Source organism: Candoia aspera, chromosome 7, assembly GCF_035149785.1.
Source record: "Candoia aspera isolate rCanAsp1 chromosome 7, rCanAsp1.hap2, whole genome shotgun sequence".
NCBI lineage: Eukaryota > Metazoa > Chordata > Lepidosauria > Squamata > Boidae > Candoia > Candoia aspera.
In genome coordinates this window covers 23,564,635-23,708,813 of record NC_086159.1, presented here as the reverse complement: position 1 = coordinate 23,708,813, position 144,179 = coordinate 23,564,635, and the positions used below count along the sequence as shown (strand labels likewise).

General features: G+C 39.4%; 4 protein-coding genes across 4 annotated transcripts; 2 read left to right on the top strand and 2 right to left on the bottom strand.

The window, feature by feature from the left end:
* The first annotated feature begins 26,292 nt into the window (after positions 1-26,292).
* On the top strand, positions 26,293-52,305 carry APPL2 (adaptor protein, phosphotyrosine interacting with PH domain and leucine zipper 2). Its single transcript, XM_063308430.1, has 21 exons — positions 26,293-26,601; positions 31,514-31,612; positions 33,974-34,033; positions 34,804-34,875; positions 37,955-38,042; positions 38,984-39,025; positions 39,117-39,175; positions 39,519-39,665; positions 40,492-40,574; positions 41,234-41,389; positions 42,130-42,318; positions 43,971-44,013; positions 44,122-44,178; positions 44,304-44,392; positions 44,760-44,918; positions 45,008-45,060; positions 46,672-46,846; positions 47,381-47,417; positions 47,507-47,647; positions 48,426-48,473; positions 50,010-52,305. The coding sequence occupies exons 1-21, from the start codon at positions 26,548-26,550 to the stop codon at positions 50,136-50,138; spliced, it is 1,980 nt and encodes a 659-aa protein (XP_063164500.1). The 5' UTR covers positions 26,293-26,547; the 3' UTR covers positions 50,139-52,305.
* Positions 52,306-53,198: 893 nt separating this feature from the next.
* On the bottom strand, positions 53,199-91,981 carry WASHC4 (WASH complex subunit 4). The gene is made up of 33 exons (XM_063308428.1): positions 91,877-91,981; positions 88,586-88,725; positions 87,694-87,747; positions 87,243-87,308; positions 87,058-87,103; positions 85,784-85,851; positions 83,684-83,766; positions 82,492-82,534; positions 82,006-82,109; positions 81,013-81,133; positions 79,802-79,925; positions 79,577-79,704; positions 77,710-77,870; positions 77,397-77,523; positions 77,048-77,173; positions 76,086-76,193; positions 75,585-75,731; positions 75,347-75,426; positions 74,936-75,041; positions 70,794-70,910; positions 66,637-66,805; positions 66,271-66,425; positions 65,368-65,442; positions 65,173-65,277; positions 63,761-63,895; positions 62,748-62,856; positions 61,576-61,642; positions 60,883-60,969; positions 59,546-59,693; positions 58,816-58,912; positions 56,632-56,828; positions 55,547-55,646; positions 53,199-54,729 (listed from the first exon to the last, which is right to left on the bottom strand). The coding sequence occupies exons 1-33, from the start codon at positions 91,935-91,937 to the stop codon at positions 54,665-54,667; spliced, it is 3,519 nt and encodes a 1,172-aa protein (XP_063164498.1). The 5' UTR covers positions 91,938-91,981; the 3' UTR covers positions 53,199-54,664.
* Positions 91,982-101,710: 9,729 nt separating this feature from the next.
* On the top strand, positions 101,711-132,453 carry ALDH1L2 (aldehyde dehydrogenase 1 family member L2). Its single transcript, XM_063308566.1, has 23 exons — positions 101,711-101,819; positions 106,889-107,033; positions 107,654-107,888; positions 108,644-108,809; positions 110,447-110,548; positions 113,056-113,145; positions 113,492-113,626; positions 113,847-113,972; positions 115,711-115,802; positions 116,381-116,528; positions 118,072-118,191; positions 120,023-120,150; positions 121,774-121,924; positions 122,972-123,042; positions 123,158-123,263; positions 123,735-123,822; positions 124,094-124,187; positions 124,682-124,781; positions 125,940-126,038; positions 126,590-126,755; positions 129,933-130,038; positions 130,663-130,862; positions 132,201-132,453. The coding sequence occupies exons 1-23, from the start codon at positions 101,769-101,771 to the stop codon at positions 132,254-132,256; spliced, it is 2,775 nt and encodes a 924-aa protein (XP_063164636.1). The 5' UTR covers positions 101,711-101,768; the 3' UTR covers positions 132,257-132,453.
* Positions 132,454-133,703: 1,250 nt separating this feature from the next.
* On the bottom strand, positions 133,704-140,299 carry NOPCHAP1 (NOP protein chaperone 1). The gene is made up of 4 exons (XM_063308939.1): positions 140,179-140,299; positions 137,584-137,670; positions 136,763-136,899; positions 133,704-135,261 (listed from the first exon to the last, which is right to left on the bottom strand). The coding sequence occupies exons 1-4, from the start codon at positions 140,246-140,248 to the stop codon at positions 135,100-135,102; spliced, it is 456 nt and encodes a 151-aa protein (XP_063165009.1). The 5' UTR covers positions 140,249-140,299; the 3' UTR covers positions 133,704-135,099.
* Positions 140,300-144,179: the final 3,880 nt, after the last annotated feature.

The following is a 144,179-nucleotide window of genomic DNA, read 5'->3' as shown; positions in this document are numbered from 1 at the left end:
CAGGAATTTTCTCTCTCTTCTTTTTTTCATCCATATCCAGTTCTCTTTTCTTTCTCCATCCAATTTCCTTCCTTTCTTTCCCTTCTCTTCCCATCTCTATCGTGCTTATTTATACTTGTGTGTTTCTGTGTGAGTGGTTTGTGCATTATATGTATGATTTCTGGTTGGGATAGCTCAATTTAGGTTAATTGAAGTACCGTTTTTTTTTCAAGCATTCCATATTAATTAGGGTTCTCTCCCTCTCCTTTTCTCTCTCCACTATCTTGGTTCTGCCCATTACTTTGGAGTGTGGATGAGAGAGACAAAAATATACATATATACACACATGTGTACAAGTGTGTTACATGCACCCATTTGTTAAGGGTGATTCTCCAAACTAACATGGTGGAAAAGCTAGACATTACACATAATTTTTATCTTTGTTTTTACTTTTTTTTAATCTACTGTTCCTGCCTGGGAAATGGGAGGTTAATATCAGGAATCCTTGGAAGCATGGCCCTGAAATTATCTGTAGAGGAGTTCATTACATTAATTTCTAAATGGCACAGAGCCTTTAAAAAGTTTGGTAAAAAGTCTGAGTGGCTTATATAGTATTAAAAGTTCCAAGTTTCCTGGCTAACATTTTAAAGCCTTGAAACATTCCAAGACATGTCTATTCCAAATAGATATTCTTCCCCTTCCATAGATACACTTGAGCTGAATCACCTAGGGTTGCTGCTAGACTGAATTTTTTCATATGAATTTAGGGTTGGCAGATGAATCATCAAAGTCTCTAAATCACTCCATGATTTGGTAAACTGAAAATCAATGCAGTAAGAACCTGACACCCAGTAAAAATAACTTCATACAAATTGCAGCAGACTTTCACTGCCTTCAGATTTCAAAGTGTACTTTGAAATATCAAATTCTACTGGGACACAGGTTCTGTAAATGCTGCTGATGTCAGACTGAAGACCGGTCTCATGTTCTAGGCAGAAAAAGATCTTCAGAACTATCTATATTCTGATGAGGTCAGGTTGGTTCTTGCTATCAGATCACATGGCTCAGCTCTCTCAATGTATGGCCTGTTTTGCCAAGAAAAGCTTAAAATCATGGACCAACAACCTGACAGCTATGGCAACTGACTCTAAAGGTGACTCCCTCACTTAGCATAGTAAACACAGTGAAGATTAACTTGACCGTTTGCATCTTGCTCTGCCCAAACTTCACGGACCTAGGACTACCACTTAACTTGAAAACTTTTAAAAGTTTAAAATGATAAAGTGACTCTCCTGAGCACAGTGATAATTGCTAGAAACTAGAAGTACTGAAAAAACAGTGGTTGGAAAAAAATACCTTTAGGTGCTGTCTTCGTCTGGCTGGAAATCTTAGCTGCTGCAGCAGGTAGGCCAACATAAACACCTCCATAATCCCTTAATGAAAAAGAAAAGGCATGGAAGTCATGACTTGGTTCCATAGTAAAGACATATCCTATGCAAGGCAGGGTGTTTAATCTTTTTTGGGCCATGGGTTCCACTATTTAGCACCGTCCTGGGAACTGCTCTCTCAAAAGTGAGAGTTGGGCAGGATAAAATTATTCTGCTCATTACTCGTCATATACTTAAGTAGTACTCATTCTGTTACATTAGAAATTACAATCCAGTGGCAACCTTTGGAGGGGCACTTGGGGATACACTTAGTGCTTGTGGAGGATATTTAAGTGAGAGGCTGCAGGGCTGTGTCTGTTTAAGGCTTCCAGTTAGTCAAAGCACTGCACATACATTAGCTAAATAATGTGTGTTGCTGTGTTGCTAATTTTGGAAGACTCCATATTAGAGGCACCTACAAAAAGTGAGAAGGCTGAAGTGGGTGGGGTGACTCATGCACTCACTCTCAGGCACACACAGACACACATATCAATGGGTAACAATCCATATGTATGTATTCATATAACTGTTCATACATACATATCTTCTCATATGAATGTATTACAAAGAAACATACAAAGTCCCCCAGGTTAAAATTAGACCATACTTGAAGTAAGTTGCATAGCAGCAATATGAAGGGGAATTGTGACCCCTCCCAAAGGACTCCCATGCAACGATTTACTTTTTGGGGGAAAAAACGGCTTTCAGTGGCCAGCAGAAGCTGTATTCAACGTTTATAGCTGGGTAAAAAGGGGGGTGCCTGGAACACCTGGAGAACCTTACTAGCCAATGTCCAATCTGGTGGCTCTCCACCACTGATAAGTCAGCAAGTCATCCCTCCTAGCACTTTCCTGCCATGGTCACAGTACAAAAGAGGTTCAGCCTGGGGACGTCTGGCATCCTAGCTCACTATGTCAGCCATTGCACCGTCCTTCTGAAAGATCTGCCTTCCAAATTATCCAGAATAGCAGGTAGACTAGTAGAATATCTTGTTTACTGGTTTAGAATAAAAATTGAAATACTTCATAAAAACCAGATTTCTAAAACAGGTCATGGTAATAATCCCTATGCTGCAATATATCAGCCTAAGAATATATAATAGTTTCTGTCTCAATAAATTTAACTGAGCATCTTGCATACATTTCAATATTTTGTTCCCAATTTACACCAGTGCATGCTGTCCGTTCTATTCCTTCTAAGATGACATGGGAACCTGGCTGGGTCATACAGGCTGAGAATTTGGGAATCTGTGGTTTAAACATATCTCAAAGGATGACATACATCTTAAACCTGGTGTTTCTTTGATGAAAATGAGAATGCTTCTATGATACGGCTACTAGATCTGGGCTGCAAAAATACAGCAGCCTGGAATGGTCATCTGGATTTTTGCAGTCCAGATCTGGTACCTGATTGTCTGAATCATCCTAAATATTTGAAACAAGCATTCTACCATATTTCGATGCCACTATCTGCAAAGCTACTGATTTAGGTAATCTGGGCACACAGAGGCCATGCATGCAGCATTCCTTAATCTATGATAACTTTAATATCATTATGAAGTTATAATACTGTAACTGTTTCCCAGGGATAGATTACAAGACAATAAAGTGATGGGTTTTCTGAGCTAAAATCTGACAAGTTCCTGTTGGGCAAACAAATATGAAACTGTTGGATTGCGAATTATAAGCCACGTTATAAATAATTTTCTTCATTTCTTTCTCATGACATAGCAGCCTACTTTTGATCAACTTCAGTCCAATTCATTGTCAACACACCTCCTTTTGTCATCTTCTGACACCGATTCATCCGTTCTGCAATTAACAGAATTACAGGAAGAGTGCTTATTTGATTTTATTTAAACAATTTATATGCTATAAACAATAATGCAAAATAAACAAATGTAAACAGTGCATCTGATATCAAGAATCACCTGAACATTTTATGACAGCCATTTAAAGTGAGAACATAGCAAATTAAAAATCATTATAATATTAAAATGTTTTACAATTTAAGTTTTGAATGTAATGTTTAATACATTTTTAATAATTTAAAAGGAGCTTTTTAAAACCCAGGCCAGGCCCAAACTCTCCTCTTACCTAAACTTTTATTCAGGAAAGTGCATGTGATTACTGCCATTTGAAACAGAGATGTGGATCCTGCAGAGCTATCAGCAAATCTGCCTGCTGATTCACCAGAAGATCAAGCATCTGCTCACTACTCACATCCTTCCTGGGTCAAGAGGGCTCACTGTGAACATTTATGTCCATATATTTGAGGAGAGCTCTTTCCTGCTTTGGCAGAAAGCTTCCTTTCTTTTTCTGAATGTTATCTCAGAAAAGAGCTTTCTTCTTTCACTCATGATTGCTGTTCTGTAGAACGTTCACTATAGTTTGCTATAGTGGTTCCCAATATTCAGTAGAGGGGGACAAATTAGCAAGCTGGTTTCAAGCCTGATTGAGTAAACATCTTAAGGGCCTAACCAGCTCTGTCTAGTATCTCCTGCTCTGTCAAGGAGCAGTTGACTACCTACCCTTCTTAAGTAGGTTCAGGAAAGCAACAGTAAATGAGAAGCTTCTTGAGAACTTAGTGTTAATCAGCCCAGGCTCCTAGGAACAGCAGAGAGGTACTCAAAAGAAAGCTAGTTTATTTTGGAGAAAACAGTAAAACTGTTTCTACTATCATACTATGGCGCGATTCAAGAAAATAAAACACCATCCTTCACAGTACTTAAATACATCATATGTGACACTTACAGACAAAATTAATGCTGCAAAGAAATTGGGAATGCCATCAAAAGGCCTGGATTATTTTATTAGTCCACCTGATAAAGAGTGAGAATGAATTAAACTACAGTATTTAAATAAGACCTTGCTAGAGGAAAAATCATGGAAGGAATTAATTTGCAAGAACATGATAGTAATCGTTCCTTGACCATAGCATATATTAAGTAAATTATTTATTAAACAAATTATATAGCCGCCTATCTCACCAAAACAACTCTGGGCAGCATACAACAAACAGATAAAACAACAAATATAAAAACAGATAAAAATATAAAAAACACATTACTGTAACAAATACCATAAAAAACCAAAGATATAAACTATAGGCGGAGGGAGGATAAAAATGGCCCCTTCAACAATGGAGCCATCTGAGCAAGTCTATATATTTATAGAAACCTTGAAAAAAAGTTATTTTTATAAACTGATTCAAAGCAATTAGTAGTAAATTATCAGAATGAAAATGATATATCCTACAAATACAGAATTTTCTATATTTCTTGGTATCCTTCTAGGGGTCTTATGGATTTTGTCAGCCCAGATGTAACACCCCTATAATGTGGCTTATTTGATTTATGAGCTTGCCACCTTTTTTTTTTTTTTTAAGGACAAGGAGTTTTAACTTGTAATGAATAGCAAGCTGCAAATCCCACCCCATATTCACTGACAGCCAGCCAACAACCAGCTGGCATCTAAATTTCAATCAACATTCACCAGGGAGAGTTGAGTTGTATCATGTAGGTACAGAGAGAGATACCTAATTTCTACATTTTTTTATTGGATTTACAATATTTCTGATCCTTAAAAAAAAAAAAGAACTCCAGGAGAATGGAGCAAGAAGGTATGTGCTGAGAAAGGTATGTGCTGAACCAATTATCTCCAGCCTCTGATTAAAATGGAATTTTCCAGGAAACAATTTGAACAGAGATAGTATTTGTTTTAAGGGTTGTATATTAGATAAGACCTACATTAACTTTAATTTTTGTTTTCTATTCAATTATCTCTATTTCTCTGCACAATCTAGAAGAATTCATTGGCTTTTCTATTTTTACTTCCATCTCAGGCTATGTCCAAGATCATAATAACAGACCAGCACCATCTTGTGGTCTACTGGAAGCACTGTTTTTAGCTTTTGTAATTTTGTAATGCTGTCCGTAAATGGAAAAATTCTGTCATTTGTTGTAATTGTAACCAACACTGACTATTTGGATTTTAATATACAGAGTTTAAAAAGTATTTGTTTGTTTACCTATTTATTTTACTAAAGAAAGCTATGTAACAGCCCACCTAACCAATGGAACTCCGGACAGCAAACAGTTTCCATATTTTATCTTTTCATTCTAAATAAAGTTTGATTTTATTTATTTCTGCTGAGATTATTCTATCTCTCAAGAAGGGCCTGAATCTCTACTTACCTGACTCTAAGCTACACATCCAAGAGTTTATAGTATAGAAAGTATTTCATTTTTCCATGTTTATCTTTTTAAGTACAAGTTGTGGGAGCCCTCTCTCTCACACACACCAGGGTTAGGGGGAGGATAGCAGGTGATGCACCCTGTGGAAGATAGGTGGTGGTAGCAGTAACTACCAACCAGCTACACCAAGACATTCAATGGGGCTGGGTGCAAAAGCCCAGAGGTTTTCTGGGGGAGGTTTATTGATTTATTAATCAAATTTATGTGGCTGCCCATCTTACTGAAGGTGATTCTGGGCAACATACTGTCCTAACAGTCAGAAATCACGCTGAGATGAGGAGTAGGTCTCTAGTGTTTATTACTGCTACATAAAACAGAATCCTAACAAACTGAAGAAGCATGGGAAAAACCCAGACAGATAAACCCCAAAGGTTAAGGCGGGTCTGATCTGTGTCTCTTTGAATGGCTGCTTAATTCCTCAGTACTACTCATGCGTTTTCCACCCTGGATAGAGGCCCCCTCCTGCTCGCCATCAGTACTCATGACATATACAATAAACAAATAAAGCAATGCATATATAAAAATAATCATATAAATATATAAAAATCAGTGTTAAAAATTAAATATTATTAAAATTGAAGTTAAAATATACAAAGTCCAGGCACAAAGAGAGTGATCCCCAGGCCGAGTGACATAACCAGGCCTTGAGGGACTTCTGGAACATCAAGAGGAATGGAGACGACCTAACCTCAGTGGGGAGAATGTTCCACAAGGCGAGCACTACAGCCGAGGAGGCCCGCCTCCTGGGACCCACCTCCAGCCTAGAGGCTCAGCTACATAAGCCAACAACAACAACAACAACAACAACAACGTTGTTTCTTCTCCTTCACTGCATCTTTTCTTGGGAAGCTTTAGCTATTTAACTGACGCTGGCTGAGCAGCTCTGATTAGCTTCTGACTACAAAATGGTCACAAATTCTGAGATATCTGAGCAGTTGGCATTTTCACTCTGCTTCTCTTAGAAGATGTTCCTAAGGCACTTATTACTACTATTATAATTGGCTTCACAAGCTTTGTAATTTCATTTCTGCCAAGTTGTCCCAACTAAAACCCACTGTTTCATCATCATCCAATTACTATAGCACCAGATCTACCAAGGAGGCAACCTTAAGAGAAAGCACGGGAGGCAAAAACATAATGGTTTTTTGCATTGTGAGACGGGTTGCTGAATAATCCACAACAGATTGGGCTGACGCAGCATATTAAGTCATGACTTACAAATCACAATGCCTGAGTTCATAGAACATACTAAGCCAAAATCAAGCAAATCACATTGTGGCTTGGTGTGAACAGACTGAACTATCAATAAGCAAGCCACATTTTGGGTTAGTGGGATGTACAAACTCAGGAGCAGTATTCTGTAACATGCTAAGCCATGTTGTGGCTTACCAAATGTATGAACATAGTAATTGTAGTTTGTTTTCTTGTTTTGGTGCCTTCATGTCAGTTTTTGACTCCTAGCAACTGCCTGGACTAGTCCCTGCAGTTTTCTTGGCAAGGATGTTCAGAAGTGGTTTGCCATTGCCTCCTTCCTAGGGCTGAGAGGGTGTGACTGGCCCAAGGTCACCCAGCTGGCTTTGTGCCTCAGGTAGGACTAGAACTCATGGTTTCCCAGTTTCTAGCCTGATGCCTTAACCACTACACCAGATTGGTTCTTTTTTTGTTCAATAAACCGTGGATAAACAAAATAGTGCTTAGTGTGATCCAGCTGACAATCTGCCCAAACTAGTTAGAAGCTATCATGACCTTGTTATGTACTCCTAATACTTGGAAAACATAACACAAAAGAAAGAAAATGTATCAAAATATATACTTACACTACTTTTGTTTTTCCTGTAGTACCTGGAATGAAAAAAAGGCAATATGAAAACATGTTTATAAACTTAGAAGTTACCCTTAATTCTTTTTATAAGAAGTTTATTAAATTTCAAACAAAGATAAAAGCTACAGAAAAATAAAAACTACAAAGAGAAAAAAAGAACTAAAAAGATGGGAAAACAGAGAAGGAATTTAAAAAAAAATTACAGAAAAAGATGACTTCTGACTTTTAACAGCAAGAATATACAACAATTTTCCATAATCAATCCCTTACTGTATATTAAACCAAAATCACATTATTTCTATAAATCATACCATTGGCACATTATAAAAATCACTAAATACAGTTGCTCCCTCCCCTTATATTAAAAGAAAAAAGAATATATATACACACACACACACACTCCTCCTAATCAACTTCCTCCCAAAGATAACATTTATCTGATTATTTCCTTCCTACTACTATTCTATACATTCCTGTCTACTGTAATAAAAATCAAACTAAAACACATAAATTATCTACCATTATACTTAGTAATACAACAATTTTAACAACCTTAATCATGTCAGACCCAAAACCAAACATTCTTTTTTTTGTTGTTATTATACCTTAATAGTCTTAATTCAAATAGTTAAAGGTAAATGAAGTCAGCCAAACCCTTAAAGCAATCCAGATAAATATACTTAAACCCTTATCCCACTTCAAAATAAACCAAAGTATTTACATATCTCCACATTACTCACAGAGCTTTTTTCTTAAAGAAATCAGAGAGCCCAACTGCCCCCCTCAAAAACTCCAAATTCTCTTCAAGAGAACTCCCATACATATTAACCCCTTCTTTTCCAAAGCACTCCATCAAAAGATCCATTTCACTTATGGCTTGCAACTTAATCTGCCCCTTTAATTTCTTCAAGTCCACTGTCCAATCTTCCTCCAGCATCTCAGCAGAAGTCGAAGAGACATTCCTGATGCTGTTAAATTCCTCCATTTTATCCACAACATCTCCAACCTGATGAGACATTTTAAAGCTCATATCTTCCACAATGTCCTGAATGCCTTGCATAAAAAGTTGGTAAGACTCAGAAAGAGTTTGCTTAAGGTCTCAATGGAAATCAGAGAAAGTCTTGGGGCAAACCCAAGATTTGCACAATATTCACAATATTTAGAATACCAAATCCTAAAGGGGAAGAAACATGGTTAAGGTGCTGGATTGGAACCAGGGAAACCCAGGTTCTAGTATACCCGTAGTCATGAAAACTTACTGGGTGACTTTGGGTCAATCACTCTCTCTCAGCCCAACCTACTTCACAGTCTTATTGTTATGGGGGACAATGGAAAGACCGAGTTCTATGTACAGTACATTAGTCTGATTTCCTGAACAAAAAGGTGAGATATAAAAGCAAGCAAACAAATAAATAAGAACTCAATAGTCCTACAATAGCTGGCTGGCTGGTTGCTGGAGACAAGGGAAAAACGTTAGATGGAAAGTAAGATCTTCCCTCCTTTGCTAGGGCAGGGCTAAGCAGAAAGGGGCAAGGCCTGGGGAAGATGCCTTTTCTATAAGCATCAAGGACTATTGGCCTTGATGGCAATGTGAAGGCCATCTTCTGGAAGATAAGTGGGCTTCCTTGTGCAGTGGTTGGCCATTGTGAGAACAGACTGCTGGGCTAGATGGCTCAGGGGTCTGATCTAGCAGGGCACTGCTTATGTTCTTATGCATATGATGCTGGGGAAATGGCATCACCAGTCCTGATTATTTATTATCTGTTGTTTCATGGAGGAGCCGATGCATGCCAACTCTTTTTACAGTAGTGGTATAATCAACAGGAAGAAACCCACTCCCCTTCCCTTATGTACAGTAGTTCCCAAATAATATGAAAGGAATGAGTGAAACAAACAGATGAGCTGCTTTAATACACACACAAGATACTTCTGTCCAAGGCCAACTGTCCGTCAGCCTCCACAGCCCATGGATCAGTGCCAGGAAATGCATTCAGCACAGATAATTCCAGTGGGAAAAGGGACATGTTTCTCCCACCAAATGTTTCCAGCACCAGCATTTGAACCTGAACTACAGAGGTACCGAAGTGGAGGTTCCACCAGTTCCCATTCAACTCAATGCACTCTTGATGTTCTAAAATGACCAGCAGACATAATCAATATTGCCCATCTCTGTGAGTGCCTCACCTGATTAGTAAACCCAGATCTAACTGTTAGATACTTTTTAAAACAGATGTGCTCCCCAAAATAGGAGAATTCAGTAAGCCTTGGTATATAACACAACTTCATAGTTTCTTCAAATACCAAATCATCAAAACGCTTATTGGCTCTAAAATAATCATACATAGACTGTCAGCAGAAATGCACCTTGCCCATTGCCAAATGCATATTGAGTAGAAAAACCATTTAAAAGACCCTAAAGCTGTAATACATATTTTGGTGTAGAAGAAACGCATGGCAATTGTTCTGCAGAACAGTAGTAAGTATAATAGATACATCAAAAGTAGACTAATCTTAAAGTATACTAAAATCTATCTCTCTAGTGTGCAACAATGGATTTACTCAACTGAACACCTGTACTACACTACCATTATCTCTTCCCCAGTTGTGTCTTCTCTCTTCAATATTTTCTAGTAGGAGGCCCAATCAACTTCAAGATATTTCTCAAACCACTAATGGGTATGGAAGACACTTAATAGTTAATCCATGAAATTGATTATCCTTTGTAATGTAATTGCACCTAAAATACCATTATGTTGATTAATCAGATACTTGAAATGCCTGAAATTACAGATATTTCGTGACTTCATCTATTAGAAAGAAAAGTTTAAAGGGTGTAAAAGTAGCAGGTACTTGCCACATGCAAGTTCTCCTCCTATATAGCCTTGTGTAGATATGTCTAAAACTGCACTTTGCATTCTGCATTTCATAATCCAGTAGTCCTCAACCACTTCTGTATGTTGACACATGAACTCTGAAATAAATTCATTCAAAATAGTCTCTTCTGGGGAAGGAGGGAATGAATATAACTGAAATGGCTAAAGAATATCAAAAAAATTCATCGGAATGTTCCCCCAGCCTGGGGGAATTCTGAGAGTTGAAGTCCACACATCTTAAAGTTCCCAAGGTTGAGAAACACTGGCATAAACTGAAGTATCATCAGGGACGAAAATAGGATGCTAACAAACTCATGAAAGAATGGTCAGTTACTTCTGTCCTGACCCTTTACTTTTTAAGTATATAAAAACAAAGAGGTTACTATGCTCTGCTGGGAACAGCTTACCGAATTCTAGCTGGGAAATTTAAATAAAAGGCAATTCATAGGGGAAACCACCTTCACTGTTTTAAATTTAATTTGATTCTTATGTTGTTCATCACTTTCTGGCCAAAAGAGGCACAATCATTATCTTTTTTTTTTTACAAAAGCAGGTGGCAACACTTTTTAGATCAGCCACTTGGCTGGCAAATGTTATCTGAGCAAGAGTGCCCTAGTGGTTTTGCTTTGCCCCCCAAGAATCCAGGAGAATCTCCAAAGCTATTTTGTTATTGCAGAAAGAAGAGGGGAAAGGAATGTATTGCCTCCTACCCTCCCTTCTTCTCCCAAGCCTCTCCTTGGCCACCAAAGCTGAAACAGCAGAACTTTCTTCCCAGTTCTAGAAATGCGCGCGCGCGCGCTCGCTTTCTTCTCTCCGCCAGGCGCAAAAGAAAAACGGCACCTTCTCGTCTACACAGATCGAGCCCCGTCTTCCTCCAGCTTTTTTTTTTATAACCCCTTTCGCTCGACTCTGTTTCTTGCCCCCGCGACTCCTCCTGCCCTTGCCCCCACCCCACCCGCGGGTCCTCTAGGCTTCCCCCGGTTTCCCCCGGGCTCCGCCGCTGCCTGCGCCTTTCCTCCGCCGGGTTATTCCTCGCTTACCTTTGCTGCCCGCGCCGGTGACCGTGGAGTTCCCACAGCCCATCGCTGGCCACGCCGGCGGTTCACTCGCCCCAGCGAAGCAGCCGAGGATAACTCCGCCTCTCCCGAATCAGCCTAGAATAATAAAATGATCCGCTTCGTGCTGCCGGCGACAAGGGTGAAAAAAGAAGACGAAGGGATGGTGGCAGAAGCGACAGGACGAGCGAGAGAAGAGACCGCGCTGAGGGGACCGCCTCTCTTTTCCCCCGATCCGTCGTCTTGGCAACAACAGAAGCCAATCAGCGACGCCTTCATCTTTAAGGATGCTTTCCTGTTGGCCTAGCAGAAATGAGCGGGGTTTCAAACGGAGAAGGAATGGGGTGGGGCAAAAACTCAAGAGTGGACCAGTGGACAGCCAGGTGATTCAATAGGGAAGCCCACCAGAAGCGAGTCAATGCTAACCCTTGCAATCCTCCCCTAACAACTATTCAGTACCCCACTGCCTTTGAAATTAGCCATTTTTTATTTATCTATTTATTTTACATCCCACCTTTACTTTGTACAACTCAAGGTGTGTACTATACATAATGATCCCATCTCTTATTTTCTTCACAGCAACCACCCTGGGAGGGGGGCTGAGCTGAGAAGAATGACTGGCCCAAAGTCACCCAGCTGGGTTTCATGCCTAAGGGACAACTAGAACTCACAGTCTCCTGGTTTCTAGCCCAGCACTTTAACCACTACACCAGACTAGCTAATAGACCCCTCTTCCTCCATGAATATCTTATCCAGTCAGGTATGCAGAAATATACTTGGAGGGGATGGTAGGACACATTTATAGTTTAAATATTTCTCTATTACAGTTATCCATATCTGTTTTGGGGAGACACAAGTACTTCCAAGAAGGCTTAAAGTAGTAACAATAATTAATAAAATAACACTGCCAGTTCTCTGGAAAGTCTTCCAATAGAGATCAGATTGGCCCCCTCCCTGACAGCACCTTCTTTAGGAGGACACTGAAAATCAAGCTATTCAGGACAGCATTCTAATCAGTCTTGGCCATCTTTATTCTTTATTTTTCCTTTTGCTTATTTGCAGTTTTGCATCTGTCTGTATCTACTCTTTCTTATCTTTATTCCTATTTTAATGATTACTGTGGATATTTTCATGTTTCTTGTATCTTGTAAACTAAACTGCTCAAAGTCATTTAGACTGTGGCAGGATAGAAATGGAATTAATAAATGCCAAGCCAAACTCAGCAGCAACCTTCCCATAGGGTAGATATGCCCATGTGTGAAAGGTATACTTCAAGTAGAGCAGGGTTTCACTTGCTTTTCTTCCTCTGTTTTCTGGGATTCTGCCCTCAGAGCAGTCAGAGACAGTAATGGCCCTGTGGAAGGATAATGTGTTGACTCCAGCATCAGCACCTCTGCCTGATCATACCAGTTTTCTGACCACGGGGATGATTCTAACTGCATGCAGCTGAAAACACAATTGCCATTCAGATCTTCCTGATCAAGATGGGGTTGTTGGGGTTGGTCACTGGGTCCTCCCAATTATAATTATTCAGAATCCTTGGATGGAACTTTTATTTATTTATTTGTTTGTTTATTTAGCTATTTATTTATTAAACAAATTTATAAGGCCGCCCAACTCACACGTGGTGACTCCAGGCGGCTTACAGAATTAAAAGCCATAAAAAAAAATACACACTCCATAGCAGCAGCAAACACATATCAGCCGCTTGATCAGCCACTTAAAAAGCTACTTGTTACAACTTTTGTAACAATGTAATTGGTTCCTTTCCTCACTTTCAAGTTACCTTGGCATAATATTGCTCGATCACATGTCAGTGGGGGTCTTATCTCACCCGCAGCCCAAGATTTAAACATTCTTATACCAAGTCGTTCCATTCCCGGCTTTAAGCTAGCCACAGAGTGGCAGAGCCCTATACAGTAATCAGTTTAGAGTCCCAGAGAGGTGCTTGCATATCAGGAGGGAGGGCAGTTCATGGCAGTTCATCAGGCAGTAGATGCCTTCAAAAGATCCACCCCCATTCCACTGCTACTATCAAAGAGGACAATGCTTTTCAGTCAAGACAACAGCCAGAGCAAGAAAAGCATATTTTATTTATTTATTACTCATATTTAGCCACCGCCCATCTCCCCCAGAAGAGGGACTCTGGGCAGTTTACAATAAAATTCCCCATAAAACATAAACATTAAAATCACATAAAACAATTATAATAAAACCCAATAAATAAAAAAAATAAAATATTGCTATTCCAGCAAGCTATTTTTAACAATATAGATTTGTATGTATTCAATTTAAGTGAATAGTGAAAGCTTTATGGGCAAAAGTCATCCTTTTGAATGTCCTGAATTTACTTTCCATCACATGATTGAGGCACTCTAACTGCTAGCTCTATGCAAGAGGGAGAAATATACTTTAGGGTGAATTCATTCTGGACTTTCCCATGCTGCCTACATAAGTCTAGCCACTTTATGCATCTGATGAAGTGACCTGCAGCTCATTAAAGCTTATACCTTTTAATAAAAGGTACTACCAGACTCCTGATTTTTTGCCCCATAGATTAACATGGCTCTCCTGCTACATTGTCCCCTGTACATAACCAAGGTGAAAATTAAATTGGTTTAAGAAAGAAATCCTTTTCTGAATTTCAGCCTCTTCTTCAACTTTGGTAAGTGATGGCCAGGTAACATGGCTCCCAACTGATAGATTTGTCAGTTTGGCAAGTGGAGATCAGTTGGCCATGTTCATAATTTTTTTAAAAATCTGTTCAATTGTGTCCGATTCTCAGACTGCCTAGACAAGTCCCTGCAGTTTTCTTGGCAAGGTTTTTCAGATGTGGTTTGCCATTGCCTCCTTCCTAGGGCTGAGAGAAAGTGACTGGCCCAAAGTCACCCAGCTGGCTTTGTGCCTAAGGCAGGACTAGAACTCACAGTCTCCTAGTTTCTAGCCTGATGCCTTAACCACTACACCAAACTGGCTCCCATTCGTAAATTAGTTTTAGCTATATTAGCCTACCTAGACTACAAAGGCAAAAATCTTTATTTGCTGAAGAAGAAAAATAGGAATTGTTGCTTTTTAGAGAGTTTTTATAATCCAGTGAATTAGCATTTTAGTGTGAAAGGTCCAGACAGAATCAACTTACTAACTCAGCTCCCCTGTGCTACAAGACCTAACCCTATGCTTTCATACAACTTCCATGAAAGAGTATGTAGTTTTAAAATACAGCACTACCCGATATCTGTATTTGGTAATCTCAAGTACATAGATCAAAAGTTCATAGGTACACAAAAATATAAGAAAAAAAGATGCTTTTGCATCAGACCTAGGTCCAGGACCTGTGGGAAGCCCACAAGTAGAACACCAAAACACCTTCTCAACTAAAACTCTGCAGTAAATCGTATTAAGATAAATACTGAATGAATGAATGATTTTATTGATTAGTCAAATGACCATATCAGAAAGTTGGACATCAGCCACTATAAGATGTAAAATATAAAATATGATACCATAAAACAGCTAAAATACAGTAAGATTAGATAAAATATACTATGGTAAGATAAAATTCGATAAAATACAGTAGGGTAAAATAGAGATAAAATTGTAAGATAAAAATGCAAGATGTAATAAAATGAGTAATAAAATACAGAAACAATGTGAGTTTAAATGAATTCATCACCTTTACATGCCACCCCAATGTGTTCTATAAATTGCGTTCTCAGTTGGACAGCCCTACCTATAAACTTAACAGTTCTATTGACCACATACATATTTGTGCCCTGGAGAAAGTAACATAGTCTTTTGTTATGGTCCCAGTATGTGGTTCTGTCAATTAATGTCTGAAGGTATTGAGCCATTGCTGGGGCATATAGTTGGCAGTTAAATAGGACATGTGCAATGTCTTCTACTTTGGATGCTCCACAAACACATGTCCTCTCAAGGTAAGGCACTTGGTGGAATCGTCCATATTTGACCTAGCTGCTCAAATCTTGCTCTAGTAAGAGCTATCCTATGGTATTGAGTCAGACCCATTGTCAGGTATTTTTCTATTTGAAAAGACAGTTTATTCTTGGCCAGCCATTTCGACGACCTATTGTGTGCAAGTGACTCGATGTCTGTTTGGGCATTAACATCCAAGGCTCTTTGTTTGAATATTGCCTTGGCCTGGTCTCTGGCTGAAAGTAAATATTGTGATGAAAAGCTGAGGAATGCGATAGTTTGGAGGAGTTGATTGATCCATGGGATGGGTTGAGGTGTGCCCATCTGTTCTTCAAGGCACATTTTTGGTAGTCTAACATGTTCCATTGGGAGAATCCTCCACCAGTAGTTGAAGACTTTGATTACTGATAGACTGTAAATGGAATTTACAGTCTATCAGTAATCAAAGTCTTTAACTGTTTCAGCTCTTAGTGCTGCTGCAGGTGTATTCCTGTCGGTCCCCAGGATAGTTCTTAAAAAGCGTGCTTGATTTTGTTCAAGTAAGGAGGCCTTTGATAGGCCCCACAGTTCGGCACCATATGGTAGTACTGGTACAATTTTTGCCTTGTGGACCTTCAAAATGGAGAGCAGAGAACAAGGGTAGTTGTGACTAAGTAGTTTAATTAGCATTTTAGAACTTGCTGTGGCCTTTGTAGAACTTTGCTTGTAATGATTAACCCAGGGCCCTGTATCTGTAAAAACCACCCCTAAATATGAGAAAGTGTCTATTTGTTTTATAGGCTCCCCATCCAAGTGCCAATTGTATTTGGCCCATCTTTTCCCAAAAACCACCCCTTTGGATTTGGACTTGTTAATATTCAAAAAGTTTGAAGCATTACATCCATTTAGGAGAAAAATGATGATTTCTGTTCTTCTTTCTTTTTCCTAAACTGAATTGACCCTCAGCCCTCACTGCTGCTGAAGGCTGCATGGAGAAAGGGGGAACCTCCTGAATCCAGGGCCATGCATGGCCCAAGATGGAAAGAGCTGCAGCCGCATGTTCCCTTCCAGGATGGTGAAGAAGGAGGAAATGAGTAATGTGGGAGGGGCAACAAACAGCTTCCTCCAGAAGCACATAGACAATTTGCATCCTAGACGAACTCATCCACATGCTAATGAGGCATGCTGATTCGTTGGGACCTCCAACACTCCCTATACCTCCTTTACCTTTTTTTTCTGGACTGGTAGGTTTTTTCCACACACCTGATATCTTTTCTAAAAATGGCTCTGAGGCATTCTTGGAAATAAAGATGATGTTAAAGATTACTACTTTCATTTATGCGTGTGTTGAACTTCTAGATCACTCAAAAACTGCAATTCTAGTGTATAAATCAATTGAAAATACACCCACACTCATAAAACATTATAGAAGACAACAAGCAAAACTGTACAGCAAACATCTACAGTTAATAGTAGCAATAAATACAGAATTGAAACTAATAATAAACCAGCAAATCTTTCAAGGGCTCACACACTAAAATTATTTTCAATACAGCAAGGAGAATAACAAATTCTTCACTTGAAGTGCCATGTGGTCCTCTTTGGGAAGAACACTGGGATGCTACCACTGAAAAGTGCCCTTTCTCTTATAAACACCAAACTGTTTAATGAGGGCATCTGAAGGGCCTAAGGTAAGGATCTAAGGATCTGGATAGGACAATATGGAAGGAGACACTCCTTTGGATGTAGTTCCTCATTTATATTTTTCATATTATGAAAATCTTTAAAAAAGTACCTTTGGGTGTGGCAATGAACCTGAAGCATGTCCAGTGAGGTGCCCATTCATATGCAAAAGCAGCAGCTTGCCCACTCTTACAAGAGTCTGAGCTGAGCTTATTCCTACATTCTAATGCTATTAAACATCTGTCTTTCTTTTTTAAATGGTTAGCTTCCCTCAGTGACTAGAATGCTAAAAAAACTGACATTGAGCTTGTGCTCAAGATTGGTGGAAGAAGACTCTGAACTACTTTTGTATTGCTGCTAGAATTATGAAATACTTTAAATGCTGTCTTTCCAAACTTGGTACAACCAAGTCAGATACAATAAAAGCAGAGGAAAAATTGTGCTTGGCTGTAATCATAGACTAAACAAAGCCACTCAGGCAGACAGACACCCTCACATACAGAATTATTTGAAGGACTTTTCAGGCAGCTAGAATTTATAGCTCTTGAAGAACAAAATGCAACAGTGTTCAGTTTGTATTTCATTGTGAAAGACAGGTATAGGCTAGCCATTTGGTCTGCTGTACTACCACCATCCGCTTTTTATGAAATTGATTGCCGTTAACACAGAAAACCTCTGTGGTCATTGCTCTGTTATGTATGCTAATCCAGAATTTGCACTTTCTGAAGCTGCCCCTGGAAAACAAGGCTAAATGAAGTCACTGCAATGCTTGACCTGTCCCCAACTCATTACCTGTCATTACCTGCCCCCTTATTTTATGATGGACACCTCTCTGTTTAAATACTTCCACCAGGAACATAATACACAAGCCTACCTAGCTTTAAAAGGTAGACAGTATCATGCACAATCTTAATATGGCTGTATGGCTTTGGTTTAGCAAGTTGTGTGAATCCAGTCATTGTGATTTGTATTCTGAGGTAAAAGGAAGTGGTGGGAAATCTGTGGCCCTTCCATCATTGCTATGTACCATTCCCAGAGGTCCTTGCCAGTTCAAGCAGGCCTTCAAAACATTTGTGGGTGTTTTAAGTTCAAAGGAAAGGAATCCTACCCCCACAATGTGGTATGTCTAGTCCTTGGAAAGTTTATTATTGTTGTTGTTGTTGTTGAAAATCTTGTTTTCGGCCAATCAAGGTGTGTTAGAACTTGCTTTCTTGAGATGGGCAAGGGGAAGCCAAATCTAGAACTTTCATTTTGGGATCATAATTAAGTGTCTGAGAAAGAGCACTCAAATTCACATTGGGAGAATGAAACCACATCAGTCAACCATACAGTTTCCTCTATGACTTTACTGCCATCTAGTGCTTGGTTGGGGTTTTGCAGCCCAGATATGGGAAACCCACCATAGTTAAACCATGCCAGGTGGCCACAGTCATAAGCAACTTCATAAGCAATATCAGTGTCAAAGATACACCAAATCCCTAGATTCAGTGGTTAGCTATAATTAGTGATTACTAGTTCAAACAATTGTTTACAAACTTGACAAGCTCTGAGATGAAGCTAGTATTGAAGAACAGCCTTATTTATTATCCTCTGTTTCCTTAGATCAGGGTTTCTCAAAGTGTAATCTGAGGAGCATTGGGGTTTCCCCAAGACCCTCTCAGGGGTCTGTGAAATCAAAATTATTTGCCAGCCTAATGTTGAAAAATAATACAATATTAAAATCCCATCAAACAATCATGAGAAGCAGTCACATCTCTTGCACATGGTTAGCAGATCTGACAATAAGAGATCAGTACTGGGCAATGGGTTTGTATTCTGTTTCCCTCAATTTCTTCTCCCTCAAGCACTAATTAGGGGACGCGGTGGTGCTGCGGGTTAAACCGCTGAGCTGTCGATCAGAAGGTCGGCGGTTCGAAACCGCGCGGCGGGGTGAGCTCCCGTTGTTAATCCCAGCTCCTGCACACCAAGCAGTTCGAAAACATGCAAATGTGAGTAGATTAATTGGTACCGCTTCGGCGGGAAGGTAACGGCGTTCCGTGAGTCATGCTGGCCACATGACCCGGAAGTGTCCTATGGACAACGCCGGCTCCAAGGCTTAGAAACGGAGATGAGCACCGCCCCCTAGAGTCGGACTCAACTGGACTTTACGTCAAGGGAAACCTTTACCTTTACCTTACAAGCACTAATTATTTCCATCCTTTGTTGGCTTAGACCATAGCTAAACCTTATAAACATTACGACAACACAGATGGCAACCCCAGACACATAGGTCTATTGACCTTCTAGCTTCAAGCTCAGTTTTTACATCCCTGTTAACAAAGCAGCTTGTTCATGGGGAGGAATTCTGTGTTCCTCTAATGTTTTAAATAGAAGAGTTATACATTTGCACAAGCCTTACTTTACATTTCTTGGAAAAACTATCTGTGCTGCACACTCCTTCAATGTATCTGCATTTATAACTAGACTTCATTTATTGCTAGATTACATCTATAACCCAAACTTTCATTGTTTAACAGCTCACAGCATCTCCAATAATTGAAGAGAGAATACATTCAGTGATCACTAACAAAAATAGATTTGTTTTCCAGTAAACAAATCATTTATTAAACACCTAGTCTGTTAGGATTACCAATCCCTCCCCAGCGTCCTCTGGCTGATGCTTTGGCCCTTTAATGGCTGCTTGGAAAGAGATTCTCATTTCTGCATCACATGCTGAGTGTATATCAGCACACTGCATGGTCCCTCTTGTTGGTTGGATGTGGGCAATGGTATGTCCACTTGCAAGGTAGTAGATTGGAGATCCGATCTTACATAGAATAGCATGAGGTAGTAGTGCCTTGGATGAAACCAAGACTGACTTTGGTATACTGGCCAAAATGTGTCATAATGGAGCAGTACTACCTATACCATAAGTAGTGAATTCTGTGGGTGGCACAGGTGCAAATAAGGCTGGTAACTCAGACTTGCAATTTCTCTGCGGACCCTTCTGGTGACTGCCATGATATATGGAAGACTGCAGTTCAGAATGTAAGAGTCTTGGCAAAGAGCATGAATTAATGAATGAATGAAAAATAGATATATTGTGTGCTTCCAAAATTAAAATAAAAGGGAAGGACATAATAGATCTGAATGAAGGCAATTTGGTTTTCTAGAGTAGGGCTGATCAATCCATGTAGAGAGTTTAGGTTTAATTATGAATAAAAAGGTCAAAATGTATGTCAGAGAGCATGAATGGGTGTCATCTAGATTGCTGAGGAGTGTATGACAGACAGAATCCTTAGGTTAGTTATAGTTATGTTCCAGTGAATGATAATGGAAGAAGAATCAGGTATGAATTTGGGGAAAATGTGCAACATACTGAGCAAAGGGTGGGGGGTGGAATTATTCATTAGAAGTGTGTTGGTTGGAGATAAGAATATACAAATACTTGTAGACCTTGTTGTGTTGATGGCTTACAACTCAAATTATTTGCAGCAAATGTTTTATAATATGATGAAATGAGGAATATGAATATGAATATGAATATCAAAGGCTAAGATAGTTGTCTTTGCAGGGAAAAATGTGATATGTATATACCATGGTAAATTTTGGATTCTTTTTCCATTACCGCATTAACAACCTGTTGATTTTTTTTTAGATTCCAGTTCAGTAGCTGTTAAAAGAGATTAAGCTTTCTGAACAAAATAAACCCTAGTCCCTACTTGCACTTAACCGAGTCACCATTGTGCCTTGAGAACAATTTCCCACCTTGTCCTCCTGATGTTACTTTTATCATGTCCTCAGCCCATGAATGAGGCAGGCAGAAGTCATCCTAGCTACACTGGTATAAAAGCAGTATTTTCATCCCTGTTCTAACAGTAGCCACAGACAACCTTAAAATGTGTAAAATGTGTTCTGCTTTGCCATGCATTCATTACCTTGGGAGGTGGGATCAGCTGTGCTTTGGCACTATTGGGAAATGCAGCTATATCCCCTTGCCACTGGTCACTAGCCTCCACTTCAGCTATTTCTCTCCCACCTTTTACCCTTCTCATTAACACTATTTCCTTTCTTAACCGTTACCTCTGTTCCTCCTCTGTGGGTGGGTGTAGATAGAAATAGAAAGATAGAAATCTTTCTATTTCTATCACCAGCTCTACTGCTGATCAATGTTAAAGGACTGTTTCCCAATGTCTCATGACACAAACTTTGCTGAATGCAGCTTCTGGTGCATTTGGGGCTGTAGCAGATACACCCATGCTTTTCAGCTATGGCATCAGCCTCTGGAGTTTAATTTCCAAAGAGAAAAGGAGGCCCCTGGCACTAAAGAAGGCTTTCTCTTCTTGTTTGTTAAACGATGCCATTGAGAAATTCAGTTGAATATGAAGTTGAGTGGCCTCAACTAAAGACTGGGGGTGAGATGAAGGCTGTGTCATGAGGACATGCCCTTAACAGTTAGCAAGCTAGCTTCAAGCACACCTTTTTGACATGCATGTGACATCATGGCCCACCTAGAAAAGGAGCAAGACTTGCATCACTCTGATCCCCCCTTTTCCACACGGGCATCACGGCTATCATTTGAAAGATGTGGATGATCTCTCAGTAGGCTTTGGATCTGATCTAGCATGACTTTTCTTATGTTTTTATGTTCAACGTAATGTTTTCCTCTATATGAGTTGCATGCAGACCACCCGCCAGCACCCCAGGATCCGACTGCTATAAATGTGGGGGGAAATAGCTGAATTTCATTGGCATGATTTTAAGTTTTGGGGAGATATTAAGCGTGTATATGGTAGTGATTGGCTTCCAAAGTCCTCCCACTCCCTTTCCTTTCTGATCCTTAACCTATCCCCCAAAACCGAAAGCTGGTACTGAAATTTCAGTCCTGTTAATTTGTGGCCTTCTGCAGCTCTCCCCATGTCCTTTGACCTCTCCAAAGGTCCTAATTGTCAAATAATATTCAAAAGAGATACATAATTAAACTCAAACTTGCTATTTCTGAAAGAAGCCTCAGTACATGAGTCTCAAAAATTTTCAATAGTATTTAAGTCATTGAATTGTGTTTAACCATATAAAGGCAGCATATTTAGCTGCATAAATAAGAGTGCAGTTCAGTCCAGTCTGTATCTACGCAAGGTTAAGCCCAGCTAAATTAATCAAATTTATTCCCTTACAAGAAAGCATAGAATTGCAGCTCAAACCGGAATATTTTACTTTTATACCACAAAATGCTTTCTTAAGCTTCTGACCACGGTAAATCGCAGTTCCTGCCAGTTGTTTCATTAGCACTTTTGGCCCTTTAGGAAACATAGTGAATACAGTTCACTAAGCAGCAAACCTTCAGCAAAGGATCGTTACCTTGTCGTGGTGCTGGAGCTTGAGCACCTCAATGATGCTATGAGCTAAACTGTGAAGGGCCACCCAAGATGGGAAGGTCATGACAGAGAGGTCAGACTAAATGCGATCCCTGGGGAAGGTAATGGCAACCCACCCCAGTATTCTTGCCATGAAAACTAAATGGTTTAGTACAACCAGAGATATGTCGGTATACCATCGGAAGATGAGACCCCCAGGTTGGAAGATGGTCAAAGTGCTACTGGGGAGGAACAGAGGATGAGTTCAACTAGCCCCAGACATGATGACGCAACTAGCTCAAAGCCGAAAGGACGGCTAGCGGCCGACGGTGCTGGTGGTAAACGGCGAATCCGATGTTCTAAGGATCAACACACCATTGGAACCTGGAATGTAAGATCTATGAGCCAGGGCAAATTGGATGTGGTTATTGGTGAGATGTCAAGATTAAAGATAGACATTTGGGGCATCAGTGAACTGAAATGGACTGGAATGGGCCACTTCACATCAGATGACCACCAGATCTACTACTGTGGACAAGAGGACCACAGAAGAAATGGAGTAGCCTTCACAATTAATAGTAAGTGGCAAAAGCAGTGCTTAGATACAATCCAAAAAATGATAGAATGATCTCAATTCAAATTCAGGGCAAGCCATCTAACATCACAGTGATCCAAATATACGCCCCAACCACAGATGCTGAAGAAGCTGAAGTAGAGCAGTTCTATGAGGATCTGCAGCACCTACTGGACAACACGCCTAAAAGAGATGTTATTTTCATCACGGGAGACTGAAATGCTAAGGTGGGCAGTCAAATGACACCTGGAATTACAGGTAAGCATGGCCTGGGAGAACAAAACGAAGCAGGACATAGGCTGATAGAATTTTGCCAAGACAACTCAATGTGCATAACAAACACTCACTTCCAGCAACCTCAGAGACGGCTTTATACATGGACTTCCCCAGATGGACAACACCGAAATCAGATTGACTACATCCTTTGCAGCCAAAGGTGGCAGGCATCTATACAGCTGGTAAAAACAAGACCTGGAGCTGACTGTGGTTCAGATCACAAACTTCTTATTGCACAATTTAGGATCAGACTAAAGAGATTAGGGAAGACCCACAGATCAGCTAGATATGAGCTCACTAATATTCCTAAGGAACATGCAGTGGAGGTGAAGAATAGATTTAAGGGACTGGACTTAGTAGATAGGGTCCCAGAAGAACTCTGGACAGAAGTTCGCAACATTGTTCAAGAGGCGGCAACAAAATACATCCCAAAGAAAGAGAAAACCAAGGCAAAATGCCTGTCTGCTGAGACACTAGAAGTAGCCCAAGAAAGAAGGAAAGCAAAAGGCAACAGTGATAGGGGGAGATATGCCCAATTAAATGCAAAATTCCAGAGGTTAGCCAGAAGAGATAAGGAATTATTTTTAAACAAGCAATGTGCAGAAGTGGAAGAAGACAATAGAATAGGAAGGACAAGAGACCTCTTCCAGAAAATTAGAACCATCGGAGGTAAATCCCAGGCAAAAATGGGTATGATCAAAAACAAAGATGGCAAGGACCTAACAGAAGAATTGATCAAGAAACGGTGGCAAGAATATACAGAAGACCTGTATAGGAAGGATAACAATATCGGGGATAGCTTTGACAGTGTGGTCAGTGAGCTAGAGCCAGACATCCTGAAGAGTGAGGTTGAATGGGCCTTAAGAAGCATTGCTAATAACAAGGCAGCAGGAGACGACGGCATCCCAGCTGAACTGTTCAAAATCTTGCAAGATGATGCTGTCAAGGTAATGCATGCTATATGACAGCAAATTTGGAAAACACAAGAATGGCCATCAGACTGGAAAAAATCAACTTATATCCCCATACCAAAAAAGGGAAACACTAAAGAATGTTCAAACTATCGAACAGTGGCACTCATTTCACATGCCAGTAAGGTAATGCTCAAGATCCTGCAAGGTAGACTTCAGCAATTCATGGAGCGAGAATTGCCAGATGTACAAGCTGGGTTTAGAAAAGGCAGAGGAACTAGGGACCAAATTGCCAATATCTGATGAATAATGGAAAAAGCCAGGGAGTTTCAGGAAAACATCTATTTCTGTTTTATTGACTATTCTAAAGCCTTTGACTGTGTGGACCATAAGAAATTGTGGCAAGTTCTTAGTGGTATGGGGATAGCAAGTCATCTTGAATGCCTCCTAAAGAATCTGTATAACAACCAAGTAGCAACAGTAAGAACAGACCACAGAACAACGGACTGGTTTAAGATTGGGAAAGGAATACGGCAGGGCTGTATACTCTCACCCTACCTATTCAACTTGTACGCAGAACACATCATGCGACATGCTGGGCTTGAGGAATCCAAGGCTGGAGTTCAAATCGCTGGAGGAAACATTAACAATCTCAGATATGCAGATGATACCACTTTGATGGCTGAAAGCGAAGAGGAACTGAGGAGCCTTATGATGGTGAAAGAAGAAAGTGCAAAAGCTGGCTTGCAGCTAAACCTCAAAAAAACCAAGATTATGGCAACCAGCTTGATTGATAACTGGCAAATAGAGGGAGAAAATGTGGAGGCAGTGAAAGACTTTGTATTCCTAGGTGCAAAGATTACTGCAGATGCTGACTGCAGTCAGGAAATCAGAAGACGCTTAATCCTTGGAAGAAGAGCAATGACAAATCTCGATAAAATAGTTAAGAGCAGAGACATCACACTGACAACAAAGGCCCGCATAGTTAAAGCAATGGTGTTCCCTGTAGTAACATATGGCTGCGAGAGCTGGACCATAAGGAAGGCTGAGCGAAGGAAGATCGATGCTTTTGAACTGTGGTGTTGGAGGAAAATTCTGAGAGTGCCTTGGACTGCAAGAAGATCCAACCAGTCCATCCTCCAGGAAATAAAGCCAGACTGCTCACTTGAGGGAATGATATTAAAGGCAAAACTGAAATACTTTGGCCACATAATGAGAAGACAGGACACCCTGGAGAAGATGCTGATGCTAGGGAGAGTGGAAGGCAAAAGGAAGAGGGGTCGACCAAGGGCAAGATGGATGGATGATATTCTAGAGGTGATGGACTCGTCCCTGGGGGAACTGGGGGTGTTGACGACCGACAGGAAGCTCTGGCGTGGGCTGGTCCATGAAGTCACGAAGAGTCGGAAGCGACTAAACGAATAAACAACAAGCTCACTTGAGGGAATGATATTAAAGGCAAAACTGAAATATTTTGGCCACATAAGGAGAAGACAGGACACCCTGGAGAAGATGCTGATGCTAGGGAGAGTGGAGGGCAAAAGGAAGAGGGGCCGACCAAGGGCAAGGTGGATGGATGATATTCTAGAGGTGACGGACTCGTCCCTGGGGGAGCAGGGGGTGTTGACGACCGACAAGAAGCTCTGGCGTGGGCTGGTCCATGAAGTCACGAAGAGTCGGAAGCGACTAAACAAATAAACAACAACAAGCAGCAAACACAGCTGGAGAGCATCACCAGGACCACAGGGATAGGAAGGAACAAGAGAATCAGCATTCTAAGAAAACCTCCTAACTCTGCAAAAATGCAAATAATATTTAAGGAGGGGCAATCCTCCTTCGAAGTAGCCCAATGAGGACTAAGCGTGTGCTCCAATGGGAAGGGGAAACGGGTCGAGATTGAACTGGGGCATGCTGGAAAAAGGCCTGGCTGCCAAACAACTTAGGCGGGGGAGAGTCCGTGCTGTAACATTTCGTTGCAACTCTCACTTGTTGACGGCACTTTATATCACGACACCCTGCCTTAAGGTTGTGACTAACGAGGCTGGAACGCGCTCAGAAGAGTTAATGAGGAAGATCCGCAGCGCCACACTTCCTGCTGCTCTCCATTTCTCGTCCTGCCAGAAACAGGAACTAGAAGCAGCAGTCCTAGGCGAACTGTTTGCTTGCCTGCTGACCGGGGCTGGGCATGCAACAGGCGGGAGTACAACCAGTTTAACACACCCTCGGGCTCATGGGCTGCGCCGCTCTCCCATTTCTCCCTTCACTGTAGGGTGGAAGAAAGGGAAAAGGAGGGGAGGAAAGACGCCGGATTCCGCAGGCTGTTTTCTCGCTCGCTTGCTCGGTCTCCGGGGCGAAGCGACGCAGCATCCAGATCCGACGTGTCAGCAAGAACGCTTGGCCACCGCTCTCGCCTACGTTATTCCCGATCGCCTCTCCAGCGCCAGGCAATGCCCGCCGTCGACAAACTTCGCCTAGAAGAGGCTTTGCAAGATAGTCCGCAGGTACCCGGTCCCGGACTAGGCTCGGGTGCATCTGATCTGCGGTTTGGGAAGGGATTGCGCAGCAGATTCCGTGCAAAAGCTACCTGCTGTAAGGCCGAGGGACAGGGCCGGCGGGGGGTGGGGGGTAGGTGGAGAGAGAGTTTGACGGTAATGACTGGGAAGACGTGATTTAGCCGAGTGGATCGGGTTTATGGAGGCATCAAAGCAAATCTGAGACTTGAATTTATTGTTTGCAAGCAAACATAGGAAAATGTTTCATAGTCTTCACAACTGTTACTCAAATGATACTGTAGCTCCTCATCTGCGTTTTCCTAGATAGTCTCCAGGAATCAGCACGAAAAGGTAGCCGTATCGACTAAAGATTTAAGAGAGAAAAAGAGGTTTTTCCTTCAGATCTACTTTCTTCCCTCCAGATCTACCTTCTTCCCTCCAGGTACCCTTCAGGTACCAGGAGAATAATATTATTATTTAAACCGACCAAGCGCTGTCACTAAAAAAATCAAAACTCTTTTGAGACCAGAGACGTGCGTTGTGGTGCTTAATGAAAACCCAAACTCTAATATTTATGGATCCTGATCTAATATTAAAAAGAACGCGGTTCTAATCATCTTAATAAAAATAATGCTCGCTTGGGTAATGTACTGTGAAAACACCCCTTCCGTGCAACTGCTGTTAAAAGCGGCTTATCTCACGTTGCAACTTGGAAAGGAAGGGGAGCAGGGAAGTGTTAACAAGGACTCTGAGGCAGAATACTCTGGAAATAATAATGAGCTTTTGGACGGAGGAGGTGAAGACAGGAAGTAGTGCAGCTTTATTAGTGTCCTTGCTCTTAATTTGACATATCTAGGTCACTTTGAAGAAGAGGGAGGAATTCTGCATGAAAGAAAAACAATATCAACTATACCTGAAGGCAGGCTAGAAATAACAGTGGTTTGGAATGATGGGGCGCCTAATTGAGACTCCAGAGTTAAAAATTGCAGTATATGTGGGAGGAGGAGGAGATTGATTGTTCAAGGCTGGTGAATTGGGGGGTCTTGGCAGACCCTTGTGGTCAGTCAGCTGCCTCTGTTAGCGAAGACACACGTCTCCCCCCCTTTGCTAGGAATCAGGTGTTTAATCAAATGGCTTTATTGTCAAGCAGCTCCCCTCTTTTTCTGGCTTTTGGATCTTTCTTGAGCATTGCAAAAGGGTGTTTTGGGTTATTGGAGAACAAGGCAACATAGGCTCATCCAAATGGATTAGAAGTCCTGGAGGTTAACAAGCCTGATTGCTATTTTGTGCCAAGGGCACTGGACAATGAAGTGAATGTAAAGCAACAACTGCCATGGGTGGGAATCTTTTTTTTTTAATTTATTATTTCAGACTCATCATTCCCACAATTGCTGAAGTTCTGGGCATCCATGCTTATTTATAGTATTTATTAAATGCACACATTTCCTTGATGTAATCGCTTGGCTACCTGGACACAATCTTCCAGTGAAGGAGTGTTCAAAGAAGCAACCGTGAACTTGAGATGTCCAGTCCAGAAAAAAACAATGAAGGCTTACTACATAATTGTTTCAATCTATATTGAGAGATCTGAGATGTAATACTTTGGACTAATCACAAATTAGAATATGGATTGAGTTTAAATGAATTGTAATTGGACTTTCAGGTTTTATTTTGGTCTAAATCGTTAGTAAGAGGCATTCCAAAGTGAAATCACATAGAGGATAATTTGCCAATTTTCCAGTAATTGAGAATGGGGAACTTGTGGCCCTCTTTGGCAGCTAGACTGCAACTCCCATCATTCTCACTATGGCTGGGATGACTAAGACTGAAGGGAGTTGTCATTTGACCTGTGGGCATCTGGGAGTGTTGATGGGAAGGGACATCACAAGCATTATAATGTTACTAATAATTACATAATTAGCATCAATTGCATGGTGACGTTCTCATGGCTTGTATCCGACACCTGTATTTGGATCCCATGGAAGGCCACTTATCCATTTTGTTCAACTGATACATCCTTGCATATCTCATAAATATAATTATTTTTCCAAGGAATGCCATCTCCCCCAACCTGTTGTCTTCCAGATGTGTGTTGGATTATAACTTAGGTCACCAACGTTGATTAGGGGTGATGGAGCTGTTTTCATTTGAACAATTTGGTTTAAGAAAAACTGAAGAAGAGGTGGGTGGGAACCACGTTCAGAAAACCTTCTGCTCTTGTTTTAATGGTCAAGTTTTTGATTCATGTTAATTTTAGTTTGTAAGCTTCCTTCAGGAAATATACTCTGGAAACTCTTCATTGTCAATAATTATGCTGCTTGGGTGTTATGTTGCAATTCAAAGCTTCTTAAATCCAACTCTCTATGCTCCCTTCCTCTTCAACAGCTGAAAGCCTTTAGCTTGAACATAGACATCAGTCTTGGATCATATTTGCCACATTCTTTTTTTTTTACTTTTTGGCCAGAGGATAAACCATAATCTACACTATTATCACCCTTTTTTCCTACTACAGAAATACATACATACATGCATACATACATACTAATTTCAAATAACTTTATACATCTGATACACCATCAGATCTCCTGTTGTGGAACTATTGTCTTATGGGAATAGTTTGCTCCATATTAACTTGAGAGCTGTAATTGGATATATGTTATATGGAATCACATAAATATGTGAATATTTTGAAGAGCAAAGATTTCCAAATCAATATTCCAAAACTTATTTTGTTGTTATTGTGGTAGGATTTTTCTGAGTTAAATTTGCTTCTTTACTAAGGATATCCCATCATTCCAGTTTGACTCCTGTTGCTTTGATTTACTTGATAAGAAAACACTTTCCATTGTAGCTTTCAGTAATTTCATTATAGAGACAAAGTCAGGATTCCAGAAAGGGGTTATAGGGATGGTGGCAGGGGAGCATTGAAAGCTCTGTTTTGATCATAAGAAAAATGCCAGATTCCATATTTTGACAGCATCTTTATTAGGCTGATTGTTGTGCGACTTCTCCAGAACTATTCATCAGGCAAGATGGTAAACAAAGCCCTCCCACCTGCCTCCTAAATTGGAAAATCCATGGAAATGTCTCTAGTCACAAATTAGGCTCTGCCCGGAACTGTAATAGCTTCAAGTTACACTCAATATCATTCTTAAGATTTTGGGGATGAACAACCAACCAAACCATTAAAAAAAATGGTTATACAAACTGATATTCCACCAAGCAAACAGTTGAATTTCAACACTAACCACAATAAAAAATGAACAAATTCAAACTGAACTGCAGTTAAAATGATACAAAAGCAATAAAATTAATATATATAAAGCATGATATATTTACAACCACAAGAAAAATAACATTTGCCATTATTAAACGTACTTACCATCTGACTTACTGCCATTCTCAGCATCAGTTCCACTTTTACCAATCAGCCTAAATAAACAAGCATTCCGATCCCTCTTACATGATTTGTCCAATTAATGATGAACAGGAATCTCCTCAAAATAGTTCCCACTAGCCCAGGTTTCAGACATAGAACATGACCAAATCCTTGTTCCCCTAAGATCTCAATTTTTCCCCCCCTTGAAATGGCCCTGTGTATCAAAATAAATACTCTGTGGCTTCTTGCCTATCATTTGGTAAAGCCTATATAATTAGTCATACAGTATACAATGTTCGAATGAATTTTCCCTGTTCTCTTGACTCTTCTCTCAATAACCCCATTCAAAGCATTTCCTGATATTCCTCCAGAAAAATTGCATTACCCTTCTCTAATCTAGTACCCGCAGGAGTTTGGATTACAAGTCCTAGATGTATTCTTTATTTATTTATCTTTGCCTCCATTTCTCTCTCTCCAGTTTCCCTTTGATTGAACTCTTGATAGATAAAATTATCCTTTCATGTTCAGTAGTGGGCTAATGCAAATAATGCAAATTGGCATATGGAATTTTAAGAATAGTATATGTTTTATTATATAATATTTTGTCAGATCATTTCTTAATACATTTTAAATTGTATAAACCCTATTTAATGCTGTTCACTCTGCTATGCATTTCTACAGCATATAACTGTAAATAAAGTAAAATATACATTTGGGAATATAAGCCTTCCTCACCCAGAGTTTCAGTCCTTAGGAAAAACTTCCTCTAAGCCCAAATTTATTTGGGGAGGAAATTCTCCCTTTCTAAGTGGCCCCTATGTCCTACTTAAGAGTTTTTGTTTGAAGGGGTGACCCAGAATAGACATCTAAAACTAAATATGCACCAAGGTCACCTGGTCACATCCTTCCCTATTACAGTAAAATGTATTTGTATTTAAGCATTTATTTCTAATCTTGGGTAAATATTTATTATCCTATAAAAAATTAAAGCAAGTGTGTATCCTCTTTTGTCACCTTCCACCACAATCCTTTCCCTTTCATAAGTGATTGTGCAAGGGATTTTCCCCTATGCAAGCAGCACTTTCACAAGATGTCTCTCGTAATGCCAGAAGTCAGGGTCATCCAATAAATAGAGTGAGTTGTTCACAGATGGTGTGGTTTTACTATGGAATTTGTTCTCGCTATGTAAGCAACGTCTGCCAGCTGTAGTTCTGCAAGAGAAGACTATGGGTGGTCCCTAGTTACAGTGCCTGTACGTATTAGCAATTGCTGGGTCCCTAAGTAAAAACCTACTAATATGCTTACGTCCTGCTTGGGAGCTTCTTGTCAACCACTGGTTGGCCTCTTGGAACACAGAATGCTGGACCAGAGAATCTTTGGCAGATGGTGGTGGTTTTTAAAATCTCTGCTGAATGATTTTTTTTCTAATTAAGGTGTTGCTAAGATGTGAGAACCTCTGATCAATACCTTTATTCAAGATTCCAGTGTTAAATAGATGACTGTTGGCTATTTTCATTTATGTATTTGTTTTAAACGCTCCAGACCCGCTCTTTGCTGAGCGTATTTGAAGAAGATGCAGAAACACTTACAGAGTATACCAACCAGCTGCTTCAAGCAATGCAGCGAGTCTATGGGGCACAAGTAAGTTGTTTTCCATGAAATACACTGGATGCTTTTTCCTTTCCTTTTCAGAAGTATGGTTCTAGTTTTTATTGCACTCTCTTTCAGCTACTAATAATAGTTGGGTGGGTGATTTGGGGGGGGGGGAATTGGCCCAGAAATTTTAGACTTCAGTTTCCATCAGCTGGTCCAACATAGCTATTGGCAAGGAATTGTCAGAGTTGTTGCCCAACATATTTTGAGGGCATAGGTTGTGATCCCTAACCTATTTATATCCTATGCAATCTTGTCTTTAGAAGTTTCATCTTCTGAGGTAAAAGAATGATTTTACTGTTATTGATCACTGTATGCAAATGAGATGTACAGGAGTAAGGGAGCCTTTTAAATTTCCGTATCTTCTTCGTTTTCTTTGCGTTGAACTATCTGTGTATACAAAGTCCAATCCTTATAAGGGTTTAGATATGAGTTACTTAAATTACAGCTGTGGATTGCATCACCACCTTTAAATGCCAGGTGGAATATCTGAAGCTCAGCATTTTATGGGGCACCCCTCCCTGAATTCTCTGGACTTGCACTCTTATTTCAGGAGTTTTTTCATCAGGAAAGCAATTTATTAACATATTTGGAATTACTACAGAGATGGTGTTAATGGTTTTGGTCCAACATAATTTTCTTATTTATTTGAGAAAAGTGGTGAAGGCTAGTGCTGCTTGCGTGACATTTTGTCATAGTTTTCAGTTGCAGTTTGAGGACAATTTTATTGGTCTTTCAGAACAATTTTGTGAGTATTATACAAAAAATAGCTGTACTGAAATAATTGTCAAATTATAATGGGTATGAAATTGCTGTGGCTTTAAAACAAAGGTGATTTTGCTGTTATCTGAGATCTTGTATTTTTTTTTGCTTGTATGCTTCCCTCTCTTTCCTCTTCCCAAATAGCTGGGAAGACTTCACCAGTATGTCTTCTCACTTTCTTCAAAAGCTGGCCTGTCATGTATAAATCTTGAATGGTTACCACTTTCCAGCTTATAGATTCAAGGTTGTTTCTTTAGAAGTTGAGCAACATGAAAGCCGGCTGGGTGACCTTGGGGCGGTCACTCCCTCTCAGCCCAACTCACCTCACAGGGTTGTTGTTGTGGGGAAAATAGGAGGAGGAAGGGGTATTAGGTATGTTCGCCACCCTGAGTTATTTATAAAAATAATAAAGGCGGGATAGAAAATAAATAAATACATACATACATTTGTTTCAAACTGTGATCTTGAATTCAAGCATAATGACAGCCGACCTTATGAAAAAAGCAGGACTAAAATGTGGCAGAGTCTTCCTGGAGGTGAAGAAATGGAGAGGAGAAACAACTGAACAGGGAAATGGATGCATGCCTAGAACTTTCTCAAGTGCATGTATGTAGCGCTAAAACCAGGGTTAGCATTACATGTAACTCAGTGCATTGTTCCTGGCTTTATACTGTTCTATTACAGTTGTACACACGCGCACACACACATGCGCGCACGCATGCACACACACACAGTGAATGCTATTGCTATGTGGTGGATTTTTATTACTATAATTTTATCTGTAATCTTGCCTCATTTCTGTGGTGAAAATAACAACGGGTAACTAATAATGAGCAGTGTGCTAAACACCACTGCAGATTTATGTTTATTTAGGAAGCAGGTTGCAGGAGATCTAGTAATGTATGGATCCTAAATTGTACAGATGTATTAATTTATTAATCTGTTCTTTTGGGAGAGAAACTTAATACATGAGCCTAAAATCATTCAATCTGCATCCAGTCCAGAAATATGCTCCTAAGGTATAATTGCTATGTATGATTAGAAATGGAATAAATAGAAACAGCCCCATTTGAGGGTGGAGCCTGTGACTATAATACAAAGTTGGAGGCTTAGATTACAATGTTTTTTGCAATCCTGTCTGTGCCTAGAAGCTAACTGGAATTTATAATCTGCTTTTTGATAAGGAGCCCAAGGTGGTTGGACATAGTGCTACCTCCTCCCATTTTTTTCCCACGGCAACAACTCAGGTTGGTCTGAGAGAGAGTGACTGGCCCAAAGTCACCCAGGGAGCTTCAGAGGCTGAAGGCAGACATGAACCTGGGTCCAAATACTACCCAGTCCTGACTCTACATAGCTGGGTAGAGTCTTCTTTAATAATTGGCTTTAAAACAGCTTCTCTTCTTTAATAGTATCCAATAAAAGGCATTGTCTCAGCAACATCCTGGCCCAATCTGCCAGTTTTTGCAATAGAACACACCATTTAAAAGCCAAATGCAGTCCTTGTTCAGAAAAAGTTATGGACTCCTTTCATTGTAAATCTTTAAGTGGATCTGAGCATCAGTAATGAGACACATTTTCTCTTTATAGAACGAAATGTGCCTGGCAACACAACAGCTTTCTAAGCATCTTCTTGCCTATGAAAAACAGGTATGTGTAGTGCAGTCTCTTCCTGAACAATGTTCACATTTGGGAGATGAAAAGCAGATATAAGTCAACTTTCCCCTAGTATTTTGCTTGATCACCTGCAGAGATTACAGGAGACAAATTTTTTCTGAAACACTCTGGCGGTCAGAATTATGACAGCTGCTAAGGCCTTGCTTTCTTCATCTGAAATGGCGCATGGAGTTGATTCTTAAAACTTCAAACAACTGTGTCACTTGCGATCATTCCTTTATTCACAGCAGCGGTGAGGTACCTAAGAAGTCCACAGGGAGGGTCAAAAATGTCAAGACGTTGGCCACAACTACGCAAATGAAGCATTAAAAAGGGGGCTTCAATCCTATCCATCTTGACTTTTTTGCACCCCTCCCCAAATGCCCCTGGAGGCACCTCTGGCCCTCTGATGTTGAGGATATTGTTGGCATTTCTCCCAGTAGGTCACATTGGTAGGAAGCTTCAGTTCAGAAATGTTAGGAAGTCTATATGCAGGTGAATCCTGCTGCTATTTTACAAAAATTTGTTCAGTGTGATTATAATCTATGACTGGCATTTGAATGTAGAAGGTGGGGAACAGAGTTTCTGTCATTTTGGGTGATAGAGAATGAGAGGCAGGCCCCTTTTCCTCCCTGGCCTGCATGAATCCTCAATCTTGCTGAGTGAAATACTTCTGATTGGACTGAATGTGGGCTGAGCCTTTTAGGCTGATTCTAGTTCCCATCTCTGATTAAGTGCTGCCATTAACCCTTGTTAACTTGCAGAACTTTGCCTTGGGGAAAGGAGATGAAGAAGTGATCTCTACACTTCAGTACTTCTCAAAAATTGTGGATGAGGTAATCCAAATTATAAGCTGTTCTTCTCTCTCTCACCAGCCTGATTAGGACATTAAAAGATGCTAGAAAAGAAAGGAGAGCAGTTAATGCTTGGTGCTGATCAGAGGAGGACTGCTGTTCCACAGCTGAAATGAGGAAGGAAAAAAGGAGGCCTTCTGCCTTTCTGTGAAGAGTCTTGTGACACCCTTCAACACTTTAAAATTTGGGATGGTGACATTGGGTGGAATAGGGTGCACTACACCCAATGCAAAAAATAGTCTGGATGTTCTTGCCCTTTGACAGTTTTTCTGTCTGCCACCATTAGCATATAGGAGAGATGAGCATTTGCTCACTGAAGAGAGTTTGTGAGGAAATGGAGTCTTATCCATAAAACCTGGGCTGTAATTAATATGTCAATCTGTAGAGTACTTATTTTTGCTGTTTGCACATAATATTCTCCACAGTGCCCAAATGCAGTAAAACCAGTTCTGAGTTCTTGCATTGTAGGGGGCAGGGGTAAGACACTTGTAGCCTTCCAGTTACTGCTGAACTACAAGATCCCAGGAGCCTAAAAGTAGCAGTGTTTCTCAACCTTAGGAACTTTAAGATGTGTGGACTTCAACTCCCAGAATTCCCCAACCAGCCTGGCTTGTCCTCAGAAGTTCTAAGATGATCCCTCTTCATTTTCTACCACAGTCCACAGTTTTTCATAGACAGACAGGGAAGTTGCACTATGTTCCACCTTGGCTTGGTCTCAAACAACTTTATTACTCCAGGCTTGTTTTCTCTTAGGGCTTCCACATCCTTTTCCATCTGGTTTCCATTGTTTAGTCACATTCAACCAAAATCCACAATTCTGTGAACATCTCAACACTAGAACGGTATTAACATTTGTAGCAGCACTAGCAGTTACAACTTCTCTTAAGCAATCTTGAGATTTGTATCTGGGGGGAGAATGAAGAATTCTCTAATCTCTCCATCAAGTAGCTGATTTGGTTAAGCCACAAAGAGTTGGGCCTGATTAGTATTGGTTGGGAGATCACCAGGAAATCCAATGGCTGTAGGCTAGACTAGGAAGGAAAAAAAAAACATCCTGGAAGAAGTCAGTGGCAAACCACTTCCATACTGTTGGCAAGAAAACTACATGGAAGTAATAAGGGAGACTTTACCTTTTTCCCTCAGAGTTCCCTAATCTCTACACTACTCACCAAGATAAAATATCCTGGAGAGAGAAAATGACTATTCAGTCCCTTTTAATAGCTCAGTTCTATGTATGACTGGGCATACACAAACACATTATAGGTAGGATTTATCAGCATTTCCAAGAACTCAGTTCAAGAGAGTTTTTGTTCAAGAGTTCACTATCCTGATCATCTTTTTAACAGAACACTTAACAGTGGTATCCTGGGGCTAACATGTGGCTGGGGGATCCTCCAACATCTACTAGGTCTTCAGTGAAAGTTTCTGTGCTCTTCCACAAACGCCCTCCCTTTCCCAGAGTGTCAGCCATTTAGTGGCACTTGTGTTTGTCAGTGGTGATGAATCATACCCTTAGTCTCCTTCTTGTATTTATATATCAACCCACGCATGAAAATCAATAGACATTTAAATAACCTCCCTTGGAAACTACAGCATTCTACCGTGAAAAGGAAGAAAAACGTAACAGCTGTTTTGTTTGCTTTGGATAAAACAGCCACATGGGCAAAGCAGTACAATGTGCAATGTGTGAAACTGAAGTTTGCAGAGTCAATATAAACTTTCGTGTTAGTTTTGCTTCACAGCCTCTCCTTAAGTAAACTCTTCAGTCATTTGATAACATGGAGACTTTCTCACTCAAATGAAGCTATGTAGGAAGGCCTTATTTGTGAGTTGACTCATTGCATTTTGTGAAGTAAACTCACAACTTCACTCACTCTTAAGATAGGATTAGTTCTACCATTAGAGATAGATAATGAATGTAGGTATTCTAGATTTGAAACTTGGACACCAGGTGGGAAAACTGTGCAGCCTGAGAGATTCTCTTGATCAGCCTTTACAAACTGCTCCCTTCTGGGTGTGTGAGGCTGTGCCTCCAATCCTCCTTGTGTTGCACTACACAACTAGGGGTCACCACCTTGGGAGGGCAGCTGCAGTTCCTCATGAGAAAAGTCATCTTTTCTCCCATTTTATAAATGCAAGTAGTAAATCATCAAAACTTCAAAGGAAACAAAGAACAGAATCAATGTATCTTTAGAATACAAACATTATATGGGAGTACATATAAATGTATACTGAAGGAGAGAGTGAAATCATTTACATTCAAAAGTTCACTCCAGAAACTTTTTTGTATAGATGAAGGTAATCGGCTGGGAACTACTTTATCGATATAACTCACTGAAAACCAAGCATGGATGAGTCCTTAAGGGAGTTTTCAGGTCTCTTACTGGTTATTTTAATTTTTAAGCTGGTCCTATTCCCCCCACCCCCCGCCCCACTCTTATATACCATTGATCAAAACAAAGATGTACTTTGGTTTTTCAGTGTTTCACAAAAAATACATCAGGCTGTTAATTTCTCATTTCGATTGATTTATTTTTTGAGGTTTCCTACAGTGAGCAGGAGATGGACTCAACAGCTAAAAGGGCTTCTTTCTTTTCTTTTCTTTTCTTTTCTTTCTCATTCATTCATTCATTCTGTCCCTGCCATTATAACAGAGTTCTTGGTAGTTTACAAGAAAACAGAATAATACAATAAAATATCCACAATATTTATAACTATTCTACACTAGTTCTATATTAAGAGATTCAGAAATTAGGAGAAATATACCTGTGACCTTAAGAGATTGCTGACATGTGCATACATACCAAAAATGACTTTGAAGATAAATATTGTTCTAATATATACAAATGCATTTTATTGGGGGAAGGATCCCAATCTCACTGTATAGAGGAAAAGAAATAGTGTTGGTTTTCTCTAATCGTGTCAACTTTTTTCTTCCTTTCCCTAATACCCCTCTGCTTACATCAGCTTTATTATGTTTGTTATCTAGAGATGAATCTGAGGCTGAGATATTTCCAGGCTTATGGTACTGAGATAGTATCATTACTTTCCTGTTTTTCAGCTTAATGTTTTACACACTGAACTGGCAAAACAGCTTGCAGACAGCATGGTTCTTCCCATCATCCAGTTTCGTGAGAAGGATCTTACAGGTAAATAATTGAAGTGTTTCTTCCTGGTTGGGAATTTTCATGGTCTATCTTCTCATTATAGGTAGTCCTTGCTTAATGTCCATTCATTCAGCAACCATTCAAAGTTATGATGGTGCTGAACAAAGGGACTTACAACTGGTCCTCAAAGTTCCAAGCTCTTGCAGCACTCACACGGTCACATGAACAAAATTCGGGCCCACCCGCATTTACAACTGCCTTTTGGCTGTCCGTCTACCCACTGTCACCAGTTGCCCCCACCACCCGGCCCTGCCTGCCATTGCTGTGCCCACTGCACCACTCGCCACTGCTATACCAGCTGGGACCTACTTTCCTGCCACCTTCTTTTGTGCTGGCGCAACCAGGGCCTCCATTTGCAAAAGAAGGATCTGCCTGGCGCACAGAGGGCCTGGGTGGGCAAAAACAGGGGCCCTGGCTGGCACGTAAGAGAAGGCCCTGGCTGCACTGGCACGAAAGAAGGCCCTGGCTGGTACAGTAGTGGAGCGTGGTGCAGTGGGCATGTGGTTTGGTGGATGTGGTGGCAGCAGGTAGGGTTGGGTAGTAGGAGCAGCTGGTGGCAGCAGGTAGGCAGGAAACCAAAAGGGCAGAGATGGGGGGAGATAGGTGGATGGTGGGAGGTGAAGTAGAGGCAGTCTCTTACCTTTTTCCAAGAATGCCTTGGATCTGGGTGGGTCCTCACCTAACGACTGCATGGGATGCACTCAACGACAGCAACTGGGATTGCCAGAACTGTTGTCGCTAAGGGGAGCGGTCATGTGGCATTTTGCTTAACAACCACATCACTTAGTGATAGAGTTGCCGGTCCCAATTTCGGTACTTGGAGTTCTATGACTGTGCAGCATTTAATCCACATATCTTTAATTTCTGTGAAAAAATTATCTAATGCATACATTGTTAGTTTGTCTTCTTTAATTTCCCCCTAGAAGTAAGCACTTTAAAGGATCTCTTCAGTCTTGCAAGCAATGGTATGTCTCATATTTTATCTTTGGTTTAATGGAATTTCCTGGTGCATGTGCATGCATGCATGTGAGGTTCAAAGGGTGTCTTTCCTTTCAGAACATGACATCTCCATGGCCAGGTACAGCAGGCTACCCAAAAAGAGAGAGAATGAAAAGGTATGCGTTTCCAGTGCTAGCTGATTTAACAAAACCAAATTCTGCACATGTAGAAAAATGCAAGTGGGCAGAAAGCTAGTGTGACACATCTACTGCATATAAATAAAAATGCAGTGGAAAAGATTGCTTAGAATTTATGGTGGTGTTCAAATTACTTTAATGTGTCTTCCAAATCATGGGTGCAGTCTCAGAATGATAGTGCTGAATGTTAAAATATGCAGTATAGTCCCAGTGCTTCCATTAGGCTTTGATGCGATTTCATCTGTTGTGCGTTGCATTACTCAGCCTCTTTTGAAAAAAGCTGTCTGCTGATACTGTTTTTTACAAACGTTTTATGATTCAGCTAAAGGCTGAAGTTGCCAAAGAGGTTGCCAGTGCCCGGAGGAAGCAGCATCTGTCATCGTTACAATATTACTGTGCCTTGAATGCTTTACAATATCGTAAAAAAATTGTCATGATGGAGCCCATGCTGGGATACACACGTTCGCAGGTATGTAGCCCAAAGCAACAGAGTTTTGTAGCTAAGAAAGGAGCTGTGAATTCTCTTACAGGGCAGTGGAACATCTCATTTGCAAATTGTGCTTCATATGTCTGAGCACAACACAACCTCCTCATACTCCAGACACTTTATATTCAAAGCACCTGTACCCCAAATATTGCAAACACAGAATTCTGCTCATTCTCATGAATGAACGATGAAGATGTGTGAACGATAATCTGTTCTTAAACTAAACAAGCTTAGGGTTTGTTAAGTAAACTGTATAAACCTCCACGGGTTTTAATTGAAGTGAGGGATATTGACAGTACAAGAGAATACAAGAGAGAATACTTACTATGATTTCATACACAGACCAAGAGAGAGAGAAAGAGAAAGAGAAATTCATGTGCAAGGCCACAGAAATTGAATTTAAGCTGAATTTCAAACAGACATGTTGCCTATAAACAGTGCTTCTCTTGGTGCCTGCTTGGCTTTCTTTTTAATCATTTTAATGATTATTTAAATTTTGCAGAGCTATTAGGATCATATTTATTTCCAAAAATAGCCTTGAATTCCACACTGCTCCATAGATATTTAAAAGACTAAAAGTGAGCTGGAGTTAAGAGTGAGTCTCCTGCCAGAAACCGTACAGGTGTTTTGGACTGACTGTGCCTGTGGTGACAGCTGTTTTGGGACTAGCCAAGCCACCATTTTCTTTGAGGATCCACAAAAAGCTCTCAAAATACAAAGTATGTCCACTGGCCCCAAGGCTTGGAGATCCTTGGAGTAGGCCATTTGCTAGTCAAAGTATTCCAGATTCCTTTTTATATTTTTTCAGATTAATTTTTTGAAGAAAGGAGCAGAGATGTTTTCGAAAAAACTGGATGGTTTTTTAACATCGGTTACAAATGTGGTGCAGAGGTAACAGTATATTCCAGCTTGCATTACTTCGGTTGTTTGGGAAGGAGGGAAGATGTTGCTTGTATTACTCTTACCTACATGAGTAAGATGAGAGAGGGAGAGAAAGGGAGATAGGGTTGTCTTGATGTGAAAATACCCTCAAAGGAGGCCTGTTCAGCTATGATTTATATTGAACTCCAACTGATGATAATACTTGTAGTCCAATACATCTGGAAGATGCTGGTTCATAGATAGATAACTTATGCTGCCTGATCAGAGATCTTGAAAGTAATTATGTATTTTTTTTCTCCCACTGTGCATCTCTGTAGAGTTGCAACCATTTTAAAGACAGGGAATGGCACTAAAATAGCTTGTCTAGAACTAAACTGCTACATAATGGATCACAAGAGTAATTTCTGAAAAGTGTTGCCAGCATTTTAAAGGGTACCTGATTTAGAGCTATGATCAGCCTAAAAATCTGACCATATAGGGTATATATGAGACCATGCTGCTATTGTGATTCAAAATTCCTTGCATATTTTTAACACTGGTTTGTGTCTTTTAAGTGCCTATGAAAAATACATTTCTAAGTCATCTTTGATGCCCAGCAGTGTTATTTACATACTTAAAAGTTCACAAGGAATAGCATGACAGTGAAGTGCTTTATTTATGTATTGCAGCATCCAAGAAGAATCAGATGCTGAGGCTGAAGCCATGCGGGTATCTCAGCAAGATCTGCTTTCAGTTAGCGAATCAGTCTACACGCCCGATTTTGATGCTTCTCCTCTCATCAACAGAAACCTTATCCAGAAAGCAGGCTACCTTAACCTTAGAAAGTAATGTGGATGCCCAGAAACATGTTTTATTTATCTTGGTAGATTGATCTATCATTTGAACTTTTTTCCCCTGAATTATCAGAACTCCTGTCTCCAGCTGAATTTGGACAATAAGAGCCCTAAAAATAAAATGAAATAACATTTTTGACATTTATTTTGAATCTTCAAGGGTGATGAGATGCTTCTTGTACTGTGGAAAAATGCACTAGTATTTACAATAAGATGCCTAGGATCTAGATGGCTTGGGTTGAATAAAACATTTACATATGGACATAAGAGCAGCTTTTAAATGTTCCATACATAATAGGCTTCATCAGGGAGCCTGAAAAAAATAGCAAGTATTTTTTTTCTACCTGCCCAAAACATTTAGCCTCTGCTTATGGAAGCTGCTTAGTATCTAGGCATGCTTTAGACATTGAAAATGTCAGCTCCATTTGTGGAATGCATCTAATGGTGGTAAAAGTAACACTGTCCACTTGTCCAGCTATGCTTAGTAACTGTATAGGCAGGTTGATGGATCTGGACATGTCAGACAATGAACCGTGACCCCTAAATGTACCAGTGTTATAAAATCCAACACCTGAAAGTAAGTAAAAGCAGCACCTAGTGGTATCGGGATTGCATAATATAGTCCTAAAAGTCCATGGGCTGAAAGGGGTCAGGTGGAAGTGCTGGAATGGGTTTTGGCAAATGTGTTCCATTGCTGTTTTCTTAATCTTGAAATGGTGTATTTTATGCAGCAAAACAGGCCTTGTGACAACCACATGGGACAGGCTGTACTTCTTCACTCAGGGCGGAAACTTGATGTGCCAGCCCAGGGGTGCGGTAGCTGGTGGACTGATTCAGGATTTGGACAACTGCTCTGTGATGGCAATTGACTGTGAAGACCGACGTTACTGCTTTCAGATCACCACTCCAACAGGAAAACCGTACGTGTGTCAGGATTTCTGCTGGGGATCAAGTCATCTGCTAGAAGAGCTTTGCAATTCTTGGCTGGTGACGTGACTTAAGCTGTTTTGTGTACTTTAGTTTCCTCCACTTAATCAAGTTTTTCTGGGTTTTATAAGCAGGTACTGCAAAAGCAGTTTTGACATTACACATGGCTTTCCATTTCATCTTACAGTGCATAATCAGTTTAAAATAGCCTAGGGGCAGGGGACTGCAGCAGTTTTTTTCACTTGCATCCCCTATATTATGGAACAGCCCCTCATGAGTTAGCTAAGCGCCCTCCCTGTTGAATGTAAGCTATCAGAAATTATTTTTGGAACCCAGAAGTATAGAAATTTAATCAATAAAATTGAACGTGCAAGTCACTGTTGTCAGCATCTAAGAAAGAACAATACAGGCATTGTATAATAATTAGGGGTATTATTGTACTATGTTAGCAAACAAGAGTCAGTCTGCTGTAGTGATTAAGGCTCCAGGCTAGAAACCAGGAGGTCGTGAGTTCCAGTCCCTCCTTAGGCACAAAGACATCCGGGTGACCTTGGGCCAGTCATTCTCGCTCAGCCCTAGGAAGAAGGAAATGGCAAATCACTTCTGAAATCTTGCCAAGAAAACTGCAGGGACCTCTCCAGGCAGTTGCCAGGAGTCAACGCTGACTCAAAGGCACACACTTGCTATTCAGCAAATGCAAATAACTTTGTATCTGTAAACCAAGCAGTGAATGTCAAAATGGCCTTTTCTTTGCAATTGTAATAGTTACAAGGCCTCTCCTTTGCATCTCAGCCTCTTTCTGTGTCATCTGTGAGTGTTTAGCATTTTGGAAGTAACGATTTATGAGGCCAAAAAGTTTATGGTAAAATGTCATATAGAATATTTTGCATGTTGCTAATTAGACAGTCAGTCAGCTAAACATTGGTTAGAATAGTGGTATAAATAGAGGAATCCTTCTGCCTTAGATTCCATTTTGACCTGAAAATCACTAAGTGTGGAACTCCAAGACAGTTGTAAACAACTGAATCAGGCCTTTGGTACAGAAGATTTAACCTAGGTGTTCAAGAACATACTGATTTGAATTGATTGCATTTGACTTACAAGGCTGCCCAACTCAAACGATGTGACTCTGGCTCATTTGCTGAAATAGTACAAAAATACCTGTCCTAACAGTCAGAAATCACGCTGAGACGAGGAGTAGGTCTCTAGTGTTTATTACTGCTACATTAAACAGAATCCTAACAAACTGAAGAAGCGTGGGAAAAACCCAGACAGATAAACCCCGAACGTTAAGGCGGGTCTGATCTGTGTCTCTTTGAATGGCTGCTTAATTCCTCAGTACTATGCATGCGTTTTCCCCCCTGGATAGGGGCCCCCTCCTGCTCACCATCAGTACTCATGACAATACCCCTAATTATTATACTATGGGCAGCATATTTTTGCTCCAAGCTTAGTCACTTTTTTGCCCGTGTGTGTGGATACTTTATGCTTGGCTGATTTCACAACATTAATATCCCCGAAATTGGAACGTTTGGATTTCAAATTGTATTGTTTTGTATTTTGCATTCATGCAATCTTGAGCATGAAAGTATGTGATAACCCAGTGAAAGAATATTAACGGCTCTGTATTATTATTATTTTTTAGAGGCATAACCCTTCAGGCAGAAAGCAAAAAGGAATATGAGGAGGTAAAACATTTCACTATATTCAACCATTTTAATTTGTTGAGTAAAATTAATTAAGAATTCAGAGAATAGCCGGGTGCCTTATTTTAAATGTTTGCTTCGCTGTTACAGTGGATATGTGCAATCAACAACATCTCCCGGCAGATCTATCTGACTGACAACCCCGAAGTGAGCATCTTTTGATTTTTTTTTTTTCAAATGTGCTGCCTCACAAGTTACGTTCACTGTGATTCTGTGTTTATGCAGGAACTTTAAACAGTGTTACTTAAGGATGCACCTCTGTTTTACTTCAGGCAGTTGCCATTCGGTTAAATCAGACAGCACTACAAGCTGTGACCCCAGTCGCGAGCCTTGGGAAGAAGCAAGGTAGTCACTCCTCCAGGTAACGTCACATGTTTGCCTTTGGGTTTGTTCACTCCCGCTGAAAATAGAACCTTTTTTCTCTCAACATGCAATTTTAGTGTAAGCAGAGAATTCTGCCCTGGGGGAATATTTAATCCTGCATTTCACAACACAATAGATGGGTCATATATTAATTGGTGACATGCCAATGAAGTAGCATTTGCTTAACAGGGACTATCTCTGCTTCTTCAACTTATTCTTTGTCATTAATCATCTGACACTAGAAAAATACATGAAAGATGGTATCTTAGTTAATTTTTAATGGGTTTTTCAATTCATAACAACCCATCTTGCTTTTTGACTCCGTGTGTGTTTCAAATGGCCCCTTCTCTCCTCTTTTGCTTTAGCCAGGATGGGAAGTGCATGGATATTCTGAATGACCAGGCAGCCCCTGATGAGTCTGCTGATGCTCTTGTCCCCACTGAGTTAATTGCACCTGGAACTCCCATCCAGTTTGACATTGTGCTTCCTGCAACAGAGTTCCTAGATCAGCACAGGGGCAGAAGGTACAGGCTGCCAACAATCTTTCTTTTTTGATGACTTTTCTCTTGATATTGGAAGATGATCTTTTAGAAATGCTACTGTTCTGTTACAGACGCACCAACCCTTTTGGAGAATCTGAAGATGGCAAGGAGGACGACGAAGCAGGTAAGTACCCTTAAGTGCTGTTCATCACTGTTTGCTTAGGTCCCATAGTCATCCAGGTTAATGTCCCACTTTCAGAGACAGAGGCGTTTTGCCTGTGCTATTCAGACCACCTGGTAGTCTTATGTATTGCCATGCTGTAAGCAAAAAGCTGCTAAACTGTAGCTGTGGGATGCACAGAGTAAAGATCTCCTTTGATTTAAAAAAAAAAAGTATATAAGCAGAAAACAACAAATGCTTCCCATCTCTGTAGGATGGGGACAGGCAGTCTTCTAGGCTGACTTTAATTTTTGAAATATGTGCTGTAGGCAGGATGAAGAAAAAGTCAAGTATAAGCTATGCGTGTTAAGTGTACCCATGGTGTGCCACTCTCCACATACATTTTTTAAATCAATTTTTTTCCCCTCTATACATCAGTTTTATTTGTAATGACTCATGGAATTACCGAGAGCACATTCACACAGCTACCATTCTCATTTCTCAATTTCTTGATCATTAGAAGAGCTAAGCTGGTCAGTAGAAGAGTGCAAAAATCAGCCTCTAGCCCATCCCCATCTTTTCTTTCTGTTGAACTTTTTTCTATGGTAGCTTGGAAAGGAAAAGTCTAGTTTCTGTGAGGGTAAGCAGTAAAGACTGGTGCAAGGATACTTTGGTTCTATCATGACTAAAAATCTGGGGGTGGAGATGATACGAGATTCCTACCAGCAAGAAACTCCCAAGCTATATAAATATAATAAAAATAAGCTGCAGCATTTGTGCTGCAAACTGCACTTGCATTGATTCTGTATTTACAAAGACAGATTGCAAGTGGCAAGAGTCAGCTGGGGGTTGCTAATTATTTCATGCTCGGATATGATTGTTTGTAGCTGAATGTGTGAACTGCCCCACTGAAAGAAAGTTTATGAATGCACTTTCTGCACAGGAAGAGACAACCTAGAGCTTATATACATATAAGCTTAATCTCAAAAGCCCTTTGCAAGTGATCAGAGCAGACTTCTGGTCAAAGTAGTTTCTCTCCCCCAGTGACTTGCTGGGTGAAGAGGAAGGGGTGAGAAAGAAAATAGAGGTAGTCCTCTTTTAGCGATGGACTCATTTAGCAACTGTTTACAGTTATGATGGTGATGAAAAAGTAACTTTGCAACTAATCTTTGCATTTATGACCTTTGCAGGTCTGTAAAGCAAAGGAAAGTAAGATCATAAGCCGTCCCAGTTTCACTTAGTGACCACTTCACTTAATGACTAAGTTGCCAGTCCCAATTGTGGTTGTTAAATGAGGGCTACCTGTAGTAGAAAGAAAGTGCTGCCCCTGCCTGCTTTGATTCTTGCCCATTCCGCATCAGTATGTAGCATAACTGATATATTACCCTAAAAAGAAAGCAGCCCTCCATGAGAAAAATGAACGTAGCCTTGATGTTAGATCTTTTTTGTGTATTTGTTACCACTTGAGCATCTATATGTGAGCTGAGCTTTGAAATATTATATAGCAGATGGGAAAAGAATTCTCTTTGAAGTAACAATCATCATTTCTGCAGGAATCTATTATAGAAAATAATTCTGTATGTTGAAAGGCAGTATAAACTGATTTCCTTCCGTCTCTCTCCCCCACCTCCCCAGATTCACTCCTGCAGCACATGTTTGTAGTTCGGTTTTTAGGATCTATGGCTGTCAGATCTGACCACACAGTGGAGGTGATTTATGAAGCCATGCGGCAGGTGTTGGCAGCTCGGGCTATTCACAACATTTTCCGTACAACTGAATCCCATCTCTTGGTCACCAGCAATGACCTGAAGTAAGCAAAAGTTTGCCTTCTCTGATCCTTTCCCACCCACCTTTCCCTCTTTTAGCCTTGTGCCCTTTATTTTGTAGTTTTAGGTTATAAAGTGATCCTAGGCATGGAATCAGAGTCACAGAAAAAGCATTAGGGAGAGGACACAGGTTTTGTTCCCTCTGCTCCAGCGCTGGTTCCTCAGGCCATGTAGGAGGGGCTAAAAAGAGCTTTGCTAGATAGGTCAAAGGCATGTCTAGTCAATCATCTTGATACTCTTCAGTGCTCAACTAAACAGCCAAGGCCTTGTGTATCCCCAGCTAAGGGAGTACTTCTGATGAGGAAGGCAATACTGTAGTTCATGAGTAGTGGTTATTGATAGACATCCATCAGGGCCTGGCTGGGGAAGGGAGATGCCATGCCTTGTCCCCTTACTGGCAGGAGCTTCAGCTGCATCAAAAATCATTTTGTTTATAGAAGGGCTTCTCTGGATTCAATTCATAGTCACTGTTGGATTTATTGCCTTTTAACCTTGAGCACATTTTTTTCCATTAACAGATTGATAGATCCTCAAACACAAGTTACAAGATCAAATGTAAGCATATGCTTTCTTTTATCAGCACAGAAAAATTACAGTCTCTGAGAGTTGAGGTAAATTTGTGCTATTCTTGTTCTCTTTTTCAGTTTGAATTAGCCAATGTGACACAGTTTGCTGCTCACAAGGAAAACAAGAGGCTGTTTGGGTTTGTGGTTTGTGTGTCTGATTTGCCAGGTGAAGACGGCATGAGCGCTTATGTGTTTGAGAGTAACACCGAAGGTGAAAAGGTCTGGAAATGGCTTTGTTGCATAATTAAAATTAACAGATGTAACTGCTTCCTTCAGTGAACTGGAATTTTAGGAGCTAATGACCCAATTTGCTTTGTGAAATGTGTCAAGTAAAAGCAGCAGCAGCAGCAGCAGCATTCTAAGAGGGCAAAATGTGTAACCAGTCAGCACCCCTTTTGCAGCCCCAGAGTGGATTGGGCCAAACATTTTGAGAGATTTCCAGTTTTATTTTTTTTTTGTGGAGTTCCAGAGCAAACTGGCTTTCTTAAGCGCCCCCAACAAAAGTCTGTCACCCTTTCCTTCTTCAAAAATCCTAATTCTTCCACTCCATTTATGAGTATGGTGTGTATTGTCTTGTACAGATTGTTGGTCTATAATTTCCTTCAGCCATAGCTAATTAGATTATGAGCATCACAGTCAATACCAGATGGTTACAGGGCAGGTGCCACACGAATAACTGGAAGTAAACGTAAGTCATCTGTTCTAAATCCCTGCCAGTGCCAGAGCTGTAACTTCAGCAACAGAGACTGAGGCATCTTTCCTTGTCATAAATGCTGGTAGTACAGCATTGTAAAGCTTCCACAGACTATTCAGTGGTCTTAATTTCATTATTTTGAACACTGTCATATGATTTTCTGATGCTTTAATCCAGATACAATGGTAGGAGAAATAATTCAGGAATTACTGAGTTTTGTCCATTTATTTGCATTTTTCAGTCGGTAGTACAATTGAGAAAAAAATGTAAGTGGTACTAAGGCAGATTCTCTTTCTTCTGTAGATTTGCTATGCAATAAATCTGGGGAAGGAAATCATTGAGGCTCGAAAGGTAGTATTTTTAACTTCATACTCCTTATCCTCTGAAATATTAAATTTTGCTTTCAGTTCTTTGGTACTTGTTATGACTACACGGAATCCAAACAAATCATCTTTACTTTGGAACTAAGAGGATGTGATCTGGAGCTAAATCTATAAATTGCATAAACTAACTCAATACTAAGTTACTAAGTAACTTCAGTGTTTCGTATAGTGCCAGTGATGTGCATGTGATATTAGTGGTGTCCTTAGGAGTCCTTTAGCCAGTAACCAGGCATAGATAACCAGCATCCAGTTTGCTTATTGAAACAGAGCAGATAAGTATCTACTTCCACTGAACTTAAAGGGATTAACTTTTGAATGAGTATTAGGCTGAGCCAGACAATAAATTAGGGAAAATGGGGTTTGATAATGAAGGATGACGAAAGTCAAGACAAGGACAAAGAGATAAGGTTTGAAAAGTTCTAGGGCTGCCTATTTGCTTCCCTTCAAATATCACCCTCCATTGTCTTGGTATGACACCAGTCTTCAGCATGACTTCTATGACCAAGTATGCTGCTTAGGAGAGCCAGCTTGGTGTCGTGGTTAAGGCATCAGGCCAGAAACTGGGAGACCGTGAGTTCTAGTCCCGCCTTAGGCCAGCTGGGTTACCTTGGGCCAGTCACTTCCTCTCAACCCTAAGAAGCAGGCAAACCACTTCTGAAATCTTGCCAAGAAAATTGAAGGGACTAATCCAGGCAGTTGCCAGGAGTCAAAAACTGACTCAAAGGCAAAAAATAAAAGCTTCTTGGGCCCACATAGACCCCACAGATACTTTTAGAAATTATGCATTGAACATGGCTGGAATCCAGTGGTTTGTTTGGAGCTTAGACCTTTATTCACCCACCCATAAGCTGAGCATTATAGAGTCCATCCTTATCATTTTGTCTTTGGGCAAGAGAATGTTTATGTCACTACCTTTAGAAGCCATTTTGTGGGAGTACCCAAAGTACTCTTTTAAAATTCCAAGTGTGGTCACCAGTCTGAAAAATTAGGCCACTCTTACTTGATTTGAATTTTCATTTTTCTATTTGAAGAAATAAACACAGGAATTTCTGCACTCACATGAAGTGATGTGCTGAGGAGTTATGAACTCTAGTTTCTCCATCATCTAATAGTTGTTTTATCATTAAGGCTACAAAACCAGTCCCATATGAAGAAAATGGTTCCAAATATTATTTTAGTTGGAATTAGAAATGTCAACTGTCTTCACAGGGAAGTAAAATTCTTATGAAGTCAATTTACAATGTTTGTAAGCTGATTAACAAAGCTTTTTTTAGCCATGTGAATTGTTAAGATATACAGTACATTATGAGAACTTTTGAGAACAGGTCACTGCAGGCATAAATAGCAAGGGCTTTTGGGGGCAGGGTTGATCTGGACTGGGAACCCAACAGGGAGGAAAATGTCCCTTGCGCAAAGGTCCTGATTTATATCCTTTTTGAAAAGCCATTCAGGAAATTGTATTAGATTTGCCCTGAATATTCTTCATTTGTCATTTTAATTATAGGATCCAGAAGCTCTAGCTCAATTAATATCATCCATGCCACTGACCATTGATGGAAAATTCAAGTTACTGAATGACCAATCAGAAGACGACAACATTGTACATGGAGAAGGACTGGAGTCAGAAGCATAACTTGTAATTTCTCTCAGTGGAGATGATGGTGCCCGTAACAGAGTACACTGTACTCTCAGCTATGGTCCAACACGGGTAGGCTAGAGGGAACACCATGAGATAAAAACTTGATCCAAATTTTTGGTATTGCCAAAAATTGACAATCTTTTTGAAATTCTCCCATCACTACCAAGTCATCTGGTCTAGGCAATAATGAACACCAGCAGAGATTTAATCCCTGATGAACATGCATCACCACTGTCAACTCATGTAGCTTTTCTTAAGGAAGCTAGTAAGTTCACATCATTTATAAGTAAATGCATACTTGTCTCACATAATTCTACTAGCTATAGTAGAGAGGAAGAAATTGCACAAGCAGCAAAGTTTCTGAAAGTCATAAGCTGCACAGACACGCCACAGAAAAACTAATGCTTGTCATCTTAAGCACAAGAGATTGAAATTAAGACATTCTTAGCAAGCAGAATTCTGCATTCTACTTGGAATATAGTCTCAGTATAAGAAATACTTTATTTGCTCCTACTTGAACTTGCATACCTTTTAAAAAGTAACGAGAAAGCTATTTTAAACTAGGCTATTTGGAAAGCTATTCAATGCAGTTTCTACTAATATCTATTTTTATACTTTCATCTGGACTAAGCTTTCAGAATTAATCTAAGTGCCTAATTTATCGATTGTGTAAAGCAAATAACCCAAGTGAGTGAGGGAACAGGTAGACTAGAAAGCAAGTTAGAGCTGTTATGAATCTCAGTCATTTACCAAGGCTGAAGAACAGTTGAGCGAGCAGTTGTCAGAACTGCCATTCAAATAAGCCTGTTGGCTAGCATTTTTATTTGCAGTGTTCTGTAAGACGAGGTTACAGCTTTTACTTTCACATGAAAGAATATTGATACAAGATGGACTCAGTTCCTCAGACAAAACTATTTCTTCAAACCTGGATATAAGCAGCTTAGCACAAGAAGCACTTTCACACTGCCCTGGGGAAAGCAGTTTCTTCAGAAAGAAGATCAAGCTGGGCATAACAGTGCTTATACCATTCCTCCTCATAGGGCTAGCACAAATTTGGATATATCTGTTTTGGGAGCTTTCTGTTTACTGTTTTAAATTGTAAGCACACTGTAAATAAGTTACAGTGACAGCTGGTTCTCATGAAGAATTTTATCTGACTTGTCTGAATGTTTGTATGATGTTTTAATGTTACAACAATTTCTGCAATAATAGCTAAAGACTTATGACTAAATGGAGTTTAGTCATCTTACAAACTGAGTCAGTCTACCTTTTTAAATGTCAGAGATCCACAGCTCTGATTGGATGCTGTTTACCACAATGTAATCTATAAATAAATGTTAATACAGTAATTATTAAGAGCCTTGAGAAAGGGGCTCAATTATAAGTCTAGCTGACATAAATTATAGTGCAGGGCAGATTCAGGTTATGATTTAGTAACATCTAAGATTTTTAAGCCAGAAGACTAGAAAATTGCCAGTAGAAATTCTGAAAGAGTAGTATTATACAGAAGTTTTCTGTATTAATGATACTCAAATTGTTCTACTTGGTACAATAGACATGAATAAGTAGATCAAACTACTGAAGTGCAATAAACTTCTATTAGTTGAAGCTGTTCCCATGTTAATGTTAACAAGTCCAATCTAATTGATATAAACTACCCAGTGAAACAGAAATGGATCATAACATCGATTGCTCTAGAGGCTGAAGTGGGAAGTACACTCTTAATCTGCCTGCTTGATGGATTAGTACTACTCTGTGTACTATAGAGGTCCCTACTATAGAGGGATCTTGGTGATCATACCATCTGTGAAGCTTTCTGTTATAGCTGACTGACAATTTAAGCAAAGTATACTTAACTGCTCTTCCAGCTGTCATTCATTAGGAAGAATGTGGGACACATTTTTGATGAGAAATTACTTAGAAACTTACTACAGAATAAATTATATTTCAGCCAGCTCTGTGAAGATGATTGAATCAATCCTAGTATTCTATTCTAGCTGTAGATTCAAGTAGCTACTTTGGCAAACTTGGTTCTCATTAAAGATACAGCATTCAAAACATCCCAAGCTTGTGATCACTATATACAAATCCATTTTTCCAAAGTTGCATTTATTAACATTATGTACAGAATATCTAACAGAATAAAGATATTGAGGTAACAGGTTTTTGTTTTGTTTCATTTTTGTAAATGAATTAGAATAAGACATGTTATAATTTAGTCCCCTTCATTCCTGAGAATTTGAACATAGATGGAATAGGTCAGAGTAACTCTGTGACAATAGGACCTCCCTTCTGTAACTTTGGCAGAAGCTCAAACATACAAATGTACAAAATAGTCATGGCTTTGCTGAACCACCCTGTCACTCCTGGTAGGCCTTTTGAGTTTATTCTGGAAGACCATGTAATAGCCAAGAGGACCTCATTGGAAGTGGCCTAAAGATTTGTGTTCAATCACATATTTCATAGAAAATAAAGATTCTTTACAAATCAAGAGAGATTAAGAATTTGAAAGAGAAAAATCTCTTTGTGACATGCTTTTGTAAATAAAATGCATGGAGAAGATGCCATAGCTACTGCCTCCATTGGAAGACAAATTATTCAAAACATGAAACAGGAGGAGGACAAACAATAACTCCATGTCTTACTGAACCCATCACTGATCATATACGGCTATGTTAAGTACTTCCCCGTTCCCCTGTTTAATCTGCCACACATGTAGCAGCTGTGAAAACCTTTATCTACTGAAAGCCAAAGAAGTATAATGACTTCTCTTTCCGCAGAAGGACACAATACTAGACTCTTAAGAACAGAGTTGCATTCAAGGCCCAAAGTATTTTTGTACTACATGGTTTTACAGTTTCAACATTTTTAAGAGTAGCAACCATCACTATATTCACAAAGCTGTATGTATACATATTCACAGCAACATTTCATATACATGCTTTTAGAATCTAGAAGGCTGTTTTTCCAGTATCTCACTAATATATTAGTTAACACTGTACAGCTTAGCCACATGTCTAAAATATGACTTTCTCAAATTAAATGCCAAAAAGGTATGAAAATGAGTATATTTATTACAGCACATAGCTGCCTTAAGGTTAATACGCTTTACAGTCTCTGGGACATACAAGTTGCTCATCTAAGTCAGCAGAGTCTTTAAATGGTAAAGTCTATGAATTAGACAGTTTTTTCAAGAGGGAGTTAGTATATGCACTAGGAAACAAGCAGTAACAACCATATTAAGGATGTAATTTGATACATTTAGTGCAACTGAATCCATTAGGAATTAGGATATTTTGAAACTTTCTGATAACAAATTTGCCCCCTTATCAATCACATCTTAGATCAAAACAACATACTTGAGAGTGGAACTACAAATACTGTGCTGAATGAGTATTACTATAAATTACGTTATATTTCACAGCACGTCTGGAAGGTCTATGCCAACCTGGTCCCACCCATTTCAACAAATCACAGTTGCTCTAGAGTTCTACAGAATATAAAGCAACCTATGAATCAAGCTGTACACTCTTGAGAAATGTTCCCCTTTTTAAGTCCCTCCCTAAATTACCCCTAACCACCAGGAGCAGATTTAAGGAAAGAAGGAATCAATTCCACTAGCAGACAAACACAACTGAAAAAAAAAAACTGAAGAGTGAAACCCTCTTGTTTTAAAAGTTTAATGTGTTAATTGGTTCCTATTATTTGTATTTACTTTCTTTGCAAAATCAGATGGTAATCAGAGCAGTGATTTTTAAAAAAAAAAAAAAAGCTTTTGGAGAAAAAATAAGTGAAATGGTACTTTGTATGAGGGCTCTGCACCCTTTGAAAATTATTCAGACGAAACAGTTCAGACCTCACGCAAGGACAGAGCTTCTCAGCTATTCATTAAAGTAGGCTTCTGTGTGAAAAGGTGCAGTTTTAAGGAGTTGCCACAAATGCATCTCTTAAGGCAGCCATACCTTCCTTTCCTCCAGGGAAACCTGAAAAGTCAACTTTAAAGAACAGCAAAAGAGGTCCTGTGCTGATGCACAGCCTAAATTGCTTCTTCCAAATCATTTTCCAAAATGTTCACAGCTCTCTTCCATGCTCTCTCAACTGGGGTGGTACTATTTGCTTTTTGCAGTTTTGCTGGATAAGAAATTTCCTTGAAACGGAATCTGTAAGTAGTCATTAGTTTCCCACTTCACCCCCATCGAAATTCAGTGCAATTATTATTCCCCCTTTATCAAATAAGTAATCAGGAATCACACAGTTGTATCACAGTGCTAAATTTCAATATAAGGATGTATGCAGTTTAAACAAATATTTAATATTTCTTCTAGGTTTGTCAAATATATGCAAAAGATGCAATTTTAGGGTAGGGGTCATCATTAACTCCACCTTTGGGGAGGAGGATAAATCAATTACATCTCTGAATGCTGCAAAACTTAAAGTCTATGTTAGTATAGCTTCTAAATTGGAAATTCTATTAAGGAAAGCCATACAACCACATCTACAAATTAACCATACCAGAACTCTCATTTTACAAGAGGATCTGCAGAAGTAGAATTTGAAAGGTCATTGCTTATTTTTGCAGATTCTTCTGTAAGACAAAAAGAGCCAATTTCAACAATTTTATATTCTCAGCACTGATTGAAAAACAAAGGATGTTTAGACACATTTTTAAAATTCATGCAATTAGTTATTAAACATAATTTCCAATGGACAGTTGTTTGTGAGGGACTTTTACATGGGGGAGAATCAAAAAGAATTTGTCCCTGAATATCAGAAGTAGAAAGGAAAGAGTGAAATGCCAAGGAAAAAAAATGGGTACCATTTATCTAAAGAGCAACAAACATCCTAGCCAATATGTGTAAGTTACCTCATCAATGCAAAAACATGCCACACTCAAAAACTATTCTGTGAACAGACCATCCTCACAATCTGGAATTCCTGTATTTCATTTTCTGTTAAGCCCAGAGTTTGTTATTCTCCCTTCTAAACACAGATTATATAATTTCCCAAAGAGCATTCCATCTATCTGATGGAGTGGACTGTAGCCCATAAGAACTTAGGATATAATGAATGCGTTATCTTTAAAGTGCTACAGGCCTTTATTGTATTTAGGATTAATAGCCTATTATTTCATTACATTTTCCAGCATCACTGTTCAATCTGCTCAGTGAAGAGCCAGAACACGAATGGGCTATTGCATATTGTGAATCATTCCGCTACTCTGAATTTCTCCCTTATGCTCTAAATCGATGATAATAAAATTCAGGCTTGTAGAAATTGAATGCTGTTCTTTTTTAAAACTAATAATATTCCCCCATAGCTTTGTAGCTTATAGCATATAGGAACCGAGAATAATTTGCATTCAGTGCCAGACTTCCCCAGAGAGCAGAATGTTTTCTACTAACCTTCACTGTCTTTTTTATCTTGGTTTTCTTCTGCTGCAGTTTTATCTGCTCTAAAAAAGATCCTTGCACTGCTGAGTGAGAAATAAAGCAGTTCAAATTCCTATGAAAAATGAAAAAAAAATGTGTAAGTTTTAACATGCCACACAATCACAGAATCTCCAAGTTGTTTAAGGTCCTTGAACATATGCAACTCCCATAAATACTGTGTATAATGTATACCTGAATAATCAATATCATCTTTTATATCTTATCGACCTAATATAGTGAAGAATATTATTCAAAGCAAACAATTCAGTATATTTTCCTTCATTTTACAGTTGATGCCTTGCTTACAATTTACTTATTTCTGGATTACCTGTGCTCCTGTGGACGTTTCCTTGTACAAGAATTTGAAATAAACAGCAAAAAGCTAAATAATGACGTCATGAGGGTTTTTATTTTTCAGCCTGCTTGTCGCAGCATTGATTGGGTGATTGGATCAAGGTCGCCCAACTGCTCCTGGGCTTCAGGCAGTTTCTGTGAATTACTAATATTTAATTTTTTTAAAGTTGATTAAATGTTAGTAATGCACCAAAACTACCTTCTAGCAAGAACTTGGGGGCAGTTTTTGAATACTTGAAAATGTTACTTTTTTTTTTCACATCAGAAGCACCTACCAAGGCGCTTTTGTATTGAAAGGATTTGCCAGTGACACCACCGTTGCCCAGGGAACGCCTGAGGGGGCTCCTTTCATGTCCCTGTTATTTTCCCACCAAAGTGGTACCTATTTATCTATTTGCATCTGCATGCTTTCAAACTGCTAGGTTAGCAGGAGCTGGGACAAGTTGACGGGAGCTCACTCCGTGATGTGGCTCGCGCTCTCAGGTTTCAAACTGCCGAGCTGCTAATCTTAATGGTCCTGACTCAGTGTCTTAACCACTGAGCCACCGTGGCCCAGTGGTGTTATTAACTCTGTTATTAGCACTGAATTAACCACGCTTTTAGTGACAGGATCCTATCTTTCAGTTTGCACATGCCTATTTGATGTTTCAGATTCCTCTGAGGCTGTAATTTAACTGTGTCATGTAATAGATAATAAACAATACCTGCAAACAAACTTCCAGTCGCTTATGAGTAAGATTCATAGTCTGCAGCAACTTTTCATCTTGACTAGCTGACTGGACATTCTGCTGTTTTGCTAATGCTCTGATCTCTTTCACATATTTCTCCCGTACTGATTGGAACCAGTGAAGGGAATCAAATTCTTGGTACTGGTCCAAAAGTTTCAGAATGTAAGCCACACCTGCAAGATACGGATATTCCCACCCCAACCCCAATTAAAAAATAAGAACATATATGGCATATTTGCTTTAAATTGGCCTATGTTTATGATGCTTGATTTTGATTTATTTTTATTTTGATCAAGGACCAGCACAACACAAGTAAAGTTACAACTCAAAAAATAAAATTTAAAGTATGAAATAAAATATCAAAAACATTGTAATAAAGGTTACTAGGATAACATAACAGAGTATGTTTATCCTGAAATACCTATAATACCTATAAAATTACCCTTTAAAAAATCCAGATTATAAGTAAATAAGGGTAAGAATAAATTAGAAAAGAATACATTACTATAGAATCTATAACAAGAGTATAAGTGAGACTAAAATGAATGGCTAAAATGCTATTGCTAGATACAATTATAATACAATTAAAATCTATAAATCACCATGATATTAATAGGCTAGCTCAGCTTCCAAAAGCTCTGGTACTAATTTTCCTATTTCTAAAAAATTGAGTTACACAAAACTAAGAAACTGAAGCCCCACAAGGAAAGAGAAATTAACATAGTGAAATAAAACATAGTAAAGTAAATGACATACTAAAAAGAAAAAGGGACATACTAAATTGTACTACACTAAGACAGAGCTTGGGACACCTCACTTGCTGCAGCTGTATGTTCAGTCCCAGCTCAAATGCAGAATCTAGCTGTGCTACCTGTAACCTCCACTTCCTGGCTGCCTAAAAGTGTAGATTACGGGAGCCTATGTTTATGATTATCATCATTATAAGAACCAGCTGTAATGTTCACAATTATACCAAGGTATTTTATCTTACTGTAGTTGCTTTTCCTTGGTACATGTCAATATTGATATTTAAAAGCTAGAGTTGAATAGCTGTCTGCAAAAGGGTCACACCCTGGATATTAAAAAATACAGTAAGAAATCAAATTGACAAATTTCAAAGAACCATTGAAATCTGCACTTTTCTGAGATAAAATAGTTACGGATTAATGATATTATTTATGATTTTATTGAATTTTAAACTGTTTTATTGTGAACCGCCCAGAGTCCCGCGTATGTGGGAGATGGGCGGTGATAAAAATAAAATAAAATAAAATAAAATAAAATAAAATAAAATAAAATACTGAGTTATGGCCTTTTCCATATAACCTAGTAGTGCAAACTATAAAAAGACAAACACAACAGGCACAGAATGACAGATAAGCTTATTGTACTTACCCAACAGGAATAGTAGATAAAGATTATAAACACAGACCAGCTCCTGTGCAATATCCAGTAATATGGGGTTACCTATTTCAAGTGAACCCCACTCTGAAGAATCTCTCCTTCCCTTCCCACAACACCCATGAATGTATGACCATATAGGAATATATGTATCTTACATACTTCTAAAACAGGCAGAATAGATGCTCGTTAAATTCATTGCCTGCAAAATGAGGCAACCCCATTTATATATTAATTGAAATTAACTGATCTCTATCATCAGCATTTTTTTAACCTATCAGCATATAGCCATCATTCCCTCTTTTACACACAAACCACTCTCACTCACCAAAATAGGCATGCGTATACACATTCATGAACCCCTTACTTCTTCAAGCAGAAACAAAGAAGAAGAAAACGGGACAGAAAGGGGATAAGAGGGTGGGATGGCTCTATTGAAAGAGAAAGGAAAGAACTAAGCTGAATCCAGCTGAGGGAAGGTGGGAAAAAAAACTGGAGAGGGATGAAAAGCAAAGAGAAACTGTATTTAGATCTTACAAAATAGGTTAATTTTCATCAAATGAGCAGCAGAGATTAACCTTTCCATCTCTTTGATTTCAGCAAATGTAAGTTGACTTCCCCTCTCCCAATTCACAGATGGTGATTTGGGGAAGAAATGCCATCTTCCTATTGGGTAAATACAGTGATTCTACTCCTATATATTTTTAAATGGTTAGAGGGGGGAAAGAGATCCTTACAGGAACACTGCTCTGCACTTACCCATAGCAAAGCCATCATCAGTGAAAGCTGCACCAACTTTGTTCTTTTTGTTCAGTTTCTCTTTGCAACTGATTGAGTGTTCTATAAAATTGAGTGCCTAAAAACAACAGACCAGAGATTGCATGAGGTTGCCCAAATAATTACCCCAATTTAGTAATTCCAAAACAATAGAACCAAACCCAGAAGCTTAGAGAATACTACGCTGGTTATACCATTTGTACATATTATTTCTGATGGCATCTTGGAGATATTTTTCAAGGCATCCTTAGTTCTGGAAAATGACTTAAGAGGAGCAGAACTGTAATTTTAAATACGTATGTTAGATAAGGTTATGGTCTCAATATCAGAATCAGACTAATAGAAAGTGCAGTTAGGTTTTTGGCCTTGAATATAATATTTATCCAATTATCCAAAACCCTTTCACAAGAAACCTGGCTCTGTAAAGCAGATGCTCTTTCCAGTGAATTGTCTTCTATGTTGGTAAGTTCAGTTATTTGCAAGTAGATGCTTTTTTTACTAAATACTAGCTGTTTCAACACAAGTACATTTTACATCTGTAATCACGTTTTCTATGTTTAAACTGATTGTGGATGTTTTCATTATGATTTTGTACTGTTATCTTTGCGAACCACCAAGAGTCCTTCAGGAAGGGTATAAATGTATTAAGTAAATAAATTATTAAATAATACCACTTTTGTTGTTTAAGAAATCGAGTAACGCAAATACTAACCAGTGGCGGAACAATGATATAAAAATTGCGTAGATGCATGTTCTTTGGACTGCGGAATTCAGGAGCAAAGACATCCACGAGCATCTTGAAGTATTCTGTACCTTCTGCAGAGCTGCGGGTGAGATCGCCGAGTACAGAATCCAGCTGCCTGCAAAGCAGAGACAGAGCAAGTCCAGAGGAAAAACGTTCTGGTCCTACCCTGTGTTGGGATGTGCTATTCCTTTGGCACTAATTACATACAGAAATAAAAGCTACTTGTTTCATGATGATCTTGAGCACCATTTTAAAGAAGTGTTTGAATCACCCTTATTTATTTATTTATCAATCAAATTTATCACCGCCCATCTCCCCCACAAGGAGGGACTCTGGGCGGTTCACAATAAAAACATTCAACCAGAATATAATATACAATAATATACTACAATATCAATGACATAAAAATATAAATATATTAAAATGTAATAAAATCCAGATGGCTAAGATATTCTCTCTATCCACAAGCAAACAGGGCAATTCTATGGAGCTAACCATCCCCAAGAAGAACTGCTCTCTTTCCCACCCCAGGCGTGTTGACAGAGCCAGGTTTTTAATTTTTTTTTCAGAAGTCCAAGAGCGAGGGGACCTGCCTCAACTCCAGGGGGAGAATATTCCAAAGGGCAGGTGATATTGCAGAGAAGGCAAGATGTAAGCAATGCTGGAGAGAGGCCATCTCTTCTAAAGTAGGCAGTGGAGGGTTTTCTTAATTTTTCCACACATATATTTAAACAGTACGTTTAACAACTTTGGGAGGTTTTATTTAAAGAGTAATATGGAAGGATGGAGAGATAAAATCTCCCACGGAGCTTTGTCAAAGGACAAATCAAAACAATTTGGAGATCTAGAAACGGGATAGTGGTCAAAGTCAAATGGTTGAGAGTATCGTATGCACTATTTTGAGCTTCTGGAGGAAAGGTAGGCTATAAAATTAATGAAACAATTAAAAATATCAATAATGTGTATCCTGAGCAGTCTGAACTTCAGTGAACTTTGCCTGGAATTTTAGCAGTGAGAAAATAAATGGATAACCCTGTAATAAACAGAAGAATATGAGAAGCACCCCACTATATCAGATCAAGGCTTTTTCTGGTCCAATAACATGTTGCCATTGTTGCTAAACTGATGCCTTTAAGAAGCTGCAAACAAGACAAAAATATCTCCACAGATGCTTCTGAACTGGTTCCCACAGAATTCTGTAACAAATAGCTATGAATGGAGATCATCATTTTATTTTATTGAATGTATTTTGAAGAGCAGTGCAAGAAATAGTAAAATACTTTTTATACTTGCATTAAAATTACCTAGCTGCTTTTTGTGCTTCTTCTGACAGACCTTCTTCTTTCACAAGTTCTTCAAAGTTGACAATATCTTCAAGGTCAGGAACAAATCTACAAGTTTTATGTTAGGTTTTCATATAATTGGAGATTATAATATATATGTGTAAATGAACATAAATTTTCTGTTCTTACATGCTATATTTCTATTCCCACCTTATCACAAGGTACTTCATATTTTATTAGCAAATAACATTGCTTTGCTCCCTAAAAAGTAGTTTTTGTAATCAACAAGGCGGCATATTTCTAGCCAACACATTTTCACACTTGCAGGTATCATTTGCAGAAGTGTTGTGGCATCTATATTTACCATCACTAATGCTCTTTCACATCCTGTGCTCATTATATTATTTACACTTTTATACTGACACCTACCCATACGTGCTATCAGGTTACTATTATATTTTTACAAATATGAACTGTCAAATTAATGAAAATTTAATATGAGTATGCAATTTTAAATGTACTAAACAGGTGTATGATATATTCAAACACAAGAAAAACAACCCTTATACTGACATGATGCATTCTTGCATCCAACTATGCATCCAAAGGAGCACTGCAATATATGTTAACCACGAAGAGAAAAATTAAAGCAGGAAGATCTGCAAATGATTTATAGCAACATGGACAGACTAGCTAAAAAGTATTGGTGCATACCTAATTGCACTGCTACAGCAGTGAAGTCCACCAGATCTTATCATTCGTACATAGCCCATTGCGTTCCCTTTAAACAAAGACATGTAATATCTGAATTTGTATTACAGAGACAAATACAACCAATTAGAATACTAGCAGATTATTTTATCATTTGTTAAATGAACATGCTAGGCATATCTAGTAGAAATGACTCCCTTCAGCACAATTAAATAGTATTAATGTCTAATTCAAAAGAAAATTACCCCATGCTGGTCCAATGTTTGGACAGAAATTCCCTTAATTCCTGAACGTTACTCATGCTGGGGAAATTTATAATAATCTACAGTAGCTAGGGGGTAGCAGGTTGTCTATCCCAGTCCAAGCAGACATCATAAATTATAACATACATGGGCAGCTGTATGCTGTGCAAAGCCTAGGATATTAGAAAGCCACATCTGCCTATTTTTCCATCATCTGCTTAGAAATGTAAGAGCACAATCTTACTATCAAGGGACTGGAGGGGAAAACAGGTTTGATATATTTATCACAGGGATCCCTGTAGGCCAGAGATATCAGCATGATTGTACAGACAGTTCTGTTGATGCTGGCAGATTCCCTGCCACGTCTAACTTCTTACGGTACATCAGTGTTTCTCAGCCTAAGCAACTTTAAGATGTGTGGACTTCAACTCCCAGAATTCCCAAGCCAGCCATATACCCACAAATATTTATTTGTAGCTGGCATGTTGCAAAGTAAAGGGCCAGCCTCCAGCATTCTCCTTTCCAAATAGTCCCCATAAGTTTGCTTGGAAAATAAAAATATGGGGCAACTGCAGCCCAGTGCTTTGTCTGAAAATATGCCCATCTGCCCTGGCAGATAGTAAGGAGGTATTGCATGGAGAAGAGATGGACTAAAAGTGACAAGAAGCATCTTGAAAATCAGTATTTTGTAACTAATTATGTCCCCATACAATATTTTTGTGAGCTTCTAGAAACCTATTTGATGAATACGCAGAACAGGTAGGTTCCCCCAAACTCCAAACTGGCCCACCAGCCCCCAATGGCCAGGAACACCTGGAGTATGATGTAAGGTTCTGCTCTGCATCAGACCAGTTGCGATCAACTACACCTAGAGTAGTCATTCTGATTATGGCCAACACATCTCAATATAATATTTACAATTTATTTTCATACCTATCTGGCTTATTAGTTGCCTGAATTGGTCAAGGTAACTTTGTCCATCTGGTGTAATCCCAAGTTTTCTGATCCCCCGATTGAATTTCTCTGCTCTCTCAAATGGGTACTAGAAAAGTTTTGATAATATACCACAAACAAGGATTGATTATGAAATACTGATATCGGGCCCATTTGGATTTCCCACATATCAATGCCCTTTTGTTCTACTTTACTAATTTCTGTAGTCCTATAAAAAGGAGAGATGTATACTTTTATAATGAAGATTAGTTAAATCTTGTAACAACTGTAATTTTTTTAGAAAACTTTACTGCAAATGTCACTATTTTTTTAGAATATAGAACGATTGTTACTTTGTTATTCAGGAATAGTGTTACTGACCAATGCTTTCAGAAGCCATTTTAATGCAGACCCCCTAAACAGTTACAGCAAAAATAATTAACTTGGGAGACAAAGATCAGATTTAAAATACATAATTGAATTTTCACTTCTTAAATGCAATTTTGACAAACTTCTATATTCTGAATGGAACAACATATCTGAAACCCTGTTTTTTAGCTCCCAACGTACTTATTTCATATGAATCTGCCTATATAGAAATGAGTTGAAATTTTGTAATATAAGTTTATTCACTGTACTTTTATATTATCCCCAATAATAGGAATACTGGTAGTCTTCGGTTAACAACTTTGCTGGCTTCGAGCAAGCAAAGTCAACGGAGAAGCCGGCAGGAAGTTGCAAGTCCTGGATGGCTCGCAAGCAGGCTAGTGGGTGGGTAAGCGGCTGCTGTGGCGTGGCACAAGCGTGGCTGTGCAGGGGGTGGCTGCTGCCGAGGGCAGGAGGGTGCGCAGGTGGTTAGTGCAGGTAGCCGGGCTCCTCAGGAGAAAAAACAACAGGAACGGGAACGACTTATAAGACTGACTTGCGACTTTCCCTGCCAGCTTCCCCGTTGACTTTGCTTGTGGGAAGCGTTTTCCCCAAGACTCATGAATCTATATAGGCTTGTAACATACCTTGTGATCATTTTGATCCTTAATTTCCCTAAAGAATCGTATATCTTTGATCAATCTGGATTTGATGTGCTCATCATACATAAATTGGCTAAAGATGTAAAATTTCTTTCTCAGAAACTGGTATGTGAAATTTACCTGAAAAAATATAAAACAAACACAATTTTTAAAAAATCCTATCACTATTGCCTTATTTCACCCTCTCACCCCCATCTCCAGGTATCTGCTTACTGAATAGTGGAATAAAAATACATGTAATATCAAAACATTCTCATAAGGTATTATTAAATGTGAAGTCATGTTAACACTCAAACATGGTCACTAATTCTGCATGCTGCACTGTAGCATCAGCATGTATACACTGCATGGCATGGGAAGATGACATCATTAATCCCTATGCCTTTCCTGATGCAACGTGTGCATAACTACACAAAAGCAGTGTCCTCACTGCAGTAATAATATATGAATGGGTCCCAAGACTCAAGAAATATGTAAACTTTGTTTACAATTCCACAGTTCTCCAGAAATGAAATTGCTTTGCTACTCGGAGCTATTTAGATCCAAAATTATTTGTGAACAGCAAACTGCAAAAATCACCCTTATTTGGGATTAACAGTCCCATGACAAAGAGAAGAGGATTTTAACCAGCACCGTAAAAGTTGTACTTGAAGAAACAAGCAACCTGCTCCTGCTGATGCGTTAGGTTCTCCTGTTAAAGCTTCCAAACTGGTAGGCGACACATCAGTAGTTGTAAGCTAGTGTAATAGCTTAGACTTAAGGTACATTGATGGGGGGAAAGCAGATATTTCAGCTCATTTGTCCTGATTCTACTAACTGGAATCCTTTTAACTAAAGATACCAAGGATACAGTAACTGCCCTGAATGTCCTCTGGGCATAAAACCAATTGAAGTAATAGTAACAGTAATAAATGAGTTGGGGGAAGTGCAACTACCTTATGCCACAGCAGCAGTTCTGATCCCTTAAAACTTGCCAACCATAATTACTTGAATTAGCTCATGTGCATTCTCACATCTCAAAAACAGCATGTAAAAGCTTACTGCTGTCTACAGTTGATACACTGTGATTTGTTGTATGCATCTACATGCATCTTCCTCTAGGAATGGCTACCTTTACTCTCTGCGTTGGTAGTGAACGATACTAGTGAATTATCCAGCAGAGATCTATTTGGAGGAGGCAAGAACCAGAAAACTAAAGGGGTCCCTAAAAAAAGCATAAAAATAAGGCAAATTTATGCCATGAACTTAAAAGTTACCCCGACCGCTATGCTCAGATGTATCTTCATGACTTATTTCAAAAGGAGTAATTTTAATATTATGATTTAAACTTGCTCTTCGTTTGTAATACACGCTTAGGAAAGAGATCAATAAATGCTAAATCATATCACAATACTTACTGTTGTGTTCATGATTCCTGTGCCATGTGTTCGAATTGAATTAGCAATGTGTCTTATATTTATGGTGTTCAAATGTTTGTTATTGCTGATTCTTTCAATGAAGATCTGCAATTACATAGTTGTTATATAAATTTAATAGTCATAGAAAGGAAATCAGTTAATAACTGGGGTTTTAAGTGTTCATCTTCCTCTTACCTGATTATTGAGATTGTACAGGTATCGGGATACAAAGACATGAATATTTCTCATAATTTCCAGAACATCCAAGCCCTAAAACAATAAGAGGCAATTTAAAAAACCAAATAATTAAAGTTTTCTGAGAGACATATTCATCCATCCATCCAATCAGATCAAATAGGATCAACTCCTTCCATATCTGGTCTACCAATGGGCCTTTGGCAATGGGCATTTTTGACAGCTTCCCCCATTCTTTGGAATTCTCTCCCCATGGAGATCTGGCCTGCTCCCTCTTTAGTTTCAGAAGAGCAACTGAGACCTGTTTGTTTCATCTAGTACAGAAGGGATGCATGTTGTGATTGAAGCTTGGAATTTGGCAGGCACATAACTTGGTATGTTTTCTGTTTCTTACTTTGATGTTGTCAATTTTGGGATTAGGAGGCATACAAATAAAGAATGTTTAACATTTAAGTACAGTAAATAAATTTAAGTGTGGAAGGAAGGCTCATTTCAGGCTAGAAACTTTATTCACTTATTTTGGTACTGATATTTAATTACATCCTTGAAGAAAATTGCATAAACAATCATCATAAGAATACACCTCCAAAATAATCAAAACACAACATATCCAAAAGCCCATGCAACTCTATTACACATCTGTAGCATGTAAACTCAGAGCAACGTATTTATTTTCATACTGGGGAAGACTCAGCAAGAGGAAATCTTATTTAACTGCTTGTTCCCCAATACTTAGTGGAGAAGTAGGGACAATCTGTATAATCTTATTTGTTTACTAAAGCCACTGGATTCTGGTACCTCAAAAATACTCAAACAATTATTAATTACTGAACACCAGTGAATGCCATAAACTTCTGAATAACTTTTTAAAAATACAGAAAGATTTGTGTGTACATGACATACCTGTTCTAAAGTCTGACTAGGAAGATGTGCTTCTGCCATAGTTAAACCATAGCGCTGTGTTGCTAAATTTCTCATTTCACTGTATGTGGCCCAGTCATGCAGAGCTACTGTAGTTAGATTGTAAAAAGTCTTGTCTAGGTAATGAGTCACATGAGCTGTAAAAAAGAGGGAAAAAGGTAACTTTGCACAATCAATAACTGAAGAACCTACTTATTCCAGATATCCCATTTCAGCATTAAATAAAGGAGGACATGCATCTTAAAAGTAACTCCCCAAGCTACAATTAGCATAAACGTTGAGAAACTGAAAACAAAACAAACAGATGAGTCTTAGAACTATAACAATCAATAACAATCAAATGCCTACCTTTGATATCTATGAACCGATTAAAAAAGCGAATTGGGTTTAAAGAGAAGAAGTGAGCAAGATCCTTCATTCCAACTCTGAATGGATTTCGGTCATCTAGTTTTAAGTGCGTGTGCACTGACAGGCGCAAATCCTTTTCAATTTCTTTGCATAATTTGTCTAGAAGGTGCTGCTCAAAACAAAAATGTTAATAAATATTATCTTCAGAGGATGGTATACCTTTATCTTCACAACACATTTGTTAATGGATAAGAGTTCTACAAAACAACCCAAGATTGCCCCTTTGACAGGGAACCACAACGAACTGGAAGAGGAAATAAGCCCTTGGCTCTGGCAGTATCTGAATTACTTTAGTAAGAGATAGCAGTCCCCATAGCAAAGAGACAGGGTAGAGATGCAAAATGAATTTGCCTTATACCAAAGATCTAATTTATTCTGTGAAGTTTTTTGACCTGAAAAAGCACAATGTATTTCAGCAACAACAATAAATACTGATTAGTCATCTGACCCTATCAAAAAACTTAAAACCAATACAGACAAAACAGTAGGACATATTCTGAATAAATCACCATCCCTGTAGTCAACCCCAATCCATTCTAGGAAGTCTATCCTCTTCCAAATGGCCTTTGATATAAAAATTGCAGTCTTGCTAGTGATATGCAGGCTCATTCCCTGCAAGAAGTAAGACAGTTTCTCCTGGGTGTCCCAATACCTTTTAGTTTTTAAATAAGGATCTAAGTCATAAATATATTAAATAAAGCAAATACTGTAAATATCTATGATACAACATTCTCTGCCGTGTTCCTTACAGCCTCATTATTGGTCACTGACAAATAACTGTCAGCCATCTATGAATATTTTATTTAAACTGTAAGAATAAACTATATGCATTAATTGTCTATCACAAGTTCCATTCTAAGAGCCAGAGGGGGAGGAGGTAGAGGATAGACAACAGAAAAGAAGAGAATAGTTTGTATGTATGCTTTCATTCACAGGAGACTGGAATGCTAAGGTGGGCAGTCAAATGACACCTCGAATTACAGGTAAGTATGGCCTGGGAGAACAAAACGAAGCAGGACACAGGCTGATAGAATTTTGCCAAGACAATTCACTCTGCATAACAAACACTCTCTTCCAACAACCTAAGAGACGGCTTTATACATGGACTTCACCAGATGGACAACACCGAAATCAGATTGATTACATCCTTTGCAGCCAAAGGTGGCGGACATCTGTACAGTCGGTAAAAACAAGGCCTGGAGCTGACTGTAGTTCAGATCACGAACTTCTTCTTGCACAATTTAGGATCAGACTAAAGAGATTAGGGAAGACCCACAGATCAGCTAGATATGAGTTCACTAATATTCCTAAGGAATATGCAGTGGAGGTGAAGAATCGATTTAAGGGACTGGACTTAGTAGATAGGGTCCCGGAAGAACTCTGGACAGAAGTTGGCAGCATTGTTCAGGAGGCGGCAACAAAATACATCCCAAAGAAAGAGAAAAGCAAGAAGGCAAAATGGCTGTCTGCTGAGACACTAGAAGTAGCCCAAGAAAGAAGGAAAGCAAAAGGCAACAGTGATAGGGGGAGATATGCCCAATTAAATGCAAAATTCCAGAGGTTAGCCAGAAGAGATAAGGAATTATTTTTAAACAAGCAATGCGCGGAAGTGGAAGAAGACAATAGAATAGGAAGGACAAGAGACCTCTTCCAGAAAATTAGAAACATTGGAGGTAAATTCCAGGCCAAAATGGGTATGATCAAAAACAAAGATGGCAAGGACCTAACAGAAGAAGAAGAGATCAAGAAAAGGTGGCAAGAATATACAGAAGACCTGTATAGGAAGGATAACAATATCGGGGATAGCTTTGACAGTGTGGTCGGTGAGCTAGAGCCAGACATCCTGAAGAGTGAGGTTGAGTGGGCCTTAAGAAGCATTGCTAATAACAAGGCAACAGGAGACGACGGCATCCCAGCTGAACTGTTCAAAATCTTGCAAGATGATGCTGTCAAGGTAATGCATGCTATATGCCAGCAAATTTGGAAAACACAAGAATGGCCATCAGACTGGAAAAAATCAACTTATATCCCCATACCAAAAAAGGGAAACACTAAAGAATGTTCAAACTATCGAACAGTGGCACTCATTTCACATGCCAGTAAGGTAATGCTCAAGATCCTGCAAGGTAGACTTCAGCAATTCATGGAGCGAGAATTGCCAGATGTACAAGCTGGGTTTAGAAAAGGCAGAGGAACTAGAGACCAAATTGCCAATATCCGCTGGATAATGGAAAAAGCCAGGGAGTTTCAGAAAAACATCTATTTCTGTTTTATTGACTATTCTAAAGCCTTTGACTGTGTGGACCATAACAAATTGTGGCAAGTTCTTAGTGGTATGGGGATACCAAGTCATCTTGTCTGCCTCCTGAAGAATCTGTATAACGACCAAGTAGCAACAGTAAGAACAGACCACGGAACAACGGACTGGTTTAAGATTGGGAAAGGAGTACGGCAGGGCTGTATACTCTCACCCTACCTATTCAACTTGTATGCAGAACACATCATGCGACAAGCTGGCCTTGAGGAATCCAAGGCTGGAGTTCAAATCTCTGGAAGAAACATTAACAATCTCAGATATGCAGATGATACCACTTTGATGGCTGAAAGTGAAGAGGAACTGAGGAGCCTTATGATGAAGGTGAAAGAAGAAAGTGCAAAAGCTGGCTTGCAGCTAAACCTCAAAAAAACCAAGATTATGGCAACCAGCTTGATTGATAACTGGCAAATAGAGGGAGAAAATGTAGAAGCAGTGAAAGACTTTGTATTCCTAGGTGCAAAGATTACTGCAGATGCTGACTGCAGTCAGGAAATCAGAAGACGCTTAATCCTTGGAAGAAGAGCAATGACAAATCTCGATAAAATAGTGAAGAGCAGAGACATCACACTGACAACAAAGGCCCGCATAGTTAAAGCAATGGTGTTCCCTGTAGTAACATATGGCTGCGAGAGCTGGACCATAAGGAAGGCTGAGCGAAGGAAGATCGATGCTTTTGAACTGTGGTGTTGGAGGAAAATTCTGAGAGTGCCTTGGACTGCAAGAAGATCCAACCAGTCCATCCTCCAGGAAATAAAGCCAGACTGCTCACTTGAGGGAATGATATTAAAGGCCAAACTGAAATACTTTGGCCACATAATGAGAAGACAGGACACCCTGGAGAAGATGCTGATGCTAGGGAGAGTGGAAGGCAAAAGGAAGAGGGGCCGACCAAGGGCAAGATGGATGGATGATATTCTAGAGGTGACGGACTCGTCCCTGGGGGAGCTGGGGGTGTTGACGACCGACAGGAAGCTCTGGCGTGGGCTGGTCCATGAAGTCACGAAGAGTCGGAAGCGACTAAACGAATAAACAACAAATGCTTTCATTAAAAGATGGATATAGCTACAACTCAGTAATCTTTTCTTTAAATGAAAACAATAATGAGACATGGATAAAGAACCAAAACATGTTTTTATTTAATGTCCAGCAATTGAGAAGCAATTTTTATTAACTTTAACAACTTGAAATTATCTGTACATATTGAGGTTGATCATCATTTGAGATATTAAAAATATATTAAATATTAGAAGTGAGAGATATTAGATATAATACAGTGTTTTGAAAATTTGGTCTAGAATAAAAATAAATGATCATAAATAAGTTTATGACTGAGCAGCCTTCAATAAGCAATCGGCCAGGTCACAGTATTACTGCAAACAAATGTGAGACTATTTACATAATATGCAAATGTGGAATCTATTCATATCCTATCGACTCTCCAATCTTTTGTCATTCCAATGTCCAAGATGGGCCACTTTCTGACTTATTAAGTAGTGAGATACTTTTGTTCTGTATTGCATGAACTCCACAAAACATAGAACCACACACTTCTAATACTTATCCATATATTTAATACTTTAATTCTAATACAGTAAGATGTTTTGCTACAGGTCTACAATAAATTACATGTTAATTATAATTCCCTAGTTTATTTATAACTACAGTTACTAGACCAATATATATTTAACTTTATGCAGACTCATGTTAATCCTTAATAGATTTTAATACATATTCTTTATATAGCTGTAATTCAGACTGAGTACAATACATGCACTCTCACCTTATTGAAAACATCCATGATTTCTTTGTCATAGCTTTCTAGGAGTATTTCATAGGATTCCAAATGCCTTGAGTGCATCATAGCCGGTACACAATCCCGCAATGCTCTAAACATATACTGAATAAAAAATCCAATTTAATGAAGAATTCAGACAACCATAAATATTCATAGATCAATAGATACTAAAAAGTAAACACAAATCATTCAAAATCAGGATCTTAAATGATGGCCCCTTAAAACTGCATTTTGAGGGTTTAGAATTAGGAGAATGAGTCTCTAAAATCTTAGTCTTGCACGCTCCATGTTTCTCCCTGGTGTGGCTGCAAAAGATCTGAAAAATTCTACTTTCTTTTAATTTAAGCACACTTTAGTCTGATAAACTACAAACCTGTTAATAAATTATAAATTTGTTAATGTTAACTACAGTCAATTAAAATAATATTGTATTTTAACTATGGCTTGTTTCTACCAACCATAATTAAAATTAGTAATTGTTTATCTAAATTTATGTTATATACACTAGGGTTTATAAAAATGGAGTGAAAGTTATTGAATATTTGGTGACAGCTTTGCATGAGAGGATGAAGCATGTAAATCCAAAATTCATGTAATTCAAAATCCTAAACATTATCCAAGTACCCATAAAGAACTGACTTCCAACAATCTATTCTCCTCAATCCATCATCTAAGCTATGATTCAAAAAATAAACCTAAGGCTTGCTTGTTCTCCTTTTTCCTCTTTTAGTTTTTCACTTTAGAACAAACTACATTTCACATTAGTATATTTAAAACTTGTGGAATGGACTTGTTCTTTGTTGTTGTTTATTCGTTTAGTCGCTTCCGACTCTTCGTGACTTCATGGACCAGCCCACGCCAGAGCTTCCTGTCGGTCGTCAACACCCCCAGCTCCCCCAGGGACGAGTCCGTCACCTCTAGAATATCATCCATCCATCTTGCCCTTGGTCGGCCCCTCTTCCTTTTGCCTTCCACTCTCCCTAGCATCAGCATCTTCTCCAGGGTGTCCTGTCTTCTCATGATGTGGCCAAAGTATTTCAGTTTTGCCTTTAATATCATTCCCTCAAGTGAGCAGTCTGGCTTGATTTCCTGGAGGATGGACTGGTTGGATCTTCTTGCAGTCCAAGGCACTCTCAGAATTTTCCTCCAACACCACAGTTCAAAAGCATCGATCTTCCTTCGCTCAGCCTTCCTTATGGTCCAGCTCTCGCAGCCATATGTTACTACAGGGAACACCATTGCTTTAACTATGCGGGCCTTTGTTGTCAGTGTGATGTCTCTGCTCTTAACTATTTTATCGAGATTTGTCATTGCTCTTCTCCCAAGGATTAAGCGTCTTCTGATTTCCTGACTGCAGTCAGCATCTGCAGTAATCTTTGCACCTAGGAATACAAAGTCTTTCACTGCTTCTACATTTTCTCCCTCTATTTGCCAGTTATCAATCAAGCTGGTTGCCATAATCTTGGTTTTTTTGAGGTTTAGCTGCAAGCCAGCTTTTGCACTTTCTTCTTTCACCTTCATCATAAGGCTCCTCAGTTCCTCTTCACTTTCAGCCATCAAAGTGGTATCATCTGCATATCTGAGATTGTTAATGTTTCTTCCAGAGATTTTAACTCCAGCCTTGGATTCCTCAAGACCAGCTTGTCGCATGATGTGTTCTGCATACAAGTTGAATAGGTAGGGTGAGAGTATACAGCCCTGCCGTACTCCTTTCCCAATCTTAAACCAGTCCGTTGTTCCATGGTCTGTTCTTACTGTTGCTACTTGGTTGTTATACAGATTCTTCAGGAGGCATACAAGATGACTTGGTATCCCCATACCACTAAGAACTTGCCACAATTTGTTATGGTCCACACAGTCAAAGGCTTTAGAATAGTCAATAAAACAGAAATAGATGTTTTTCTGAAACTCCCTGGCTTTTTCCATTATCCAGCGGATATTGGCAATTTGGTCTCTAGTTCCTCTGCCTTTTCTAAACCCAGCCTGTACATCTGGCAATTCTCGCTCCATGAACTGCTGAAGTCTACCTTGCAGGATCTTGAGCATTACCTTACTGGCATGTGAAATGAGTGCCACTGTTCGATAGTTTGAACATTCTTTAGTGTTTCCCTTTTTTGGTATGGGGATATAAGTTGATTTTTTCCAATCTGATGGCCATTCTTGTGTTTTCCAAATTTGCTGGCATATAGCATGCATTACCTTGACAGCATCATCTTGCAAGATTTTGAACAGTTCAGCTGGGATGCCGTCGTCTCCTGCTGCCTTGTTATTAGCAATGCTTCTTAAGGCCCACTCAACCTCACTCTTCAGGATGTCTGGCTCTAGCTCACTGACCACACCGTCAAAGCTATCCCCGATATTGTTATCCTTCCTATACAGGTCTTCTGTATATTCTTGCCACCTTTTCTTGATCTCTTCTTCTTCTGTTAGGTCCTTGCCATCTTTGTTTTTGATCATACCCATTTTTGCCTGGAATTTACCTCCAATGTTTCTAATTTTCTGGAAGAGGTCTCTTGTCCTTCCTATTCTATTGTCTTCTTCCACTTCCGTGCATTGCTTGTTTAAAAATAATTCCTTATCTCTTCTGGCTAACCTCTGGAATTTTGCATTTAATTGGGCATATCTCCCCCTATCGCTGTTGCCTTTTGCTTTCCTTCTTTCTTGGGCTACTTCTAGTGTCTCAGCAGACAGCCATTTTGCCTTCTTGGTTTTCTCTTTCTTTGGGATGTATTTTGTTGCCGCCTCCTGAACAATGCTGCCAACTTCTGTCCAGAGTTCTTCCGGGACCCTATCTACTAAGTCCAGTCCCTTAAATCTATTCTTCACCTCCACTGCATATTCCTGAGGAATATTCGTGAGCTCATATCTAGCTGATCTGTGGGTCTTCCCTAATCTCTTTAGTCTGATCCTAAATTGTGCAAGAAGAAGTTCATGGTCTGAACTACAGTCAGCTCCAGGCCTAGTTTTTACCGACTGTACAGATGTCCGCCACCTTTGGCTGCAAAGGATGTAATCAATCTGATTTCGGTGTTGTCCATCTGGTGAAGTCCATGTGTAAAGCCGTCTCTTAGGTTGTTGGAAGAGAGTGTTTGTTATGCAGAGTGAATTGTCTTGGCAAAATTCTATCAGCCTATGTCCTGCTTCGTTTTGTTCTCCCAGGCCATACTTACCTGTAATTCGAGGTGTCATTTGACTGCCCACCTTAGCGTTCCAGTCTCCTGTGATGAAAATAACATCTCTTTTAGGCGTATTGTCCAGTAGGTGCTGCAGATCCTCATAGAACTGCTCTACTTCAGCTTCTTCAGCATTTGTGGTTGGGGCGTATATTTGGATCACTGTGATGTTAGATGGCTTGCCCTGAATTCGAATTGAGATCATTCTGTCGTTTTTGGGGTTGTATCCAAGCACTGCTTTAGCCACTTTACTATTAATTATGAAGGCTACTCCATTTCTTCTGTGGTCCTCTTGTCCACAGTAGTAGATCTGGTGGTCATTTGATGTGAAGTGGCCCATTCCAGTCCATTTCAGTTCACTGACGCCCAGAATGTCTATCTTTAATCTTGACATCTCACCAATAACTACATCCAATTTGCCCTGGCTCATAGATCTTACATTCCAGGTTCCAATGGTGTGTTGATCCTTAGAACATCGGATTCGCCGTTCACCACCAGCACCGTCGGCCGCTAACCGTCCTTTCGGCTTTGAGCTAGCTGCGTCATCACGACTGGGGCTAGTTGAGCTCATCCTCTGTTCCTCCCCAGTAGCATTTTGACCATCTTCCGACCTGGGGGTCTCATCTTCCGATGGTATACCGACATATCTCTGGTTGTACTGATCCATTTAGTTTTCACGGCAAGAATACTGGGGTGGGTTGCCATTACCTTCCCCAGGGATCGCATTTAGTCTGACCTCTCTGTCATGACCTTCCCGTCTTGGGTGGCCCTTCACGGTTTAGCTCATGGCATCATTGAGGTGCTCAAGCTCCAGCACCACGACAAGGTAACGATCCTTTGCGGAGGGACTTGTTCTTACCAAAGTTAATTAACAAATCATAATACTTGAAATGGCATTAGAATTACAATGCCTCTATAATTTTCCTTGCTATTTCAGATTTATGTTTTACTTACATGTAATCTTGCAGCATCCACTGCATTTTCATAGACATCATCCAGATAAATTGGAAATATAGTTCTGTGCCAGTACAAAAAGCAACAGTCACACTGTGCTTGGACTCTAGAATGGAAAAATTAAAGTTACTAAGAAAATAAATATTCACAATTCACACAGAACTAATTTCAAAGAGTTATATATTTAGCTTATAGTACATTTCAGAATCTATCTTCATAATCATTAGAGACAAAACTTGACTTGTAAACTAACATAGGATGGAGGATGCTGACTTTTGTTTTCAAACATAGGATGGAGGATGCTGACTTCTATTTTATATTTTATATATATCAACCCTCTACCACAATCAAGAGATGCCCTATTCTGGGTATCTCAGGATGCAAGATTTTATCATTTATAGCTTTATTTACCGTTCCCTAAGTTCACTGATTAAGGCCAGCTTTTTCATAACTACTTGAAGAGGAAGGAGTTCTTCATCTTTAAATGTTTTCTGAAAGAAAAAAATAAGAGGGGCCAATCAGTCATTAGAGATGCATCAGTGGTTGCTATCAAACTAGTACTTGCATCAGTCATTAACGACATAACCCCCTACTATTACTGCTTATAAATATGTGTAAGAGCAGATAAGGAAGGAACTGTTACACCTACCATTTGTGTGCCCACACTGAGGGCAAGAGAAACTATGAGTCTCCTCTGTTTTGTGCTAGGACCATTGAGCGTGTTTTCAGCCAGCACAAGAGCAGAAAGTACATCAAGGCGTTGTTCACTGTACTTTTTGTCAGAAACTACTCTTTTCTTTGGGGGGGAAGGGGGAGGAGAGAAAACAGCATTTTGGGATTAGTAACTCGGAAAAATCATCAGCCAGTAAAATTTATTACGGAGAGTGACAAATATATTTCCTTTTTAAAACTACAAACTAAACCAGATTTAAAGCCAAAGCAAATTAATCCAATAATTAAAATTGACTTTCTAGCAAGCCAAAGGATCCCTTATTTAGCCTTTTCACACCCAAATCTGAGCATCAATAATGTCAGGGTTTATTGCCACTCTGAAGTTCCTTATAATTTATTCAAATACCAGCTTGTCTAGTTTTCATAACCACTGAGCTCAATTGCAAAATGTAAATACTGATTAGAACTGGTTTCATACCTTGGCTACAGCAATGGCATTAAGGGCCTGATGCTGAAGATGCTGAATTATATGTGTGACCGAATCAGCAACAGTCATACTTCTTCTGTAAAAAGTATATTCTATTGCCTGAAGTTGTTGAAGTTGAAATTTCAGAACACAAAATAAAAAACAAGAGTTAAAAACAAATCCTGCAATGCTTTAAATCCATCAATCAATCAAATCAATTCCCACATTTATTGTTTTCTCTGCATACAAAAGTTGAAATCTTTAACAGCTCTAATTAATATGAAAGAGAATATGTGATTCTTTCAAATCAGTCTAATTTCTAACATAATATGAACATTTGAAAGAATTATCCTTAAGTTTTATTAACAAATTATGAACTATGCTAATATTACAAAGACTATGCCAGATTTTTATATAACTACATATTTTTATGCGGTGTCCCATGAATGGATTAGACACTGTTGACACAAGAGTAATTAGCTAAACATTAGCACAGAACTCTGATTCTAGTGTCATATTTTAACTATCTTTTAGTTATTTTACTGAGATTAAAGAATGCAGCAAAGGTAACACATGCAACCATGGGGATATGTATAATACAGATGGAATCAGACAGGTGAATGCTTTTAAATTGCCATTAACTAGGACTGTGCAATGTTTCACTTACAAAATATTACTTCAGACTGCGAATATAACAGCTGTTTGCAGCTCTTGAAAGCATCTGTAGAGGGTGGCCGTGTGATCCTGTGAAAAGATGCAGCTGCTTTAAAGAGTACAGACAGGTGCTAGATTCATATGCTTGTGCACTCTGAAGCACCATTTTGAAATGGTGTACCATTTTGCATAGCCTACTCTCTGTGTCCAGTTTTGTCCCATCTCATCAATTAGATATGCATCATCTATCCTAAAACATGTTGCTAAAGAACTACTGTTGATATTTGTGACAGTGAGGATATCTGAACACAGCAACTTACTTTGAGTAGTTCCACAAGCCTGCATAATGCTTTAACTGATGTTTTAGTCATTGGCTTCTGCATTGACATGTGCAGATTCATTGTAGTTTTAATTATGTTTCTAAGGCTGTAAGCATAGAGAAACCCCTAGAAAAAAATGAGAAAGAAAAGTGAATCAATTATATCTTCCTTACATCACCATAAATTTAAGCTTCTAAAACTGGCTGCACTTGCCAATACCTTGACTCTTTGTGGGTGAGGTCAATGGCAGTGACTGGCACAATGTCTTGCCATATTCAGTTAGACTCCTTCTGGCCTGTGCACTCTGAAGAAATGAATTCAGACCCCTTTAAACTAAGCATATACACACCTGTATAAAAACATTGCACCTATTACTGAGATCTTCTGCAAACTTATCCATTCTTTGTTCCTTTGACAAAAGAGATTCCATTTTCATCATCCAGGAGCTTACACACACATAATAAGACTGCATCTCTCTAAAAAGAAAATGAATAATAGTTTCTTAATTATTCAGATCCCAAACTAAGTTTTAGAAGGCTAAACACTGATTTGACATGATGTCTGAATTGAGAAACAATGGCTTGTAATCAAGTGCCAAACCTACTAGGACAAAACAGAAATCTGTAGGTAAGAAAAAATAAGTGCTTACTCCCCAAACTTACTTTGTAAGCAACTGAGCCTTTTGCTGTAAAAAACTTTCTCTCTGTAGTTTAATGGCATGAAAACTTTTTCTGTCCAGAAGCTTGGCAACAGCTGGCATCTTCTGAATCAGAAAGTTGTCAGCAAACCAAATGACATTAGCAGTTAGTGTGATAGCTGGCACCTAAAGCATTAGCAGAAAAAATTAGGTAAATGAGAGAAAAAAGATCTTATTAGAGTAGATAATAGATTGTCACAACAAATGTATTCCATGACCTTTAATGAACCATTATTTTGCTACACACATTTTACAAATATAGAAATGTTCTAAGTTTACTTCCACTGTTGAAGTTCCGTTAAGCATTCCAAGATATACAAAAGAAATAGGTCTGATCTCAGCCCATGCTATATAACATCACTTCATTCCTCGATTTCCTTAGCATTTTAAAATCTAGTTTTAAGCCTATATTTGCAGCAGAAACATGGACACAGAAAAGGTAGCAAAGTTTATAAGATAAAAGAAAAGGAGATTTATTTTATTTTATTTTTTAAAATAAATCTTATTTAAAATTTAAATAAATATTTTTTATTTATTCGATTTATATAGCCGCCCATCTCAAATCATTTACTCTGGGCAGCTAACCATCATAAAAAACAATTAAAACAGTCAAACAATTAAAACAGTACAAAATAAATTAAATATAAATAGCAGCCAAGAGAGATTAAAATCTGTCAGTGTTAGCACAACCATGAAACAGGGCTCTTCGCACACTCAGGGCCCCAGGCCCGGCCACAAAACCAGGTCTTCAAGGCCAAAAGGGTCAGGGCCATCCTAATCTCAGGAGGGAGGATGTTCCAGAGGGCAGGCACCAGAGCAGAAATGGCACATCTTCTGGTCCCCGCCAGCCGACATTCCTTGGCTGACCGGACCCGGAGCACGCCCATCCTGCTGGGCCAAATTGGACGGGTAGAGATTTGATACTATCTATCTATCTATCTATCTATCTATCTATCTATCTATCTATCTATCATATTTTTATTACTGCCCGTCTCCCCCACTCGGGGGAGATGGGCGGTATCTCATATCCCATACCAAGACTATTTATATGTTCGATATTTTTGCAGGGGAGTGTCTGACCATAAATAAATAGCTCTCACTGAAATCAACAGAAATTTGTTATACAGTTATGATTAAACAATTAACTTGATAAGTTATTGTCAAATTAGTAACTATTCTACACAATGGCATTATACCCAAACACAAGTAAATTGATGAAAACATGCACTCCATCCTTTACCAAAACAATGTAAGGACTATATACAGTATCTGAAAATATAATTTCGTAGTTTCTTTAACCGTGCTTAGGATATAAAATTTGTTATGCAAATGTTCAAGTTATGAAAATATTGTGAAACCTAGTTTTTACAGACCATTTGGGGGAAGGGTGTCTCCTATTCATGAATGTGGTTCAATACAAAAGTAAATCACGGTGCCAATTTCTATCATTTATGAAATGGTGTCATTTGTTTCATTTGCAATATGACATTGCATCAACTGTGTGACAAAATCATTGTGCAAATGATATAAATGACACAAAAAATATTTGCATCATTTGAGTAACGTCACACTAAAGTGATATAAATTGTTACAGAAATTGATCTACTGTATGCAAAGCCTTTTGTATTGAGGTCCACTAAACCAAGGTTTCATTCTAGTAAAAAGCAGCAACACTATTTGTTGGAATTACCAGAGAGATCTAATATGAGGATAAATTTAATTTTGTTTATTATTTATTTATTTATTACAGTCTCATTCCCAAGCATCTTATCTAATTTTACATTGGTTATAATTCTAACCTTGGCAAAAATTACAAGCAATAAAATACTCACCTTTTTGCAAATGTCCAGTAACAATTTGTAAAATTTCTTGTCTACAGTTCGAAAAATCTGAAAATGTAGTACAAAGAGGCCACAAATTCCAACATACTTATCTCTCTGGTCAATTTCAGAAGGTTCACCTTAAACAAACATGCACAAAAATTACACAAATTTTTGAAATTTGCCAAAAGATACACAACCATAACGTCAATGCAAAAAGAACCTATTCTGCATTACCGAGCTTAGCTTCAACATTTGCAAAAATTGTGCGAATACTATGTGCAAACTCCTCAGCAAATGTGCTATTCTTTGACACTGGCACGCCTCCATTGAGAGAATCAAATTGCTGTTCTATACAAGCCTGAATAAGAGAAATAAAAGCAGTTTACATTATTTATTTGTTTGTTATTCACATTTCTATTACCGCCCATCTCCCCCCAAAAGGGGGACTTTAATATTAGCATTAAAGTCCCCCTTTTCTCTTTATTAATATTAATATTAAAGAGAACACAATCATGTTTAAAACTTCATTAAAAACAAATCACAGCAAGTTACTATTTGTTGAGAAAACATTCTATTGAAATAGAAGTTGTACTGGAAATTTAAAAGGATATTAAGATTTATTCATAGGGATTGCTGGTAGACCATCTTCATTTTTTAAAATTTCTGTTAGATTCTGTCCTGACTCCCAGGAAACACTCTGAGACAGGGAACTGGTCTCTAATGTTTTATTGCTAATACATAACAGTAATCCTAACAAACTGAACAAGCGTGGGAAAAACCCAGCCATATAAACCCCGCAGGTTAAGGCAGTCCCTATCTGTGCCTCTTGGAATGGCTCACCAATTCCTCAGTGCTACGCATGCGCTTAACAGTCTGGAAAGGAGCCCCCTGCTCACCATCCTTACTCATGACAGATTCATTGTATACATTTATGGGCTAATGAAAAAGTCTTTTAAAACCAGCTGTACTTATGGAACCCACAGCACATTTATTTTTACTTTGCTTCCTTCTTACCAGAAGTGAGTAAAAGCAACCAGAAATGACTACAGTCAACCACTCTTCTGATTTGTTGTTTCAAATACCCTCCCTCCCCCTTTGAAAGTGAAGGAATTTTTAAAAACAAGTGGAAACAAACTTTCTGAACAAAACATCCAGATATCTCACCACCTACAAACTAACTTCTGGATGCACCTTACATTTTGTCTCCATACCAGAATGTTAGGTATACAATTCAAAAAAGAGATAAGAGCATACAAATTAAAATCACAAAAACACATTGACAATTTTAGAAAAGGGGAAGACCACACTATAGATTGTACAGGCCACATTTACACTCCATAAAGGAAGTCATTTATCATTCTATCTATCTATCTATCTATCTATCTATCTATCTATCTATCTATCTATCTATCTATCTATCATACATATTTATTTTATCATATTACCTGGAATATCATCCCATCCAATAACTGACTTTCTAATTTTAACAGCAACTTTTCAAATGGTTTCAGTTTATCTTCCTGGATTCCGAATTTAGAAGGATTGTGATGGACAGATTTTAGTAGCCTGATCAAAGAAAAGAAAAGAAAAGAAAAGAAAGGAAGATTCAGAGACTTTCATGGACACAATTAAGTTTTAAGAACTTTCATGGGGTTATAGCTGAACCAAGCATTTTTGCTTCTTTTTTAACAAAGGAAATCTTTTGTGGTAATAGCTTTGCTGTTTGGCTGCATTCCTGGGGCAGCAAGCCCATGGAACAACAGGACAGATTTCTCCCTAGGGGTACCCTTGATGAAAAAAAGATGGTCTACAGAAGGTACATACAGTATCTGCAAGGGTGATTCAAAAACACTTCATATTGGTTGGTCATTGTACAAATAATTACAACCATGTATAAGAGCAATATTAAATGTTTATCATTAAGTGAGTAACAAATGGTCCCTTCCATCAAACAGTGTCATCTTGTTGGACCCCGGAGCCGTGTCTTCTCGGTGGCAGCGCCTGCCCTGTGGAACAGCATCACCCTGGAAATCCAGATGGCCTTAACCCTATTAGGCTTTTGGAAGGCTCTGAAGACCTGGCTGTTTCTCCGGGTATTTGGGCCAGGAGCTCTGCTGATGGTGATTCGTTTTCTTTTGTGATTGGGGATTCCCATTCTAACTTTAGGCTCATGGGTTTTATGTTTGGTTTTTATTTTAATCTCTGTACCTGCCCAGAGTCACTTTTGTGAGACAGGCAGCCATATAAATTGTATTAAACACACACACACAGAGCAGATGATAAACATCCAAATAGTACTAATATGGAACTGCAAAACCTTTTAGAAGTATCCAACAGAACTTCTGCTCAAGACTCACTGATATGAACAGATATGTACAACAATATACTTTTAACTGACTACCATGTTAACATTAAAAATAATGAATTTACCCACATACCTTTTGTACATAGTCCAGTGATCTTTCAGGGTGGCATGATTATTAATTATCTCATCAAGTGTAAGTAAAACTGTCAGTAGTTCTCCAAGATGCTCATACATAGTCTGTTTGAAAAATTACATAGTTTATAAGGAATCTGAGAGCATATCCCATAAACTTAGTGGGACGTACTTCAAGTAAACAGTCATAGGATTGCACTTGTAATATCCCCCGGAAAATTACTAAGCACTACATGTATAAGTATGTGAAGTATAGAAGGTAACAGTGCTGAATATAATGCTTTCTTCACTGTGCTTTTTTAAAAAATTAATGGGAAATAAGGGAGCCCAAAGAAAACAGGCATACTGGGCTATTAAAGAACTCAGTACAATAACATTCTTAGTATTTAAAAAAGCTGCCAAGGAAGATTTGATATATTTAAATCAAATCTTAAGCTTAACAATTTAAATGAATTTTATAATAAATGGTATTAAAATAAAACTTCACCTGAAAATGAACTCCTGAAGTCTCTATCACTTTAGGTATATTCCTGAAAAACAGAATAACGTATTTCATGTTATTTAATAAACAAGTTGTAGAGATACAAGCCTTCAACATTTCTAAATAAATCTGGAAATATCTTCCAATATGCAAAATGTATTTGGGAAGGTAATTCTTGCATACTGAGAACTACTAATACAATTAGTATTAGAATCAGATTAATTTGTCCCATGTAATTATAGCATGCAGGCCTACTCAGGTTTTGATCCAGAAAACCAAACACTGCCCAACAGCCACGTATACTGTTCAGCAATTTTTGCTCCTATCCCACTGTTTCCACAATCCTAAGCAATCTTGTTCCCAGAAACCAGGACATTTATTCAAATCCTGACAAGCCATAGTGAAGGACATTCAGTTTGGTGAGTCGCAACTATACAATGATTGGAATAATGTCTTGGCTTAATTTACTAATCTTTCCTTTAACTTTTGTCATTAAAATATTTTAAGTTTTATAACAAAGAAACTGATCATTAATAACCTGTGATTCCAAGGCACTATGTAAATTATACCAGTCAAGCTGTACATTGAATTTCATCTGTTAAAAAAGCATTTTAAAAAATAAACTCAGGAGGGAATCGCTGCTTGCTAGAACAGTTAAGGGACTACAGACGCAAACTACTTGGAAAACAGTCAATACCTGAACATGGATTGGAAAATACTACAAAGCTTCCCAGAGATCCAAACATTTTAACCAATGTATTTAATGTTTTAAGAGGGGTGGTCAACCTGCAACTCATTTAGGAGAATATGCTACAGCACGCTTTTGGCTTGTGCAAGCATACCAGATCCTCTGGCACAGTTACAAAAAAGGATATGGAAACATTATCTGCAATTTGCCATGTTAGCAAACTAATGGAAATAAAACTTTCAAGCCATAACCGATGAAGTTGGCTTGTTTTCACTATGCAGAAAGATGCACCTAAAATTGTATTTAATCCAAAATGGAAGCTTCTGGCACATTACATTTTTTTTCATAACACAGTGTGATTTAGCATCACACTGAAAGGCAATCAGACTTTTTTAATGAATGCAAAGATCAGTAAGACCCAAAGCATTTCCCTTCCCCGTACCTACATAAATCTAGAAAGCTGATTAGCATGCTAGACTTATAGTTTGATCTTAGTTAGCAAATAATTACTTGTTACTGGTATAAAGGACAGCTAACTGGTGAACTACGTTCATCACCACTTCATAGCATCGTATCACAAAACAAGACAGCTCCTGCAATGATAAATTTTGTACTGATCAGTAAAATAAACAATTTCTTACTAAATGCATTTATTTACCCATAAATGATTCCTTATTACTGAATGAATCACCTACCTTTCCTCTGGGAGTGCAAGGTGGCAGTCATAGGGAGTCCCTCCTCATTTTATCCTCCCAAGAACAATCCTGTAAGGTAGGCTGAACTAAGAGATTGCAACTGGCCCAAAGAGATGTCCATGGTCAAGAGGGAACTTTCACACTTGCATATATTTAAGAAACAAACCAACTACAGTCATAAACACAAGAGCTTTCTTGAGTATTTTGTCTTGAATGGCACCAAATCCCTTTAGCTTTAGCACTTCAATGCTTATTTCTGTTTATACTATACGCCTATAAATTCTCAATATTTTCTGTTCTGCACTTTTATTATACTATTTAATTCTCTGTATTTAATTCAACAAAGAGAAACATGATGCCATTCAGGTGTTTTGGACTTCAATTCAAACATCACAGCCAATGGCCAAAGGACTGGAGAAGCTACAACCCAAAACCTCCAGAGGGCATCAGGGTCTTTAGTTAGTCTCTTCAGAGATCAATGTCTGAAAGTGAAAATTGGCACCAACACAACCTCAATCGTTATTTCACGACTGCATAGAAGCAGCATGTATTTGCTGTTACTGGCTCTGTAGCAGGAAATTGACTAATTGTAACTTATGACTCCACCTAGAGAATTAATAATAACCTCTATGTCAGTATTTTCTGCTCTGTGGAAACTTTGGAAAGTTGCAAAAGAACAATAATGAAAAATGAAAAATCTAAGTTGTCTGAATTTATCTTCAAAGGAGATGGAAGACTGGCAACTACACCAATGTGTTGCAGTGCTAGAGATGCTGGATTAAGACAGGAAGTCTCAGGTTCAAGTCTACCCTCAGCCATGGAAATTCACTGGGTAACTTTGGTTCAGTCACTCTCCCTGAGCCCAGTCTAGTTCAGAGGGTTGCTGTTGTGAAGATAAAATAAAGGGAAATCCCAGTGTAAGCTGCCTTGAGCTCATGGAGATAGACAGAATATAAAATGAACAAATATAATTAGAAGATATTTATTCCTCTGCAAATCTAAAAGAAAAAATACAAATAAAATCTAGTAGATTGAAATAAAAAACGGATTTCAGAAAATTGACCTCAAGCTCATTTTACTGCCAGATAATTTTTTAAAAAACCAATTCCCTTTTTTAAGTGATGCTTAGCAAAGAAAAACAATCACAAGGTACTGAAATTAGGTCAAATGCACGAGCGTGACTTTGAACGACATACAGTAAATTCAGGTCCTCCTCTTATTAATAAATATATAGTAGTTTGTTTTCATCAAAAACATAACTCTTTTAAAATGTTTCCTGAGCTATACTTGCAGCATCAACTAAATGTGATTTCTTTGAATACCTTACAGTTTCTGCAAAAAAAACACAAATTAATTTCATAGTATTTCTAAGTCTCTATGACCACACTGCATACAGTTTTCTGATTTTCAAGGAAGGAATGCCCACAACACGGAATTCTTCAGCAGGGGCAGCAATAGAAAATGGAGAAACAACAAGGAGCAGATATTTGATTCATTCTCTGCTACTGGACTGCCCACCCAATGTTATCACCTGAACTGTCTTTTCCTTATTAAGCAAACCCTAGCAGAATGTTAGTCTGGCTTCTACTTTTCTTTTCAAAGGCATATAGATTCACCTGCAGATGGGGAGTGTTTTAATCCATCATAGAGACTGTACAGATAGATGCATGCAAGAGTTGTCTATTAAAAGAGAGTTGACTGGGCACTGCTACAGAATCTGCAAAGCAAGGTGACCAGAGAAAACAGAGAAACAGAAAGCTAAGAACAATACAACACTACTTACCCCCAATTCACCAAAGGTTACTTACCTAAATCACTTTTGCTGTTGGCATGGAAAAAAATCTCATAGCACAATTGTGAAGTCAACTGCTTAGCAAAGAAAAACCACTGCAAAAATCTATACTATAGTTATTACCTGCAAAAATGAAATAAATCTTCCCATCTGTATTTGGCTATCTCCTTCCACCTTACTGGAATCCATAGCTTGAAAAATAAAAGTGAAAGTTACCCTAGGTTGAGAGAACACAATCATTACCAATTAACTATCCTTAAAAAGACTATTGTAGCCAGTTTTTTTCTGAATCATAACTCAAACATATGGATTTCAAATGAAAAGCTTATCATGTTTAAATTCTACTTTATTATTCTATACCATGCAAAAATTACTGAGTGCAGAAAAAGAAACAAGGGGAGGAATTTTATTCTCTCTTACAGATATGGCCATTGACTAGATGTATTTGCTTGGATGCTTCCCAACTGAATGTTTCTGAATTTGCCAACCTTTTCCCCCATCCCTACCCCACAGTCAAGAAGAAGCTATTGATAAAACAAATGTGACTCGTACTGTTGTTGCAGCACTCTTTGCTTCCTGCCAACAAACCAAAAAATCAAAAGTGCCTTGTTGTCATTTTGGCATCATCTCACTGTGTCTTTCAAAATCATGGCATGACAAGAAAAGGAACATCATAAAGATATTATCAGCTTAAGATAATAGGGTTCACATTACAATATTATTGGAAATACACACACAATTATTAAAAACCAGTTACTGTAGAACACTTCAAAGCATTAATGAGCTAATATCAAAATACTTCTCTTTAAGCAATGCATGCTCATTCATTATACTTAGGTGAGAAACGAGACAAACTCAGCCACAGAAACCATCCAGTACTGGTCAGAAGTTTCTAACAAGTACCTGTCACTTCTGTACTCTGTCTGCTCACCATTTGGGCATTAACATTCTATTCATCACAAGGTCAGCTTTAATCAAGACCTTTCATGCATCCAAACTATATTTCAGCAACAGAAGAATTTCTTAAGCACATCATCAGTATTACCATGTAATCTCAAAGTTCTAAACTAAAATATTATCAATTGGTTCCAACATATAGAATTCAAAATGCACATGAAATATGGACTTATTTTGTACACACCAGAGGTGAAACCAATCCACCTAAAAGAAGCCCTTCCTATTTTAGAGGGAGCTATTTGCAGGTTACTCCTATAGCTACTGCTGGTAATGGGGTTGGAAACAATTCTAAAAACTGTGCTCTGCTTTCCCTATCTCATTGTGTAATTGGTTAAACAAAGATTTAAGTTTCCCAAGAGCAAATGCATATTTGAAGTATATTAATACACATAGAATGATAGAATACATGTCTCCCATATGAGCATAATTAATATACTTACTTCCTTCACCATAAAACAGGAGGCCATTATAAAATGTTGTTTCTGCCTAGGAATAAAAGCAGATTTTTTTTCTTGAACAAGCAGTCCATATAGTTTTAGATGACAGAAATACATGATTGCATCTTAAACATCAAATGTGAACTACAAAATGTATGTGCCAGCCTGTACAAGAAATAAGAGATTACCTCATGTTTTAATTTTTTGATTTCACAGCAAAGAGCAGCATATACAGTGATGACTTTGTTCAGAACCTGGATAAACAGAAAAAAAAACCAGGCTAGTTTTACGAATGGAATAACATTATAAATATATAGTTGCAGTAAAGGAGGAGATAGAATGTAGGTATGATGCCATCTGGCTCACATTAAACATTAATATAGAAATAAATGTTTAATTCAAGACAGGCATTATAAGAACTTTCAAACTTTTCTCTTCTGTTATATCTTTCAGATTATAAACCTGAGGGCAGAGAATGTCTGTCCAGTACTGATTTTTGGTAAACAGTTCTGGAAATATTTCTACTGAAGAGCAAGATAAAATGCTTTAAAACATATAAATGTAAGATATATTTTGTAAAGCACAAAAAGTAATAATACAGTATCTTTGTAACAGGTTTTTGACATCTGAGCAACATACCTTGTTTTCTGTCTTTATGAGTTCAAGTAAGGAAGACTGTTCGTAAGGCAAAAGCTAAAATTAAGCAAAAACACAAATAGTTTAAGGGAGGTCAGGGATCTGCAACATGACCGCTTTAGCTACATGAAACAGGAATCCCATTCTTTCAAGCTTAATCCAAATTGCAATTACATAGGACAATCCCTGCACTATTCTCTGAGGAAACAACCACCAGACTGCAGAGCCAAGAGATCCTCCAAAAATTTCATTCTATAAACATTAAATAGGTGATGGTTATCACAAGCTAAATAGTAAGAATAGACAAAATCTTGAAATATAAATATTGGAATGAGGTGGAGGTGTTATAGCTTTCCCCTATAACCTCTAGAGGCTTATTTAATGAGTTAAAATGCCACCTTAACAGAGACATGGAAAAAAATGTACACATATATACATAATGGGATTTTTCCCAACTAGAATATTTTGGTACAAACATATCAATGAATGAGAAACTGAACTATTTAGATATAAACAAGTAAACCAGCCAACTTGGTGGCAAATTGCAAGTACTTCTAATGATGGCCTGAAGCCAAAGCAGCCTACAACACAGTGCATGCCAGCAGTTAAATATGAATCGCTCAACCAAAGATGCTTCTAGGCAGATGGCTCTCAATGTAACCACTCAAAAGAGAGCATGCAGGTATTCCCTCTTCAGTGATGTTGAATTAATCACCAGAATTTTCAGCCTGGATCCAGGATGAGAACTGGGGGAAAGTCCCACACAAACAGAGGGCAGTAGGCTGGGGAAAGTCGCTGTGAATGTCTCTATAAAATTCTGTGTTAAAACTAAGTACATAGTTGAATAGTAAGAGGCTTGAGTGAAATGATATCTGCACATTAAGCATACACATACATTTAATGCAATGGGATCAAGATTGAAGTCCCAAACATCTCCAATGGAATCATCCAGGGCATCTTCAATTCTCTTCAGCTGGGACGTATATGCCTCAAGGAATTTCCCATAGTTCTTCAACTGCACTTCAGCATGGATTTCTAAGAGCAAATAGTATTTTCGTTATAACATTTGAAAGCATGGTGATTAAACTTGGAATCACAGAAATGACCTAGATAAATTTATCTAATTCAAGTGATTCCCTACTTAAAAAAAAAAATTAATCACTCAAAGTCCCCTCCTCCATTTTCTTCACAGAGGCCTTATGCTCCCATTCTCACTCTTACTTTAATATATTATTATCATTATCATTATTATTATTAATCAATACAACATTGTAAGTTGATATAATAATGTAACAATTATATAATCATAATAATTTTAATATTTTAGCAAACAAAAAATAATGGCACCAGAAATCAGCCATTTTGCTTCACCCTAAGACAAATAGAATTTGCTGCAGGGAGATTTATGAAACAGATTTCAAGCACTAAAGATCCAGTGCAGTCTCCCCAAACCAGCAATTTTACAATGATGGAAACTGTATTCCAACCAACTGAAGGGTACCAGGTTGGGGACGACCAAACTATAAACTGCATTATTAATGTGTAATATTGCAGCTTTTGTACTAGTACGGATAAACTTTCTTTATTTAAATGTTTAACCACAGAACTGGAATTACAACAGGCAAAGCAGGAAGCTGTTTTTCTTTTTTACACATACACACATGCACAAACACACCCAACTAGACTTGGTTGCTTACAATAAAGCACTTTCAATTCCTTTTAGTACAAAGAGACTGAATTTTAAAAAAACTCAGCCTCTTTATGGTTTCAGCAACGATGTACAAGTGACTTAGAGATGCAAATGCACACTACATTCTAATATTGACAAAGAAAAGTATAAAAAGTGTCAGTTCAAAGACAAAATAATCAAATAAGTTCATTATATTATGACATTTTCTGGGTAACCTTTATGTAATATATTTGACAAGATAGCTTATTCCATTTTATGCATAATAATTTGAAACATATGCAAGTGTGCAGAATTTCTCCAAGAACAGTATATGTTCCAATTAATATTCATACCATAACATTAGCACATGCAGCTAATGCACATTTGTAAAAAGAAGGTTAGAAAATACAAATGAAACAGACTGTCCAATTCCGATTTCTGCAGATTAAGGAGAGGGCAGAGATGCAGACACAAACCCACTAAATTGCTTCAGCATGACTTCATGTTTCAGGCTAAAGCAGAAAGCAGCTGCAAGAATAAAGCCTCTATCTAAAAAGAATGTGTAAAATTTGGAGAATAGTTGCACACTGCCAAAAACAAAACAAATGTAAGAATAAACTATTCTGGAACAATCAAGTGAATCAGCAACCAACAGAAAGCAAAGAGGAAGGAAATTATTACTGTACTATCAGCAGGGAAACTGCTATCAAAGAGAGAAGAAAGCATAATCTCAACTGGGAAGAGGGAAGGGCCTTTACAGGAAAAAGTCTCCACCATCAGAGCAGCAGAAGTTTGTAACATTTAGTTCTTATAGTTTACATTACAACAGACATTAACACACACACCCTTTATATCCTCACAACCTGAGTTCGATCCCAGCAGAAGCTGGATTCTCTCTGGGTAGCCGGCTCAGGTCGACTCAGCCTTCCATCCTTCTGAGGTCAGTAAAATGAGTATCCAGCTTGCTGAGGAAGGTGATGACTGGGGAAGGCAATGGCAAACCACCCAGCCACAGTCTCCCAAGAAAACGTCACAAAAGCGGCATCCCCCCAATGACATGACTCGGTGCTTGCACAGGGGACCTTTCACCTTTTTTTATATCGTCACAGAAAATTGTCTCAGAATCAATCTGAGACATGCAATGAAGATACTGCTGTTTTATTCAGTATTCATCTGAACTAGCTGCTATCTCCTACTTCATATTCACAGCCATTAAAATAGATTAGACTCCTAACTTTATTTATAAAAATGCAATACAAATGAAGAAATCTTTGATTCTCATCCCATGTATTATCAGCACCCCCCAGAGTAAATAAACAAAGGGAAAGGGGAAAATCTCATCCATACCCACTATAATTAATACTAATGCATGTTCAACAGGCACAAATTAAACTCCAGTTTTAATCCAGATTAACCTAGGATTAACTCTATCCCTTACATTGTGCATCCAGTATTACCTTCCACATCTTTCAAACTTGAGCACTTTTAGATATCTAGATGCATTTATGAGACCTTTCTTCCAGATCAGGGTTTCTCAACCTTAGCATCTGTAAGATGGGTGGACTTCTAAAGTTGCTAAAGTTGAGAAACCCTGATCTGGAGGAAAGGTCTCATAACTGCATCTAGCTATCTAAAAGTGCTCAAGTTTGAAAGATGAGTTAGAGTTGCTAAGATTGAGAAACCCTGGTCCAGATTAACTAATCCCCATAACAATAGAAGACTGATTGTTTACTGTTGAACAAAAGTACTTCAAAATAATTACAAAATATCAACTATTTCAAGCCATATTAGCAAAAACAAAATCTGTACATGGCACAAGTATTTGCCATCTTCTCAATCTTTAATCTGCCCTCAAACATGTTAATTATCATCTACAGAGATTAGGGTCTGCACTTCCATTTAAAAATACACCAAAAACCATTCATTTCGAGGGGCGGGGACGACACCTTACAACCTGGCAGAAGCGCTAAGACTGAGTAATGCTGATAGCTTTCCAAACAGGCGGAGTGTGTTATCTTTCAGAATTACGCGAAAGAGGAGTAAGATTTCAGAACAACTTTCTACCACAAACTTTCCTGCTTCGGGACAAGACATCCTGTGCGTCTCTGTTACAGGAACATACCTGGGGTTTGGGGACAAGATCTCATCCTTAGGCAAAGAAGGGTGTGAACTCTGTGTAGGGGACCCACACCTTCCTTCTACCCCACAGCCACCTTGACTTTGAAGAAACGGGTGGCCGAAAGCCCGTCCCTTTGCCCCCCCAACCGCAGCAGGCTATGGACAAGCTTCGCGCCTAAGCAAAGGACCTTCCTTAGGTCAGGGAGGAAAGGGTTAAGTTATCACGGCGGAAAGACCCACTCGCCGGGACGGGGGAGACCGCTATGACCGAGAGGGCTTGGCCATTCTCCTAAAGCTCGAACGCAGCCGCCGGCAGCCCTCCACAACCTCTCTCTGGTTTCCCCCGATTCGGAGCCCACTGAAGGTTCCCACTTCAGACCTCCCCACCCCACCTCTTACTCTGAGAGCCGTCGTCAACGCGGTCGAATTCCCAGTCCGGCGAGAGGGTCTCTAGCGCCATGACAGACCCACATCCAACAGCGGCGGCGGCAAGAGCACCGCTCCTTCCACAAAACACGGGATTTCCTGCCACGCCCGCAAGGCATTTTGGGCAATGTAGTTCTCAGATTTAGAGGGCTGAAAGGAAGCTGGCCGGCGACTGCGTGGTGCGTGTTCGATAGCGGCTCCTGCCGGATGAGGCGTCAATAATCGGTGAATAAAGTGGCTATAATTACCGAGGGGAAGGGTAGAGGACGGTATTGTTCAGTTCACAACTTCTACACACAAAAAGTTGTTTGATTATCGTGTGACTTTAGTTTTGGCCTCAAAGAAAGGGAAAGTTTGGGTTATTATTATTATCAACAATCAACTCCCTCTAAAATATACAATTCCATACAAATAAGCCAGTTTATCTTCAGCAAAGGATCGTTACCTTGTCGTGGTGCTGGAGCTTGAGCACCTCAATGATGCCATGAGCTAAACCGTGAAGGGCCACCCAAGACGGGAAGGTCATGACAGAGAGGTCAGACTAAATGCGATCCCTGGGGAAGGTAATGGCAATCTACCCCAGTATTCTTGCCGTGAAAACTAAATGGTTCAGTACAACCAGAGATATGTCGGTATACCATCAGAAGATGAGACCCACAGGTCGGAAGATGGTCAAAGTGCTACTGGGGAGGAACAGAGGATGAATTCAACTAGCCCCAGACACGATGACGCAGCTAGCTCAAAGCTGAAAGGACGGCTAGCAGCCGACGGTGCTGGTGGTGAACGGCGAATCCGATGTTCTAAGGATCAACACACCATTGGAACCTGGAATGTAAGATCTATGAGCCAGGGCAAATTGGATGTGGTTATTGGTGAGATGTCAAGATTAAAGATAGACATTTTGGGCGTCAGTGAACTGAAATGGACTGGAATGGGCCACTTCACATCAAATGACCACCAGATCTACTACTGTGGACAAGAGGACCACAGAAGAAATGGAGTACCCTTCATAATTAATAGTCAAGTGGCTAAAGCAGTGCTTGGATACAATCCAAAAAATGATAGAATGATCTCAATTCGAATTCAGGGCAAGCCATCTAACATCACAGTGATCCAAATATACGCCCCAACCACAGATGCTGAAGAAGCTGAAGTAGAGCAGTTCTATGAGGATCTGCAGCACCTACTGGACAACACGCCTAAAAGAGATGTTATTTTCATCACAGGACACTGAAATGCTAAGGTGGGCAGTCAAATGACACCTGGAATTACAGGTAAGCATGGCCTGGGAGAACAAAACGAAGCAGGACATAGGCTGATAGAATTTTGCCAAGACAACTCACTCTGCATAACAAACACTCTCTTCCAACAACCTAAGAGACGGCTTTATACATGGACTTCGCCAGATGGACAACACCGAAATCAGATTGACTACATCCTTTGCAGCCAAAGGTGGCAGGCATCTATACAGCTGGTAAAAACAAGACCTGGAGCTGACTGTAGTTCAGATCACGGACTTCTTACTGCACAATTTAGGATCAGACTAAAGAGATTAGGGAAGACCCACAGATCAGCTAGATATGAGCTCACTAATATTCCTAAGGAATATGCAGTGGAGGTGAAGAATAGATTTAAGGGACTGGACTTAGTAGATAGGGTCCCAGAAGAACTCTGGACAGAAGTCCGCAACATTGTTCAAGAGGCGGCAACAAAATACATCCCAAAGAAAGAGAAAACCAAGAAGGCAAAATGGCTGTCTGCTGAGACACTAGAAGTAGCCCAAGAAAGAAGGAAAGCAAAAGGCAACAGTGATAGGGGGAGATATGCCCAATTCAATGCAAAATTCCAGAGGTTAGCCAGAGGAGATAAGGAATTATTTTTAAACAAGCAATGTATGGAAGTGGAAGAAGACAATAGAATAGGAAGGACAAGAGACCTCTTCCAGAAAATTAGAACCATCGGAGGTAAATTCCAGGCAAAAATGGGTATGATCAAAAAGAAAGATGGCAAGGACCTAACAGAAGAAGAAGAGATCAAGAAAAGGTGGCAAGAATATACAGAAGACCTGTATAGGAAGGATAACAATATCGGGGATAGCTTTGACGGTGTGGTCAGTGAGCTAGAGCCAGACATCCTGAAGAGTGAGGTTGAATGGGCCTTAAGAAGCATTGCTAATAACAAGGCAGCAGGAGACGACGGCATCCCAGCTGAACTGTTCAAAATCTTGCAAGATGATGCTGTCAAGGTAATGCACGCTATATGCCAGCAAATTTGGAAAACACAAGAATGACCATCAGACTGGAAAAAATCAACTTATATCCCCATACCAAAAAAGGGAAACACTAAAGAATGTTCAAACTATTGAACAGTGGCACTCATTTCACATGCCAGTAAGGTAATGCTCAAGATCCTGCAAGGTAGACTTCAGCAATTCATGGAGCGAGAATTGCCAGATGTCAAGCTGGGTTTAGGAAAGGCAGAGGAACTAGGGACCAAATTGCCAATATCCACTGGATAATGGAAAAAGCCAGGGAGTTTCAGAAAAACATCTATTTCTGTTCTATTGACTATTCTAAAGCCTTTGACTGTGTGAACCATAACAAATTGTGGCAAGTTCTTAGTGGTATGGGGATACCAAGTCATCTTGTCTGCCTCCTGAAGAATCTGTATAACGACCAAGTAGCAACAGTAAGAACAGACCACGGAACAACGGACTGGTTTAAGATTGGGAAAGGAGTACGGCAGGGCTGTATACTCTCACCCTACCTATTCAACTTGTACGCAGAACACATCATGTGACATGCTGGGCTTGAGGAATCCAAGGCTGGAGTTAAAATCACTGGAGGAAACATTAACAATCTCAGATATGCAGATGATACCACTTTGATGGCTGAAAGCGAAGAGGAACTGAGGAGCCTTATGATGAAGGTGAAAGAAGAAAGTGCAAAAGCTGGCTTGCAGCCTAACCTCAAAAAAACCAAGATTATGGCAACCAGCTTGATTGATAACTGGCAAATAGAGGGAGAAAATGTGGAGGCAGTGAAAGACTTTGTATTTCTAGGTGCGAAGATTACTGCAGATGCTGACTGCAGTCAGGAAATCAGAAGACGCTTAATCCTTGGGAGAAGAGCAATGACAAATCTCAATAAAATAGTTAAGAGCAGAGACATCACACTGACAACAAAGGTCCGCATAGTTAAAGCAATGGTGTTCCCCGTAGTAACATATGGCTGCGAGAGCTGGACCATAAGGAAGGCTGAGAGAAGCAAGATCGATGCTTTTGAACTGTGGTGTTGGAAGAAAATTCTGAGAGTGCCTTGGACTGCAAGAAGAAGTCCATCCTCCAGGAAATAAAGCCAGACTGCTCACTTGAGGGAACGATATTAAAGGCAAAACTGAAATACTTTGGCCACATAATGAGAAGACAGGACACCTTGGAGAAGATGCTGATGCTAGGGAGAATGGAGGGCAAAAGGAAGAGGGGCCGACCAAGGGCAAGGTGGATGGATGATATTCTAGAGGTGACGGACCCGTCCCTGGGGGAGCTGGGGGTGTTGACGACCGACAGGAAGCTCTGGCGTGGGCTGGTCCATGAAGTCACGAAGAGTCGGAAGCGACTAAACGAATAAACAAAAAGCCAGTTTATAATATAAGGGTTATGCCTGATGTAACGTGAGCCTGATGCCCTCCAGATGTGTTAAGCAAGAATTCAGAATTCTCAGCTATTATATCCTGCACTGGCTTGGAAAATAGTGTATATTGGAGAAAGATAACAACAGCCAAAACCTGTATAGTCCATACTACTACTACTAATAATAATGGTGATTTCTCTCTCTGAATTATCAAGCCTTTACCAAATAAACATTTGACACAATTCAGTACAATTGATTTGTTTGGGAGGGAAAGTGATATGTCAAAGAGAGTAAATGGAATATATGCTATAAATGTTAGCGTCCAAGAAAAAAAAGTGAAAAGCCGTCAGGAGGCCGAAAAATGGTAATGCTGCAGATGCAGTCCTGAAGAAGTGCTAAAATATGAATGAATGCTTACGGAGTGGAGTTTTCACATAAATGAAGGCCGCATTTGTGCCTGACGATTGGAAGAATGATGCTGTTGCTGTTAGCAAGAGTGAATGCGAAAATTATAAGGGTATTAGGTTGTTGAGTGTGCCTGGAAAGGTGTTTGGCAGAATTTTGACTGAAAGAGTACAAGTGACAATGAGCAATATGCCCACTATTGTATGTGATAATCAGCACCACATGCTATTTGTACAAAAGATCCTTTGTGTTTTAACAGATATACTATGGTATATTCCTTATTGCACCACATGCACCCTCTTTTTATTTGTTTGATTGTTTCTTTAATCTGCATAGTTGCCCATTTCGCTGTAGTGACTCTAAGCACGTAGTGGCATATAAAAAACACAATCCAAAACAAAATCAAACAGCATAAGAAACCTATGAAGATAGCCAAGGTAACTAACTTAGGAAGGGCAGTGCAACGTGATGTTGAGCATGGGCGTGCAAACCAAACTTTTCCTCTCCAGCATGAAATATATGAATATGAGAAAGTTCATAGTGCGCTTGTTGAATTATGTATTATTTTGTGCAAACGTGGAGATGAAAGTTGTTCCTGCCCTCTCCACTGCGCTATCCTTGGCTGCTGAAAAGTTAGGAAAAACAGCGTATTCCCTGGTCTACAAAAGTTTCTCTGATCTTTAATGCATCAGCTTGCAGTAGCTCAGGCAATTGCATAATGGCAAAGAAAGGCTGCAATAACTTTAATTCCTTAAAAGGGGACACAAGTTGTCTTTAGGCAGGAGAGTCCACAAGAGGTGTCAAAAAAGTCAAAATGGTGACTGCAACTGTATGTACAAAGCCCCACTCCTTTTTACATGTGTCACATGTGTCATATATTTTAAAGGGGGGGACAACTGACCCATGGTGGATGCTCCTGTCCTTATGCAATTCCAAATGAGGCTTTTATCTTCTAACTGGACAGAGCATTTTTACTGATGTCTGTATGTGAAGTTCTGAAAACAGTCCTTCACCCAAAATTCCCTCTACTTTTCCTGTCTGTTTTTTTTTTCCTTAGGAACAAAATACACACACACAGTTTAGGAAATAAAAGCAGAATAGCTGTACCATACCTTTTTAATTAACAGAACTAGGAATTCTGGATTTCTTTGGGGTAGTTAACTTCAATTTGGGCAATGTTCTGTTTATAGTTTGCTTTTCCTTATAAAATAAAGTTCCAACATATGGTACTAAACAGTGTAAAGGAATCTTATTGTTATTAAGACACATTCTTACAATAAAACCCAAAGCTGGGTAATACAGTTCAGTATGTAAAGAGAGGCAGAATGTTAACACACGATAGAAGTTTGATGTAATAAAAATAACTTAGCATGACAGAAAGGTGAATGTGGTTTTTACTTCAAGGAATAATGTAGATAATAGCAAACTTCTCATCAAGTAATAAACACTTTGCCTCCATGGGAGGGGCACATATTCCTTGTCATATAACCCAAGTACAGCAGAGCAAAAGAAAAATAAAACAGAACTAAAACAAGAAAGACAAGCTGCCTGTGAAAACTTGCTTAAGAAGTTTTTCCCAGCAATGGGAAAAATACTACTATAGTGGGAAAATATGCGGCTGAAAGGACTGATATTTATACTGTGTTATAATCTTACAGATAATTTTTATAAAATGAAGTACCGCTGGTATACGTCACCAGAGAAATTCTCTAGAATCTATAAAGGCACTTCAAGTTTATGTTGTGAACAACAAGAAGGGACATTTTATCATGTTTGCCAGATGTGTAAAAAAGGTAGAAAATTCTGGATTCAAATATATGCACTGATTCAGACAATCTTAAAGATTAATATACAATTGAAACCAGAGGTTTTTCTTTTGGGATTGATGGATTTTAAAAAAGTCATGGAACTTTGTTTTTGTACATGATAACTGCAGTGAGATTATTGTGTGCACAAAGATGGAAAGATTCGGCACTATCCACAGTGGAGTAATAGTTGGTGAAGATGATAGAACTTGCTGAGATGACTAAATTGACTTCTTTGATCAGAGAAAAGACAGCATCTACATTTATTGATGACTTTTTGTTGTTGTTTATTCGTTTAGTCGCTTCCGACTCTTCGTGACTTCATGGACCAGCCCACTCCAGAGCTTCCTGTCGGTTGTCAACACCCCCAGCTCCCCCAGGGACGAGTCCGTCACCTCTAGAATATCATCCATCCACCTTGTCCTTGGTCGGCCCCTCTTCCTTTTGCCCTCCACTCTCCCTAGCATCAGCATCTTCTCCAGGGTGTCCTGTCTTCTCATTATGTGGCCAAAGTATTTCAGTTTTGCCTTTAATATCATTCCCTCAAGTGAGCAGTCTGGCTTTATTTCCTGGAGGATGGACTGGTTTGATGACTGGAAACCCCTTATTGACTTTTTGTGTGAAACAGAAAAAAATGGAACTTATGATTTATGGTTTTGATGATTAGAAAGGATAGATTATAGAAAGCAGAGTTCTGTTGTATGTTGTATGGTTTTGTTGTAACCATAGAGTATGAGGCAAATTTATAATTGTACTTATAACTGCTGTAAATAAGATCAGAAGCTACTTCTATCTTTTTTCTTTCTTTTCTATTTTACTTTTTTTTCTTTCTTGCATTTTTAGCTTTCCCTTTCTTTCTTTTCCTTTTCTTTTTCTTTCATTAGGTTGTTTTAGTTTTTATTTTCCTTTTTAAAAATCTTTAATAAATATTATATACAAAAAAAAGAAAAATACTACTATAGTGGATTGTCAGAAAATAAATGAGATTACAAATTGTAAAGCAGAAGTTTCTTAATCAAAATCATAAAAGACCTCTCCCAGGCTTCTGGGCAACTAAAGAATAAGTTATTTTACAAAGCAGACGAACTAGGTGTGACATTCACAATGTAAGCCTAAAGGAACGTTCTCAGATGGAAGACCACCATTATGTCTTGTGGTATTCACAGCCTTCCCCAAGCTGGTACATTCCAGACATATTACGTTATAGTTCTACCATCCTCAGGCTATACACCCATTGGCATTCTGGGTAGCAATGGGGAGTCCTGTAGTCTAAGGCCTCTGAGAGAAGCAGCTTGGGGAGGCTGTTCTGTAATACTAACAAAGAATTCTGTGAAATATTCTAGAGTGGAGTTGGCAGAGAGTTTTCAGTTTTGAAATGGTGCCTTTTTGCTTTTCCTGTAAGGCACTGGGCTGGGGCTTTGGAGCAAAACTGCAAAGCCCCATAGAGCCGAATGAGGAGATATCCAAAAGCAACAGGCCTGGCTTGCTAAAAATTGAGGAAGAAGTAGTAGTCCTCGTTTAACAACCACAATTGGGACCAGCAACTTGGTTGTTAAGTGAAGTGGTCAGTAAGTGAAACTGCAACTGTGCTTATGCTCTTACTTCAGCTTTCCTTTGCTTTACAGACCTGAGGAGGACATAAATGCAAGGATTGTTGTAAAGTTACATTTTCATCACCATCGTATCTGTGAACGGTCACTAAATTAGGCAGTCATCAAACGAGGACTACCTGTACACTGCACGGCTTGCTCAAGTTTTTTGGAGAAACAGGGACAGGCAGTATGGTGCCTCTGGGTAGCTCCAATATTAGGTCTTATGCCTGTCTGTCTGGATTTAAAAAAAAACTAATTAAAATTATGTTTATTTATTGGGTGGCCCACAACAGTTAAAAACAACAACTCAGTAAAAACATGTTAAACCAAACATGCAAACATTTAAACTATCACACTAAAACAAAAATAACCATCATTGGCAGGAAAATCCATCATTGCGTCAAACTCAACACAGCCATTGTAAAAGCTCCCTCCATTGCCAGACCCCCAAGCATGATAGCAGAGCTGATATGCTGCAAAACGGTTTGTTGTTGTTGTTCAGTCGTTAAGTTGTGTCCAACCCTTCGTGACCCCACGGACCATAGCACGCCAGGCCTTCCCATCCTCCACTGTCTCCCAGAGTTTACTCAAATTCATGTTCATTGCATCGGTGATGCTATCTAACCATCTCATCCTCTGCCATCCCCTTCTCCTGTTGCCTTCAGTCTTTCCCAGCACCAGGGTCTTTTCCAGAGAGTCCTCTCTTTGAATTAGGTGGCCAAAGTATTTGTGCTTCAGCTTTAGTATCTGCCCTTCCAATGAGCAGTCAGGGTTGATTTCCCGTAGAATTGACTGATTTGACCTCCTTGCTGTCCAAGGGACTCTTAAGAGTCTTCTCCAGCATCACAGTTCAAAAGCATCAATTCTTCAGCACCCAGCCTTCGTTATGGTCCAACTCTCACAGCCATACATTACTACTGGGAAAACCATAGCTTTGATTATATGGACCTTTGTCGGCAAGGTGATGCCTCTGCATAAAGAGGGAGGGGGTTGTCAGCCAGTGCTCTGTTTGAATGTATGCCCCCCTGTCCAGAAAAGAGGACAAAGGTAAACAGGAGTTGTGTGGAACATCTGTCATGAGCACTGATGGTGAGCAGGAGGGGGCCCCTATCCAGCGGGGAAAACGCATGCATAGTACTGAGGAGTTAAGCAGCCATTCAAAGAGACACAGATCAGACCCGCCTTGACTTTGGGGTTTATCTGTCTGGGTTTTTCCCACGCTTCTTCAGTTTGTTAGGATTTTCTGTCTAATGTAGCAGTAATAAAACACTAGAGACCTACTCCTCGTCTCAGCGTGGTTCCTGGCTGTTAGGACAACATCCTTGGTCAAAGCTGTGGCAGGGAACAAACTGGCCAGTTTGTTTACTTATCTGTTCCTTGGTTTTGCTCGCTATCAAGGTCAAGCGGACTTCTTTTTTCTCTGTTTTGAAGACAGGTGTAACGTTTGCCCTTCTCCAATTCTCTGGCAGTATGCATATCCTCCCATGATTTGTTAAATAATCACCAAAAAGGGTACCAAGGTGACATCCGTAAGTTCCTCCAATACTTTCTGATGTAATTGAAGACCATGGAGACCAAACGTAGTCATGATAACCAGGTTCTCCCTAATCAACTCTCGACTATCTTATCATCCTCCTTTTGTCAATTGTGTCATAGCCAGATCCACATGTAAAAGATTCTATCCGAAAAGTAGATCTCCCCGTCTGTAATCTGCCCAGCGCTGTGCAAATCTACAGCAGCTTGTTCTTTCCTGCATTTCATAGACTGGAATAGCCCGAGCAGGAGAAGCGAGCCCTTACAGCAGCTTTCCTCACCTGCTGCCCTCCAGATGGTTCCATTTGCCTGCAATTCCCATCACCCCCAGCCAGTCTGATCCAGTGGGTGAAGAAGATGGGAATGATCGCCCATCGTAATAGGAGGATGCTAGCTTGGAAGCGCTGCCTGACAGTGATGTATGCCAGCAAGACTGTGTGCGCCACATCATAATGTCCGTAAAATCTGCACCTGTTGAATTCCTGCTCTGTCAGGAAACAACCATGAGCCATCCCCACCCCAGCCTAACCCAGATTCGAAGCCTCCCGGCTCTAAAAAGACTGGATTGAGACAAGCGTTTCCCCGCCCTTTGTTTCAGATTAAGGTGGTTTTAGAAGGGAGGCCGAGCGACCAAGCGCGCCTCCGCCGCTCCGCTGCCGCCGCCGCCGCTGAATCGCGGGCCTCCCGCTTGCGCGCCCCCGCTCAGCTCGCTTTTCTCTGGCCCGGAGCCAAAGGCAGCCTGCCTGGGTTGCATCAGACTAGACGGTCCTGCTTCTGCTGCTGCTGCGTCTGTTGCTTGTCCAGCCTTTCAGGTCAGGATTGCGCTCCCTCTTCAGGGGATCGGTCGTTCCTGCTGGGTCAAGCGGGCGGCTGGTCCTCGGCGCCTCTGCCCTGCAAAATGCTCTCCAAAAGCAATCACTTGCTGAGGAAATTCACCACCACGGCCAGGGTGAGTAGGAAAGTGCGGACGTGGACGGGGGCTTCAGTCTAAAGCACAGAAAAGAAGGATGCTGTCCAATCCTCTTCCTCCCTCCCCTCCCCCTGCTGCACGGCTGGAGGCCGGGCAGATGTTTTTCAGAATTGGGTTCCTGGGGCAGACTGTCAAGATTGAGGCAGAATTTTGGTTTGCCAGAGGATAGGAAAGAGCACAGGATGGGAAGAGAGGCAAGAGAACTGTTGCAGTGTGAACAGACTGTGTTTAGTTTGGCTTCTTGCTGTTGTCTTAACAAAGAAGAAATTCAGCACAATTTGGAGGCTGCTGTTCTTCCAAGGCTAGCCAAAAAGTTTTTGCTTGTGTAGGGTACTCGCAAGCTGAAAAACTGCTCAGCATCATGACTGTGAAGGATCTGCTTTCTATAATCTAGTGTTTCTCAACCTTGGCTGCTTTAAGATGTGTGGACTTCAACTCCCAGAATTCCCCAGCCAGCATATGCTGCTGCTTGCTGCAATAATCCATCCATGGGATGAACAGCATTACAGTACATTAGCCTCCCTGTGAAAGGATGGGATGGACAGGGATTTTCCATGGGATTTGTGTGTGCTTGTGTGTGCAGACGCATGCAGCAAATACTCCATTCCTTTCAGACTGATACATGTATCATAATTCCAAGGAGTGCTTTAGACCTGGAGATGTTGCATTTTATATCCGGTTAGTCCTTTAATGTTTCCCTATTAGCTATTTCTTACATTTGTATCCCACCATTCTTCTTCAGTCTGTAGTGTCCTTATCATCACATCAGCCTTGTGTGGTAGGTTTGCCTGAAAGAGATCAGTTCAATATCAGTCAATAAGTTTCATGGAAAATCTCTTTCTAATCATTTCCCAAGGATAACAATATCAGGGATAGCTTTGACGGTGTGGTCAGTGAGCTAGAGCCAGACATCCTGAAGAGTGAGGTTGAATGGGCCTTAAGAAGCATTGCTAATAACAAGGCAGCAGGAGACGACGGCATCCCAGCTGAACTGTCCAAAATCTTGCAAGATGATGCTGTCAAGGTAATGCATGCTGTATGCCAGCAAATTTGGAAAACACAAGAATGGCCATCAGACTGGAAAAAATCAACTTATATCCCCATACCAAAAAAGGGAAACACTAAAGAATGTTCAAACTATCGAACAGTGGCACTCATTTCACATGCCAGTAAGGTAATGCTCAAGATCCTGCAAGGTAGACTTCAGCAATTCATGGAGCGAGAATTGCCAGATGCACAAGCTGGGTTTAGAAAAGGCAGAGGAACTAGGGACCAAATTGCCAATATCCACTGGATAATGGAAAAAGCCAGGGAGTTTCAGAAGAACATCTATTTCTGTTCTATTGACTATTCTAAAGCCTTTGACTGTGTGGACCATAACAAATTGTGGCAAGTTCTTAGTGGTATGGGGATACCAAGTCATCTTGTCTGCCTCCTGAAGAATCTGTATAACGACCAAGTAGAAACATTAAGAACAGACCACGGAACAACGGACTGGTTTAAGATTGGGAAAGGAGTACAGCAGGGCTGTATACTCTCACCCTACCTATTCAACTTGTATGCAGAACACATCATGCGACAAGCTGGCCTTGAGGAATCCAAGGCTGGAGTTAAAATCACTGGAAGAAACATTAACAATCTCAGATATGCAGATGATACCACTTTGATGGCTGAAAGCGAAGAGGAACTGAGGAGCCTTATGATGAAGGTGAAAGAAGAAAGTGCAAAAGCTGGCTTGCAGCCTAACCTCAAAAAAACCAAGATTATGGCAACCAGCTTGATTGATAACTGGCAAATGGAGAAAATGTAGAAGCAGTGAAAGACTTTGTATTTCTAGGCTCAAAAATTACTGCAGATGCTGACTACTGTCAGGAAATCAGAAGACATTTAATCCTTGGGAGAAGAGCAATGACAAATCTCAATAAAATAGTTAAGAGCAGAGACATCACACTGACAACAAAGGTCCGGATAGTTAAAGCAATGGTGTTCCCTGTAGTAACATATGGCTGCGAGAGCTGGACCATAAGGAAGGCTGAGAGAAGGAAGATCGATGCTTTTGAACTGTGGTGTTGGAGGAAAATTCTGAGAGTGCCTTGGACTGCAAGAAGATCAAACCAGTCCATCCTCCAGGAAATAAAGCCAGACTGCTCACTTGAGGGAATGATATTAAAGGCAAAACTGAAATACTTTGGCCACATAATGAGAAGACCGGACACCCTGGAGAAGATGCTGATGCTAGGGAGAGCGGAGGGCAAAAGGAAGAGGGGCCGACCAAGGGCAAGGTGGATGGATGATATTCTAGAGGTGACGGACTCGTCCCTGGGGGAGCTGGGGGTGTTGACGACCGACAGGAAGCTCTGGCGTGGGCTGGTCCATGAAGTCACGAAGAGTCGGAAGCGACTGAACGAATAAACAACAACAATAATTTCCCAGCCTTCTGCAATTTGAGGCTCTACAAAGCGTTGGGGACTATGAATTTCCAAATTCCACGCCATCCTGACCCCTTCTGACTGAGAATTATGGATCTAGTCTGCATTTGGGATTTGCCCTGAAAATCCCTTTAGTTCTTTTCTTACTACAGGTAATCCTCGCTTAATGACCATTCGTTTAGCAATGGTCCAGACTTATGATGGTGCTGAAAAAAATTACTTTTGAGCAGTCCTCGTACTTACCACCATCTCAGCGTCCCCACAGTCACGTTATCACCATTTTCAACCTTCCCAGTCAACCTCCGACAAGCAAAATCAATGGGGAACCACTTGATTCGCTAATGACCATGTGGTTCGCTTAAGAACCATGGTGATTTGCTTAACAACTGCCAGAAAAAAGGTCATAAAATTGGGTCAGATTTGTGTAATGATTGCTTTGCTTAGCAACCAAAATTCCTGTCCCAATTGTGGTCGTTAAGTGAGGACTACCTGTAGATTGCTTTCTAAATCTGTGTGCAAATTCACAGACTTGGCCACATATCTCTCGCTTTATTGGAGGTGGGGTTGCATATGTGCTTCACAGCGATGTTTAGTGAACTGCCAGCTGCCTGAATAAAAAAAAAAATCCACATTAAGGAATGAATATAGAAAGAAGGCTTCATATGAGCTCCCTGGATTGCATCAGCAATGTTAAATATGAGAATGAATGACTGACGACAGCACATTGCCTCTGGATAGAGTGCCATTCCAAGCTTTACAGCTGTAAGCAGAACAGCCAGTAGACATGGAAGCAATCACGTCTTTTTTTCAGATGCATTACCACGTAAAGACTCTTCCAAACAGCCATATATTGCAGCCAAAATTATGCATACTTAGCCGAATCCACTTCCAAGAATAACAGTATCATGTATAAACCTTGTGCTTAAATTCACTTTCTTAAGATGTCTGTCCAAAAGAAAAATTCTACAATAAGTATTAGTTTGCTTTCTTCTCTTGTGGGATCATCAACAAGGAAATTAAATACGACCCACTAAGTACCACATCCAGCCCCATTATAATTAAATTAGACTCCTGCCTACATGCTTTGCCATTTCTTTATAGATTCATTTGTGTATATACATACACTGAAATAAAAGGCTATCAGCTCTGTTTTATACATGATAGTTTTGTTATACTGATTTCACTTTCATAGAAAAAGAAAAATCCTGTGACTGTATTTATATAGTGTGCTAAGCCAGTGATTGTTTTAGTTATAGTTTCTTGAAAAAGTATCAGTGCTATGTTCATATCAATATCATCTTAAGATCTAAACCATGATTTGCAAGCCACCAGGGCAGAGTCCATTGTGCTACGCCAAAACCAAAGAAACCACATTAGGTTTTGGGTGAATCCAGGGTTTGTGTGATGCCACATGTATTTCTCCTTCTCCATATGAATGAATGGTTATTGGCCAGAAATAAATACTCAAAGCAAAAAAATAGAATGTGTTCACTGAATGAGACTAAGGGCAAATCCACACCTCCCCACAACTTTGGCTCCAAGATGCCTTGTGAATTATCCTTTAGGATATGTCTGCATGATGTAGTCTTTCCCTCATCCCTGGCCCATAGCCAAGTTTAACTGGGTTTCTTTTTGACCCAATGTGGAAATTGTGTTTTTCATCTTCTCCAGCCTTGCTGTATGCAAAATATGCAGATATGGTGATGTTGTGATTGGCTGGGATCTGTCCAGTTCCTATTGGCTACTTTGGACTGCTGCAGGCATGCCCCCTCCCATCTGGGCACTGTGAATTCCCTCTGTGGCTACTTTGGCATTTGTTCCCACAGGGATCTGACAGAGAGGTTCTTGGTGTACATGGGTACACCCATGTAGAAACAAACATCCAGGCAGGCAGATCACTAAGGCGGTAAAGCAAATGGCAGTAAAGCAAATGGCAAACACCACTGCTCTAGTACAGTGTTTCTCAACCTTGGCAACTTTAAGATGTGTGGCCTTCAACTCCCAGAATTGCTGGCTGGGGCATTCTGGGAGTTGAAGTCCACACATCTTAAAGTTGCCAAGTTTGAAAAACACCGTTCTAACATCTGTCAGGACTTGTCTCCTCTGCAGTTCAGATGAGGGGGAATCATTGGTGGCCCAGAAATCCAGTAATAATTGCACCTTAACTTACCTTGCACTAAACTATTTGCATAGTACTACTCATTGGCCTAATTAAAATTCATAAAGCAAAAAAAAAAATCTTTGCTTTATTAGTGGCTGTGGAGGAGAGAAGCACAATGGAATTAGGGACAGGGGAAGCAAACACACACTGCATGCACCAGTGTAGAGCTCATTTATGATAAGCCTAAATTCCAGCTACTTTTTTTTTAACCATGCAGTGTCAATGCAGTTGTTATACATACATACATTTAATTAATTAATTGATTGATTGATTGATTCGTCAAATTTTATCACCACCCATCTCCCCACTAAGGAGGGACTCTGGGCAGTTGCTTGTCTTGTAAGAATTTGTTATCCATGTCAATCAGACAATGGAAGTGTATGAACTGGAACAGAACATTTACAGGGAAATTAGCTGATCTTTGGGGGTTTTTAACTGCATTTTGCTTTTGTCAATAGGACTATTATCAAAACAAACTAAAGCTAGCTTTAATAGGCCAGAGTCTGTTTGGACAAGAAGTCTACAAGCATTTGCAAAAAGAAGGGCACAAAGTTGTGGGAGTGTTCACAGTCCCAGACAAAAATGGAAAAGCGGATCCTTTGGGTAAGTAAATAAGTTATAATGGCTGCAGTATTTACCAGGCAGCATTTTCAGTGTACCGTTTCGTATGTTCTGCTCCATGTTCTCAACTAACCTCAGCTAAGTCTGAGCCCATGTGGCTTAGATTTCCCAGAGTAATGCCACTCTGATATCAAAGTAAGATGGCAAGGGTGAATACCTACTTGGCTCCAGTGCTATTGTAATACCTGAATGGGTTCTTGATTTGTTTTTACATATTTTATTTACATCTATTTAGTTATTTGAGAGCCAGTCTGGTGCAGTAGTTAAGGCATCAGGCTAGAAGCAGGGAGACCATGAGTTCTAGTCCCAGCTTAGGCACAAAACCAGCTGGGTGACCTCAGGCCAGTCACTCTCTCTCAGCCCTAGGAAGGAAGCAAGGGCAAACCACTTCTGAAAAACCTTGTCAAGAAAACTGCAGAGATTTGTCCAGGCAGTCGCCAGGAGGCAACACTGACTTGAAAATGCACACATACACATACACAAATTCATTAATTAGTTATTACATGTGTTCTTATGACATTTCACTCATTTCAACTTTACACTACACGTTATACTGTAGTTCTGAAATCAACAAAAATACTGGCAATTGTTTTCTTTTCCAGCATCAGCTGCAGAAAAGGATGGAACTCCAGTGTTCAAATTCCCAAGGTGGAGAGTTAAGGGCAAACCTGTCCAGGAAGTTCTTGAAGCCTATAAATCAGTTGGTGCAGAACTGAATGTCCTTCCATTCTGCACACAGTTCATTCCCATGCAGGTTATTGAAGGTCCAAAGCATGGTTCTATTATTTACCATCCCTCAATCCTTCCTCGCCACCGAGGAGCATCTGCAATCAATTGGTAAGTAGGTTTAAATATAATTTATCTGACAGATGGAGGGTCAGAGCCTGAGATGTCCACTGCCCAGATCACCCAACAGTAGGGCCAATTTTGTGGCTTAGGTGGAAATAACTGTCCTCAAATTCAGTAAATCTTTGGATGCTTCCTGACAAGGCTTTTACTGTGTAATTATCCTGCCTTGTTCATGGAATTTTATGGGGAAGAAGTTCTCCAGATGTCATCTTTCATTTGTAACTCTTCCAATTCTCCATCTGTTAAGGAAAAGACATAACAGCTCTTGATTAATAGTACTAAAAATGATCTATCCAAGAAAATTCAATTTTTTTTCCAAATAGTGCACAAAGTCAGTAGCCCTGTACCATGGAAGCAATAAACATTGCAGTATTATCAGGTGGATCATTCAATACAAGAATGAAAAGAAGGTCCATTGTTCAAAAGACTGAAGTCTTTTGCCAAATTTGCAAAGCTATCCATACACTTGATTTATAAAGGTAAAGACTCAACTCAAGTCAAGTCCTTTCCCCAGTGAATGCATCCATGTAGTTTTATTTGGTAACTTTATGGATGTGGCTTGCAGTTGCCTTCTTTTGGGTTTGCTCAACTTACCTGTCTCATCTGCAGTCCTGGAATCCAGATCTATGCATTAAACCAGACCCTGCTTAACTTCTGAGATCAGGCAAAGTTGGTTACCTGCTGAATCAAAGTAATGAAGAAAGCTGACATTTCTTATTAAGTCATGTTTTACTTATTTTCAGGACTTTAATTCAAGGAGATAAGAAAGCTGGATTTTCAGTTTTTTGGGCAGATGAAGGTTTGGACACCGGACCAATTCTTCTGCAGAGGGAATGTGATGTTGGCCCAAATGAAACCGTTGATGACCTGTATAATCGGTTTCTTTTCCCAGAGGGAATAAAAGCTATGGTGAGACATCTTGGCTAATCATAAATAGCTTAAAGGTTTCTCCGCACTGCACTGCAGAGAAAAGCAGCTCAGGAAGAGAGAGCTTGTTTAAACAATCTCTCCGCTCTGCAAGGAGGAAAAAAGAAAGAAAAAAAATGGGAGAGGCATAGGCGAACACATACTGTAATGGTGAACACAAGACTGAGAGAGAGATGCTGCAAAGGTTGTAAATGCAGACATAGGTCACAAAGTTACTTTCTCATCACCATCATAACTGTGAACGGTCACAGTAATGTAAAATAATTATGAAACTTGTGCCTTAGCACGTATGGAAGGCATCTGGTTGGGTTGGGGAAGGCTGCTCTAGAGGTTTTGGGTCTGGGTCTGGAACCAAAATCGTTATTTAATCCTATCAAATATATTGAAGGCTAAACTGACAACTGAATATGGGGTTTCCTAGGGTCCATTTATAGACAATATGGGCATTAATCTTGAATCAGCACCCTACCCCTATGTTCTCATGACATTGGAGCCTTTCAGCAGCTGTTCTGCTCCTAAACCAATTTATTTCCATCTCAGTTGGAGTAAGAGAAAATGCTCCATAGATAGTTTTGCAGCATGAATGCTGAAGCTGCAAGATGAGCGGTTCCCCATTAGCAGGAACTTGTCTCCCGCCTCCTTCACTCTCACTGTTCCTTGCTGCAGTCAAAATGCACCAGTCTAGTTACCCTTGCACCATGCTTGCTGTAAAAATAAATGCCAAAGGTAATAATGTGGACTGGAAAGGGCATTTTTCATTCCTGTATTGGCTCTCCATTTTGTGCTCTCCCATTGGAAGGAGCACTGGCTTACAGAGGGGTAATAATCAGCATTGTGAAGACAGCAGCCTGAAGACACTAGCAAGGATTTCTGAGGTGAGACTGGTAGCAGCGTGGAAATGCATTCTGATGCCTGAGCCTATTCATGACAACTAATACAATAAATTAGGTTGATAAGTCCAGGTTCATAGATTTTCAGGCAATTACCCTATAAGTGGATAATCTCTTCCTGCAGGCTCTGTGTGTGTATGTAAATGAGCATCTGTATGGTATATGGGGGACGGGGGTTGGCAAGGACTGAAATGTGAATAAAGTCTTTCTCTATTTCCAGCAGCCGCATGTGTGGGGTTGGGAGCTAGAGTTTCCAAGGGGAGGCATGGTGAATATGCCAATAACTAACTGCCACTAGCACCATGTATAAGAAGTATAAAGCAACGTTTCCAATAATCTGCAGCAGGAGAAAGAAAGAATTGCTGAGTTTAAACTTGGAGGATGTAAGAATTCTGTTAGTGGGTAACTGACTGTTTATAGAGGCCTCTTTCTTAAGGCAGAATAAAGTTTCCTTATTACCATACCATGTAGAGTGACAGGGAAGTTGCAGTCAGGTTTGAGGCAGTTGAGGGAGGGAGCCTGACAGTGTTTGTGGATGGATGTGCAGCCTCACTGGCCAGCCATATCCCAGTGACGTGGCTTTCCAAAAATTCTGCAGCGTCCAAGAGCTTATGTAATGTGAGCACTGCTTCTCACTGGTTAAATAACTGCAATAAAAATACTAAGAAAATGTTCACTTCCTTGAACATTTCCTTGAAATGTTCCTTGAAACTGCTTTTTTTTCTTTAGGTAGAAGCTGTGCAGCTAATTGCTGATGGCCAAGCTCCTCGACTACCTCAGTCTGAAGAAGGTGCTACATATGAAGGCATCCAGAAGAAAGAAAATGCACAGGTATTTTGGGCAACAGGATGCTGTTCTTTAAGAGCTAGGCATCTCATGAAGAAGGAGTGGGCTACAAGATGCTGGCTAGTTTAATGCATTGTACAAAGCTTTCTTTATTGAACAAGCCATGATTGGCAGAACATGCTAATCTACAACAGTTGGTTTTGTACAGCATTCTAAGCCCCAAACAAATCACATGTTGGCTTACTGTGATCTGTCAACCCAGCCTTTTGATTATTTTTCCTTCAACAAACTAAAATGGCTATCCCTCTAGAGATTGCCAGAGGGGTAGCTCTTGTTCTGGTAGTACTGAAGATGTAGCGATTTATTACGTTGCCATTTATGAATCCATACAGGAGTCTTCAAACTTTTTCAGGCCGTGGAACCTGTTAGTTTTAAGTAAAAATTCCTGGAAACCTGATCAAGAGGCAAAGCTCTAGCAATAGAAAATTGGCTGTGTTAAAATGAACTCTGTCCTTAGTTTCTAGGGTTAACCCTAGGATTCAGCAAAACACAGTTAGAAAAACCCTGATCAAATATATTTTATTTATTAAACAGATTTATAAGGCCACCCAACTCACACACGGTGACTATTGAACGTAGTCACTTATAAGACACACAAGCTGCTTTTCTACCTTGCATGACACAAAGTGATATGTAAAGTAAAGCAGAACATCTCAGTGTTTAATAAATCTTATCAAACTGTTACTCTAAAAACTAATGAATATGTAAACAGTTCTGGTGAAACTGAACCTGAGGGCAACTGCACGCATGTCTGGCTGCGAGTGACAGCCTGCATACCCAACTGAGGGTCTGTCCACAAAGTGCCCACCACGTCAGGTACTGAGGTCAAATCCTGGGGCAGGCGGGAAAGCGCATCAGCCAGGAAGTTCTTCTTACCCGGAATGAACTTCAACTTAAAATTAAAACGGCTGAAGAATTGAGCCCAACGGAATTGTTTAGGGCTGAGCTTACGGGGTGTGCTGAGCGCTTCTAAGTTCTTATGGTCCGTCCAAACCTCAAACGGACATTTGGCCCCCTCTAAAAGGTGGCACCATGCCTCCAAAGCTGCTTTGACTGCAAAAGCCTCCTTTTCCCAAACATGCCATCGTCGTTCTGTCTCAGAAAATTTTCGGGAGAGATACGCACAGGGTCTGAGGCAGCCAGCAGCATCTGCCTGCAACAAAAGCGCTCCAATGGAGAAATCAGAGGCATCCACTTGAACCACAAAAGGTTTAGTGGGATCAGGGTGTTGCAGGATAGGCTCAGCCGTGAATAGGCTTTTTAGCTCCTCAAAAGCCACCTGGCATTCAGGTGTCCACTTGAGCAATGCTCCCGGGTTCTATCAAACTGTTACTCTAAAAACTAATGAATATGTAAACAGTTCACTAAATGGTGTAATTACTGAGTGTTTACCTCAAATCTCTCAAATCAATACAAGCAAGAGTCTTCATTTAAAAAATAATCCATCTAAGTTGTTTGCATTAAGGTGAAACACCAGTTTGACCACAATTTATCTTCTGGATTTTTAATTGTAATAGTAATTACTTTTTAGGCAGAGAAAATGCCTTGTTTTTTTCATTTACATTCTTGAGTGGATTCCAAGAAAGTGCCAGAGTGCTCTAAGTTATAATTAGAAGCTTAGTGACCTGTTTGGCATTGCCAGTGTAGGATCAATTTCTCTATCTTATCTTTCTTAACTTTCCTATATTGAGGAACAGTTGCATAACTGGTATAGAAATTCACTTAGATTAAACATTCTCCATATGAATTTTTAAATGTAATTTTTTAAACTATATCAATAATAATATAAATTTTATGGCGCATTTGCTGCAAGTGGTCACATTTTAATAAAAGAAGTACTAATATAAATCCTGTCTATATCAGTGTATTTATCATTCAGTACCATCAAATTTTCTGTGCATTATTAAAAAGCATGAAATTCTGCATTTCTTTCTGCCTGCAGCTTTCCTATCATATATATTTTGGATGCACATTGTATGGAATTTTAATGATGTTGTAGGCAACTTTCCATATTATATCCTTTTGTTTTATAGGTAGCTGTCCCAATTGTAAATGATTCATAGGCAATCTTGAGTGAAGAAGTACAGACCCTTGTGGATATAATGTATTACTCCTGTCTACAGTGTAAAAATTAATTGGATGGTGGAAGTTTAGTATTTCAGATTAACCTAAACTGTGGTTCGTCTTGATTATGGTTTGTTGAAATCAACCAACTTTAAACGATGGTTTGAAAGCACATTCTTATAAACAAACCATAAGATGCATTGGCACTTAATGTTAAACCATTGTTTGAATTAATTATAACCTGTTGTAATAATAATTTATTAAATTTATATGCTGCCCATTCCCAGTGATAAGCCAGGATTTGTCTTTCAGACAAGCATAGAAATGATGGGGTCAGGGATTGTTCTGTCTTATTTTGTTCTTCCTCTAAAAGCCAGTTATATTATATATAAATAGGAAAAGACCAACTTTGCCTCTTGGTTTCCTAGATTTCTTGGGATCAACCAGCTTCTGCTTTGCACAACTGGATCAGAGGACATGATAAAGTACCTGGAGCCTGGACAGAAATTAATGGCCAGGTAAAACATTATGAATTATAAGTTCAAAAAGAAATTGCTAGAAAATGAGGAATAATTTGATAATATAACAAGTTACATTTTGGTAATAAAATATGCTGATGACCAAGAAAAGGCAACAGTGGCTTTTTTTCTGGAATCAAACTTTCTCTATAGGACTTTCATTTAAGATAAGTTGTAACTGGCTTTTGAATGAGCCCCTTCAGCAACAATTTAAAGTGGTCTTTCCCTTCCAACTGGAAAGAAAGAACAAATATTTTGTTTCTATCTAATCCTGCCACTTGCATAAAACCTACTCATTGTCCCTGCTATTTATCAAACCACTCATAACGTATAATCTTCTTTACAGATGGTTACTTTCTATGGTTCATCCATTCTTGATGGCTTAACACCTCCAGGTGAAGAGCTGGAAATAAAAGGTGCTGCAAAACCTGGTCTGGTAACGGACAATGGTCTGGTTCTGTTTGGCAATGATGGAAAGATGGTAAGCTTTTAAAGATATGGTAGTACTGAACTGAAATAACAGACCCAAACTAACTCTTTCTATAAAGTTCGTCTCAGAGAATGCCTCTGTACACATTTTCTATGAGCCTCTTGCATAGGGCCAAAGCCAGGACTAACTTTGTGATAAGAAATTCTGTTGCAGTGAAATGAGGCAATAGTGCCCATCTTTTCCACCCTTTTCTGTGTTATTTATCCTTCAGTTGCTAGTAAAGAATCTTCAGTTTGAAGATGGAAGAATGATCCCAGCATCTAAATACTTCTCCACTGATGAGATGGCTATTATAGAACTTACTGAAGAGGAGAAGAAGATGGCAGAAAATATTAAGGTAAAGATTTGCCCTTTTGGAGAGAAAAAAATACAAGGAAGTGAAATCTGTTTTAAAACTGATAGGAATTTATTTTAAGCCTGCAAAGAGGGCCTGTGTTCATTTCTTTATTTATGCTATACATCCCTAAATGCTGCACATTAAAATATTTTATTTATTTATTTTCTATCCCACCTTTATTATTTTTTATAAATAACTCAAGGTGGCGCACATACCAAATACTCCTCCTCTTTTCCCTGCAACAACAACCTGTGAGGTGAGTTGGGCTGAGAGAGAGTGACTGGCCCAAGGTCACCCAGCCGGCTTTCATGCCTAAGGCAGAACTAGAACTCTCAGTCTCCTGGTTTCTAGCCTGGAGCCTTAACCACTAGACCAAACTGGCTCTCATGTTCCTTTTTAAATGTTGTACATTGCTGTTGTGAGGCACCCAGAGTTGTGGTTTAAGACAGGCAGCCATACAAATCAAATCAAATCAAATCAATCAATAAATAAAGTCATACCACTTAAGGCTGTAAGATCTGACAGGATTGGCATGCTTTGGGCCCCATCTGTTAAACATCATCATCTTGGGACCCAGGAGGTATGCCTGTCACACCTGCCCTCTGGAACAGCCTCCACCTGAGGTCTGTATGGCGCCGACCCTGCTGCTCTTCATAAGAGTCTTGAAGACCCAACTCTTTCCACAGGCACTGGACTAGGACCGTGTGTGAACCTATCATTGAGTCAGAGATTTGTTTAATTGTGGGTGATACTCCTCTGGCAGGACTGGTTTTTAATAATTATGTCCAATTATTTATATAGTTTGCTTTGAATTCTTGTAAGCAGCCTACATTTGTATGCAAGTTGGGAGCCATACAAATTGCAATTATAAATATAAGTAAATAACTATTTTAAAACACAGTGAAACAAAACAATATATATAGTTAGGAGATATATTGGCACATGCTTTATCTCTAAGGAGATGGTGTTCCAGAGAGAGGGTGATATCATAGAACAACCTGATTAATATCAAATGACCCTCCATCTGGGAGGAACTTTCTTGGGATAATAACATTATCTCAAATTTTTAATCTTTGTACAATGCCTAGAAGAAATTTTGCTTTCCAAATAAATCAGTCTGTTAGGGATTTGCAGCACCTCAGATTTGATCCCCCCAAAGTGCTTGGAAGTCTGCAGGACCACAGCAGTAGGACCTGTCTCCAACAGTTTAAGGCAGCGTGTGTCTTTTCCTGGGATTGTATGGCAGTCCAGGAAAAGATGCAGCTGCCTTAAGGTGTTGGAGACAGGTATTACCACATCACTTCTGGGAGATCAAATCTGTACCGTTGCTCAGTCCTAGAATCTATATAATCTATCCCAGTTGGATTTAAAAATTATTCTTTGGGGATAATTACAGCACCACATCTTTTGATAGTGTATTTCACAGTTACTTGTGCTGTGTGAAGAAAAATTTTCTTTCCTCCATCCGGAAGATGTTCAGGACTTCTGTTCAGAGTTTATTTGTTCAGATATGACATCCTTGTCCCAGCATATTGTTATGAATCTAACCATACTTCATCAGTCCAAGGTCCTCCTGTTTTTCATCCACATGCTCCCCAGGCTTCATGGTCAGGAGTGTAGGTAGTTCAAAGTAGGGAGTGATTTAAAGATTCTTTGATATTTAATCCTAAGACCATGTGCCTTATTAGTAGGTTGGGTTATTTGTGTCATTGTCTCAGGATATTTCCATGTTTTGCAGTCCATTTGGAAGGGAATTTTGAGCAATGTGGCTATAATTGAGGACACCACTGACTTCTTTAAAGCTGGAGCAACGTCAATGGATGTGGTTAGGTAAGTCACTGTTCTCTAAGGCATTGAAGAGATGGGCATCTCATATAATAAAACTTACTTTTCATATTCATTCTACTTTCTGGATGAGAGATGGTGATGTCTTGGTTGCAGTGTACTACACCGGTGCAGTAGTTTTAACCTGAGGAAAATGGATCAGGTGACTTGAGGAGCCAGTAGACTCCTGTATTGCCTGTAAGCACTGGCCTGTTATCCTCCCAATAAGCAATTTATCATTCAGAATAAGCAGAATTGTTTGTTAATTCTGTTTAATCTGTTAATGTTTTCATTTAAAATAGTAAAGTTCCAAAGTGCCAATTCAAAGACAGAGGCTCAGGCTATATATGATGTCAGCAATGGGGAAAAAGGGGGGAAGGGGTGGGAAAACCCTGCTATGTACTACTATTCCATTAAGTTTTCTACCAGGTCAAGGCTAGACAATCATCTGCTGAAGATACTGTAATCTGGATGCTTGCATGGGGCAGAAATAGTCCCTTCTACTGTAGCTCCATGATTCTTTGATTCTATCCATTTCTGCACTTGACCAGTTGTTCCTTTTTTCAATGTCTTTATATCTTAAGGGTGATTGAAGAGATCAAGCAAAAATGTGCTGGACTTGAACTTCAGAATGAAGATATCTACATGGCCCCCAAATTTGGTGATTTTGTTCAAATGGTAGTCAGAAAGCACAGGGGAGAAGATAAGGAGGAAGAATTAGTGATAGATTATGTGAGCTGGTTTCTAAAATGTTATGCTGTCTTTTTTGGTATACTCTCGAGTTGACATCCATGAGTTTGGCTGTGTATAGGATATATTCCTGGGTTCCTCATAGACACATTGCATTTATATACTTTTTGCATCCAGAGATGTGGGTTATCTACTTTCAGGAGCTATCGGGAAAGTCTGGACATCTTAGTCCTGCCTTGAAAGCTGTGTTTCTCAATCTAGTCAACTTGAAGGTATGTGGACTAATTCCCAGAATTCTGGCATTCTGGCTGGGGAATGCTGGGAGCTGAAGTCCACACATCTTAAAGTTGCCAAGGTTGAGAAGCACAGCTTTAAGGAAAAGTCCATTCGGACCAGGTGGCCCAGGTGGGGGAGGGGATGAGGTGAAGGCAACTGGGCTGATATATAGTTTAAAGCATTATGTAGAACTGAGCAGAATTTTTGTCTTCAATTAGCTTAATGGAGCAAATGCCAGGGCCTATCATGTTGATGCCAGTCTCCATTTTTGTTCATTTTAAAACCTTACTTTTTTTTTAATGATCCAGTGCTATGAAGAAAAAAGCTGGGGAAGGCAGCTGGAGATGCTGTCATCTTAATTTACCAGTGTGGCCCAGAGACATTTTAAGATGGGACAGCTTGGCTGAAAACCAAGCTACCCTCTTCCATGCTGCTGGTCATTGCTCCCAACATAAGGCAGGAGCCCAGAGGGTGGCTGAAGCAGTCCCATGGGGCTTTTTGTCCAGAATTTCTTCAAACCTCATCCTAGTCCTGGCAGTGAGGCTGCTGAAAGTGTGCTAGACTTGAACTTCAGAATGAAGATACCTACATGGCCCCAAAATGTGGTGATTTTGTTCACCTGGTAGTCAGAAAGCACAGGGGAGAAAACAAGGAGGAAGAATTAGTGATAGATTATGTGAGCTGGTTTCTAAAATGTTATACTGTGTACATTTAGGTATATGCTATGCAGCAGATTGGCAATAAATACTGAACACCCTAAACAATTCCACCATAAGCAAAATCATAGTACTTTCCAGTCATATACAGTACACATTTGTTCAGTGGTTGAAACATATTTTAGCATCAGATATTTGTGAGTGTGGGTATGTGTGTGCACACACCTTTGAGTCAGTTTTGACTCCTGGAGACTGCCTGGACAAGTCCCTGCAGTTTTATTGGCAAGATTTCAGAAGCGGCTTGCCATTGCCTTCTTCCTAGAGCTGAGAGAGCAACTGGTCCAAGGTCACCCAGCTGGCTTTGTGCCTAAGGTGGGACTAGAACTCACAGTCTCCTGGTTTCTAGCCTGAGGCCTTAACCACTACACCAAACTGGCTCTCTGATACTTACATACAGTTATGGAAAGTTAATATATTTTAGATTTAGTTAGTGATGGAATCTGAAGATTGCATTCAACACAACTACTTGGGCTATAAACCATTAGAGGCTTTTCTGGATGTTTGCATGTATATGTCATGTTTTCTATAGGAAAACATTGTTCCTATGATATTTTGTAGGACTAAATGAAGTTGTTTGTTTGTTTTGTTCCTAGGTTTCAAAATACATTAACCATATGACTGTAAAGATGCCATATCAATGTTTTATCAATGGGAAATTTGTAAATGCTGAAGATGGAAACACATATGACTCTATAAACCCAACAGATGGATCAGTGAGTAAACCTCATTAATGCTTTTTTCTCCTGAACCATTCATATTTGTAGCAATCATAACATGCTGTTACTAGGTGTTCAGTTCTAGCTTCTTTCTGTGTTTTTTTTCAAAAGCAGAATATAAGCAGCTAATGTTGCATAAAAAGTGTCAACATTTTGGTGAATTGCATTGCATTGGGCATTCCATGTGGCCTTTAGAAGGTATCCCTGGACAAAGGATCCAAAATATAATAACATATAACATAAGCATCTGTTCCTAGTCAAAATGCCAAAACGTGTATTGCAGTGTTGCCTGCAAGCATGTAAGGGACAACTTTGCATAGTGATGTTGCAGTGACATTTCATCTCCCCCCTATGGATGCTCTCTGCATAAGCAGATTGACAGCTTGTCGCTGTCAGGAGCATAAGAAACACCTGGCAGAAGGATGTTTTTTTCAGCTCAAAGCTGATGGAGTGGAGGGAGCGGAGTAGGCAAGGCACTGTTTGCTGGCCAACAGGTGAACACTTCTTGGCTGAGACATTGTTGTGCTCATCAACTGGTCATGAGGGCAAGCAGATTGATTACTGATTCTCTGCCAGGACTGCAGGATCACAACCAAGTAAATGTACTTTTTCCATAGAATCCTGGAAAACTAAAACAGACCAAATAGCCTGATGATGGCTTGAGCCATGATAAGGACTTGGGCCATAGAAAAAGATGGTCATCTGGAAGTGGCTCTAGTGTCTTCCAGATGTTGAGATTACATTCCCAGAATTTCCAAAGATGTGTGTTGGTAATTGGTGTCCCAACGCATCAGAAGAACATCTGGCTGGGAAAACTTGATATATAATATTGCAATTAATAATAGTTAATATCCAGAAGTGCCTGCTATTGTGCCAACTCAGCCTGTTTGAGAGGTTAATCAAAAACCCAATAATACCTTATAGGAAGCAGTAACAAATATTCATCACCCCTTTAGTTTATTAGTTTGTATTTTAAAGACCAAGATTAATTAATTCAAGTCATCATAATACCGGCCAGTCTAGGAAACAGTAGTCTGTGCTACAGTATAAAGCAGATGACCACCACATATTTTTGCATAAGCGATTTGATGTAGAGTCAGAGAATTTTGGCAGTATGAACTGAACAAAACATGTCATTAAAGCCACCAGCTGCATTCAAATTAAAATTATTTCAAACTTTGGTTTAATCATAGAACTCACGATGCTCTGACTTAGGACTTCTTGCAATCAAGAACAATTAAACAAACCTGACTTATATTTTCTTTGGTTTATTTAATGCTATCTGCAGGCTCAGAATTTTGATTCCTTGAAGAAAAATAGGCAGATTTCTTAGTTCACACACAATGCTAAACAAACCATGGAGTATATATAAATGCTCCTACAGGTTGGAGAAGCTAAGTGTGAATAATCCAACAACATGGATCACCATGCCTTATATTTAGGATTAAGACAGAATTCTAATGAATTTTGGTTTAACATCATGTCAAAACATGACCAATGAATTGCTATCTATCTATCTATCTATCTATCTATCTATCTATCTATCTATCTATCTATCATCAGATTTTCCCTATTTTTCTTTTTCTATTTTCTCTCTTCAATTGCTTTTTCCTCTCCTTTTTACTTCTCTCTTTTTACCCCTTCTTTCCCTTTCCCATAAAAATTAAATTGTAGCAAAACATTTATATTTAGTTTAATGTCAATGTAAAAAAAAACAGAGATGGGAAGATACACATTAGTGGAGAAAATGGGAAGTTCGTAGTTTAACTTGTCAAAACTGATAAAGCTGTTGTTGTTTAAAGCTAGCATCTTCTTATCTTTATGTAAGGTGATTGCTAAAGTGTCACTCGCTACAGTGAGTGATGTTGACAAAGCAGTGGCAGCAGCAAAGGATGCCTTTGAATATGGTGAATGGGGAAAGATGAATGCAAGAGAAAGAGGACAATTAATGTACAGGTATGGCATGCAGACCAGCTTCTCATTTTTGTACTTTTATTTCTGTTCTGTTTACTCTGTGTTATCATGATATGTCTGTTTGGATAAAAAAGGTAAAGGTAAAGGTTCCCGTTTAGTCATGTCTGACACTAGGGGGCGGTGCTCATCCCCATTTCATGGCCGAAGAGCCAGCATTGTCTGAAGACACTTCCGCAGTCATGTGGCCAGCATGATAGTCACGGAATGCTGTTACCTTACTGCTGAAGTGGTACCTATTTATCTACTCGCATTTGCATGCTTTTGAATTGCTAGGTTGGCAAGAGCTGGGGTGAGTGCGGGAGCTCACTGTCATGCGGTGCTCGGGTCTTGAACCGCCGAACTTGCAACCTTCTGGTTGACAAGCCTGGCATCTTAACCGCTGAGCCACCGTGCCCCTGTCCATTTGGATAGTGTAGACTTATTTAAGGAAACAGAAGATATAAATAGAAATATAAACCTGATTTTTTTTGTGTTTGTGTGCCTTCAAGTTAGTTGTTGATTCCTGGCAACAGCCTGATCTAGTCCCTGTAGTATTTCGGAAGTAGTTTGCCCTTGCCTCATTCCTAGGGCTAAGAGAGAATGACTGGCCCAAGGCCACCCAGCTGGCATCATGCCTAAGGCAGAACTCACAGTCTCCTGATTTCTAGCTTGGTGCCTTAACCATTACACCAAACTAGCTCTAAACTTGAATATCATGCAAAAAAAAAATCCTGAATCCTGTATACATTGTATGATTTACATTGGAGGTGTCCACAACAGTTTTCAAAGGGCCACACTTGGATTCTGAGTAGCTACTAGATAGAAGGGCAGAAGATGGAAGCAGTTAGGCCAGGACAAAACTAAATTTGATTTCACTTAATGTTTTAATTTAATTAAAAATTAATAAAATATAGATAATGTCCATTTAAACATTTCCCACATCTCTGTCATTAAAATGTGCAATTTAGCAACATCTTTGGAAGTACTTTTGAGAGCTGCACCCAAGGTTTTGGGGCAGGTTCATGTTGTATATCAATGGCTAAAAAGTGATGCTAATGTTTGATGTATTAATTATTTAAATCATTGGAATGTCAACTTGCTTCTAAGGAGGTCAAGATGATATGTGTGATTTGTACTCCTCCAAAAATGTTATCCTCACAACAACCTTGTGAACTTCAGGTTACTCAGTGAGTGAAGATTTAAATCTTCCTAGGTCTTCCCTGATAACCTAACACCACATAACACTGGCTGTTGTTCTTTTCCTCTGTATGTTTCTCATACATTCACATTAAGATGATTTTCAACCATGGTTCACTGTAAGACATAATAACTGAGTTTACAGATTACTTTAAATTGAAAACAAATAAGCTACATCATGACTTAATGTAGTGCATGAAGCAGCCTTATAAACATGCATAAAAATGTGACAGGTTTGTCCAACCTTGGTTTCCATACTGTTGCAGAATAATTGCCCTGACCTTCAAACCACACACAATTTTCATTTGACTTACGGTCGGTGAGCTTACTTTCCATGGTAGCAAGTTTCAGCATGAATTCTGACAGAGCCATTTACAAATGTGTCATTTCATGTTTTTGTTCTACTGTCCATATTGATTCTCTTGAAAGACTTGCAGATCTGATGGAAGAACATCAAGAAGAGCTGGCAACCATAGAGGCTATTGACTCAGGAGCTGTGTACACATTAGCTTTGAAGACCCATGTAGGAATGTCAGTGCAAACATTCCGTTATTTTGCTGGATGGTGTGACAAAATACAGGCAAGTTAATATTTGAGTTGGTGTCAAGTCTTCAGCATTATATGTTACATTATTTAGACAATTCAATCATTTCAAAGAATTAGTACAGAGTACAATAAAAAATGCACTTCTAAAGTTTGCCTTCCTCAAAGACTACTTTTTTTCCCCAAATTATTTTGTGGGTCAGACCTAAATCTTGCTGAAGTTAAAGGCAGTCCAAACCAAAACCATAGAGCAATAGCAGAGTCTTTCAGCAACTCAGACGAGCATTGAAAGGAGTGTCCAGTAGATGAAGTCCATGCTTATTTGCACTACTGATTAAAAGTCATATGCATACAAAAACAATGCTAATTTCATAGAAATATGAACTGTCTTAGTTTCTGAGAAAGCAGGACATATCCCTATGTCAAGGCTGGATAATGTTATGATAGCAGGCACTTCACTTAATGCCTGCTATCTATTTTGGATTATTACCCATATTACACTATGGGTAATAATCCAAAATGGCAGAGCCATATCACACTCGTGGACAGGGCTGAAATCTCCAATGCTTCCTGCCTGTGGCCTAGTTTCTGCAGTCCAGGGAAGTATTTATGAAGTTTCTTGCCTTTTTGAAACTGCTAGATCCTCAGTTTTCAGTAGTAATGGTCAGAGGGGGTTCTGGGGACCATGAAGGAGGAACTAAAGGCTGAGTGCAAGCCTGGGTTATAGGTTGTCAACTCCTGTCTTATGTAGACAGTTGTGTGTGAAATGATTATTACTTTTTAAAATAAAAGTATGTTCTGTTAGGACTTTTTGTTAAATGAAAAGAACACTGCTTCTAACTGATTCATATACAGCCTTATCAGTTAAAAAAAAAACCACACTGAAGAGAAATAGGTAATAGTAGGTAATGGCCATGTATCTTCATCACTACCAGTGTTCATGTATGTTTATCAGCATATGGGATGTTTTAGGAGAGATTCTGTAACTGCCAACAGGTTATTCAGACACATGTGATGATACAATTGATGCCGCTTTCGTCATGACTGTCATTTAAAAAAAAAGGATAAGTGTTTTTTCATTTAGGGTTCTACCATTCCAATAAACCAAGCACGACCAAACCACAATTTAACGTTCACCAGAAAAGAACCCTTAGGGTAAGATCCATTTGTTAATGAAACCAGACTCCGATTAATTTTACTAATAAAATGCTTCTTTTGTGTTTTGAAATTCAAATTTGTTCTCATGTTTCTTTCTCCCTGGAATCTGAAGAGTCTGTGCTATTGTTATTCCATGGAATTATCCACTGATGATGCTGGCATGGAAGAGTGCAGCATGTTTGGCTGCTGGCAATACTTTAGTCCTGAAACCAGCACAGGTAACATCAAGCTGGCCAATGATGCCTTGGAGTACAACATTCCTTGAGGCTAGCAAGATACAGCTGGCAGAGATACAGCTGTAGAATTTCTCTTGACCAGATGATTAATCCACTATGGACCTTAATGGAAAAGGACAGATAAAACTAGAATGTTTTCTTTCTGAACAGCATTAAAATACAACAGCATTCCCAGCCTGGTGCCCAAAGGCACCTTGCTAGCAGCAGTAATGGGAATTTAGTTATGTATTTAAAATATTTATAGCCTCCTTACTATCCAGAAGATCTTATTGTGAGTTACATTAATACAAGCAAGCTTAGGCAATAAAACCGAAAAGGATAAGTAATTCAAATGCACACAGTGAAGGTGCAACAGAATTATTGCAGGGGATACTATAATGAGATTAAAATATATGCTGTGAAAAGATTCATGTGGTATATCTCTACAATCTAAATTAAATTGTTTTTATTTAGGTAACTCCGTTGACTGCCTTGAAATTTGGAGAGCTCTCTGTGAAAGCAGGATTTGCTAAAGGCGTTATCAATATTTTACCTGGTTCAGGTAAAGTGGGAATATAAATATTTATAGCCTTTCCTAACCTGTTGCCCTTCAGATGTATTGGAGTTACAAGACCCAGAATTTTTAGTCAACGTGGCCAATAGCTGGAAATTATGGAAGATGCAATCACCTCATATCTAGAGGGCATCAGGCTGGGTTCAAAGTGTAGCTCAGGTGGAATGGGGTACACTACCATTAAGCAACATCCTGCCTCAAAATCCTTAGCTCACAATTTCAGTAAAACTTATGGTATTGTATCTCTCATCTCATGTAGGAGGTTTAGTAGGACAACGCTTATCAGAACACCCAGACATCCGTAAACTTGGGTTCACTGGCTCAACACCAATTGGGAAACATATCATGAAAAGGTAATCCCTTCCTTTTATTCTCTGCAAGATCTTAACCTACAGATGCATTTTCCTCAGTGGAAAAGTTGAATGAAAGTTGCTTTACCTGAGAATCTCCTTGTTATTTACCAACTAGATAGTCAGCATTGTCAGAATAATGCTGAGTTAAACTCTAACACTGATATAAGTTTGGATGTGCCAAACTTACTCAAGTGAGTAGCTTTCCCTGTTTTTTATACTCCTTCCCACTTCCAAAATCTGCTGCTACAGGTTGGGTGACCTTTGCAAATTCAGCTAGATCCAGTCAAAGTAAGAGAAAATTTTGTCAAGATACAAATTAAAATATACAATAGAATAATTATGTTTAGTATTTAAATTATTTTTGGAAAATAACAAAAATAAGTATATAATAAAATATTTATAACAGAATATAATTTCTTAATGTCACTAAATAATGAGGGAAATGGTATTTGATTTTCAGCACTTCTTTTGTTTATCATTTTTATTCATTATAGCTGTGCTGTCAGTAACCTGAAGAAGGTTTCTCTGGAACTAGGTGGAAAATCCCCACTGATCATATTCAATGACTGTGAGCTTGACAAAGCTGTGAGAATGGTAAATAAGCTTTTACGCTCCATATAAGATTTTCATTAGAAAGAGTATGGTTCAAATGCTCCATAGTATACTGTGCATTTTATAGTAATGTTCTAGAGAAGAGTGTGCAACCTGCAGCTCTGCAACACCACATGAGCTTCACTCAAATTTTAAAACCTTCTTCAAGCAATTGATGCACATAGGAACATCTATCATTTGGAGGAGAGGAGAGAAAAAGATGGAGAATTAGGTGGAGGGAGAAGAGGATGCCAGAAAGAGAAAGGCGGAGGGAAAAAGACATCTCAGAAATGAAAATCGGTGGTTCTACCCTTTTTGGTTCTAGCCCTACCCACTGTTTGCTTAAGCTCACACATTATTGAAGGCCCACAAATTAGTCCCAAAGGAAAGCAGTTCTCAATATTAAATATTCAGTATTCACATTTCAGTATCCTCAAAAGATAATGTGTGTTTTAGGGATAATCAGCACGGTACCTACAGACATTTCTTTGTTGACCATCAGGTTCCCTGCCCCATTTGACATTTTCTAAATTTACTCTAAAAAATTAAAATTTTAAATCTGATGCCTCTAGTATTTGTAGCAATGCCTTCTGATCCCACAAAACTCCCACTGGGATGGTAGGGAGCATCCTGAAGGGCTGGTTCGCCTTCTGGTTAATTAGTGTTTTAGGACTAGTCATGCTCACCATGGGCAGCAGGATTTTCATGGCAGCCTATCTGAACACAGATCTTCCGTGGCTTTCAAAATTCAAAAAGGCCACCCAACCCTAAAGGCTGCCTGTGATATAGTATTAAACTTTGTTGAGTAAATATGTACAATAAATAAATTGGGTATATTGTAGCCCTTCATTTATCAGTCACCACTTTTTTTATGTCATCCACCTTCCACTTCATGTAAAAATTCCTTTCTCCTTGTTGACATATATATTACCCTTCTCCAAGCTGGTGTCCCCGATGTGTTACAGTTTGACCCACATTGTTTCCAGCCAGCAGGGGGAGCTAAAGTCCAACACATCTAGAAGCCACTAGGTTGGAGAAGCTGAGCTACATAAAGAGAGATTGGCATTTTGCTCCAGATTATCACCACATTAATAACCGATTTCAAGGCAGCCACAAAAACAACCAAACAAAAAATTGAATATTCTTTTTCCTATCATACAGGGCATGGGAGCAGTATTCTTCAACAAAGGAGAGAATTGCATTGCAGCTGGTAGACTGTTTGTGGAAGAATCCATTCATGATGAGTTTGTTAAAAGAGTGGTAAGAAACTTAAGGGGAGATCTTGAAAAATTATTCTGCCATACTAATCTTAACTTTGTCTTTGTAATATTTTTCACTGATAAAATCTGACTAATGAAGTGAAGCTAAACTTCAGGTTTGTTTAGTTTTGGCCAAGCAAATACATTACTTTCCAAGCTCTGCTGACCATGTACTCCAGAAGGCACTTTCTGCTTCCACTTCCATTTCCCAAAATAAGCTGATACAGATCTGTATACCAGCAAAAATTACTGACCCACTAGCTTTCTTCAGCTCACTAAATCAGCATCAAATGTTATGGGCAATATTGTGTGAAATATTTTAAGTACACCAGATTATTTTCTTATATTTGGCTTGAGGTTTAGGAACATACAGCTGTTACATACAACAGGGCTCTACACAATACAAAGTGAGCCAACAAAAGACATTGTGCCAGTTACCTTTAACAATCCTAATCTAGGCATTGTTTTGAATAGGGTTATCATATTATTATCTGTAAAATCTTGGCTGATATATTGTACTGTTCAATCCCCATTCTTTTTGGTAATCTCTAGGTGGAAGAAACCCGGAAGATGAAAATAGGTGATCCACTTGATAGAGCTACAGACCATGGACCTCAAAATCACAAAGCACATTTGGAAAAGCTTCTGGAGTACTGTCAAACTGGATTAAAAGAAGGAGCAACTTTAGTATGTGGAGGAAGACAAGTATGTAGACCAGGTAAATAAAATCTAATATAGGAGTACTCCATTACATTTGTTGTTGTTGTTTATTTGTTTAGTCGCTTCCGACTCTTCGTGACTTCATGGACCAGCCCATGCCAGAACTTCCTGTCGGTCGTCAACATCCCCAGCTCCCCCAGGGATGGGTCCGTCATCTCTAGAATATCATCCATCCATCTTGCCCTTGGTCGGCCCCTCTTCCTTTTGCCTTCCACTCTCCCTAGCATCAGCATCTTCTCCAGGATGTCCTGTCTTCTCATTATGTGGCCAAAGTATTTCAGTTTTGCCTTTAATATCATTCCCTCAAGTGAGCAGTCTGGCTTTATTTCCTGGAGGATGGACTGGTTTGATCTTCTTGCAGTCCAAGGCACTCTCAGAATTTTCCTCCAACACCACAGTTCCAAAGCATCGATCTTCCTTCTCTCAGCCTTCCTTATGGTCCAGCTCTCGCAGCCATATGTTACTACGGGGAACACCATTGCTTTAACTATGCGGACCTTTGTTGTCAGTGTGATGTCTCTGCTCTTAACTATTTTATCGAGATTTGTCATTGCTCTTCTCCCAAGGATTAAGCGTCTTCTGATTTCCTGACTGCAGTCAGCATCTGCAGTAATCTTCGCACCTAGAAATACAAAGTCTTTCACTGCTTCTACATTTTCTCCCTCTATTTGCCAGTCATCAATCAAGCTGGTTGCCATAATCTTGGTTTTTTTGAGGTTTAGCTGCAAGCCAGCTTTTGCACTTTCTTCTTTCACCTTCATCATAAGGCTCCTCAGTTCCTCTTCGCTTTCAGCCATCAAAGTGGTATCATCTGCATATCTGAGATTGTTAATGTTTCCTCCAGCGATTTGAACTCCAGCCTTGGATTCCTCAAGCCCAGCATGTTGCATGATGTGTTCTGCATACAAGTTGAATAGGTAGGGTGAGAGTATGCAGCCCTGCCATACTCCTTTCCCAATCTTAAACCAGTCTGTTGTTCCATGGTCTGTTCTTACTGTTGCTACTTGGTCGTTATACAGATTCTTCAGGAGGCAGACAAGATGACTTGGTATCCCCATACCACTAAGAACTTGCCACAATTTGTTCTGGTCCACACAGTCAAAGGCTTTAGAATAGTCAATAAAACAGAAATAGATGTTCTTCTGAAACTCCCTGGCTTTTTCCCTTATCCAGCGGATATTGGCAATTTGGTCTCTAGTTCCTCTGCCTTTTCTAAACCCAGCTTGTACATCTGGCAATTCTCGCTCCATGAACTGCTGAAGTCTACCTTGCAGGATCTTGAGCATTACCCTACTGGCATGTGAAATGAGTGCCACTGTTCGATAGTTTGAACATTCTTTAGTGTTTCCCTTTTTTGGTATGGGGATATAAATTGATTTTTTCCAATCTGATGGCCATTCTTGTGTTTTCCAAATTTGCTGGCATATAGCATGCATTACCTTGACAGCATCATCTTGCAAGATTTTGAACAGTTCAGCTGGGATACCGTTTTAACCACATTACATTTACATTTACTGTACATTAATTATAAGCATACTGTGGTCCAAACCCGTATCTTAAAGGTAGGAATTAAGAAAAATTGAAACTGTTAAATTACATCTTTGGGGGGAAAATCCTTGCCTCTTCTGAATAGCTACAAGAAGCGCATCTAAAACCAAATTGATTTTATTTATTATTTTTATTTATTTATTGGATTTGTTAAGGCTGCCCAACTCCAACAAGACTTTGGGCAGCATACAATGAGTCTAATACATACTATGTTAAAAACACAACTAAAAATTGCATGACTGATCACAGAAGTGGCAAAGAGAAAGGCAGTTCACTCAACAGATCTTTCAATTTGGTCCCTAATTTCTCTAGAGTGAAGGAGGGACTTGTTAAACATTAGGGAGCTACAGCAAGCAGTTTTTTTGGTATTGTGCTTTCATCCTCCTATTGTGGTCGTATAAAACAAAAATAGCACCCTAAGTTCTGAGCCATACTACATTATGGGTGTAGTATGGAAGTTCTATAAGTAAGTGAATGGTTCATCCAAAGTCATGCCAAACTCATGCTGGCAGGATGGAAGAACGGTACTTTCCTGTTTTCTTTTCTATTTTGAGATTGTTGGGTTTGTTTATGAAGAATTAGCCATTGAAGTCATTGGGAGTGAAATAATGTACACCAACATACAGCCTTCCCCTGCCCTTCGTTTGTGTTAGGACATGCCTGGATACTGGGATTTTCTTTGACTGATCCAAAGTCTCAATTCTCACACATCTCTTCTCCCAGTTGTCCCCATTTTTGCATCTAAAGACAACAAAAGCCTGGTTTTGGAGAAGAGTTTCAGAATTTTCTCTGGAACAGGGAAGTATTTCAGAGAGTGGACCTTTCCACCAGGGAGCAGACTTCCCTGCTTTCATTGGAGGAAGTTCAATCTATTCTCTGATCCCTGGAATAATCTCCCAGCAATTGCAACAGAACGATTGCAACAAATCAGCTCCAGTTAGGTATAAATTCTTAAGTTCAGGATGCTTCTGCCTAGTGCTGGGTCTTTGTCATTTTATCACCCTTCAGCTTTGTTTCCATTTTCTTTGGATGTAAAGAAAATCATAATACAGCTTTGCTTATTTAAACGTGGTACATTATATGAAATTTGACTCAATGGAGAGATAGACAATGGAAGTAATAGCAAATACACTGTCAGCAACTGGGCCACCATAGATAGGCCAGAATCCTCCATGGCTGGTGTTGTTCATCACATCTTTCCTTTTTTCTCTTATTTTTAAAGTTATATTATTTTCAGTTGGTGGCCCACCAAAATGTACCTTGCTATTTTTACAACTAATTTTTTAACTTTATTCCTGCAGTCATGATAGTATCATAAGTGTCAAGTAGTTATAAAGCATATAGAAGAAGGGGAGAAGAAGAGGAAGAATGTAACCTATTATAAAATGCACAACAGAAACTTTAAACTGAGCTACAAAGGGACCTCTCTATAACACCATTATGTTTGGGAACTAAAATTATATTGACTGGGTGCTTAAAATAATCAATTGTCTAAAAATTGAAGTCCTCCATTATTAGTAAAGTGACATACAAAACGCATTGCTGAAGACTGATAACCTATAATACGACCCATGTATCAAGGTAGAAAATGCTGGAGATTATAACTATCAATCTTTTTTTTCATTAGGCTTCTTCATGGAACCTACCATATTTACTAACGTTGAGGATGATATGCATATTGCCCATGAAGAATCTTTTGGGCCAGTAATGATCATTTCCAAGTTCAAAGATGGGTATGTCCTGCTCCAATTAATGCTGTTGTTGTTGCTGCAGCACTTACAAGCTCTTCAAACACTGGATCCTTACAATTAATAATCATCTGTAGAAGACAAAGTGAACCTGCCTCACTCATTTTCTCCATTGCAATCTACACACTGGAAGAGAACTTCTGTGAAGTAGATTCCTTCCCTAATTTGGAATCCTGTAAAGTAGCTACTCATGTTCTCTCCAAGTCTATGGCCATAGGAATCACACAATTGTTAATTTTGTGGATTAAATGTCATTGCTATTTCTCCTATTGATACATTCTAGCCAAGTCTCTAAATATTTCATTAAAAATACCAGAAAGAGGTTGGGTTCACAGGTGGTACTAAAAAATGTTTTGTTTTAACCATATTTTACTCAGTTAAGCCACAATGGCTGGGTCTGCAACTCCAGAAAGCTATAGAATATGACTTACAAACCACAATTCCTAAACTACATGCTGAATGAAATGAATTTTATTACGGCTTAGTACAATATATGAGCCCAACGTATGCAACAAAATCTGGGGATGAAAAAGGATATGGACTGCTAGATTTAGCATCTCTGGTATGTTTTATGCTGTCTATATGTTAGATGTTTCTTTATTGCCATAGAGATGTTGATGGAGTGTTGGAACGAGCCAACAGAACAGAATATGGTTTGGCTTCAGGTGTTTTCACCAAAGACATAAGCAAAGCACTGTATGTCAGTGACAAACTGGAAGCTGGAACTGTTTTTATTAACACCTATAACAAAACTGATGTGGCAGCACCATTTGGTGGATTCAAGCAGTCTGGTTTTGGAAAGGATTTAGGTAAGCTGCACTTTGTATTTTCTCTCCTGACTTCCAATTACGTTTACAACGTGACATATACCAAAGATGGGAAACTTACCACCTTCCAGAACATGTTGGCTTCTATTCTCAGTCAACATGGTCAGCGATCACAAACGATGGATTTTGCAGTGGAGTGGCAAATGGAATGCTATAGACTGCCTGTCCTCTTGTACAGTATGATTTTCATAATGGAACGATTTTCAAAATGCATTTGAAGCAGAATGAATTAAAATTTTGAGCTGTGCTATTTTACTGTTAAAATTAGAGCACACATTCAGTATTGTAAATTGCAGCCTCAGCAGGTGATGGTGCCTGACAATCCCGTGTGAAAAGAACATGCAATTTAGAACCTGCTGCAAAATGCAGGATTCCTTTAGAGCAGAGGCAGGCAATCTTTTAACATCTTAAGATGCACTTTTAAAAAATGAAATGGTTTTGGTTCCTGGATGAGGTGTAAGGCTGTAATTCCACCTATTAGGTCATTCTCCCCTCAGCCAAATAGGCTTAATGATCTATCAGAAAGTATCTCCTGAGAAGGGTGGAGGGGAGTTCAGCCAAGTCAAAAATAGGGTCTGGAGAGGCTCCATTGGTCCATGGATTACTGTCTGCCTACCTTTGTTTTGAATTTCAAAGCTTAAAATCCTGTAGAATCTGTTTCAGCAATTATTTAATGGCCGTGTTTTTATCAGGCAGTTGTTAATTGCCCACCTTGTGTGTCATTTTATAACAGAAAATCCAGACACAGTGCAAAGGTTTTTTTGTAATATGCTCCATCTTCTAGCCATCTCCCCAGGTACCTCCCACCTGCCTGATCTTTCCAGAGCCTTCCCTTTCTCGGCCTTATCCTCTCAGGAACTCAAACGTGCAATACGCACATATCCCATTGGCCTGCCCGGCCTTCCTCTCCCTGCCCGCCTCAAAGGGACCTCCAATCTTTAGTGCATATAGAAGTCTACCTATTCTTTAGGGCAGTGTTTCTCAATCTTGGCAGCTTGATGATGTGTGGACTTCAACTCCCAGAATTCCACAGCCTGCCATTCTGGGAGTTGAAATCCACACATCTTCAAGCTGTCAAGGTTGAGAAACACTGCTTTAGGGGAAGAGACTACTATCAAGACTTCTTCCCAAATTATTTTGGGTTGCTATGACGATAAAAAAGTTTGTCCCTTTTATTGCATGTCCACTAAACCCATCTCTGTTACACTGAGGGTTTACAGTAGCTTCGAGTTCTACCTTACTTTTTGCAAACACTCCCATTGTGAGGAACTTTGCATCCTTGGAGATTGCAATTATTGCAGACTTTCTTACTCCTTTTAGGTGAAGAAGCTCTTAATGAGTACCTGAGAACAAAAGCTGTAACTGTGGAGTACTGAGCAGCTCAGCCAAGAAGCCCCACTTCTTCCTCTGATCCAAGGCAACTACAGGATTACAAACAGAAAAAAATGTAGAAAATGCTTCCTGACATGAAAATGCAAGCCAGTATCTTGGTGCAATGAGCCAATTAAGAACATCTGCATTTATTCACAGTAAATGGAGTGGAGTTCAACACTTGCTATGGATTAATTATTAAATATTTTCTCCTGTAGCTATAATGTTCTCCTCCATCTACTATTGCTGACATTTAGGGCTATCTGAAGGTGAGATAGGAATCTAGAAACCATCAAACTTCTGACACTCTGACTCTGCAGTGAATCCTTTACTCAAGGGAGGAACATGCTACAATCTTTTATTTGTCCGCAGTAGCCATGTGGGTCTTGGCTACATTATACCAGCATCACACTTTTTTCCTGCAATAGACATTTAGCGTATTTTAACTAGCTCAGAAAACCAATTCACCATAAACATTGTTTATACACCCAAGGAAGTGCACTTACTATGAATCTGTACAATAGAGAATTGAACATCTGCATTAGCCCCTGAATAAAAAAAAGTCATAGAACTATTTTATAATCTGTTTGCCAATGAGCTGTATGTAATCTATCATTGTGGATGCCAATTATATTAAATAAATGCCTTTTGGATGTCCTATAGTATTTAATGACCTAGAATTGCATCTGTAAGAGCATTTCGCTCTCTCACACATACACAATACTCTAAGTCATGCAGTACCGTAGTATGTATTAATTTTTGATTTACGGAAAAGTCTGAACACAACCATTGAATTATTCAAAACCTGATTAAAATAAACCATGGGTTAATGCTGTGTGTGAACATAACCATGTCAGGTCTTGAGTGTCTTTACTACTTGCAACTTGCTCCTGCCCTATGGGATATCTTGCCCCCTGAGGTGAGGTTGGCCCCCACTCTTCCGGCCTTCCTGACCTTGCTCTGCCATCTAGCATGGGGATCCAACAGTGGTAGGCAGCCCTGGGGGTGGTTGGTGGCTTGAGGATGCTCTCTCTGCCTTTTAGGTTTTCACTTTGTATATTTTTATAATGGTTTTTATGATCTTTTATTTGTAAGCCGCTCAGAGTCACTTATATAGTAAGATGGGCGGTGCATAAATTTGATTGATAAACAAAATGAACTGCAAAATATTTATTTATTGAAAACAATGTATACCATTGTATAAAACACAGCGAACAGAAAGATAAGACTCGTGTCTATCTCAAAACAGTTGTTGGGAAATACAAGCAGAAAGATAGTTTGCCACTTCGTATCTTGCATGTGGGCTTTCCAGGAATATACTATGGGGAACTTGGTGGGTTGTGGTGTAATCTAGAACAGTTCTTCCTCTGTTGTTGGGAAATAAAATGTAATGACACTACATTGCTTATTCTGATTTATCAATTTTTCACAAAGCATCTAGAAAACTTTAGAGCAAATGCACCTAAATTTTATTTATTATTTACATTTATATATTACAATTATTATCATCAACCCAAATCAATTCACTGCAAGATGGGCCTCTTCACTGAAGATTATGGACCATAATCTACCATATGCAGTATGGAGCTATTAATAGTTTCTGCTTCCAGAATGTTCAGCCTATTTGACTTTTCATGTCAAACATTCCTGATTTGTATTCAATTCCATTCTCAAGGAAGCAATAACAACTCAAATATTATTTATTCAGAAATAAGACTTTCTTATTCAGTGGAATGTACAGTATGTTCTGGTAAGAATGCATAATCCTAAAATATTGTCCATAAAAATAAAAACATAATTTCAGTTCAAATTTGCATGCATCTTGCAAGTTAATGCCTTTTACAGTATAAAGCAAATACTGAACATCTTAAAAAGCTGTCTTTTATTCAGTTTAAACAAACTTTATGAGAATACAAGGCATATTTTAATTTCAAGTATGTAACATGTCTATTAGACTAGCCATTAACTCTTTTTCTTTGTAGAAAATTCGGATTAAGAACTTGAAGTCTAAGGACAGGCAGTTGTTTTGTGATCTTAGCATTTATACCATGTAAGGAGAACCAGAAATCCTCCAGATATTAACTATAATTCCTGGCATACTGCATCATCAACCATACTGGCTGGGATTATAGACCCCAAATCTGATTTGTACATGTTTTGGACATTAAAGATTCCCAATGGCATACCTCATACTCAGTTATGAATGCTGCTTATCCACAAACATCTCTTTCAATCTAACACAATTCTCTTTCACTCTTATAGTAACGGACACTCCATGCAAGGTAAGTAACCTTTGGCACAAACAAATGAGCATCAATCTCAACCGGACCTGGGAGTTAGGAATGTAGTTCATCTGGAAGGCCACTAGATCCCCATTTCTGGGTTAGAATTAAAACTGAAACACCCTACAAGTTCTTCAAGATGCCACTAGCCATAACATACAGCAGTTGGTCACCAACCAAATACTCTATAACTGGAACAATCTAGAGTAAATGATCTTTTGTTCCAGAGGCATTTTCACTTGTCTCTATGAATCCAAGAACTGGTATTATCAAGGAACATTATTAAAAATTAAAACATAAATAGTCCATAGCTATCTTGATATTGGCTCTTCTGTCTGATCCAATTACTCTTTCTGCTTTTCCTTCAATTTTACAGATGGAATCCTCATTAATTTCTTCTGACTTGATAGCAGACCTGCAAAAAGATTTTCTACACCTCTCAAAATAGGAAGCACATAAAATAAGCTTATCAGTACACAGCACCACATTCCAAGAGGTCTTGAAAAAAATTGAGGATTTCATGTCAGATACTGAAATTGACAGCCAAATAAGGCTAATTCACCTACTCATGTTTTGCTATCCAAAATTTCTATGTGGCCTTCCTTTTTGGATAAAGGAAGCTTAATATTTTCTTCTGTAACTTCTTCACAGATAGAGCTGTCCTCATATTCAGAATCATCTTCTGATTCCATTGTATCAGAGTCATTCAGTTCCACTAAGGCCACATTCTGTAATAATTTAATAATGAAAATAAGATACTATTAAGTGCAGAATGAGAGTGTAAAAGAGCACCAATTTCAATGCTGAACTAAGAAATCAAAAACTGCCAATTTCTAGCTTCAATGACCATCACCTTAGACATGGAAAATATCTCAACATCAGTTCATAAACTATCTCCAGATCCAATAGGGTAGGCATGCTCCAGATCCCCTTTATTAAAGAGTCATCTTGCAGGACTGAGGAGGTGTGCCTTCTCTGTCATGGCCCCTGTCCTATGGAACAGCCTTCCCTGACCCTCTTGGCCTTCCAGAAGGCCATAAAGACCAGGCTTTTCCCCAAGTGTTAGGTCCAGGGTGTTAAGGGAGCCCATTATAGACATGAGTGTGTGGTGAATTTGTTAATGGTGCCTCAGTTTTTCTTTGTATTGGGTTTTTTTTTAACCTTTGCTTGGTTATGGGGGTTCTGTTTATATTGGTTTTGATGAACTGATTGCTTTCCGCCCTGAGTTATCTATTTAAGATGGTCGGCCATAGAAATCTTTTAAATAAATAAACAGACTATTTGTATGAAAGTCACTGCCGCAGGATGTGTTTATAGCAAAGGAAAAAAGGCTATGCGGATTCATCAATTAATTGCCTTCCATGATCAGAGGTTGAATGCACTTGCAAAACAAATGTTGAAGACAACGCACCATGAAGCCAGTAGCCCTCATGTGCGGCTTAGGCAAGTCTTTTGGGCATGAGTTGGCCACCTCAGTGAACAAGCAGTATAATATCAGTGTTTGAAGCACCTTCCTGCATTGAAGACAACACACCATGAAGCCAGGAACCTTGGAGACAGTAGTTAAATGTTGTCTTCAATGCAGGAAGGTGCTATAGTGGTCCTCCCAAATCTGGGGCTCTTCTGGGGTGTTACATGCAGAATTCTTAGCAAAGCTAGTCCCTGATCAGGCTGATGGGAATTCTGAGAGGTGCAGCCCTTGGACATCTGGAGTAATCAGGGGGAAGAAAGCTACTCTGGCACTTTCCCTAAAATTGCTTTCCAGCTTTTGTCTGGCAAGTTTTTATGTGCGTAACTGGAAAACTTTATGACCCCATCCCCTCAGCCTCCCGAAAACATGGCTTTTCAGGTGGGTTTCGAAGGACCGTCACATAGCAATATGACTTTTACAAATTTTTTAGCTTTGTAATTTTAGTCATGGTTTTAACTTTTTAAATTTGTACTCTATTTTTAATACTTAAACTATGTTAGCTGCCTAGTGTCTGGCTGGTTTCAGGGGGTTGGAAATATTTCATAAATAAATGAGAAATTACTTCAATCACAGCACAGAAGTCAATTTCAACAACAACAAAAAACCCCTGGTAAAATCCAGGTATTATTGTAGATAACAGTTTTTGAAGAGGTATAGACACTAAAGAATAACAGGAAGTTTTTCTTCTTGTGGTGCACCATAATCATGAATGTGATGCTCCATGACAAGGTATTAATTAGAACCAAAAATATATTCACCATTTCAATTATCTTTTCCATCGAAGGATCTACATGTTCAATGTCAAACTCTTGGCCCGGCCTGCTGTCCATTTCTCTTCTCAGCTGATTATTTGCACTAGCCATCTGGGGCAGAAAGTTCTGCACCTTATCCAAAACTAATGTACAAAAGAGTGTTTATGCAGATATTAATCTAATTCTAAAAAAGACTTAAAGAATTAAAAAAACAACCCACTGGTGACAGCAGGAAGAAGATAGGGATAGCCAGCAACACCCTACATACAGGGAATGAGAACACAGAAAATCTACAAAGAACAGCAGTGATAAACATGCTCTTAATAAATTGCCACATTGCAAGGTAAAATTATTTTTATAATTTTAAAACCAAAAATGCCAGGAAATGAATTTAAATAAAGATCTGCTATGCAAAACAAAGATCATGATATTTAGTTTAACCAATACTAACTGTTGGGGAGTGGGGAACCAATTTTAATGTTCACTCTCTGCTCTGCATAAATGAGAGAAAATGCATGATCCTTCCCAAAGATGTCCACATATATTTAAGCTTTAAATCCTTTGAATTACTTGAAGATACAGCCCCTCCCCTCAAAGCCAAGACTTCATTTATAATTATTATTTTCTAACATACATATATAGTTCAGGAAAGGCTCCTCACAATCCCCTAAGTTGGTGTTTTTCAAACCTGGCAACCTTAAGATGCTGGCTGGGAAATTTTGGGGGTTGAAGTCCACACATCTTAAAGTTGCCAGGTTTGAAAAACACTGCTCTAAGCCAGGGAATACTATCAGATATAACTCACTCAGGTGAAAATATATACTTACGGTTGCTTCTGGGCAGCCTGGCTGTCTGTAAGGTTGTGGCTTTCTTTTTAGCAGGTTTTGAACTGAGCAAAAGTGTTTCCCCAATACCTAGAAATTCAGAAGCCCTGCTTTAGTTCAATAGGCCCATACTACTGGTTTTTTATTATTATTTATTTATTTATCAAATTTGTCACCGCCCATCTCCTCCGAATGGAGGGACTCTGGGCGGTTTACAGCATAAAACAGTAACTATACAATAAAATTCCAATATAAAATATAGACTAAAACAATTTTAAAAACTACCAAATATAATAAAATCCCGATGGCTATGGTCTCATTCAGTCCTTGCGTGGGAGGGGCACTTCAAGGCACTAGCCAACCCCAAGTACGATTATTCTCCTCCCTGCCCCAAGCCTGGTGGCAGAGCCAGGTCTTCAATTCCCTCCGGAAGGCTAGGAGCGATGGGGCTAATCTCACCTCCAGGGGCAAGATGTTCCAAAGGGCGGGCACCACTGCAGAGAAGGCCTGTCTCCTGGACCCCGCCAGATGGAATTCTCTTGCAGACGGGGTCCGCAGCATGCCCTCTTTGCATGACCGGGTGGGACAGGCTTATGAAGTGGGGAGGAGGCAGTCCCTCAGGTAACCCGGTCCAATGCCATGTAGGGCTTTAAAGGTGATAACCAACACCTTGAATTGGACCCAGAAGCAAATTGGTATCCAATGCAGCTCACGTAGCAAAGGTGTTATATGCACCCTTCTAGGGGCACCAAAAATAGCCCACGCGGCCGCATTCTGGACCAGCTGAAGCTTCCGGATGCTCTTCAAGGGTAGCCCCATGTAGAGCGCATTGCAATAGTCTATACGGGAGATAACAAGGGCATGAGTAACTGTCCGAAGGGCCTCCCGATCCAGGAAAGGACATAACTGGTGCACAACATGCAGCTGTGCAAAGGCCCTTCTGGCCACGGCTGCCACCTGCTCTTCGAGCAGGAGCCATGAGTCCACGAGGACCCTCAAGTTACACACCAGGTCTGCCTGGGGCAGTGCAACCCCATCCAGAACCAAAGATGACAAAGTCCCAGATACGGCAGAGCCCTTAACCCACAGCCACTCCATCTTACCAGGGTTCAGCCAAAGCCTGTTGTTCCCCATCCAAACCCCTACAGCCCCCAGGCACCGAGAGAGGGCAGTCACAGCATCACTTACCTCACCTGGGATGGAGATATACAATTGAATATCATCAGCGTACTGATGATACCTCATCCCATGGTGATGGATGATCTCGCCCAGAGGTTTCATGCAGATGTTAAATAGGAGAGGAAAGAGGACCGAACCCTGTGGCACCCCACAAAGGAGGAGTCGAGGGTCGGATCTCTCATTCCCTATCACCATCAATTGGGAGCCGCCCCTGAGGAAGGAGGTGAACCAGCGCAGAACCACGCTGCCCACCCGCAATTCCCTGAGCCGCCCCAAAAGGATACCATGGTTGATGGTATCAAAAGTCACTGAGAGGTCAAGAAGAGCAAGGATGGATGCACTGCCCCCATCCCGCTCCTGCTAGAGATCATCCGTAAGTGTGACCAATGCTGTTTCTGTCCCATATCCGAGCCTGAAACATGACTGAAAGGGGTCTAGATAATCCGTTTCCTCCAGAACCCTCTGGAGCTATAATGCCACCACTCTCTCAACCACCTTCCCCAAAAAGGGGAGGTGGGAGACTGGACGAAAATTATCCAGTACAGTAGGGTCCAGCGATGGTTTCTTGAGGAGGGGTTGTACCAGCGCCTCCTTAAAGGCAGTTGGGAACACCCCCTCCCTCAAGGATGTATTGACCATCGCCTGGACCCAGCCACATGCCACCTCCCGAGCTGCCTTCACCATCCAGGAGGGACATGGGTCTAGATGACAAGTGGTCGCATTTACTGTCCTGAGGATCCTGTCCACTTCCTTGGGTCCAACAGGATCAAACTGTTCCCAGATAACATTTTACTATTTGTCTCCAAAGACAGCTTTGGGCTTTACTGCAGATTGATGCAAATTAGTTTATTCTAATAGCCACATGCTCTACTGGGAGAAGGGCTGTACTCTTTTCAACCCCCTGCACTACAGAAAGCAAATACCATAAGATAATACAGTATAAACTATTTCCAGCACAAACTCTCATTCTTTCTCACCTCTAAGTTTGGCGGACAGATGCATTATTTTCTTAAAGTTTGCAAGAGAAGTTGCACCTTATTTTTGAGAATATTTGTGCGAGATAATGTTTCATGATTTTTATTTATTCGTACAACATCTCACGGATACCACGTCCCCCCCGCCCCCCCGCTTTTGGCAGTTACTGTTCATGTTTGCAGAATCCGCAGGCAAAACAATGAAACCACAAGTTACAGGTTAGTGCAGTGTTTCTCAAGCTTGGCAACATTAATTGCGTGGACTTCAACTCCTAGAATTCCCCAACCAGCATGGCTAGCTGGAGAATTCTGGGAGTTGAAATCCACACATGTTAACATTGCCAAGCTTGAGAAACACTGAGTTAGTGGAAAGGGACGAGATCAGGAAGCACTACATTCGCTCCTTGCTCTGCGGCTTTCTTTGCACACATTCATCGCTAGTTACCTCCTCCGCCTCCCACGGAAAGCAGCTCCCGGGATACCCCCGGACCCGCGTTACCATCACTCTGCGCCATCCAGCCCAAACAGCCCCGCTCGCAGCAGCGACACGCAACGTCTCCCGGAGGAAGTCGGAACACGCGGCGGGAACGGCCAAAGGCAGAGCGGTTTCGCGAGCGTAACAGCGCCACCTAGAGCAGAGACGGGCTGAGTTAAGTCTCGAAAGGATTTTATGGTAAGATCCGTAATCGGAGTAAATTCTCTCACATAGAGAAAAGAAAAAACAAACAAACACGTATTAGGACCCATCATCCTACATTTTCAGGGCATGTTATAAAAAAGAAATGCCCGAGGTCATAGAGTCCGATGGAGTGGTGGGAATTTAATTCCAACATACTGGAAGAGCATCAAATTGCAGAAGTCTGGTAATAGGAACCCCAAGTTTTGCTTTGTGTTTTATTTAAGATAGTCATAATTTTCTTCCTACAAGCCTCTTTTATAGGTTCCAAGTGGCAGTTTGGTGTCTCAGTTACAAACCACTACAAAATTTCTGTCCTGCAGAGATGTTACCATGCCATTCTATATATACAGGCTCATGACTCACTCAATGAAATGAAGTATTGATAGTTTTGCATTATTGAAAGTATACCATACCCCATACTGGGGGTTTCCATCAAGCCCCCAAGTATCCCCTTCCTATTTAGGTTAAAAAAAATCAGTTTGAAGAAGAATATGACAGTTTACCAAACCATTTTGTAACAATTCTAATAACAGCATTATCCTCTTGATATTCTCCTGAAGATGCAGGATAGGAGTACTGACGTTGTTGTTGGAGAAAACTCCTGAGAATACCGTGGACAGTCAAGCAAACAAACCAATGGGTCATTGAACAAACCCACCCAGAGTTCTTACTCAAGGCACAAATGACCAGGCTCAAATTATCCTACTTCGGACACATTATGGGAAGACCCAGCTCTCTGGAGAAGGCTCTAATGCTGGGAAAGGTGGAAGGAAAGTGAAGAAGAGGATGACCAGCAGCAAGGTGGATGGACTCAGTTACAGTGGTGATCGTTGGGAGACTTAAAAGAACAGGTTAGGGACAGATTGTCATAGAAAAAATCTATTTACGTGGTTGCCAAGGGTTGACACTGATTTGATGGGACACAATTTTCTTGATATATGTGTTTTACAATTATAAGATTGTAATAATGTGATTGCAACCATTTTGTAGATCTTTTCAACTAAAAACTTTTTTTCTGTAATGTTCCAATAAGGTCACAATTACCTCGTGAGAAATTATTTTGTTCCTTGCAAATTCACATTCAATAGACAAACCTGCTAGCCAGTTTAACTATTCTTTTTTGTTTCTCTGTTTAACATCTGCTGCTTTCAGTGGCTGTGGGGCCATTGGAGCTTCTTTCCTGTTCCACCACTGAAATTTAGTGTGCTAACCAACAACTTAGGATAAGCAGGTAACTTTTTCCCAGATCTTTCCATCATCCATGGGGTCAATGTCCCTGTTTATAATGGCATTTCATCTGTCTTATCAGCTGTCTGCTCTGTCTGTGCACAAGGAAGCTATTTCCTGAAAGAGCCTGTCATACACACAGAATAATCTCTTCATGTCTCCAACTACAAATCCCCATAAATACACACTCTGTTGTAGAGAACAGGCTGATTCAGCACAACTTTGTCTAGCTGCTTCCAGCGAATATAAGATCTGCACAAAAGAAATATATGATTTGGTATCAATATCTTTAAACATATTCTGCAATGCAGCCTCAGGTCCCCCTCCATTTCATAGCAATGGAACCAGCTTGGGCTGATGTACCCTTAGCTCTTGGGTAAAGCTTACTTTTCCTATTCTGTCTCTCATGCTTCTGCCCTGCATCTTCCATGATGATGAATGGCATATCCTGTAAATGGTCTCTTCTACTTCTCATTTCCTTGAACTGACAGGCTGAAAGACAGGTTGTCTCATTCCAGCCTAGATGCTCCAGCTATTGTACATTCAACGAAACTTCAGTCACTGATGTTGATTATAAGTCATTCATTATAATGCTTTTATGACTCTGTTCTTTGATGCTGTTGTTACTGTTGTTGATCTTATTTCATGATTAAGATTGTTCTTAATTTTGTTGCGATGACTACTGTGCATGTCAACCATGCTGAGTTTGATTTTATGGCAGAAAAGCGGCCTTGCTCAAGGTGGGATCCTATTGTCACAGGCTTATCAGTAATTATTGACCTACAATATTTAACCAATTTTTATGCTGCTTCAATCATAAAATGAGGCTGAGAGTTAAAAACAATACAATGACAAAAAATAAACAATACTATTTCATAGCCCACCGGGGGAAGAATAAAAGCAAGACTCATAAAATATGAATCTAATATATTCAGGGAGCAGGTCATAGTCCACCCTTCTCCAAGACCTGTTGGACATTGCTGGTATGTGTGGTTAACTTGCAAAACCAGTATTTCCTGTATTTAATCACAGATAAAAATTATTTGAAAAAAAACCACAGCATGTTTTACTGCTCAAATAACGTGACTGTACATAATCTTACAGAATTTATTTATTTATTGCATTTTTCCACCACCCATCTCAACGACAACTCTGGGCGGTTTACAAGCGAATTTAAAACAGTAATACATGTCTGCTCAGTAAGATCCATGGAATTCAGGGGACTCCTGCCTGAACCCAGAAGTAAAGGGCAGGTTATAAGAATTCCTTTCCTGCTGAAAGGTTTCATGCAACTCGTCCACATCCACCTTTACTAAAAGACTGGATTCACATATTGTGCTAAACCAACAAGCAGTTTCTTTGCTTTTTTGCCTAGCATGATGAGTAAACCCAGAGATTATGGCTTCAGCAGAGGGCACTAAACTTGTCTAATACCAGGTATCTCCCCCTAAAGCCGGAGTGCAAACAGGGCAAAGGTTGTGTGTGGACAACCAGCATTCATCTTGGGACTCTTGGTTTTGTTGCTAGGTCATGGTTTGTTTTTGTTTTATCTGTTCAGTCGTGTCTGATTCTCAGACTTTGTTAGGGTTTGTGAAATAAATGACAATAGGTAACTTCACACATTGTGCCAGGCTATTAATGGGGCCTGCAAACCGTAATCGCTGGATTCACATCACATGCTTTGTATGCCCAAACCAAGTAAAGCACATTATGGCCTAGAGTGATGTGCAAATATTGTTTTAGGATATTTAATTTGCAGTTTGAGACTGGGAGGCAATATCTATCTTGTGGTAGTTAATCTTTTTGGATCAGTGGAATTGTATGAAATATTGAGATCATGTTGTGGGCACTCTCACAAAATGGTTGCCACAGCAAGCAGATTAGAAGGTAAACTGGTGAGGCTGGGCCGCATCATCCACTCTCCTACTAGATACCCTCTTACCTTCTGGGCAGCTGGGCATACTTCCAACTAAAGCACTGGTTTGCAACCAGGGTCATTTTTATGTTCTATAATACCCACACTTCAGTATTATCCTTTGAGCCATGAAAAACCATGCATGTTGTAAAACTTAGGCCTTGTTAAAAATATGAGGTAAATTTTCCCAATTAAGTATGACCAATGCACTAACTAAGAAAATGTATCATAATGTAATATTTGGCGCAGAAAACAAACTGCCTTTAAAAGAGCGGTAGTGTTGAATTGAATTGAATTAAATGAATATGTAATATGCTGAACGCTGGCAAACAGATGACTCCCTGTTATTTTTGAAATCTTCTGCTAATTGTTAGACCTGGCAGGTGCCTCTGAGGTTAAAGCATTCCCTTAAGGCATTTACATTATCTTTCACTAAACGTACTCATACACTTGTAGCTTATTCACTCTACAGGCTAGATAGAATTTGCTCTATGCTTCTGATTGTTACATATATTTTTATCAAGAAGTACACATTGAGATCAGGAAAAGCAAGTGAATAATTTAAGACGTGACAATGAGAAGTGACACCTCCATGTTACAAAATCCAGTCCACACCACTCTCTGC

Bases quoted from the DNA above. Each gene is read 5' to 3' on its own strand.
- APPL2 (XM_063308430.1), top strand. From the start codon at position 26,548: ATGCCCGCCGTCGACAAACTTCGCCTAGAAGAGGCTTTGCAAGATAGT. The intron at 26,602-31,513 runs GTACCCGGTCCC...TAAACGCTCCAG, and splicing joins CTTTGCAAGATAGTCCGCAG to ACCCGCTCTTTGCTGAGCGT. The intron at 46,847-47,380 runs GTAAGCAAAAGT...TTCCATTAACAG, and splicing joins GTCACCAGCAATGACCTGAA to ATTGATAGATCCTCAAACAC.
- NOPCHAP1 (XM_063308939.1), bottom strand. From the start codon at position 140,248: ATGGCGCAGAGTGATGGTAACGCGGGTCCGGGGGTATCCCGGGAGCTG. The intron at 137,671-140,178 runs GTAACTAGCGAT...CTGAATTTCTAG, and splicing joins TTCCGTGGGAGGCGGAGGAG to GTATTGGGGAAACACTTTTG. The intron at 136,900-137,583 runs GTAAGTATATAT...TTTGTACATTAG, and splicing joins CAGGCTGCCCAGAAGCAACC to TTTTGGATAAGGTGCAGAAC.
- WASHC4 (XM_063308428.1), bottom strand. From the start codon at position 91,937: ATGGCGCTAGAGACCCTCTCGCCGGACTGGGAATTCGACCGCGTTGAC. The intron at 66,806-70,793 runs GTGAGAGTGCAT...TGTTTTGAGCAG, and splicing joins TCATGGATGTTTTCAATAAG to CACCTTCTAGACAAATTATG. The intron at 65,443-66,270 runs GTATGTCATGTA...TTATTGTTTTAG, and splicing joins CTAGTCAGACTTTAGAACAG to GGCTTGGATGTTCTGGAAAT.
- ALDH1L2 (XM_063308566.1), top strand. From the start codon at position 101,769: ATGCTCTCCAAAAGCAATCACTTGCTGAGGAAATTCACCACCACGGCC. The intron at 118,192-120,022 runs GTGAGTAAACCT...TCTTTATGTAAG, and splicing joins TAAACCCAACAGATGGATCA to GTGATTGCTAAAGTGTCACT. The intron at 123,264-123,734 runs GTAACATCAAGC...GTTTTTATTTAG, and splicing joins TAGTCCTGAAACCAGCACAG to GTAACTCCGTTGACTGCCTT.